Below are 144,179 nucleotides of genomic sequence, written 5' to 3'. Positions count from 1 at the left end.
TGAATTTCGGGATGGAAATTTTTCGCAGCGTGGGAATGAGATTTGTTGAATCTCACCCACTATGCTGCTACTGTATTCCGCTGCGTATTTTCCTTACTCAATTCCGTCCGGAAAATACTCAGTAATTCCATTACGTGCAGACAAGCCCTTAGAGAGGAGAGTAATCATGGGAAATGTAGCCCTTTACATGGTAATCCTACTTATAGCACGACCTAGCAAAATGAAAACAACAGTGCTGCACAGAGCTGGGCAGCATAAGAAAAATGAAAAAAATAAAAAATAAACCATTTCTGAGCTATGATGGCATCAGTTATTTTCCATGTTTTTCATAATCTTGGAATAGTTATCCTATGAATAAATTTCATACCAAAAGAGATGCTTTAAAGTCTGTTTTACAGTAATTCACAGTGTTCAAGCATAAAAATAAATTTCTTACATTTCTTTGTGCTTCCCTGTGTCCCTCTTGGTGCTGCTGCTAATCTGTGCTAGTCTGATCAAACGGTATCTCCTTCACTCTCTGGCCGTTGGCAATATATTCCCTTCTTTCTCTGCAGATAGGTAGGAGCAGAGCTACAGTACTGAAACGCGGCCGCTATACTGTGACTGGAGCCATCTGCTTCCGGAATGGACTTCCGGTGCCCGTAGGCTGACGGAACAGCTGATCGATGCGGGGTCCGGGTGTCAGACCCCCACTGATCATATACTGATGACCTATCCTGTGGAAAGTTCATCAGTATGAAAAACCACCCCATGCCCGGATAACCTCTTTAACCTACCTAAGTAGCAGGTTGATTTTATGGAGGTTAACCTACCTACATACCTAAGTATGTGATAAAAATATACACAGAGACTGTATGGGAAACCGCATCTATCAAACTTTTATGGATATGCCATAAATGTCCAGGATAGGAATAATACATCAGCAGAAAGGAGATGCCTGCAGCAGCCCAGCTGGGAAATGACTTGGTCTGCAGCATCTCCAGAGTGGATTTAGATTGCATTCAGCACTCAGAACATGTACAGAGAGCAAAGTACAGTATATAATTATTTTAACATTTCTAAAATCAACCTGCTACCTATGAAAGTGAGAAATACAAGTGAAGGAGAGAATTAAAGCGTTATTCTCATCTTAGACATTTCTGGCATATCCATAGGATATGCCATAAATGTCTGACTGATGCAGTTCCAAGCTTAGAGTCTCCCGACCCCGTCCCTGGAACTAGGGATTTACAAAAACAGCGTCACTCGCTGTGCAATTCTGTTTCGGTAACTCTCATTAACTTCTATGAGAGATGCGGAAACAGTGTAGCTCAGGGAGCTCGACTGTTTCTGTAGTCCCAGTCACCTCTCCACTGAGTCTCCGCCTGAATGTGGTGGCCAGCAGGGAGTCCCCATTCTCGGGACACGTACGGATCGAAGACCCCATCCACTTGTATTGCACTGTAACTTTCTGCAAATGCACCACGTCTAAATGTAGCTGCCAACAATTTTTAACTAAAAGCAATTGCAAATCTATTTAAGGCCCCATGCACAGGAAAGTGCTTTTGCGGCCGCAATTCCCCCAAAAATCCATGGGAGAATTGCGGCCCCATTCATTTCTATGGGGCCATGCACACGACCATAGTTTTTACGGTCCATGCATGGCCCGGGAGCCCGCACGGCAGAAAGAACGGACATGACTTATTACGGCCGTCTTCTGCGGTCCGGGCTCATTGAAAATAATGGCCGCGGCCATGTGCATGTCCCGCGATTTGCGGGCGGCTCGCGGCTGACACCACAACACAGATACACCACAACACAGACATAGAGGACATCATGAAAAATGTAATTGACGAATTATTGAAAAACAGCAGAGGCGTTGCACAGGCCGAAGGGCATAACCAGGTATTCGTAGTGCCCATCACTTGTATTAAATGCAGTCTTCCGCTTATCACCCTGATGAATCCGGATTAGATTGTAGGCCCCCCGCAGGTCTAGTTTAGAAAAAAAAATTGCCCCCCGCATGCGATCAAATAGTTCAGAGATTAAGGACAATGGGTATCTGTTCTTTACCATGATCTGGTTTAGGCCCCGGTAGTCAATGCAGGGTCGGAGGGATCCGTCTTTATTCTTGACAAAAAAAAACCCGGCTCCGGCCGGGGATGAGGATTTAGGTATGAAGCCCCTCTCTAGATTCTCCTTAATATAGGCAGACATTGACTGGGTTTCAGGTAAGGAGAGAGGGGACGAATCAGGAACCGAGTCAATAGGACAATCATACGCTCGATGTGGTGGCAACGTCTCCTCCTCCTTCTTGTCGAAGACATCTGAGAACTGAGAGTAACAAGGAGGCAACCCTGTCAATGACTGATGCGGAGGAGACTGAGGCGGATGGATATGCCCCAGACAGCGGTTGAGACACTTGAGGCCCCACTGGAGAACCTCTCCGGAGTTCCAATCCAGGAATGGGGCGTGTAGACGGAGCCAAGGCAAACCCAGCAGCACGGGGTTGACAGCGTTGGGCAAGACAAACAGGGAGATGATCTCAGAGTGAAGGTCTCCCACTTGAAGCCTCAGTGGCTTGGTCACAGACAATATTGGGTCAGGCAGCGGCAGTCCATCTACCGAGGCAACGACCAACGGCTTCTCCAGAAGGGCAGTGGGAAAGTGAAGAAGATCCACAAGGTTTTGGCGTATGAAATTGGCTGCAGAGCCAGAGTCCAGGTAAGTAGAGACCGGATGGGGCCTCTCACCAGCGACAATGGTCACAGAGATGAACAGCTTGGAGGAGAGTTCAAATGCTGTGTCGCCCAGGTTTGATCTTGGATGATAGGCCATGCCAGAAGGAAGCTACCAATGCCTCGTTGTTCCAGGACAGCTCTACTGCCAGGGTCCGGAACTGGATGGTGTAGTCGGAGGCGTCCTCCTGGCGAAGGTTCAGCATAGCAGTAGCTGCCGACGAGACTCGTCCAGGCTCCTCGAACACAGTGCGGAATAACCGCACGAACCCCTGGAAGTCTCGGCTCCCTGTCGTTCCCAGATTGGGTTCGCCCACGCCAGGGCCTTGCCAGCAAGCAACGAAATTATGAAGGCGATCCTGGCTCCGTCTGAAGGAAATGAACTGGCGTGCAGGGTGAAGTGGATATGACACTGTAAAAGATCTGCCAGACACATCTTCTGTGTCGACGCCCATAGGTAATCAGTCTGCACCTGCTTCTATGTCCGTGAGACTGACTCCATCTTTCACCACCCAGGATGGCAGGCTTAGGAGTGGGAGAGCCTATCACAGCCTGGCCAGACGGATCTAGCTCCCACCCTCTGTCTATTTATACCTGCCTTTCCTGTTTCTCCTTTGCTTGTGATTCTTCTCTGTTTGTTTCCTGGCCCTGCTGCAGCTTCTTGAACTACTGATCCTCTGCTTGTGATTGACCTTGGCTTTTCTGACCACTCGTTCACCTCGCTTGTTGCTCACGGTGTTCCCGTGGGCAACTTCCCCATTTCCCTGGCTTTTTTGTACCCTTGTCTGTTTGTCTGTCATGCACCTATTGAGTGTAGGGACCGTCGCCCAGTTGTACCCCGTCGCCTAGGGCGGGTCATTGCAAGTAGGCAGGGACTGAGTGGCGGGTAGATTAGCGCTCACTTGTCTGTTTCCCTACCCCGACATTACAGATACTGGTTAAGAAATCCTCTGCACGTGCTTGCGTCTCCATGCAAATGAGGTGGCAGTGAGAACCGAGGATCAGAACTGGAGCTGCCAGGAGGTGTAGCAGGAGGATCAGTCAGAGAGGCTGGAACAGGTGCAGAGAAGGAAGCAGCTAGCGCCCCTAGCTGCTGTGCCATGGAGTCTACTGCACAAGAAGTTGATCCTGTCGTGCCCCCAGGTCCTGCAGGTCCGCCTGCATGGCTTGGGAGGGTGACAGGCCCTTGAATTGACCAGCAGGGTCCATGGCCTGAGCGTACTGTCACAGTGTGGGGTGTGGACCCACTGGGCCATACCGCGTAGCGGGATAGCAGCTGGCCAAGCAGGTACAATACAATGTCTATAGTCCAGAAAGGGTACCTGAGGCAATGTAGACAGTAGCGGTGGATTCAGGCTAAGATGAGGCTCTGACAGTAGACAGACACCCGGCAGGGTGTGACACAATAGATGCAGCGGAAGACACAACACGACTCCAACTCTTGACGGCACAGAGGCACGGTAGCACGGGATACAGGGTACAGGCAGCAGGAACGGGTAACACTGGGAACTGGAAAACACTAGGAGACCATTTGCAATGACAAACTTTAGGTAACACAACAACACTCAGGCAATGAATAAGAGGGCAGAGCCCCTTTTATAGTCCAGCAGCATTCTGGGCTAATTGCAGATTTTCTGGAACTGTGCACGCACTGGCCCTTTACGGCCATGCACACGCGGGCGCGCGCGTCTTGCGGGAGACAGTGTCCGGACCAAGAAGTGAGGGCCAGCGTTTCTTAGGAGGGAGATGCCGCCGAGAACTCACACGTCCGTGGCTGCGGCCGTCAGAGGGTGTCAGGATGACGGTCCGCGGCCATAGACGTTACAGTTGCTTGATTATTTATAACCATCAATGCCATTTGTCAGTAAATTATCATCTAACCTTTTTTTATATGCTGACGTAGTATCTGCCACCACTACCCCTTGTAAAGAACTGTAAAGAACACTTTCCTATATTGATGTCTGAAAAGTCTTTTTTCCACACACAATGGATGCCCCCCTGGTCCTTCGTAGAGTCCTTGGAAGAAACAGATCATGTGCTAGTTCTCTGTATTAACCACACATATACTTAAACATGTTAATAAGATCACCTCTAAGACGTCTTTTTCCAATCCGAACAAGCCCAATTTTTCTAGTCTTTCATTGTAAGCTACCCCTCCCCTCCCATTTAATGATCTATTTGCGCGCCTTTGAACCCTCTCCAGTTCTCCTATATCCTTTTTATAATATGGAGCCCAAAACTGAATTCCATATTCTTGATGTGGCCTTACAAGGGATTTATAAAGGGGTAATATTACATTTGAATCACTGGTTTTTATCTCTCTTTTTATACACCCTAAAATTCTATCCTTTTGCAGTTGCAGCTTGACATTGAGTTCTGCTGCTTAGCTTATTTGTTACCAGGATACCCAAGTCCTTCTCTTGTCCCGTTATTCCAATGTATTATTCCATTTAATGTATATGCATAAATACTATTTTAGCAGCATAGGTGCATTACTTACATTTATCAACATTAAATTTCATCTGCCATGTTTTTGCCTATGCTACCAGCTTTTCTAAGTATTTCTGTAATATTTTATAGTCAAGTTGAGTTTTATCGTCAGCAAAAACTAACACCTTGCTATCAATCCCATCCACAATGTCATTAATAAAGAGATTAAAAATAATTGGGCCTAACACCGGTCCTTGTGGTACTCCGCTGCCGACTTCAGCCCATTTTGAGTAAGTTACATTTATAATGATTATTTGTTTTCTATCCCTTAACCAAATCTTTACCCATTTGCATATACAGTCCCCCAGTCCCTGTGTATGTAGCTTCAGAACAAGACTATAGTGTGGAACAGTAACAAATGCTTTTGCAAATCCAAATAAATCACATCAGCCGCATGACCATCATCCAGATTTGCACCTACCTCATAGAAACCGAGCATGTTAGTTAGGCATGATCTGTTTTTCATGAATCCATGCTGGTTATCAGTTATTAGACTTTTCTCTGCTATATACTTTTGCAGTTCATCTCTTAGAATACCTTCAAATATTTTGCATACCACAGATGTCAAACTTACTAAACAGTAGTTACTCGGTTCCACCTTTTTACCCTTCTTAAATATTGGTACAACATCAGCCGTCCTCCAATCCTGTGGCACTCATCCTGTTACAAGAGAGTCTAAAAAGATGAGATACCATGGTCTGTCCATTACTGAGCTCAATTCCCTTAATAAGCGTGGATGAATGCCATCTCGGCAAGGGCATTTATCAATATTTAATTTGCTCAGACGCAGCTGAACTTCCTCCTCTGTTAAGCAGGTAATATTGGGTGGGGGAACCTTTATTACTGTCCCCCGGAATATCTGGCACTGGGAGCTCATCAGTAAACACCGAGCAAAAGTACATGTTTAACCCCTTAATGACCAGCCTATTTTGGACCTTAATGACCAAGCTATTTTTTACGTTTTTCAATCGTCGCATTCCAAGAGCTATAACCTTCTTATTTTTGCGTCGACATAGGTCTTGTTTTTTGCGGGACAAGTTGTATTTTTTAATAGCACCATTTTTAGGTACATATTATTTATTGATTCACTTTTATTAACTTTTTTTTGGGGGGGGAATAGAAAAAAATCTGAAATTTCGCCACTCTTTTTTGCATCCTAAATCTACGCCGTTTACCGTGTGGTATAAATAACACAATAACTTTATTTAGCTGGTTGTTACGATTGCAACAATACCAAATTTGTATAGATTTTGTATGTTTTACTACTTTTACACAGTAAAAACGCTTTTTTTTCAAAATTATTTGTTTTTGTGTCTCCATATTTGAAGAGCCGTAACGCTTTTATTTTTTCGCCGATGCGGTTGTATGAGGGCTTTTTTTTTGCGGGACGACTTGTAGTTTTTATTGGTACCATTTTGGAGTAGATGCAACTTTTTGATCACTTTTTATTACATTTTTTTAAAGTCAGTATTCACAGAAAACAGCAATTTTTCCATATTTTTTTTTTTTTTTTACGGCGTTCACCGTGCGGGTTAAATAATGTAATAGATTTATAGTCGGGGTCGTTACGGACGCGGCGATACCAAATATGTGTAACTTTTTAACTTTATTTTGTTTTTTTAATAGTAGAGCATTTTGTAAGGGGAAAAGCTGGGTTTTTCATTTTTTTTCAATTTTTTTTTTAAATTAACTTTATTAAACTTTTTTTTCACTTTTTTACTGTTGTTTAGCCAGCTGCTATTCCGATACGGCGAGCGGCTTAGTGGGTCCACATACCCCGTAGCCGTCACACTTACTACACGATTCATGTAAATATATCTTTTAAAAACTCCCCATTTAGCTTCGGCATCCCGTTTTACCATTACATAATCCCAGTCCACAAGAATAAGTGCTTCCCTTAGTGGATTGAATTTAGCTTTCCTAAAATTCCAGGCTTTTGTTCCTCCCCTTTGTGTTGTTTTATTGAAAATTATATTAAAAAGTACAATATTGTGGTCACTATTGACCAAGTGGTCCCGGACCTCCACATCTAATATTGTGTCTGGTTTATTAGATAAGACCAGATCCATCACATTATCACCTCTGGTTGGTTTATTAATCAACTGAGGGAAATACTTGTCTTGAATTGTGTATAAAAACTTCCAGTTTTTAGTACATCGAGCAGCCTCTCTGTCCAAATTAATGTCAGGATAGTTAAAATCCCCCAATATTATTTGCTGCCTTTTCTATTTGTTGCAGCATTTCATCCTCTTAGCAGTTTACCGTTATTAATTGCTCCATGAATATCTACTTATAAAGACTCCACACTGTCACAGTCTCCCCCAATGTCCTCATTCAGGACTGGTCTCAGGCTGGATTTTACCAACAGACAAACCCCTCCACCTTCTTTATCTTTTCTATCCCTTCTAAATACGGTGTAGCTGCAAAGGATCTGCCAGACACAACTTCTATGTCGACGCCCATAGGTAATCAGTCTGCACCTGCTTCTATGTCTGTGAGACTGACTCCATCTTCCACCACCCAGGATGGCAGGCTTAGGAGTGGGAGAGCCTATCACAGCCTGGCCAGACGGAGCTAGCTCCCGCCCTCTGTCCATTTATACCTGCCTTTCCTGTTCCTCCTTTGCTTGTGATTCTTCTCTGTTGGTTTCCTGACCCTGCTGAAGCTTCTTGAACTACTACCCTCTGCTTGTGATTGACCTTGGCTTTACTGACCATTCTTCTGCTCTGCGTTTTTGTACCTCACTCATCTCCTGGTTTGACTCGGCTCGTTCACCTCGCTTGTTGCTCACGGTGTTCCCGTGGGCAACTTCCCCATTTCCCTGGCTTCTTTGTACCCTTGTCTGTTTGTCTGTCGTGCACCTATTGAGTGTAGGGACCGTCGCCCAGTTGTACCCTGTCGCCTAGGGCGGGTCGTTGCAAGTAGGCAGGGACTGAGTGGCGGGTAGATTAGGGCTCACTTGTCTGTTTCCCTACCCCGACATTACAGTAGCCCTCCACATTAGTTACCCAGTCATGGCTCTCATCCAGCCAGGTTTCCGTTATGCCCACAACATCATAATCTATGTCGGTCATTAGAATCTCCAACACGTCCATTTTACTTGCCAGACTTCTTGCATTCGCCAGCATACATTTGATCTTACTGACACCTTTAATATTCTTAGGTCAGTATGTATTCCTAGTCACTTCCCTATTCGGCTTGCTAACCCCAGCACCCACTAAATCCCCATTAACCCCTTCTGTATCCCACTCCCTATGTACTCTATCTAACCCTGCTTGTGTATCCCCACCCTCCTTCCCCCATTCTTTCCCCCAGCACAGCTGCACCCCCCAATTTAGATGCAGCCCGTCCCTACCATAGTAGCCAACAGAGAAATCAGCCCAGTTCTCCATGAACCCAAACCCTTCTTTTCTGCACCAATTTCTAAGACACTTATTTAACTCCCTAATTTTCCGCTGTCTTTCTAGTGACGCTCGTGGCACTGGTAGTATTTCTGTAAACACTACCTTGGAAGTCCTGGACTTTCGCTTCTCTCCTTGTTCCCTAAAATCATTTTTAACGACCTTCCATCTCCCACTGACTTTGTCATTGGTACCAATGTGTACCATGACCGCTGGGTCTTCCCCAGCCCCAACCAGCAATCTGTCTATTCGATCCACCCAGCAATATGTCGAACCCGAGCACCCAGCAGACAACACACTGTTCGGCATTCATGGTTGTGGTGACAGATGACCCTGTCAGCCTAATAATAGAATTCCCTACCACCAGCATCTGTCTGACCTTTGCTCCACTCCTACTTCCACTCTTCCTGCAGCAGTCCTTGTCCTGGTTGCTAGGAGCAATGCCCTGCTGTTGTGATGCTGGCCCTGGACTTGCATCCCTAATATCAGCCAAACAGGCATATTTATTAGGTTGTGCTAGTCTCCCTGGCACTTTTTCCCCTACCCCTTCCTTTAACTTTTACCGAGCTACTAATCTACAGATCATGAGCTTTCCCCCTCCACCACCTCCATCTCACTAGCCCCCGCCAGTGTTTGCTCAGTGAGCTCTAAACTCCTCTCCAGGTTATCAATGCTCCTAAGAGTTGCAAGCTGCAAATTAACCCTACAGTCCAAGCCATTTATTTTTTCGCTTTACACTCCCTGCTTTCTATGAGCCATAAGTTTTTATTTTCCCATCAATGGAGTGGTGTGAAGGTTTGTTTTTTGTGGGAGGAGTTGTAGTTTATATTGACACCATTTAAAGTACCATATAATGTACTGAAATAAAGGACAAAAGCACGGCGCCACATAGTGCAGGTAAATCAAAGACAGTATAGGCAATTAGAAACAGAGGTATGCTCACCAAAGTTCAGATGGATAAAAGTCGCCAATGTGTGAGCATTCAAACAGGAAATGAAAAGTGCTGCTGCTGGGATCCAAGACTGGTTGTACCAATTGGCCACCGCAAATTTTAAGTAATATTTTAATATAGAAAAACTTGGAACATGAACGGCGCTGCTACTTAATAATGAAGAAATATGAAAAACTATTTATTAAAATGGTGGCTACGCGTTTCGATACCGCACCGGCATCTTCCTCAGGCCAAATAAAATTGGTGCGGTATTGAAATGCGTAGCCACCATTTTAATAAATACTTGTTCATATTCCTTCATTATTAAGTAGCAGCGCCATTCATGTTCCAAGTTTTTTCTATATTTTAAACTTCATATAATGTACTGGGAAACGGAAAGTTTCGTGTTTACGTCCTTCCCGGGCGGTAAAAAAGACAAATTTAGTTTATTCTGCTGGTCAATATGATTACGGTGATACCAGATTTATATAGGTTTTTTAATGTTTTATTCCTTTTACAAAGAAAAAACAATTTAAGGAAAAAAAAATTCCCATATTCTTTCGTCGATTGAGTGGTGTGAAGGGACCATGGTGCCGTTTCTTAGTACATACGACTTTTTGAACACTTTTTGATCACTTATTATTACATTTATTTTCATGGCTAAGTTAACCAAAAAGCGGCGATTCTGGAGTTTCATATATTTTCTTTTTACTGCGTTATCCGTGCGCATTAACTATTAGTCCTCCTAGAGAACCTATCAGATTGAAGGGTGGAGTATTTAAATCTGAGTTGGTTCTGTTTTCTTTGCTTGTGATTTTCCTTGGGAAATCGCCCAACTGGAGATTCCATCCTTTTGTTAAACTATTTTCTTATCTGCAAAATCACACTTTACTGCACACTCGCTCCACTCAGCAAAACCTCACTTGCAGTCAGCCAGCAAACAAGGCCCAGGTGCAACCAATTTAAACAGATTTTTTTTTTTTACCCTTTGCAAAAACATTTTTTTAAACCACCACATGCAAACAAAACAACAATGCAAATAAAAAACTAAACCACAATATACCCAAATACACAGTTATCACAGAGTATGGCCCTTTGTTTAACTATACACTTATCTGCAAAATCACACTATACTGCACAGTCGCTTCACTCTAATAATAATAATAAAAAATAATATGATTAAAAGTGTCCATAGCCTTTAAGTTTCTTCAGCATTTAACCCGTTAGAGACCGCCCATAGGGGTTCTTACGGTGGCCACTAACGGTCTTTATCCTGATACAATAGCCTTTTTACGGCGTTGCATCGGAATAAAGAAATAGAGCAGGGAGCCGTTAAATGTCCCTGCTTTCAGTTACCAGAGGTATCTGAGGGCTGGGAGCATCCCTGCTCTAACGGGTGAGATCGATAACAGTATCGATCTCACCCGTTTAACCTCTCAGATGCGGCGCTCAATAGAGAGCACTGCATCTGAGCGGTTTTGGAGAGAGGGAGGGAGCTCCCTCTCATCCCACCGGCACCCGGCGATAAGATCACCGTTTGACAGTGTCTTCTCTGGAAGCTGGGGGGCCTAATAAAGGCCCCCAGGTCTGCCCTAGTTATGCCTGTTAGGCCATGCCACAGATGCCTGTCCGTTTTAAATGGGCAAGCACTAATACACTGCAATTCCGAAGTATTGCAGTGTATTATAAATGCGATCAGAGGATCGCATAGTGAAGTCCCCTAGTGGGACTAGTAAAAAAGTTTAAAAAAAGTTTAATTTAAAAAAAAAAAAAAAAAAAAAGGTGAAAAAGAAATGAAAAACTCACTTTTTCCCCTTACAAAAAAATTCTTTATTAATAAAAAATGAAGTAAAAAAGTTACACATATTTGGTATTGCCGCATCCGTAACGACCCCAACTATAAAGTTTTTACATTATTTAACCCGCACGGTGAACATTGTAAAAAATAAAATAAAAAACAATGCAAAAATTGCTGTTTTTTTTTTATCCTGCCTCCAAAAAAATGTGATAAAAAGTGATCAAAGAGTTGTATCTACTCCAAAATGGTACCAATAAAAACTACAAGCTGTCCTGCAAAAAAAAAGGCCCTCATACAACTGCATCGGTGGAAAAATAAAAAAGTTATGGCTCTTCAAATATGGAAACACAAAAACAAATAATTTAGAATAAAAAGTGTTTTTACTGTGTAAAAGTAGTAAAAACATACAAAATCGATATAAATTTGGTATCATTGCAATCGCAACAACCCGCTGATTAAATTTTTTGTGTTATGTATACCACACTGTAGACGGCGTAAATTTAGGATGCAAAAAAATTGGGCGAAATTTCTGGCCCCCCCCAATATAAAGTTAAGAAAAGTTAATCAATAAATTCTACATACCCCAAAATGGTGCTATTCAAAAATTACAACTTGTCCCACAAAAAACAAGACCTTATACAGCTATGTTGACACTAAAATAAAAAAGTTAGAGCTCTTTGAATGAAACTATTGAAAAACGTAGAAATAACTTAGTCATTAAGAATTAAATAGGCTGGTCACTAAGGGGTTAACGTTTCACAGCATAAGGCCTGATACATTGACTGTAGGAAACCATGATTTGTATTGTTTGTAAAGCCTTCCTTCAACTGCGATCAAGTAGACCTTTCAAGAGTACTTAACAGCTGGAACTCAGCCGTTAAATACCAGTTTGCTTTTTATTATTTTTGTTATCTTTGTTTTGTTAGAGGTGTTTAATGCTTCAAACGGAATTGATTTGGAGTAGCAGAAGGCAGAAGGCAAGTTCAGCAACTTAGCAAACTAGTTAGTCATTCCTCAAGAAAGGTTACACAGTGTAATATTTTTTTTTATATATAACTTTGTTTTATTCAGATCTGATATATACAAATAAAATGTCAAAACAACATATTTTCCATGATCCATTGCCCCCATTTCTCTCTAGAAAATGCTATTATTTCAATGTGTTATGTTCATTTATGTGGATTATGTATACTCTAACGTTATGTGTAATGACGGGGTAAGGAGCCAGAAAGGTGAGCCCTAATCTACCCGCCACTCAGTCCCTGCCTACTTGCACGACCCGTCCTAGGCGACGGCGTACAACTGGGCGACGGTCCCTACGCTCAATATGTGCACGAGAGACAAACAGACAAGGGTACACAGAAGCTAAGGGAAGAAGGGCAGTTGCCCACGGCAACACCGTGAGCAACAAGAGTAGTGAACGAGCCGAGTCAAACCAGGAGTGTACGAGGTACCAAAGTCAGAGCAGGAGAATAGTCAGTAAAGCCAGGGACAAAATGAAGCTGAGGTCAATAGTAATAGCTGGAACAGCAGAGCCAGGAAACAGAGAGAATCACAGGCAAAGACAAGAAGCAAATGAAGGTATACATAGACCGAGGGCGGGAGCTAGAACCGTCTGGCCAGGCTGTGATAGGCTCTCCCACTCCTCAGCCTCCCAGCCTGAGTGGTAGCAGATCGAGTCACTCTAACAGACCTAGGAGCAGATGCAGACTGATTAACCACGGGCGTCGACACAGAAGCTGTGTCTGGCAGATCCTTTACATTATGTTTACGAATGCTTCTTTTTGCCATTTTTATACATATATATTTAAAGTGTAGCTAAACGTTTGACAAAATTCTGACATGTCATAGTGACATGTCAGAAGTTTGGATTGGTAGGTGTCAGAGCACTGAGACCCCCACCAATACCTAGAACGAAGCAGCTGAAGCGCTCATGTGAGTGCTCAGCCGCTTCGTGTCTGTTTGACTCAGTGCGTGCTCAGTGACCAATCCAAACTTCTGACATGTCACTATGACATGTCATAAGTTTGTCAAACGTTTAGCTACACTTTAATTTGTCCTTTTATTATTCCGGGTTAATATCGCTTCTATTGGCTATTTTGCAGTTCTAGCATGTGCTCACTTTTACTTTAGGTGTCTTTAGTATTTTTTTGCATTTCAGCCTTTTGAATATTTAATGATTAATAACAACCGGACAACCGATAAACCAAAGCTTGCACCCCCGATCGCACACTACATTCACTAACCCTAGTTTATCGATTGGATAATGTTACTTAGACAATGTCTGGTTATGTTATTTGAGCACTGTGTGATTGTATTATTTGGGCGCTATATGAGATATCATAAGAGATGGCATTAATAGAGAGTACGGCAAAGGTCACTAATTAACTTAAAGCCAGCCCAGGATGTACATTAATCAACATTAAAACCACATGCCTTAAATTGTGTCGGTCCTCCTTGTGCTGCCAAAACAGCTCTGACCTGTGATGCATGGCCACCACAAGACTTCTGAAGGTGCCCTGTGATATCTGGCACCAAGATGTTAGCAGCAAATCTTTTAAGTCCTGTAAGCTGTGAGGAGAGGCCTCTATGGATTAGCCCAGTTTTTTATTGTCATACAGGACGCCTTTTCCTGCGGAAAGAGACCACAGCCATTAGGTAATACTGTTGCCATGAAGGGGTGTACTTGGTCTGCAACAATGTATAGGCAGGTGGTACGTGTCAAATTAGCATCCACATGAATGCCAGGACCCAGGATTTCCCAGCCAAACATTGACCAGAGCATCACACTGCCTCTGCCGGCTTGCCCTTTCTCATATTGCATCCTGGCATCATCTCTTCCACAGGTAAATGATGCACATGCACCTGACCATCAGACCAGGCCAACTTCTCATTTCTCGATGGGTCAATTATGATGTTCACATGTTCTTTGTTGGTAATTTCGGCGGCAGACAGGGGTTAGCACAGGCACTCTGACCAGTCTTTGGCCACACAGCAAGCTTTGATGCACTGTGTGTTCTGACACCTTTCTATTGTAGCTGGCATTTATCAGCTGAAGTAGCTCTTCTGTGGGATCGGACCAGACAGGCTAGCCTTTGCTCCCCAATCAATGGGCCTTGGGCTCCTAGGATCCTATTGCCAGTTTACCAGTTGTCCTTCCTTGGACCAATTTTGGTAGGTACTAACCACTGCAGACTGGAAACACTCCACAAGACGTACATTTTAGGAGGCACTATGGCCCTGTCGTAAAGCCATCAGAATTTGGCCCTGGTCGAAGATGCTCAAATCCTTGTACTTGCCATTTTTTCTTTTTCCAACATGTCAACTTAAGAAATTACTGCTCACTTGCTGCCTAATATATCCCACCTCTGAACAGTTGCCATTGTAATGCTATAATCAATGTTATTTACATCACAGGTCAGTGGTTTTAATGTTTTGGTTGATTGGAGTATATTAGTGGATATTAAAAGGAAATGTTTTTTTATTAAATCAATAATTTTTTGGGATTCTAAGCACTTTTTTAATTGACTTATTTTTTTTCTATTATTTTTTTACAATACAACTTCTATGTGTACAGGATACATTGATGCTTTATCGTAATAAGTAAAAAAAAATGTAACAAAAGTCAATTCAAAAAGTGCTTAGAATAAAAGAAATACATGGATTTAAAAAAAAAAACAAAACAGAAAAACATTCCCGTTAAAGACTTGAAGAATTCAGATAGCAAATGGTGTGACAACCCTGTTGTAACCCATAGAGTTTCACCTGAAGTTGTACCCTCTGCTGGAGATGCTTGATTGCTTGACTCCTTATGTAATATTTGGTGGGATATCCAATTTCTAAGAAATTTTTGAAAAAAAACAGAATTGATATTAGGGGAATTTTTTACGCAAAATGTGCCAGTACTGAGAATTTAACATACTCCAGGTGAAACTCTGTGGGCTATAACAGGGTTGTCACAGAATATTGCATCTGAATTCTCCTGGTTTTTAATCACCAACTACCTCTAAAAGGGGTTAGAGCCTGTTCAAGAGTATCACATGTTAGGTGAAGGGAAATTTCCTAATGTTGTTTCTTAAAGATGAACTATCACCTGTAAAGTGGCACCTATTTTATTTGAAAACCCATTAGCCCCTTTAGAAATTAATAATCTTCTAAATATGTTATTAAAAAAATGTAAAGATTCCTAGTTTATGGTTTACTTTCACTGTGCAATAGACTTGACTCCCCACAGGAGTGGTCTGAACTTCTAGGTAGTGTTATCTTGGCATCCCCTGCAACCGCCCACAACCCCCCACAGCAGCATCGAAGCTCAGAATGCGCAATCTAGCTGGTTATAGTGAGATCTTGTATTCTGTCTCAAAGAGTTCTATTTACTGTATTAATATAGCAGTTATCCATCGGCAAATGCTGTATTAATGCTTATCGATTGGTTACTGCTGTATCACTACAGTAGATAGAGCTATTTTAGACGGAACGCGAGATGCAGGGGTTACCGGGATACCCCTACCCGCGAGTTCAGCACCCCACTCCCGGGAAGTAGGTGTTTTCCATAATGAAATTAAAGGCACATTTACACGGTTCAATAATTGGACAAACAATTGTTCTTACGAAAGCTCGTTCCCGATTATTGGCTCATGTAAACAAAGCAGCGATCAGCCAACAAATTAGGAAACGCTCGCTTGTCACATCGTTTATGCAGCCCCACGTAGAAAAGAGATGTGCTGCAGGCCAGTGGCGTAACTACCGCCGTAGCAGCCGTAGCGACTGCTACGGGGCCCGCGGCATGAGGGGGCCCGTGTTGCCCGCCGTCACGGGCCCCCACCATGGACGGAGGCTCCGCTAGCAGCCGCTATGGCTGCTACAGCGGGACGCCACTGATCACTACGGCAGAGCAGGGAGGTATCTCCCCGCTCTGCCATTAAACAAAAGACATGTATCCCCTATCCACAGGACAGGGGATACATGTGTGATCGCTCGTAGCGATAGGGAGAACGGGGGACTGAAAGTCCCCTGAAGTTCTCCATCACAAACCTCGGACTTCCGGGGTCTGTGTCGACAGCTCCGTAGAAATGAATGGAGTGCCGGTCGCGCTTGTGCGCATGGGTGACCAGCGCTCCTTTCATTTTTATTGAGCTGCCGACACAGACGCCGGAAGTCAGAGGTTAGTCATGGAGAACTTCAGGGGACTTTCAGTCCCCCGTTCTCCCTATCGCTGCCAGCGATCACACATGTATCCCCTATCCCGTGGATAGGAGATGCATGTTATTCGTAGTACACACTATAGGTCGCATTTTTTTTTTGTTTTTTTTGGGGGGGTTTTTATGGGTTTCCCTACAGGGGGAGGCGCTGTATGGCGTTCCCTGCAGGGGAGGGCGCTGTATGGCGTTCCCTGCAGGGGGGGGGCGCTGTATGGCATTCCCTGCAGGGGGGGCGCTGTATGGCATTCTCTGCAGGGGGGGCGCTGTATGACGTTCCCTGGAGGGGGTGTGCTGTATGGCGTTCCCTGCAGAGGGGGGTGCTGTATGGCTTTCCCTGCAGAGGGGGGCGCTGTATGGCTTTCCCTGCAGGGGGGGGCGCTGTATGGCGTTCCCTGAAGGGGGGGCGCTGTATGGCGTTCCTTGCAGGGGGCGTGCTGTATTGCGTTCCCTGCAGGGGGGGGGGGCGCTGTATGGCGTTCCATGCAGGGGGGGCGCTGTATGGCGATCCCTGCAGGGGGGCGCTTTATGGCGTTCCCTACAGGGGGGGGGCTGTATGGCGTTCTCTACAGGGGGGCTGTATGGCGTTCTCTACAGTGGGGGCTGTATGGCGTTAGCGCCATACAGCCCCCTCTGTAGATAACGCCATACAGTCCCCCTGTAGATAACCCATACAGTCCCCCTATAGATAACGCCACACAGCCCCACCTGTAGATAACGCCACACAGCCCCCCTGTAGATAACGCCACACAGCCCCCCCTGTAGATAACGCCACACAGCCCCCCCTGTAGATAACGCCACACGGTCCCCCCTGTAGATAACGCCATACAGTCCCCCCTGTAGATAACGCCATACAGTATACAGGGGGGCTGTATGGCGTTATCTACAGGGGGGACTGTATGGCGTTATCTACAGGGGGGGGCTGTAAAAAAGGCACTATCTACAAGGGGGGGGGGGGGGTTGTGTGACACCCAGGGGAGGGGGGCCCACTCAAAAGTTTGCTATGAGGCCCAGTCTTTCCTAGTTACGCCCCTGCTGCAGGCAATGATGCACACTGATGGAGAATGAATGATCGTATTAATGATCGTTCATCCTCATGCAGCCTCGTATTAACAATTGTTCATCCTCATGCAGTAAAGCACTGGCCTGTGTTAAAGGACCCGCTAACGAGCGTCGATAGACTTTTTTTTTTTTTGTCGATTGGTGCTCATTATGGGCTGAAATCTGCCACTGTGAACCAGCATTAAGCAATATACTGAGGAGGAATCTTTAAAAAAATGTAATAACATCTATTTAGAAAATTACTAATTCCTTCAGGGGCTAATGGGTTTTTGAAATAAAACAGATGATAGGTATTCTTTAAAGGAAAGTTGACATTCCACTCATGGAATTTATCAAACTAATTTGGTAGTCTTCATTTGTCCACAGGGCAATACTAATAAATTTTAGCATCTACAATCATCAGCTGACATGTCATATAGACCAATGACATTGATGTCTAACTGGAGCTACTCAACTGGAGCGGTTGTAAAATACTATAATATACTACACCGACAGGACCTTCTTCCATGTAGGCAGTGAAGACCATTACTTCAATTGTGTGTAAGTGGACTGTTTATCAACTCACATTTTCAGAATGTTGGCTGGTATGAACTCAGGAAGCACAGTAAGGAAGTATGTAATTCTGTAGAGCAGCAGTCTTTTCTGTACCTTTCTACTCAGCTAAATCAAAATAATAATAATTCATAGGGAAAATTCATTTTTTTACTGAGTATCTATGATTCAAACAATTAGGTTGTATGACATGTGTTATCCTTTTAATTTTGAGAGGGCGAGCAGCTGTCCTTCTGCCACAATGAAAGAAAGATTGTATTTATATGGCAAAGAATCTATCAGTTTCGTTTTTATAGCCACAGCACATATTGCTGTAAGAAATCTGCAGCAGGTGCAATATCCAACGACGAGCCTCATTTCTGTCCTTAACAACTCTCCTCTTTCTGGAGCCTTCCTCTTGTTATCTTTCCCTCATTATTCAAAAAATCTTTCTATAAATCACAAAGAAAAGTGTTTCTCGGAGAACAGAAGCAAAAGTGAAGCAAGGGACAAGTCAACAAAACCATTACGAGCTTCACAAACAATTTGTAAGAAAAAATGAAAGTATGATATATAGCCACTTCTGGGGATCTGAAAAACAGCTCTTAGGTCTAACAGTATTTGTGATTGAGGGTTTTGTCATTTGGTGGCTGAGACAGAAGGAGGGGGGAGCAAAAATATGTTTTAAGATGAGGTAGTCTGTCTCCGTTGCTGTTCTTAAGGACAGATGGTAGCTATCATATTCCATTCATTAATGTATTTTTCTTTTAGACATCAAAATAACCTCTGCCAAGTCAGAGTTACATGGAAAGAGCTCTCCTGAAGCAACCCAGACTGTAAACACAACAATAAGGGGAACATGAACACATTGCTGTAATATTGTTTGTATGCAAATGTTCGGTTTTGTGAAATCATTCAGAATATTTAATCATTCCTTTGGTATAAATGTTAAATTCTGTAAATTACTTTTAGCTTTAAATGCATGTCCTATATTGGTGTGTTTTTCATCGACCTATCGTCCATTGAAGTCAATGTCCATGTGCTGTGCGTGATTTACGCATCAATTCAATCGAAAATAATAATAAAAAAAGAGATGTGCTTTGCGAGTGCGTGAATAACGCATGCCACTCGCAAGCACACTGATGCCTAACGGACCAGATTCACGAGCGTGAATCTGATACGCTCGTGTGAATGTAGCCTTAGTGGCGATGTTTAGACTTTATTCAGAAACCAATTGAGATCATATAGTACAGTACTAAATGCCCCATATGCTTAGAGGAAAAAATATTTCTGTGTAGAGATAAGGCATAACAAAACGAATACGTAGCATAACGTTACTTTATCAAAAGTAAGCCAATTAAACGGCAAAAAATGAACATTGGCTTATGTTATTATGGATGGTGAAATAAACTTACGTTCACAACGTTATAAGTCGTGACAAAGCGCTTCCTATGCAGAGCAACGTAGAAAGGCATGTATGGGAAGGGAGAGTGACGGGGTAATGAAAACATCATGACGTCACGAGCAGGTGGTGAAAACGGAGAAAAGACATCGAATAGAGTGGAGAGGGAGATGGCTAGCAGAAAGAGGGATAAGATGTTATTGAGAGTTAGGTAGGGGCAGAGTTAAGAAACTCTAGCGCTAGGACCAGCAAAGTCTGTTACAAGTACTGCTGTCAGGTGAATCCCCACTGGAAGTGGTACCCAATAATCCCATGTAATGTAAACTAACCAATGACAGCATAGAGCTGTCACTGCTTAGTTTACTGTCGCAGGCCCAGGAAGGTAAGCAGAATAATAGTTTTTGCTTTTTTAGTTATTAGTGTTACTAATATGTTTTTTTTGTGTTTTTTTACAGGTTCGGTTGTTGGATTACGTCAGATTTGAGGAGTACTTTGATGACGCCATTTTTATTTTCAACTTCATTACTACTGCTTTAGTAATGCCAGCTGTCTGATAGACAGCATCCATTACTAAGGCAGGGCTTAGTGTTAGATGGTGAAGAGGCTAACACTAACCCCTCCTTTATTACCCCGGTACCCACTGCCACCAGGGGTGCTAGGAAGAGCAGGGTACAATCCAGTACCATGACCATCTGAAGTGATGGTTGGGTACTGGGGCAGACGCATGCTGGTATTATTAGCCTGGGAAAGCCCAAAAACAATGGCCCTTCCCACCCTGGTAATGCTAGGCTGCAGCTACTTTATTGTATCTAGCTGGTTATGAAAAATAGGTGTTTTTTCAATTATTTATTTTTAAAAAATGACGTGAGGTCCCCTGCAGCCTCCCCAGCGCCCGTCCATCACTTCAGGTGGTCAGGTACTGGATCGTACCTGGCTCTTCCTGGCATCCCTGGTGGCGGTGGGTACTGGGGTAATAATGAGGGGGTTAGTAATAGCCTCTGTACCAGCTAACACTAAGCCCCGCTTAGTAATGGACGCTGTCTATCAGTCAGCCACCATTACTAAGGCAGTAGTAATATAGTTTAAAAAAACAGACACAGAAAAAATATTTTATTGAAATAAAACCCCCACACAACCCTCGCTAAAGTGTAGCTAAACGTACAACAAACTGTATTACACAATCGACACCTTGTACTAATGGCCGGGAACAGAGCTTTTAAAAAAAAATCTAAAAAAGAAGTGGCAGAATTGATATTTTTGCTTGCCCTGCCTCCGAAAAAAACTATAACGATACCAAAAAAGTTAAATTTATCTTGCAAAAAACAAGACTTCATACAGCTTTGTTGACAGAAAAATAAAAAAAAAATGGCGTTTTCATTGTGCAAAATATAAATAAATACACATTTTGTATTGCTGTAATTGTTTGAACCCATAAAATAAGGCTAACATAAAATTTCTACAACGTAGTGAATGACGTAGAAAAGCAAACCCAAAAAAAACAATGTCAGAATTGATGCTTTTTTTTTCATTCCTCGAAAAATAGTTATACAATACATTATATCTACCCCAAAATGCTGGCATTAAAAAAATACAACTCATCTTGCAAAAAAAAAAACAACATACCCTCATACGGCTATGTTGTAAAAATAAAAAAGTTATGGCTCATGAAATGCGACGATGAAAAAATATGACTCATCCTGAAGAATATAGGGGGTTAATTTTGCCTAGAATTCCACAATTACATTTTCCCCTTTTTTCCCTAAAATGTTATTTCCTAAAACATCCCTTGGTATTATGGTAATTGATATTTGTTTATGAATGTATAGGAACTATTGATTATGTTGTGCTTTATTGTATTATATTCTGCCCATGATGCCATCATAATACCTGCAGCCATAGTCAGGGCTCAGTAGGCAAGGCTTTCACCTGCGATGTATTAACAATGTTTCGGGTACACAATTTTATTGACAGAATAATAAAGTGAAAAGTTCACTAAATATATATACATAGCTTGGCAGCGCCGGAACATAGACATACTGTAGACTATATGTATTGATTCAAATTATAAGCACTGAAGCAAAACACTATCTGGACAAGGCAGCCCAGTAGATAGTGACTAGTACTTTTTATTTTACTAAAAAAGAATGAGATGAGTCTGTGCGGCCCCGGTCGTTTAGTAGGTATGAAAAGGCCACCAGTTGGACGCCATTGCTTTAGATGCTGTGTTCCCATTACTGGACAGTGAAGTGGATTTATCTACAAAGTTCATGTTATATTTTAAACTTTTTAATGAGTAGCAGATTCAAATTGCTTGATTCTAATTACATTTATCAATCAATATTCACATGCGGGTCATATCTGCTATTGCCGTTTAGATATATGATCCGAGTTTCCGTCATAGATGTTTTTTTCTCTTTACACAGCTATCTCCTACCTCATTACATTCATTCAGCCAGCACTGAAGCTTGGCAGCTTTTAAGAACAAAATGAATGTATACTTAAACTGATGCACTATTGCCATATTACTTACGATGTAATTAGTACACTGTAATCTTTAGAATTGACTAAAGATTGGTGGGTGGTGGACGCAAGTATAATGGAGGAGAGCCAAGTTGTAACTACAGTAAACGAAATAAAGGCTCCTCTGGGAACCTGTTGTTTCTAGCAACACTGCTGTGTATTTTAGTATATACCAGTAAAACGTCTCCTTGGAACATATTATATATTCAAATCCAACAAAATGGAAGCAAAAATATTTAATAAAAGTAGTCAAATACTGTAGTGTTATTTATTATATTGCACATGTTTTACAGGGAAAAAAACCTGAAACAAATTTATTTAAATTTAGGTCAAATTTATATTTTTCTATGATCACTGACCATAGACAGACTTCACATGACAGTCACTTCACCTACGCTGATCCCTGACAGTTGAAATTAGTGCAAGAGCAGGAAACTTAATTTAGGGAACTCTTCAACTATATCTACTGCAGAAAACAGAGAGGATTTTAGCTAAATATTAATACATTTATACAGTTAAATGCTATGTAAACTTTTAAAGACAATTTTTTTAATAGGCCAATTTTTTTTGTTTTATTTTGAACAACTTTTTAATTGGTTTCTATTAAAAAATGTTTTTTCTTTTTTAGATACAGCTTCTATGTATCCTGAATACATGGACGCCGTATCCTGGTCCTGAATGTCTTTGTCACGCAAGACCCAACTATTATTGATCACCTCCTATTTCAAGAACTTAGATGTGATCGATAATAGCTGGATCGTGCGTGTGACCTGCGTTGACCAAAGCTGTCAGTTCTGCAAAATTTACGGATTCCGCTTTGACCGCAAATGCTTTGACCGCAAAATACAGCTTCTATGTATACAGGATACATAGAAGCTGTATCTCAAAAATTAACTTTTTTTCAATAAAAAACAATTAAAATGTTGTTCAATATAAAATAAAACATTTATAAAAAAAAATTGTCTTCAAAAGTGTACATAGCCTTTAAGGAATGGCCACTAGGAACTGGACAATGAATATCAAGTCAAGGTGGTGGAAAAGTTTAAAGATAACATGCTGGCCCGCCCCTCCCTGAACACAGAACCCCTGGATAACTCTGAGGGGGACACTATGCTACTAGAACACCAGGGAGTAAGTATAATGCACATGTAGTCAACAAAGATTTTTCACAGTGTATGTCAATGTGTAGGAAGAAACCAGCTTTAGACATACAACTCGGTTATGATGCCCTTCGTACAAGGACTGTATCACCATAACCTGGGCACAGAATATATCACTGCAACAGGGAAATTTGTTAGGTGTCCCTATTTGTAATGATATTCCATAGAGAATTATTGTTTTCAACTTTTCTTTGGATTATGGAAACATTCATGTGCTGCTTCGACATTCCTTATTGAGTTTTTGATACTTGGATATCATTCAGACAGGATGGAAATCAAAACTAATTTGAGGTAGGATGTCTCGACCTACTGGACTCTAAAATTATTGTGGTAGCATGGATGTCTATTGCCCGCTCATTTGTTAAGGGGACCAGAAGATATCAGGAGTGAAAAGAACTCCGGCCAAATCTGCAGTGGATCAGAATTGCTTGAAATGAAGCAGTTCACTGACAAATACAGCAAAATTCACTAGTTGATATAATAAAGCAATTGTTTAGATTTCATTGAGTTCACATTTCTTTCAGTTTTGTTTACACTTTTCATTATCTATGAATACATTTCTATATATTTGCTTTGATCAGTATTTCTTTAGTTACCATAGTAAGAAGTTGTTTCAGTGGGAGCTGAAACAGAAGAAATATATTCGAGAACACCAAATACTGTAGCTTGCCAGCGATAGATAACTTTAAAACATACAGTATAATAAATACAATTTATAAATAAACCTTTGAAAGCGAACTACTAATATTCATATATCATTTAAATAGTGCTATATATAATACAATCACTAATAGTAATGGTGAAATCACTGTATATGAATAACATTTCATTGTATGGTATTTTACTGCATGGCCCTTTTTATGACTATAAGGGTAGCTTTACCCAATAACCTAAAATAAAGACTAGGACATGAAAAACATTTTCGCCAGATGGTGGTCGGCCACAACTTTTATTAATTTTATGAAAAAAACAGAAAGCTGATTTTTCACTGCATAGCTATGAAGCGTAATGCCGGCTGCCGGACTCCCGAAGGGCAAGTCCACCTTCGTAGTTCCTCCTCACACCAAAGTCTCAAAGACTGCCAGCTGTGACTTGTCATTTCTCAAGAACAGTCGAATAATATCAAGAGAAAGCATGACTATAAAACATAAATATTATTCAAACAAGGGAGGGGGGGTTGGACAATTTGCCTCTAGGACCTTGCACGAATAGGCAGAACCCCATGAGATTTGTTACTTAAACATGTTCTGGTGGGAGTAAGAGGCAAATATCCTCACACTATTGGCCAGCTAGAACCAGCACCATTTTTATTAGCACCAAATTAAAGGGGGGGGGGGGGTAAAGGGAGGACACTACCATTGATAACCTGACCATGAAGGGAATGGAAGTAAACTGTGTACAGCTGTTAGCTGAACTCATAAGCTAAATAACCCCCCCTTTCAGTCAGTGTGCAGCCTCCCTATTTGGTTAGGTGCCCATCAGAAGCCCGGCCATGCTTACATGACATCTCCTCAAAGAAGTCTTCTGTGATTTTTTTTAAATTTAACTTTTCATGAAAAATTGAAGGGCTTTTGAGATTACTGTTTTAAAAAAAAAAACAAAAACGTTCTCACTTCCTACATCGCCCTTCGACCTGAGTGCCACTGCATGTTAACGATCAGCATGTCACACGGCCACCCCAGGGGACACACTTTATGTATAATGTATGGGTCTCATACATTGCACATTAAGGCCTTATTCACACGAACGTGTCCGTTTTGTGCACGTAAAAAATGCTGCGTTTTTTCTGCATTGCAGTTCCGTGTGACATCAGTGTATGGTGCTTGTCAGCGTTTTTTACGCGCGTATATCATCCGTATGTCATGCGTTTTTTCCGTCAGCAAAATAAACTGAAGGAGGTGGTTTTCTTTTTCTCATCATTTCTTTAGCAATTGTTGCGTGAATCACACACAGCACACAGATGTGCGTCCGTGTGCTGTCCGTGATTTTCAAGCACCCATTGACTTCAATGGGTGCGTGATGCGCAAACAAAACGCACAAGTATAAGACATGCAGTGAGTTTCACGCAGCGGACACACGCTGCGTGAAAAACACTGAATGTCTGAATGGCCCCATTGACTTGCATAGGTCCGTGTGACGTGCGTTATTTTCACGAGCGTAACACTGATGTGAAATACGCTCGTGTGAATTAGGCCTAAGTGAGAGAGGAGCGTGCCCATGTACAGACTTGAGCGCCACTGCAATGTTGCATGCAGCGGCGGTCAAGTCAGCAGCTGTTGGAGAGCGTTTCTAATTTAAACCAGTATTTGAAAAGCCTGCTTATATTTTTCATGAATAAAAGGGCCTATTAAAAAAATTCCATGAGAAGTCCTTTAAGATAATAACTTACAACTGCAAAATATATTGGGGGATATTTGTACGGCATGTCAATATTCGATCCTAGAACCTCTTGGTACACATACTTGTGTGTTGGAAGTGCTCAGTCCCATTTGTCACCTCTGTGTATTACTCTGACTTCAATGGCATTATTGATTTCTGTACATAAGAAAAGCTATAACTACTTATAACATTTTCTTGGCTACTTATTCCCATAAGTCCTCTGGGCAGAGGGTTAGACAGAAGCACAAGATTTATAAATTTGATTAGATATTACAAGAAAATGACTTTGGTAAAAATGACATTACTTTGTGTGCTGGCTCCCATAGTAATAAAATAACGTTTCTTTAATCAAAATGATTTTATGCTTTTTTCTGTTCTTGCCATATTTTCTTTGACAGTGAACTATTTTTGACTAGTATTCAGGTCATTTGATTTAGCCCAGCTGTCAAACCGTTTCCAAACATGTGAATTTTTCCTGCCTAGAGGCAACAGTTTATGCAAGTGATGGGGTGAGAGCTGTGCTAAAAAAAGTGCTCATTCAATGTGGTGGAGACAGGTGTATTTGTAAGATGAATGACAGGATGTTTTACTGCCGCTGGAAAAAAAATCACAGCAGCTGTAAATAGTAAAGGTCAATGAAGGTTGGAGAGGACACGGATTTTAGGTTATATTAACCCATTCTATATTCTTGTCCCTTCTTACTGTATATCATTAAAAAAACCTTACTTTTGTCATCCTATCTATTACTTAGTATTACTTTGAATACACAGACACATCCACATGTAGGAGATTTCCTAACACAATAAAAAAAAAATTCTTCTCAAATTAGCATTAAAAATTGCCATTTGTTCTGAGATCCATATTGTTTTCCAACACAACCAACATATCTAATTTGAGTCAGTAAAAGGGGTCATAACTATCTCAGTACAGCTGATATATAAACAATGTTAGGTACAATCTGGCATTGTTTACTAGCATGCACCATATTCCACATTTTCCCCATGCACTACTCTAGTTATACCCTTTTGCCCTTGGACTATATCTAATTTCCCATACACTATATTCGCATTACATCCCATTGTCCCCATGCACTATATATATAGTTGTGCCACTGCAGAAAAAATGTTGCATTACCTGCCAGCATTCAGATGAACAGCTGACCGTGTAATGCATGGATGGGGAGCTCTCCAGTCTGGTCCCGAGCAAGGGGTCGCCCTCTATGATGTCCATATACCCTAATTGAGAACATGGACAGGGATTGTCTTTATGAGACATTCACTTAATAGGTTTTTTCCAGAATCATAATTTATCATCAATCCACAGGATAGGTATTTTCTGATTGCTGGGGGGCCCACAGCTGGGACCCCCACCGATCGTGAGAAACAGGAGTCCGCAGTGAGGAGAACATTGAGTGGAACGGTGGTCCGATATGCACGCTGCCGCTCCATTCAAAGTCTTTGAGCACTGTACTTTGATTCTGAGAAAACCCCGGAAGTCACCACAATAAAATGTAGTAAACAATAAATTACATTTTTCATTATTATTATAGAAATACTGTAAATCTCCAGATACTCTGCTATGATTCCTCCTAAAATGCTTGTTTCCAGAATTGATAAGCTCTTGTATACTACCATTTGGAAGTAAAATTATGTTTTGGTACTACGGCATCTTATCAAAACTGATGATGTTATGAAATGCTCTATAAGTCTACATTTCGGCGCACGCTGCTGAAAGTAGGACATATCCTATTCCCTTTTCATCTTAATTACAATGGGACACGAACTTAATAGTCTGACAGTGTAGAATAAAGCCTTGAGGATAGTAAATCTTTGGTAAATTATTACATTCATTAATGTTTTTCAGAGAGACTTCAAGGCTCCATAAGCCATACTGTGTTCTTTAGATTAATAAACTGCGCACAATGTAGCGGTGTAATTATTAGACACAGCCTGTTAATTCAGTCTTTACATTCTCATTATTCATTATTCTGTTTCCTGCATTGAGAATATGTTGTAACTCTATTCATCAAAGCCTGCTTTTGTTTTCATTCAAGGCCAAGATGTTTATCAAGGCTATCTACTAATGAAGGTTATTGAACAGAATATACTGTATGCGGGCATTAATGCACTCCATCAAGGTTTCCTAAAAAGTCACATTAAATGGGTATGTTTTATGTGGCACCTTTGAGAGTTCATACATATTTTAATTAACTTTTTTCTGCTTATTTTTTTTTCAATTTCAGACTAATTACTTAGACAAGTGCCACATTATGCATTAACTCTACACAAAAAAACCTGATGACCGGGTTACACAAGTTACTAGCAAATAGCAATACAATAATTGAGGGGAAGAGCAAAGCATTGGCAACATCAAGTGGAACTATATCTTTAGACTGTTTTAAGAAGAATATAATTAAGTCCACGTTCTATTTCATGGTTACAACGCCTCCTTTACACCTCTAAGGATAGGATCAGAAATAATGAGATACTTTTATACACTATTCATTTAGAATGTGGGCTGCAACAGGAGTGTTTCATATCACCACTATCTTTCACAGTAGCAGTGGAATTCCTGGTTGCAATGTTGAGCACCTCCTCAAATATTGCTGGATTCAAATATTCATCAGTAATAGATACAATTACATTTTATGCTAATGACATTTTAAGATAATGCAGAGTCCTCTATGCAAAATGTTATTCCCATTATTAATACATTTGGCTAATATTTTGGCTTAATAATAAATTGAGAAAAGTCAGCCATTCTGCCTATTATTAGCGGTGTCATCAATCCAATATTGTGGTGAAAGAGTTTATATACTTAGGATTGACTATAACTAGTCCACTTTTTGACGGCATCCGAGTGGCACCTAATAGTCTTCACAGACCCATTCACTTTAGCCGGTGTATCGGGTCCGAGAAAAAATGGTCCGAGTCTCCGATCCGAGGAAAGATAGAAGATGTCCTATCTTTCCTCCGATCACTGACCGACTCGGACGGCACACACGGTCGTGTTCATGAGGCGTTAGGTTTTATAATTCAAAGTAAACAAATCTAATGTGTTGTATATTTTTATTTTATCCCTATCCTCTTTGGACCTGGATAGGTTAAGCCATGCAGGGAATGAGTTATATTCAAAAGAAACATTGAGACAGATTTACTAATATTGTCTAAGTTTTAGACGGTGTAAACTTAGACAAGGCATTCAAAAGAAGTACCAATATTGCAAGCTGTATTGTAGTTTTCGCGCACCTTGCTAGAGATGTTTGACACTTTTTATCTCCATTATATCACTTATTGGTTAACTTAGTCTATGGCAGTTTTTTTGCACCAAGAATTTGGTGTGTTTTTTTACAAACGGAGTTGCATTTTAATCCATTCCCAACTTTCCACTAGACCACACTCACTTCCCAACTAAGGTAAGCCCCTTGTTGAGCACGGCGAAAAAGAGCTTCTTAAATTGTTAATAAATGTAGAGCGCTGCATGTGCACCAGAGTACCGGCTCAATTTGAATAGTAAATCTGCCCTATTGACTTGCTATATGTTACTATATTAGCATGCAGAGATTACTTTTGGGGTTTGTTGTGTCTCAAGAAATTCTAACTGCAAAAGTAATGTACCGTCCAAAAGAATCACTGTCACATATGGATGTAAGTCAGTTTTCTATTACTACCCTGTACGGAATAAAAGATAAAGTGTCTGAACATTATATTTCAATATGTCACGTTTAATAGTCTTGTTTAGAGAAAGCAATGACCTCTTCTAAAATAAGGTTAGGTATTGATATTGCGCTATTTCATTCTCACCATATCAATATCCAAATCTAACATACCACACTCTTTATTTTCTTTTTTATATACTCATTAAAAATATCAGCTTTAAAAAACATCACATTAATTCAAGTCAATAGTTTTACAGTTACTAGATCGATATTAAAGAACATTAACAATTCCATTTGCTTTGACTCAGAAATTATATGGACATGGCAAAACTCTATAGGCTTGTTTAACTCCTGGTTTAGTTTTTATACTCAAATGACTTTCAATAAGTTTATCTTTTCAACTGTACCACTATCTATCTATCTATCTATCTATCTATCTATCTATCTATCTATCTATCTATCTATCTATCTATCTATCTATCTATCTATCTATCTATCTATCTATCTATCTATCTATCTATCTATCTATCTATCTATCTATCTATCTATCTGTAACGTCTATGGCCACGGCCCGTCGATCGGTCGTTAACCCCGACGGCCGTGGCCATGGACAGCTTACCTTCCTGCAGCGTCGTCCCCCAGTCAGGCGCCGGCACTCTCTTCTGGGTTCCGAGCGTCTCCGGCGGGTGCGCGCGCCCGTGCGTGCACGGCTTTAAAGGGCCAGTGCGCGCGTTTTGCAAAAACTGTAATCTGGCCCAGGATGCCCTGGGCTATAAAAAGGGCTCTGCCCTCTTGCCCTTTGCCAGAGCGTTGTTAGTTTTCCCGTTGTTCGTATTGCTTATGGTCTCCCAGTGTCTTCCAGCCTCCCAGTGTACCTTGCTCCTGTATTCCGTATCCCGTATCCTGTTTCCGTGCTACCTGGTGCTATTGCCGTGCTGCGCTACCTACCGTGCTGTGCTACAGTCTACGCTACCCTGCTACGCCTCACCGAACGACTTCCCACCGCCTGGTTCTGAACGCATTCGCCTCGCCACTGCCTACGATTGCCTCAGGTACTCTTGCTGAACCATTGAACTGTGTACTTTCCGGTTTGGCCAGCTGCCATCCCCGCTACGCGGTACGGCCTAGTGGGTCCACACCCCGCATCGTGACAGTATCTATCTATCATCTATCTATCTATCTATCTATCTATCTATCTATCTATCTATCTATCTATCTATCTATCTATCTTTGCTTGAGAAAGACCCCAATGTGTAAGGCTAAAACGTCACGTTTGGTTAAAATAAACAGATCCTTTATTTCTTCATTAACATTGATATCCTGCCTCGTGTTTGAATTTTTGGCTATCTACAATGGTTTAGAAAAGTCTTAAGACCCTTTAAATTTTTTCCCATTTTGTGATGTTGGGTTTCAAGTTTTTTGCCGCATCATTCTGTTCTCAATACCCTATAATGACAAAGTGAAAACAGAATGTTAGTAATCTTTGCTAATTTATTGAAAAGGAAAAAATAAAATATTGCATTGACATAAGTATTTAGACCCTTTATTCAGTACTTAATTGAAGCACCTTTGGCAGCGATAACAGTCTCCAGTCTTCTTTGGTATGCACACCTGGATTTGGGGATTTTTTGCCATTCTTCACTGCAGATCCTTTTAAGCTCTGTCGTGTTGGATGGGGACAGTCCGTGGACAGACATTTTCAGGTCTCTCCAGAGATGTTCGAATCTGGGCTCTGGCTGGGCCACGCAAGGACATTCACAGAGTTGTCCATAAGCCACTTCTGTGTTGTCTTGGCTGTGTGTTAAAGGTCATTGTCTTGTTGAAAGGTGAACTTCGGCCAAGTCTGAGGTCCAGAGAACTCCTGGTCAGGTTTTAATTAAGAATATATCTGTACTTTGATCCATTCATCTTTCCCTCAACCCTGACAATTCTCTCTGTTCCAGGTGCTGAAAAACACCCCTACACCATGATGCTGCCACCACCATGCTTCACTGTAGGGATGGTATTGGGCAGGTGATGAGCAGTGCCTGGTTTCCTCCAGACATGATGCTTAGAATTGGGGCCAAAAAGTTCAATCTTAGTTTCATCAGACGACACAATCTTGTTTCTCACAGTCTGAGAGACCTTTAGGTGCTTTTTTGCAAACTCTAGATGGGTTTCATGTGTCTTTTACTAAGGAGAGGCTTCCTTCTGCTCACTCTGTCATAAAGCTAGATTTGTGGAGTGCTGCAGTGATGGTTGACCTTCTGGAAGTTTCTCCCATCTTCACACAAGATATTTGGAGCTCAGCCAGACTGACCATTGGGTTCTTGGTCCCCTTTCTTACCAATGCCCTTCTCCCCCGATTACTTAGTTTGGTGGGGCGGACAGCTCTAGGAAGAGTCCTGGTTGTTGCAAACTACTTCCATTTAAAAATTATGGAGGCCACTGTGCTCTTGGGAACTTTCAGTGCAGCAGAATTTTTTTTGTACACTTCTCTAGATCTGTGCCTCCGCACAATCTGATATGCAGTGTCAGCTGTGACATCTTATATAAACAGGGGTGTTTCTTTCCAAATCATGTCTGATCAAATGAATTTACCACAGGTGGACTCCAATCAAGGTGTAGAAACATTTAAAAGATAGTCTAGAGAAATGGGAGGCCCCAGAGCTAAATTTCAAGTGTCATACCAAAGGGTCCATGCAAAATTTGAGTTTTTGATTTTTAATAAATTTGTAGAAATTTCTAAAAATCTGTCATTATGGGGTATTTATTGCAGAATGATGGGGAGAAACATGATTTTTGAAAATTTTAGCACAAGGGCTAAACATAACAAAAAATGTCAACAAAATGAAAGAGTCTGAAGACTTTCTGAATTCACTCAAAAGGAAATCATCTATCTATCTATCTATCTATCTATCTATCTATCTATCTATCTATCTATCTATCTATCTATCTATCTAATCCTCCTACTTGCATGACCGAGACAAAAGGTATGTTTATAATGCCCCTCCCCTTTATCACACCCCTTTTTGAGGCCTCAAAACTGCTGACAGATACTATTTAACCCCTTGAGGCACCAGGACCACACTGTATGTCCTGATGCGGAGGTTGAAGTATGGAGCGGGATAACAGCTGAGCCTGCTTCATACACTGCGGGTGTCTCATGTGTTCTACAGCAGACACCTCGCACTAACGGCCAGGTACAGCGAGAACTCTGATCTTGGCCATTTAACCACTTAGATGCCACGGCCAATAGTGACCATGGAATGTAAGCCATTAGAAAGAGGGGGTTGGCCCCCTCCAAAAGTCCATCGGCCCCTCGGGGTGTAAATGGGGGCCTAATGCAGCCGGAGAGCCTCTGGCAAGGCTTAACAGAAGCCTGTAAAACTGACAATACACTGCAATACATTAGTATTGCAGTATATTGTACCAGTGATCTGAGGATTGCTGGTTCAAATCCCCTAGGGGACTAATACAAAGTGTTAAAAATAGTTAAATAAAGTTTTCAGTAGTGTGCAAAAAATAAAAAAATGAAAAGCTAAAAAAAAACCTTTCCCATTTTTCCTCCAAAAAAATTTAAAAAATAAAGAAAATTGGTATCACTACGTCCGTAAAAGTCTGAACTATTCCAATATAACATTATTTAACTCGCACTGTGAACGCCGTTACAAAAACAAAATTGAAAACGTCAGAATAGTTTTTTGTAGTCTCGATTACCCCAGCACTCACAAGTAAGCAAGTAAATATATTGAAAGTTGAATAGATTTATTTTTTCACAAAGCTGTATATCATATATTATTTCATATGTATTCAGCATTTTTATACGAATATATGAGTTGAAGCGACTTAATAAATACGTTTCGGCCAATCCACGGCTTTTATTACTGTCGCAGTGGAAAATAAATATTTCATTTTAATATAACGTACATGTATTTAAATCAGAAATAATCATGGTATTTGTATGAAAATAGACGTCTATAAAATAGAGATCCATAAAATTGATATATCATAAATCCATAAAGTAGGAACATCCGGAGTATAGGGATAAAAAAAAAAAATCTTCATATTGGAAATATTACATGATTAAAAAATGATGAAACTCATAGCATTGACAGTTTTTGACGGCTTGAGGTATAGCTATATAAATCCAAAAGTGTAGTTACAGCGGGGGGGGGGGGGAGGAGGGGGTGGCTTACCAAGCCCTAAAGATGGAAGAGCATACCATAAAATACCGGCAGAGTAGAGGCTGGAATAGAAAAGAAATGACCTGAAAATGAAGTGAAGAATCGTATATGGATGTCTGCCAGACTATCCAGCGTGGAGTATGTGTGAGCGGTCTGTGTTCTTATATCCGGACCGGAAGTATGTCAGTTCTGGAAACTGGAAGTGATGAAATCGGAAGTGACGAAACAGACGTATAGCAACGGAGGTATGAGGTCACAAGGCGTGGGGGGTACCAAGATGGAGTCAGGTCTATTTCCGTTTGCTGTTTAATGGTGTTTGTGTATATTTGTCTTGGCAACGGCCTCTGTGGATGGACTCCAACAGTGCTAATTCTTCTGCCGATGTCAGAGAATTAAATTTATGATGTATAAGGTTGGTGGTGTAAACAAAATAAATCAAGCTATGATAAGCTATTGACTTATGAGAAAGATAAAAGAAGGAAAAAGAGAAATAGAGGGGGGGAAGGAAAAAGTAAGAAGAAAACCAAAGAGCGAGTCAAACAGCCAGTTTTATGGTATTATTACCTGGTCCAGTGATGGAAAACATTCTAGTGTGTCTAGAAGAGGAAGAAACAATATAGATTAGTATGCAACTTAGTATATAATCACTTAATAATCGCAAATGGTATCAGACAACTAAATGATGTTATGTAGCATTTACTTTAGAATTATTGATATTGATCTGATAAATCATGACAATAGATCAAACTCCCTATTCAATCCCTTGGGGACCAAAGTCTGTAATGTATGAATTCAGTATGATTCACGTGCTTTAAGTCGGCGAATATGGTTGCCACCCCTACGTGGTCTCGGGATATGCTCTATAACTTGAAATTTGAACTGAGACAGGTTATGGTTAGCCGTTTGGAAATAGTCTGGAATGGGTACATATTACAAATGTATTTATATTAATAAATTAGTAGCATTAACACATAGTCATTTTATCTCAGAAAATCCATTTAAGTCGCTTCAACTCATATATTCATATAAAAACGCTGATTACATATGAAATAATACATGATATACAGCTTTGTGAAAAAATAAATCTATTCAACTTGCAATATATTTACTTGCTTTCTTGTGAGTGCTGGGGTAATTGAGACTATATACATTGGAAATTCATCCCAACCCCTTTGTACCACACCGTCAACATAGGTGTGCATCCCATATACATTCTTTCTAGAATCGTTTTTTGGTCACCTTAGCTCTCCAAAAAATATAATGAAATGTGATCATTAAATTGTATGTACAAAAAAATAAAAAAGTTATGACTAAGAATATGGCAACACAAAACAAAAAAAAAACAATGGAGGAATCACAATTTTTTCCAATTCCACCCCACAAAGATTTTTTTTTCAGTTTCCCAGTACATGGTACTTTAAATAGTGGCAATAAAAACTACAACTCCTCCCGCAATAAATAATCCTTCACACCACTTCATTGACGGAAAAATAAAAAAGTGAAAGAATGAATGAAAAAGCAAGAAATGGCTATGGCGCCAAGGGTCTAAGACCGACGTGATTGCCAGAAACAAACAAAAGAAATACCCAACAAAGAAGATGTTGGCATTGGCAACATTTTCTTGCCCTGCCTTACTGTCTTGCTAAGTTACCATGACAAAATAAAATTGAATATTATATTCAGTAAAATGAAAAAAGTTATACTTTATGCAGTATTTGCCATAGGAGGAATGGATAAACCTTTTCATGTGTAAACCTCACAAACTGTCCCAACACATGAATGAGGTAGCATATTGCAACAAGAAAATTAGGAATGAGTATAGAAATCTGCCCTCATTTGTGCATAGTAAATAATAGAGGAGCAATTACAGAATGCTGCAAATAACAGATTTATGTCACAGCATACTTTAACTACTTAAATATACTTTAATGCACACAAATATATCCTGAACAAGATTGCTCTCAATTACCTGACAAATAGCTGGTTGTGATTGTGTCATGCAAACAACTCTGCAGGGACCACTAAAATAGGGAAAATGAATAGGAGGTGGGCAAGAAGAGCACCGCGTGCATAATAATTTCGTTAAAGAATACGATCATTCTTTTGAAAATTCTTCAATTTAGAATGTTACACTAAAGTATTCAGCAGGTAGGTTAAATAAATTCATGTATTTAGCAGGGAAAATATCCCATATTTATAAGCAGGATTTATTTCACTTTGATGCTTCGGTTATTATTTGGATTAAGCATTACATTTCTGGAAAAGTATATTATCCCCTAAGAAATGGAGAGAAGATAATTAAGGCAATATTGGCCAGCCTGGGCAATAACTTAAAGCCCTTTTACAGGGGCCAATAGTAGAGTGAACCAGCGTTTGTCTGTGTGTGTGTGTGTGTGTGTAAACAGGGCAATAATCAGCCGATGAACGAGCAAGCACACGTTCATCAACCGATTGGATCTTTTATGCGGCCATAAAAATGGTCGCTTGTCAGCAACCCATCTCCCTGTGTAAATGGGATAATTTACCTGTACCCACGGCGGTGATGCGTGCTCCTTTTGAACAATTTACAGCCTCTGAAGCAAAATAATCTAAAATGTAGCAGCTTTTCCCCCACAACGCTAGTATTTGTTTCAATTACTTTTGTGATATAGGTTGAGTAAAGTGTGCAGGAAACCTATTTATTGTTGGTGATCATATAATATCGGCATTAGAAGATAAGAACTGTTTTTTGAGTGTGAAGTTGAGAGACCACTTATAAACATAGTACCAAGATACTACCGTCTTATAGGCTCTTCAGTGTTTCTTTTGTTTTTACTCTCCATTGTACAGTTTAAATGGAGTTATAATGTTACGATCGTATAGGATTATATCACTTTATGAATCAAGTGGGACTGGTTATAAATATAGTATTATATTGTTACTGTTTTTCAGAGTTCTTATTAACATTTCATGATCACATGGTATTAACCACATGGGAACATCCTTGTTATGAAACAAGGTCTCCAAAGGATATTTTTAATGGAGGCTATTTTAAAGTTGCTTCCTTTTTTTTTTTTTCCAATTTATTAGATGGTTGCAAACAGCATCGGACTGGCCCATCAGAGGACCGAAGGATCCTCCGGTGGGCCCAGGCAGCGATCTGCTTTTATCCAGCAGCGGAGCAGAGAGACATTATCTCCCTGCCCCGCTGCTTACTCTTGTATGCAGGGCTGGGCGGCACGGGCCCCCTCATGCCGGTGGCATCGCTAGCCACATTAAATTGCCACATTCAATTGTATCTGCGTCCTCAGGACGCAGATACAATTGAATACTATAGGCTGCAGGCCACTTTAGGCCTGCAGCCTATAAGGTGCTGGGAAGAATCCTTGTGTCACTGCATCATGTTGACCTACGCTTGGGTCCTGTCTCGGCATATCGAGGCTGTGGAGCAGCTGTGTCCGTCAGTGGAATGGGGCTATATAATTAGAATTTTTGCGGATTTTGCGGGGCTTTGTGTCACTATGTGCAAGGGGGCTTTGTGGCACTGTCCATGGGGGTCTATGTGGCACTATGTACAGTGGGGGGCTGGTATGGCAGCTGGCCAACAGGGCACAGGTTACAGTCTATAGTTAATATAGGGTACCTGTGGCAGCTCGGACAGTAGCAAGGCAGGCTCGGCTGGGACTAGGCAGGAGGTAGACGTCAGGCGTGGTGAAGCAGGAAAGGCGTGGTATACAGCACAGCACTACTTCAGCTCAGCACGGCACTTGACCTGGATACCACGGGATACAGGATACAGGAGCAGGGAACACTGGGAACTGGGAAACACTAGGAGACCATTTGCATAGACAAACTTAGGGTACGACAACACCGCTCAGTTGTGAGAGAAAGGGGCTGAGCCCTTCCGAGGGTAAGTTCACACGGCCTATTTACGGACGTAATTCAGGCGTTTTACGCTTCGAATTACGCCTGAAAATACGGCTCCATTACGTCTGCAAACATCTGACCATTGATTTCAATGGGTTTTATGATTTACTGTGCAGACGAGGTGTATTTTTACGCGTCGCTGTCAAAAGACGGCACGTAAAAAGATGCCCGCCTCAAAGAAGTGCATGTCACTTCTTGGGATGTGATTGGAGCCATTTTTCATTGACTCCATCGAAAAACAGCTCCAATTATGTCCGTAATGGACGCCGCAAAAAACGCGTGCACTTGCAAAAACGTCTAAAATTCAGGAGCTGTTTTCGCCTGAAAACAGCTCCGTAATTTCAGGCGTAATTTGTTAAGACGTGTGAACATACCCTTATAGTCCAGGGTGCTATTGGTCATGAAATTCCTGTGCGCGCGCTGCCCCTTTGAGAGCAGGGTCCCGGCAGAGGTGAGCAGAAGTGGGCACTGGTGTCTCCTGAGGAGGAGACTGGGGACAGCGCTCGCAAATTCATGGCTGCAGGCGTCAGGAGGTGAGTGAGCCTAACGGCCCGCGGCCATGGGCATGACACAGCCAAGCAGCTCCTTCTCGGATGTTTCCATAACTCCCATTGAACAGAGCTGGGACCCGTATCTATCAGACATTTTTGGCATTTCCTGTGGATATGCCATAAATGTCAAACATGGGAAAACTCCTTTAAGTTATATGGTCTCTAGAGTGCTTGTCTAGGACTGGTGTTTATGAAGGGAAGTAATAAGCAGACCTTATTTAGATGAGCATAGGGGTGTATCATGCTAAAAAGATGCTTTCAGTATCTTTGATAGACAGAATATATAAATGAAAGCACGTATAGAAATAAGATGCGATTTCTTTTTAAGCAAAATATTTTCCTTTGTATTTTTCATGTGGTATATAAACAATGCTATGGAAATAGTGTATAAAAGTACAAAATGTATCACCCAATATGCTGAAGTCCTTTTATTCAGAAAGTCCGGTTAGGCATCTCTTTTTCCGGACAAAAAACTGTTAGGACTTCGGCAGAGACCACGTGGAAGAACAGTCGGCGTCTTGCTATGCCTGATGCGAAGTTTCGGGGGTTCGCCGTCTGTCTCAAGCGTAGGACTGGTGTCTACCACTATATGGTCACTATGTAGTGGTAATATTGGTCTTTGGTTTACTACACATGTTTTACTACACAACTAAGAGTGGTTGCATTATTTCTATATAGTAGACGGGTGGGCCCCAATAATTATTTCCTCTGGTGGGCCCAAGGTACTCCAGTCTGACACTGAGTGCAAAGGTGCACATAGCTGTGAATGAAGAAAAATAAAAATGAAAAACCCTCATAGGTGTAATATTGAGTCTAGGGCAACACATCTGGAGCAAATTGCAGTCATAACAGACAGAACTAAATAAAGCTGAGTAAGCTCAAACTAGTCAAGAATCAGTAACGAACAGAGACAAAACATCTATTAAACCACAGTATGGCCAAGTTCACTCTGAGTTTTTTTACGCTGATTTTGATGCGTATGCCACGTCAGAATCAGTGGCAAAAAACGTCCGAAACAATTTTTTTTCCATGGCGGTTTTTAGCCGCTCACAATAAAAAAAAAATCATGCCACGGTTTTGCCTCTGACCTCCCATTGAAATCAATGTGAGGCAGAGAAAGCCCTTTTTGCAGCGTTTTATGCCTGCAATGGCCACGGGCGAAAAACTCTGTCAACATGGCCTATGACTCTCTTATTTGGGGAGCATTGACCAAATGCTATTTGTATCTTTCAGAAATAAATAGATATAAATAATTGGGGGCAGACTAGATGATGGCACAAGTATTCACATTGTATAAGTGCTAAGGCTACTCAGCTTAGTTGACTGGTAATAGAACCAAATAGGTAAAAGAAATGCATTTATACATTCAATTAATTTTGCTCCATACTGTTCTTGCCTCGGTTAAGTACAGGAAGAAGAGATAGGACAGGTATGTGAACCCCAAAGCTTTTTCAATTTATACTTCTTTAGTTCCATTTGGGAGGGCCAATCAGATCTACAAATGACACAGTATGAAATGGCACCCTATCATCTAAGTTAAAAAACTACAAAATAACTAAATTGAAAAACTGCAAAAGAATTCATTTGAAAAACTTTTACATTTCATTATTTCACTTTTATTAGAAATATTATTAGCCTTTTAAAAGTAGGATTATAGAAATTTAAACTGACAAAAGATAAAGACCATTTAAAAGCAGTAATTTGGGTAAGTACTTGAACAATGCATCTCATTGCTTTGAAAGGTTTCACACTAAACTGTTTGTGTTCTCCTTTGTGCTTAACCTGTAAAGCTTTTTGCTGTGAGGTTCCATTCTTTCATGGTTTTCACTTCATTCTATTTTGTACGGTAGTGCTGTCATTCATTTTTTTTAAATGAACAAAGATTTGTAAGATCAAACTGTACTAATGGCAGAAACATGTTAAAGGTAGTACTTAAGTTATTAATGCCTTCAAGCCATCCATTGACAGAAAAGGCTATTTTTAACTTGAACACAGGGCAAGAAGACCAAACCAGCACTAACCTAAATGCCATCCTCTAAAACTTTAAGATGATGAATACGCTATAAAAGTCAGTATAATCACTGTCCATTTTCATTTATGGGAGCTGTTCTTCCATTCATCGTACATACTCAGTTATTGTAATGGTCAATACAGTATATCCTGAAATATCCCACTGAGTGCTGCTGTTAGGGCTCATAAACATTTAATTTAAAATTCAGGGGATTAAAGGGGTTGTCCCTTTTTAGCCAATTAATGATATTTTTTGTGTAGTTAAAAGTAATACAATTTTCCAATATACTTTCTGTATTAATACCTCATGGTTTTCAAGATGTCTGCTTGTTATTATTTTGTAGGAATATTTAGTTTTTACCTCCAGTGGATAAAATTCTGCGTCCAGCGTCTTCAGTGATCACGTGCACGGACCTCGCCCTGGTCTAGGCGTCTTCCACAGCAGCAAACAAAAGGTATGATCCAGCACTTCATCAAGAAATCTCAGGACTTTATTGTATAAACATTACAAATACACCCAGCACATAAAGACAAAGAACCAGTACGCTTATGCGTTTTAAATGCCAACTGCGTTCTTAGTCATAGCGGCTATGACTAAGAACGCAGTTGGCGTTTCAAACACGTAACCGTACTGGTCCTTTGTCTTTATGTGCTGGGTGGATTTTTAATGTTTATACAATCTAACACTTTTAATGCCTGTTTTTTTTCATGTTAAATAAATGTTTTATATGTTTAGATTTATAATGTAAGCAAATTAGTCCATAATGACAAGCATCAGAGGAAAGCTTCAGTGTTGAATCAATTTGTGACAAAATTAATGTTTCATTAAAATTTCTAGGATTTCATCGATTTTTATTGGACACTAAGCAAACAAATGAGTCTCAACTTTTTTGCCATGGGAGAACTGCTGGGAAATGTTTCCTCTCTGAGTGAACCCCTACTCCTAAGTTTGGAGTGGGAGCGGGCAATTTATAAGCTCTGAGCCAATACAATATTTTGAGGTTTGCTGACTGTTTTTCCTGCCTCCAATCAAGCAAACAGACATCAGTTTTTCATAATTGTTTAAAGAACAAATATAAATATGTATAAATATGCATTAATGCTTACTAATGCCTAGACTTGAAAATGACAATGTGATAAGGTTTATGAAGACACTGTTATTAATTGTTTATGTATAGTTTTAATTTAATAAATTCGATTTTTTTTTAAATCATTTTCAATAACTAGACATGGGAATATATTCCTAATTTTTTTTCCTCTCAAATAGTATTTCATGAATTACTAGCCTACCTGTGGTATGACTGAACATAACTAGAAATGACTAAGCTGGACAGGACTAGAAATGAGTAGCCTGAGGATGATTAGACATAACTAACAGTATGACTGGACATGGTAAGATAGTTTGAAGAACAAGAAGGATTTTTCATTTTATGTTTTTTGTCCTTTTTCACTACGCCACCCACTGAACTGAGCGCTGCTGAATGTAAACATTGTCATGACTCTGGGGGTATGTGGATCCACTAGGCCGCTCTGCTGTAGCAGAGTAGCAGCTGGCCAAAACACAGTCAATGCAAGTCTTTTTAGAAATACGGTACCTGTATAGCAGTCCTGACAGACACGTAACGTAGTAGACACTTGGCGTGATAGATGATGCTTGGCGTGACAGATGACACTTGGCGTTACAGAAAACACTTGGTCTGGAAGATGACAGGTGGCACAGACGATGAACTCGACTCCAACATTAGACTTCGCTCAGGAACAAACACAATTACTGGATACGGGATACACTGAGAACAGGATACAACTAAGGGACCATTTGCTAACGAACATGGGTAGACAAAGCAACACTCAGGCAAGGAGAGGAAGAGCAGAGCCCGTTTTATAGTCCAGGGTGAAAAGGGATTGGGGAGGGAACATTTCACATGTGCACGCGCTGGCCCTTTAAGGCTGGGGACGAGTATGCGCGCACCATAGTGGAGACAGAGGAACAGTGCAGCAGCATGTGCTGGCGTCTCTGAGGAGGGAGACACCGGCAAGCTCTCAGAGTCCTGCGGTCGTGGCTGCCTGTGACTATAACGTGCCGGCGGTCAGAGAGCGCGGGTACAACAGTAACCCCATTACGCCCCCTTTTCTCAGGTCCAGAGCGTAAGAGGAACTTCTTGATAAGTGCTGGGGCATTGATGTTCTCATTTGGCTGCCAAGACATCTCCTCAGGACCAAACCCTTTCCAGTTCACGAGATAAAAAGTATTTTCCCCCTACCCTTTTGCAGTCCAGGATTTCCTTCACCTCAAACGTCAGAAGAACCCCTGGGAGCAACTGTAGAACCAGGGGATTTGCTCAAGTCCATCACCACTCTGGTCAGCAGAATCTAAGGCTACTCTATGGTCTTCACCAGAGCCCACTGCAAGGCAGGTTGGATTTGACTGCATATAACCCAGGTTGCTTTTACAGTTTACGGTGTTGGACAGGAGGTGCAACTGCATGCAATGCCAGAATGGGTAACCAGACAAGCCAGAGTACAAAACCAGGAAATATTAAAAGTCCAAATTGCAAAACAGGAGAATACCCGAAGTAGCAGAGGTCAAAACCAGCCGAGAGCAGAATGTCCAAATCAGTGAGTAGAGAGTAAATTCAAAGGCGAAGTCAGGTTCAAAGAGTCCAAACAGTCAAGTTGATACAGGGTGTAACCAGGAGCTTGATCAGACACATGCATACACAAGAAATCACAAGCAACAATGAGAAAACTGAACAGATTCAAATACTCCACCCTTTGCCCTGATAGGTGCAGAATGAGAAATAGGAGTGGCTCTGCAACTCAAACCAGTGCCACCCAGAAGCTTGACTAGTAGTCATGACAACCTAAAAGTGACAGACGTTTCCTAACAATTTTCCACAAATCCTGTAGAAGAGCTCGGATATAAGTGGCAAGGGGTACATGAGTTGGTTAAACCCATAGTAATCAATGCACGGTCGGAGTGACCCATCCTTTTTATCAACAAAGAAGAATCCTGCTCCGGTTGGTGAAGAAGACTTTCTGATGAACGCTCTCAACAGGTTCTCCTTGAATACTCCGACATGACCTGTGTTTCAGGCAAGAAAAGTGGGTAGACCCGTCCACGAGAGAGTGAGGCTTCAGGAAGCAACTCTATTGGACAGTCATATGGACGATGAGGAGGATGAACCTCTGCCTCCTTCTTGCTAAAGACATCAGCGTAGCTGACATACTGTGCAGGCAATCCTGAGAGTGACTGAGGTAGTGGAGAAATGATGGCACGAACCTGAGGCCGGCAGCGGTGCAGACATCGGGATCCCCACTGGAGGACCTTTCCGGAATTCCAATCAAGGACTGGGGCATGCTGGCGGAGCCAAGGCAATTCTAGCAGAAGATTAGCTTTAGTTAAGACGTAGAAGGCAATTAGCTCTGAGTGAAGAACTCCTATCTGTAGTCTTAGTGGCTTAATAATGGACAGAATAGGGTCCGCCAGGCGCTGTCCATCAACTGAAGCGACCACCAGAGGTTTCTCCAGAGGGACAGTGGCCAAGTGAAGACAGTCTACCAGGTCCTGCTGGATAAAATTTGCAGCTGCTCTGGAATCCATGTAAGCACGCACACTGTGCGATCCTTCACTGGTGACAATTGATACAGGAATAGACAGTTTGGAGATAATTTAGTGGTAGAGGGAGATTCACCTAGGGTTGTCTCTCCAATCATGCCTAGGTGCTGGAGTTTACCGGCTTTAGACGGGATTGGCATACGAAATGTCACTTGTGGCCACAGTACAGACATAATCCAGTCGATCGTCTGCGTTGCCGTTTCTGGTCGGACATTCTGATTCTATCCACCTGCATAGGCTCCCCAGTAGATCCAGTAGGACATGGGCAATAGCGACCTTTGAAATTTTGGAGCCAGTCAACAAGATCTACTCTCCCGATGGACTTCCACAGTGTGGTCTTGAATCCGCTTATCGATCCGGGTTTGACAGAAGTATTAGGGCATCCAAGGAAGCATGAAGTTCTCAAACTGCCTGTTCGTCCTTAATATGAGGAGCAAGACCCTGCCAGAAAGTCGCCACCAAGGCTATATTATTTTAAGTCAGCTCCGCCACCAGCGTACGGAAGCAGATGGTCTACTCCCCTACCGTTGAATCCCCTTAATTGAAGGTCAGCAGTGAGGCAGCTTCAGAGGATGTTCAACCTGGTTCCTCGAACACTGTATGGAAAGTCTCTAGAAACAGTGGTAGATCAGAGAATTGCAGGCCTTCTCATTCCAAGATGGGGTTCGCCCATGCCAGGGCTTTGCCAGCGAGGAGAGAAATAATAAATGCTACCTCTGCCTCATCAGAGGGGAAGAGATGAGCACATAACCTAAAGTGGATCGTGCATTGATTGATGAAGCCTCTACAGGCCCTAGGACCCCTGTCGTAGCAAGGAGCTAGAAGCAGCGAAATTGTAGACCCAGGGCAGGCAGGAGGGGTAACAGGTAGTGGAACAGTGGAAACAGCCAGAGGAAATGCAGTAGGATGATCCAAACGGGTGATTATCGAATTTACTACCTGTAGGAGCTGATCCTGGCATGCCCGGAGGTCACGCATTTCCGTTTGCATCACCTGGACCACCGTCCCGGGTTGACGCACAACAAACATTGCAGTGGCGCTCAAATCCATACACCCCCCACAAAATATATGGGATACCCATACATTGCACAGCTGCCCTATTGCAGCAATGTCACAGACTGTCAGCTGCAATACCAGAGACAACACTTGGACAGGGGTGGTGCTGTGTCTGATAAAACTCTAAAGGTACCGATGGGCATAACCTAATGATATTGTTTCAGTCTTGATAAGCACCAACTTGTAAACATCAAAATATCATGATTAACACATGAAAATATAAAACTGTGTGTTAACCCCTAGGCGCACCAGGACACAACTGTACGTCCTGGTGGGAAGTTACTTCGCGCACCAGGACGTACAGTTAATGAGACGTTCCCGGTGCACACTGTGAGTGACAGTGTGCACCGGTGAACCTGGAGAGCTAACACTCGTCAGTCACCGGCAATAGACTTGTAAAAGTGGTCCAATTTCGGTGATCGATGTGATCAGTGGATCTGCGCCAGACATGGCGGATGGTATCAGAAGTGGCAGATGACACCAGACATGGTGTATACCAGCAGGTGTGGCAGGTTGCGCCAGACGTGGCGGATGATACCAGGGATGACAGATTACACCAGACGTGGTGTATACCAGCAGGCATGGCAGGTTGCGCCAGACGTGGCGGATGATACCAGGAGTGGTCTATAATGGCAGGCGGCACAACACGACTCCAATACTAAACGGTCTCGGGAACAAAACACAGCACGGGATACAGGATACAGGTAGCAGGGCACGGGAACACTGGGATCAGGATAACACTAAGCGACCATTTGCAATACGAACATGGGAAAACTACAACAACGCTCAGGCAAGGAGTGGAAGGGCAGGGCCCTTTTCATAGTCGAGGGTGGTCTGGGAAATAATTAATTAATTAGTTACATATGCACGCATTGGCCCTTTAAGGCCAGGAGCTAGCGCGCGCGCCCCCTCGCGGACATTGCAGGGCAGAGCGGCAGGATGCGCTGATGTCTCTGGAGAAGGAAACATCGGCCAGAGGAAGGAGGTCTGTGGTTTTCAGGCAAGGGGAGGCTGCGGTCCGTGAATTGTTTTAATGAGGGTAGGGGCATTAAGCTTCTTCTCTGGCTCCCAGGAACAAACCCTCTCCACTCCACCAAATAGAAAGTCCTTCCTCCTACCCTCTTGCAGTCCAGGATCTCCTTCACCTCAAACACATCATATGAATCGCTGGGAGCTACTGCAGGTCTAGTTAAAGGAGTTGGGGATTCTGAGGGTAGAAGTCAGCCGGAGCTTATTGGAGACATGGTTTATCTGTTGTAGGATCTCAAGGGTTCCGAGGAACCTGGGGGCAAATTTGTATGAGGGCACCTTCAAACGGATGTTCCTTGAGGAAAGCCAGACCTTGGCTCCAGGAGAGAACTGAGGAGGAACTTTTCTTCTTTTATCGGCATGCTTTTTCATACGGACCACTGCCTGGAGGATCGCAGACTTAGTTTGCTGCCAGATGTGAATAAAAGTCCCAAATAAAGTATTCGCTGCTGGTACTTGAGTCATGGCTGGCACTGGAAGAGGGACACCAGGATGCTGACTATACACAATGTAGAAAGGAGACGAGGTAGTAGACTCACTTGTGTGATTGTTGTATGAGAATTCCGCCCAAGGCACATGTTGCACCGAATTGTCGTGTTGGACGGAAACTAAGTGACGGAGATAGTTCTCCAAAATTTGATTGGTCCTCTCCACTTGACCATTGGACTGTGGGTGAGTGGCAAGCTATCGAGTCCTGTGTTTTAAGAACACCAGAGTGCTCAGCTAGTTTAGCGTTGTGTCCCCAGCAGAGAATTAATGTCCTGTCAGCAAGATGGACAAAAGTCTTTCCAGAGGAATGTCTCTAATTTGCAGAGGGTTAGCAGCAATAATCCTAGAAGGATCTATGATGTATTGAGGAGTCTACTCGGAGTCATTGGTTTCGCAGGAGCGAGACAGGGCGTCAGCCTTCACATTCTTGTCTGCAGGACGAAAGTGAAGTAAAAACTGAAATCAGGCGAAGAACAACGTGGATTTAAATGTCGAGCCGACTGTAGGTATGTGAGGTTCTTGTGGTCTGTATAGATGATAATAGGATGGATAGCACCCTCCAGCAAGTGTCTCCACTCCTCTAAGACCAACTCGATGGCCAGCAATTCCCGATCCCCGATGGAATAGTCGCATTCAGCTGGGGAGAATAATTTTGAGAAGAAGCCGCAAGCCACCATCTTGCCTTTAGAGTTCTTTTAGCGTAGTAGTGCTCCCGCACATACGTAAGAGGAGTCCACCTCCAGAAAGAATTGCTGAGAAGCTTCAGGGTGATGGAGAACAGATGCTGAGGTAAAAACGCTCTTGAGATCAGTAAACGCTGATTCTGCCTCCGGAGGTCAAACCTTGGCATTCACCCCCTTTTTGGTGCGGGCCGAGATTGGAGCAGTCAGAGATGAGAAGTTCGGGATGAATTGCAGATAGAAGTTTGCAAATCCCAGGAATCGTTGTATGGAACGATGACCCTGTGGTTGTGGCCATTCTAAGACGGATCTCACCTTCTCTGGATCCATCTTGAGACCACGGTCAGATACGATGTAGCCCAGGAAGGGCAAAGAGTTCTTCTCGAACACACATTTCTCGAATTTAGCATATAGGCGATTCCCCCTTAACCACCTAGACCACCTGTCTATTTATACCTTCACTTCCTGCTCCTCCTTTGCCTGTGATTCTGTCGGTTTCCTGGCTCTGCTGCTGCTGCTTGTACTTTTGTCCTCTGCTCCATATAGACCCTGGCTTACTGAATACTCTCCTGCTCTGCGTTTGGTACCTTGTACACTCCTGGTTTGACTCGGCTCGTTCACTACTCTCCTGCTCTGCGTTTTGTACCTCGTACACTCCTGGTTTAACTCGGCTCGTTCACTACTCTCCTGTTCTGCGTTTGGCACCTCGTACACTCCTGGTTTTACTCGGTTCGCTCACTACTCTTGTTGCTCACGGTGTTGCCGTGGGCAACTGCCCCGTTCCCCTAGCTTCTGTGTACCCTTGTCTGTTTGTCTGTCGTGCACATAGTGAGCGTAGGGACCGTCACCCAGTTGTACGCCGTCGCCTAGGACGGGCCGTTGCAAGTAGGCAGGGACTGAGTGGTGGGTAGATTAGGGCTCACCTGTCTGTCTCCCTACCCCGGCATTACAGGATGACTTCCGGATGAACCCTCTCTTGAGGTTCTCCTTAACATAGGCAGACATGTCTAGGGTCTCTGGCAGGGAGAGAGGATAAACTCGACATCGAGGTGGGTGAGGCGTCAGGAAGAAATTCAAAAGGGCAATCGTAGATGCGATGGGGAAGAAGAGTCTTACTGAAGACTTCCGCAAAACTAGCATAATGTGATGGTAGATCAGAGAGTGACTGTGACAGTGGAGCAGGGTTGCCAACCTCCACTTCAGAAATTTCAGGACAACTGAGCTAAAAATCACGGACAGACCAACATTTTTACAGACACATTACAAAGTCATTGCCTGTGCACTGTGCAGTGTTCTAGGAATGACTCCCCAATCACAGTCTCATCTGTAGCTTTCTCCCGCTAACTTAGGTGATGTTTTCTCTGATTAGTCGTTCACTTTCTCTTTTTTTCTCCACCCGGCCCAGACCGCTGTGACGACTTATTCAAGCCACGACTTGTCTCTGCAGAATTTGACACACAGACATGTTGGCTACTTGCTTTTCTAGCACCCTCCACACTTATACCCCATTCTCTAAACAATCTCATAATCCACAGTGTCCCACACTTTAATAATGATTTCTTAGTGCTTCTCAGTAACCGTGCCCCCTTTGTGCCCCCTGTACATAGCGCCACACACAGCTCCCCTTTTTTGATAGCGCCACACAATCTCCCCTTCTAGATAGTATCACACAGCCTCCCCTTGTAAATAGTCCCACACTGCCCACCCCTTGTAAATAGCCCCACACAGCCCCCCTTGTAAATAGCACCACACTGCCGCCCCTTGTAAATAGCACCACACAGCCACCCTAGTAAATAGCGCCACACTGCCCCTTGTAAATAGCGCCACACTGCCCCCTTGTAAATAGCACCACACTGCCCCCCTTGTAAATAGAACCACACTGCCACCCTTGTAAACAGCTCCACACCACCCCTTGTAAATAGCACCACACTGCCCCCCCCTTGTAAATAGCTCCACACTGCCCCCCTTGTAAATATCATCATACTGACCTCTTGTAAATAGCGCCACACTGCCCCATTGTAAATTGCTCCACACTGCCCCTCTTGTAAATAGCTCCACACTGCCCCCCCTTGTAAATAGCACCACACTGACCCCCCTTGTAAATAGCTCCACACTGCTCCCCTTGTAAATAGCTCCACACTGCCCCCTTGAAAACAGCTCTACACTGCGCCCCTTGTAGATAGCTCCACACTGCCCCCACTTGTAAGTAGCTGCACACTGCCCCCTTGTAAACAGCTCCACACTGCCCCCTTTGTAGATAGCTCCACACAGCAACACCTTGTAAACAGAGTAGAGAGCGGTAGTGGTAACCTACCGCTACCAACCTCTGATCTGCCTAACGTGACTCTGCCGAGGTGGTCATGCGACGGAGGTCCTCTTTTGACTGGGGTCGGTGATGGCCCGGGAGTGGACCAGTCCAGTCACCTGACCTGAGTCACCTGACCTCATGTCGCTCAGGTCCACTCCAGGCACCGACCTCACTTGGCAGCATATTTTCAGATTCCGCGGTCAAGCCGAATCTGAAAATATGCCAGCCCATAGCCTTTGCACTGTGCATGTACATTTTGGCTCATGCGCAGTGCAAAGTTCCGGGGGAATAAAGAAAAATCCCGGACGGTGCTTTTTTCTGCCGGACGCTACGGACGTAAATTTATGGACGGTTGGCAACCCTGCAGTAGAGGCAAAACAAGGTGAACCTGTGGCAGGCAGCACGCAAGGCATTTGAGCCCCCATTGTAGGTCCTCTCCAGGACTCCAGTCGAAAACCGGAGCACGTAGGCGAAGCCAAGGCAGGCCCAGCAGGACTGCACTGTTTCTCCTGCTTGGACAATTTGATTCTGTCTACCTGCATAGGTTCCTCAGGTGGGACAATAGGAGCAGGCAATAGTGGTCTCTGGGTGCCAATCTGTGGAAACGTCTCTCTCGCCGAACCACCTGAGCACATTCCTGGATTCTCATGTTGACCCGGGTAGCCAACGGGATGAGAGTATCCAGGGTAGAAGGAAGATCGTGGGCTGCTAGCTCGTCCTTGATGTGGGAGGACAGTCCTCCAAAAGGTCAGCACCAGCGCCTCATTGTTCCATGCCAAATTTGCTGCCAGAGTACAGAAGGAGATAGAATACTCTCCACTGTGGACCCTCCTTGCTTAAGTGTTCGCAGAGTGGCTACTGCAGAGGATGTTCGGCCTGACTCCTCGAAAATGGTACGAAAAGCCTGTAGGAATAAAGGTAGGTCCGAGAATTAAGGTCCCTGTCATTCCAAGATGGGATTCCATGCCAGGGCCTTGCCAGCGAGAAGGGAAATGATGAACGCTACCTTGGCCTCATCAGAGGGGAGGAGATGTGCTCGTAGCCTAAAATGAATGATACATTGGTTGAGGAAACCTCTACAGGCTCTCGGGTCACCGTCATAGCGAGGAGGAAGAGGCAATGAAACTGTGGATCCAGAACAAACAGGAGGGGTGATGGGCAGTGGGACGGCAGCAGCATCCGGAAGAGGAGCAGGAGGTTAATCCAGTCGAGCGATGATGTAATTTACAGCCACAAGGATTTGATCCTGGCATGCAAGTGGATCACACATATCTGTTTGAATCACTTGAACTGCGGTCTTGGATTGGCCAGCGGGTTCCATGGCCTGAGCAAACTGTCATGATCTAGGGGTATGTGGACCCTCTAGGCAGCTCCAATGTAGCGGAGAGACAGCTGGCCCGTCTATGCAAAAGTCTATACAAGTTCGTAGCACAAGGGCACCTGAGATAGTCCAGATGGTGGCAGGGGCTCTGGCACTGATGTGGCAGGCTGCGCCAGGCGTGGCGGATGGTATCTTGAGTGGCAGACGACACCAGACGTGGTGTATACCAGCAGACGTGGCAAGTTGCGCCAGACGTGGCGGATGATACCAGGAGTGGTCTATAACGGCAGTCAGTTTTAGTGTTTAGTGTATTACATGAAAAAAATCAAAACAAAAACTTAGTGTCAGTGTTAGCGTTGGCAAGCTTTAGTTAGTGTTTTTAGTGTTTTATGTGAAAAAACATCTTTGTTATGCAAATGTTATAGTTCGTATATATATACACAAATTTATATAATGGCGACGAGAGGTTACACTGCTGAAGAGGCATATGCCATAATCCTGTCTCATACAGACTCAGCGAGCAGTGAGGAACCAGAGTTCATTCTCTCATCCTCCTCCTCCAGTGACAGTGAGGAACCTCCTTGTAGTCGCATTAGGGTTAGTGCCCAGGTTCTGTCTGACCCTGAAACTGCTGTTCTGCCTGACCCTGGTATTGCCAGCAGTGATTTGTCACCCCCAACCAATTACACCCCCCAAATCCCAGAATTTATTGCTGCCGCAGGAATTCATGTGCAGACGGAAATGCTGCCTTTAATCTGCTTTTTCAAATTGTTCTTTACCGACAATTTAAAACTTATGGTGGACCAAACCAACATTTATGCCCACCAATTTAATTCCCAACTTTAACACCCCAACTCCTTTTATGCCCAGCCCAAACATGGGCAACCAAGGAATTGTGCAGAAATGCTGAAATATTAAAGGGGTAGTCCCTAACATGGGTCTCACTAAAAAGCCCAAAGCGAGAGCCTACTGGTCCACAGACATTTTATATCATTGTCCTCTGTACCACAATATGACCAGACCCTGCTTTGAGGCCCTCAATAAGTTTTTGAACTGTAGTGACAACTCCCAATGTCCCCCCAGAATGACTCCAATTCCGATAGACTTTTTAACCCCTTCCCGACTGTCACGGTCACAGGGTATGTGGACCCACTAGGCCACTCCGCCGTAGCGGGGGAGGCAGCTGACCGGGTCACAGTCTACATGAAAGTCAATAGCAGATAGCAATGCTTGGGTACCTGAACTAGTCCAGACGGTCGCTGTGGCTTCAGCATGGATGGAGGCCAGTGCGGCAGGTCACGCCAGACGTGGCAGGCAGTATCCGATGTAACAGAAGATACTGCACGTGGCAGAAGACACTGGACGTGGCAGAAGACACTGGACGTGGCTGAAGACACTGGACGTGGCTGAAGACACTGGACGTGGCAGAAGAAACTGGACGTGGCAAACGATAGCAGGTGCAGTAGACACGACTCAAACACTGGTAGGCACAGGAACAAGAACAATACGGGATACAGGAACGGGTAACAGGGCACGGGTAAAACTGGAATGTGGAAACACTAAGGTACCATTTGCGAGACAGACTGGGATAGACTAACAATGCTCAGGCAAGGATCAGAAGGCCTGGGAGCTTCTTATAGACCATGAAATCATGGCAGTTGATGATGATGACGATTTCCTTTGTGCGCACGCTAGCCCTTTAAGGCCGGGCATGAGTGTGCCCGCGCACCCTACGGGACACAGCAGAATGGGGCAGAAGTGAGCGCTGGCGTCCCCTAGGAAGGAGATGGGGACCAGCGCTCACGGATCCATGGCTGCGGGCGTCAGGAGGTGAATAAACCCGATGGCACGCGGCCATGGACACTACAGTATCCCCCCTCTTACGCCCCCTCTTCTTGGGGCCAGAGCGAGAGAGGACGTTTTTAATAAGAGCAGGAGCACTGAGGTTCTCTTTTGGCTCCCAAGAGCTCTCCTCAAGACCAAACTCTCTCCAGTCCACCAAATAGAAAGTCCTTCCTCCTACACTTTTGCAGTTCAGGATCTTACCCATCATGACAGTCACCGTAAGTGTTTTCCTGAGTCGACGTCGCCGCGATTATCAACACAGATTCACAGCAGCTGTATTTTATTATTGTTAACTGTGATTGGCTTAGGGTTGTTTTAAAGGGACTGTATTCTTAGTCCTGGCACCACCCCCAGACGAAGGCTTTCCGAGCCGAAACGCGCGTCGGGGTTGACACCAGAGACAGTGACTGTCATGATGGGTAAGAGTCCCTCTTCAGCATAGGAAATTCCCTTCAGGATACAGGTTTCTCTACCTTGGTAAACCTATAGAGTAAGAAAGTCTTGGCTAATAATACAGGTATTACCCTGTTTGTACCATGTAATATACGTTTTTACTTGGTAAATTGTGCTATACATGTCCTTTCCCTATATTATCAGTGCTTTTTCACCTGGCTCTATGTATGAGTATTGATTTACCATCCATTTATTTACTGCTGAACAGGTTCTCTTGCCGTTTTCATGTATTAGAGTATATATATTATACAACTGCTATGTGCTGTTAAATTATTTTTGGGATCATACTGTGTCACCCACTACCTATGTGATTGTAGTTAATATGTCTATTTAATCTTGTTGTCTTTCCGCACTGTGGAAATCATCTCTGCTTTTAATATATGTGTTATTTTTTATTTGATTTAATAAAGTTACTTTGTTTTAATACTACTTGGTGTGTCAGACTCCAAACTTTAGGTTTTGCTTGTGACAGGCAATGGCTATGGTATCTGGAACCCCATTGAAGAATCTCTCCAGAATTCCAGTCAAGGACCGGGGCGTGTAGGCGGAGCCATGGCCGACCCAGCAGGATAGGATTGATAGCCTTAGGTAGTACCAGGAAGGTAATCTGTTCTGAGTGAAGAGCTCCAACCTGTAGTGTCAATGGCTCCGTGATGAGCATTATCAGATCGGGCAATGGTAGACTATTCACAGAGGCAACAGCCAGGGGTCTCTCCTGACAGACTGTTGGTAGGCGTAAACGATCCACTAGATCCTGCTGGATGAAATTAGCAGCCGCTCCAGAGTCAAGATAGGCGGAGGAAGGATGTGACATTTCTCCGGAGACGATGGCCACAGGAATCGATAATCTGGAAGAGGTTTTAACGTTTGGAGACGTTCCACCTAGAGTTGCCTCTCCAACCAACCCTAGGTACTGGAGTTTCCCGGTTTCTGTGGGCATTGATGCACAAAATGACCCTTAAGGCCACAATACATACATAGTCCAGAGGAGTGTCTGTGCTGCTTCTCCTGTTCAGATAACCGGACTCTGTCTACCTGCATGGGTTCTTCAGGGAGCGCACTAGGGGAAGACAATAGTGGTCTCTGGACCGAGGGTGCTGGTCTGTGGGCCCGGCTCTCCTGTCGAACCTCTTGAGTGCCCTCCCGGATTCTTATATCAACCGGGGTGGCTAACAGGATGAGGGCATCCAAGGTAGAAGGAAGGTCGCGGGCCGCCAGTTCGTCCTTGATGTGAGAGGACAGTCCCTGCCAAAAGGTTGCCACCAGTGCCTCATTGTTCCATGCCAGCTCGGCTGCTAGGTTACGGAAGGAGATAGCATACTCCCCTACTGTGGAGCCCTCTTGCTTGAGGGTCAACAGAGTGGCTGCGGCAGAGGATGTTCGACCCAGCTCCTCGAACACGGCACGAAAGAGCTGCAGGAAAAAGGCTAGGTCCGAGGATACAGGTCCTTGTTGCACCAAGATTGGGTTCACCCATGCGAGGGCCTTGCCAGCGAGGAGTGAGATAATAAACGCCACTTTGGCTTCCTCGGAGGGGAAGAGATGAGGCCGCAGCCTAAAATGAACCGTGTATGCTCTGGGATCACCGTCGTAGCGAGGAGGAAGAGGCAGAGGAACTGTGGATCCGGAACAAACAGGAGGAGCAACGAGCAGTGGCACAGCAATAGCCTCAGGAGGAAGAATCGGGGGTGGAACAGTGAGTAGATCCAGGCAGACCAGGATAGAATTCACAGCCTCAAGGAGTTGATCCTGACGTGTGCGTAGGTCATGCATCTCTGTCTGTATCTTCTGGACTGCGGTCTTGGACTGGTCAGCGGGTTCCATGACCTGAGCGTACTGTCACGGTCACAGGGTATGTGGACCCACTAGGCCGCTCTGCAGTAGCAGGGAGGCAGCTGAGCAGGTCACAGTCTACATGAAAGTCAATAGCAGATAGCAATACTTGGGTACCTGAACTAGTCCAGACGGTGGCTGTGGCTTCAGCACGGATGGAGGCCGATGCGGCAGGTAGCGCCAGACATGGCGGGCAGTATCCGATGTAGCAGAAGATACTGGACGTGGCAGAAGACACTGGACGTGGCAGAAGACACTGGACGTGGCAGAATTGACTGGATGTGGCAGAAGACACTGGACGTGGCAGAAGACACTGGATGTGGCAGAAGACACTGGACGTGGCAAATGACACTGGACGTGGCAAAGGATAGCAGGTGCAGTAGACACAACTCCAACACTGGTAGGCACAGGAACAAGAACAATACGGGCTATAGGAACGGGTAACAGGGCACGGGTAACAACTGGAACGGGGAAACACTAAGGGACCATTTGCGAGACAGACTGGGATAGACTAACAATGCTCAGGCAAGGATCAGAAGTCCTGGGTCCTTCTTATAGACCAGGAAATCATGGCAGTTGATGATGATGACGATTTCCTTTGTGCGCGCGCTGGCCCTTTAAGGCCGTGCACGAGCGTGCGTGCGCACCCTACGGGACACAGCAGAACGGGGCGGAAGAGAGGGCTGGTGTCTCCTAGGAAGGAGGTGGGGACCAGCGCTCACGGATCCATGCTACACTGACATTTGACGTATCCATACATCATAGCCGGGTAGAGGAAGTATGGAACGGGCTCACGGAGTGAACCCGCTCTATACGATGCAGGGGTCGGCTGTATGTTACAGACGACACTTCACGGTAAATAGCGGGCTCGCACTCGAGCAAAATCCCGCTCGTTTTACCCGTTAAATGCCACAGTCAATAGCGTTAGAAAGAAAGGGGCAAGCCCTCTAGCAGCTCACCGCGTCCCCCGCAATGCAATCGCGGGGTGGCGATGGTTGCTATTGGTGCCTGGGGGCCTAATGAACGCTATGACAGACCATGTGGAGAGGTTGCGGATGGGGTCTATATTTCCCCAAGATTTCTGTCTTCTGCTATCTGAAAACAACCAGGGATTAAATTCAGCAGAGAATGTGGTTCTCCCTCTGCAATAGGTTTTATCTAAAACCTGGAAAAGGGCCTGGTTGTTGGAGTGGGGAGAGATGGGTGGGTACCCATTCCATCCACACAGTCCTGGTCTTGGGCTGTCTAGGTATTAATCAGGGGTCAGGTGTGATAGACCTTTAAAAAGGCTGCAGTTCAGTCACACTCTCTCTCAGCCTTGGGAGAGGAGCTTGTGAGAGCAAAACCAACAGCATTCATAACAAGTTGTATGGTCTGCATGGTTTATGGTGCCAGGCATTAGGCTTGCACTATGTTAGTTAGGATACCTGACTGTATAGTTAGTGCTGGACAGGCATAGAGTTTTCTTTTTGTTTGTTTTCTTTTTATTCATGTAGAACCTGTAAATAAAACTGGCTGAGGCCAGTAGTACCTCATCTTTGCTGTGCGGACTGAAATTTACTGGCGTGTTTGATACCGAGTGCCCGTCTACCCCAGGAGACGACTGTTCCTCTACCTAATTCCCTAACAACGCTTAATAGAAGCCTGTCAGAAAGACGTTATACTGCAATACATTAGTATTGCAGTATATCATGCATGCAATCGCTGATTGAAGTCCCGTAGGAGGACTAATGAAAAAAGTAAAAATTAGTAAAATAAAGTTTTTTTTAATGTTAAATTTTTTAATTAAAAGTAAAAAAAAAAACTTTTCCCATTTTCCCCCTAGAGCATAGTAAAAAAATATAAAAATAAACATAATTGTTATCACCGCATCCGTAAAGATCTGAACTATTACAATATATCATTATTTAACCCACACGGTGTACGCCGTAAAAACAAAATTGTAAACGCCAGAATCGCTATTTTTTGGTCACCTCATCTCCCACAAAAAATTGAATAAAAAGTGATTAAAACATCGCATGTACCCCAAAATTGTATCATTAAAAACTACAGCTTATCCCACAAAAAATAAACCCTCATACCACTTAATCGACGGAAAAATAAAAAAGTGATCTTTGATCACTCGTTCGCCATATAGCAACAAAGCTCTGTGCATTAAAAGTTTGCTATGTAATAGTACTGCTTTAATTAAAGTACTATAGCAAAAGGTTACAATTTTAATTGGGACTTCAGATGCTTCACTGTTGTTTTGTTCACGGAGAGGAGGAATTTACAGTGATTGCAGCTCTGGAACATTTACCTGTGCAAACTAAAAACATTCTGGCTTCTTCTGATCCCTACATATTAATAAACATCAGAAGAATTAATTTCAAGAAGAAGAGGTAGATTCAAATTCTTTATTAAAAAAAAGTATAAATAGTTGACATTTAGGCCTTGTTCACACATGGCAATTTAGGGGCAGTATTTGATTAGCCAAAACCATTATTGGATCCAAAAAAGAGTAGAATTATAAGGACTTTATTGGTTTGTTTGGCTTACTATATTTTCCCCTATTGACTTAGATAGGAAAACCCTGGACTTAAGGAGTAACTACACTTTCACCAAACTTTTGATATGTTAAAAGTTTGGATGGGAGGGTGTTCTGGGGCTGAGACCCCCACCATTGCTAAAATGAAGGAGCAGAAGAGCTCAGCCGTGCGATTTGCTCATTTGGCTTTGATCCCCGCTCAGCCATCTTCAGCCTGACAGGGAGCGCTTATCACAGCCGAAGGAGAAAGGTACTCAGCTGAGAGCTTCTGCACCTTCGTTTCATGGTGCTGAAGCGCCCGGAACCCCAACGATCCAAACTTTTGTTATGACTCTGTAACATATGAAAAGTTTGATGAAAGTGTAGTCACTTGTAGTCATAAATGTAATACTGCAATGATGAAGTTGAATGACATCATTGTGCCGACCAGCATTTGTATTGGGACTGTGACTTAATTGAATGACCAAAACCTCAACACTGTGTAATTATTCATCTACGGAATATGTGACACTAGTTATATGGGCACTATATGGAATGCATATATGAACTGTGTGGAATCTTTTACATGGGCACTGTACAGCTCTGTCTATCTGGGTTCTACGTGACACTAGACCATTGTATTGCACTATTTATACTGGACTTTCTTGTTTGTGCACTGTGTAGTATATATGCAAGCAAGGTATGGCACTATGTGTATGGGCACTATATGACACTGTTTATCTATGTCACTATCCATATGGGGACTGTATGGCACTATTTATATTTTGTTTCCTGTTTTTGTCATTCTTGTAATTTAGAGCAAGCACTGAACAATGTACATTTTTTTTGGACAAGTTGTGCTTTTTTGGAGGTACAAATAAAATATTGTTAGAATAAAATTTCTGATATTGTTTTTGCCCATTTTTTTTTATCAGTTAAACAAACATCATAAAAAAAGTTGAAAATAACATTAATATCAGGGTGCATTAAGGTGTTTATTATTATTAATTTCACAACGAATATTATATATTTATTTTTATGTTAAATGTGATTACTATGATGAAACAGTGAAAAACTATGATCTTATCTATCATTGTAACATCAACTATACTAGTAAAATGAAAGCACCCTATGTAAAGTATGCTACTATATTACTACTACAAGGCATAATAAGCTAATACATAGTTTTCCTCTGTGTGTAGCACTTGCTTTTGTCATTTTTATGTTTTTCAGTGTATGATCCAAACACCTATCAATGATAGCAGCACAGGTGCAGTTGGACAAAAAGGGGTTGATGCAACATATGGACCAGAACCGGTCTTGTTTGCAGAACCTGCAATGTCTTCTGAAAGCTCACAGCTCCATATGGCTGCAAGTAGATGAAGCATTCTCTGTGAAACATGCGTCGAGTGTGGTGGGTCCTCCTGTCGTCTTGCATAGGTTTTCTTGCCGTTGGTACAGGTCTCGTTACTGATTGTTGTACTTGCACTTTTCATTCTCCATTGGGGGTCTTTTTGTCTCTTACAGTGAAGGAAATAAGTATTTGATCCCTTGCTGATTTTGTAAGTTTGCCCACTGTCAAAGTCACGAGTAGTCTAGAATTTTTAGGCTAGGTTAATTTTACCAGTGAGAGACAGATTATATAAAAAAAAAAAAAGAAAATCACATTGTCAAAATTATATATATTTATTTGCATTGTGCACAGAGAAATAAGTATTTGATCCCTTTGGCAAACAAGACTTAATACTTGGTGGCAAAACCCTTGTTGGCAAGCACAGCAGTCAGACGTTTTTTTGTAGTTGATGATGAGGTTTGCACACATGTTAGATGGAATTTTGGCCCACTCCTCTTTGCAGATCATCTGTAAATCATTAAGATTTCGAGGCTGTGGCTTGGCAACTCGGATCTTCAGCTCCCTCCGTAAGTTTTCGATGGGATTAAGGTCTGGAGACTGGCTAGGCCACTCCATGACCTTAATGTGCTTCTTTTTGAGCCACTCCTTTGTTGCCTTGGCTGTATGTTTCGGGTTATTGTCGTGCTGGAAGACCCAGCCACGAGAGATATTTAATGTCCAGGTGGAGGGAAGGAGGTTGTCACTCAGGATTTGACGGTACATGGCTCCATCCATTCTCCCATTGATGCGGTGAAGTAGTCCTGTGCACTTAGCAGAGAAACACCCCCAAACCTTACTCGTATGCATTATTATGTATTACTTTTCTGCTTAAATGTATATCAGTATTTGTCTGTTGATATTTTTTATGTCATTTGTATATGCATTAGTAATGTGGCATTTTTTTCTTGGCTTCAGTAAACCCCACCCTCTTTTACAGTCTGTGTGTCAATGTACCTTTTTTCTATATGCTTTTGCATATTTTTATTTTTAGACTTAATAAAAACCTAACTTTTATAGATATATTTTTTGTCCTGTTCTTTCTTGGTTTCTAGATATATAAAACACATGAATACAAGTATAGATTAAATGTCAAACATGTATTTGCTATACTTGTGCTCAAGTCCATGTCACAAATGTACATCATTTGTCAAAAGCCATTGTGATTAGAATTATTATATCAATTTCCTGGATTAACATATGCCCCAGAGGAAGCCGGAAGGGCGAAACCCAGGGTCGGGTGAGAGTGTTTGGCTTGCCGCCCAGAAATTTTAAAGATTTTTACTTACCTTGATGCTTTTATTTCTTGTTACTTCTAGACATAAGATCCTTTTCCTACCAGGAGTTCTTTGAATGTGGAGAGAGACGATAAGGAGCTTGGTGGAACTACAAGGATAAGAATTACCATCCACACCCTCATTGGATTGCGGACTGTCCACTGCATTTTTCTGGGAGAGAGTCCATACTGAATGATATTGGACTGTTACCAGTGCCGTCTGAGCGGTAAACTTCACTGTACTTTATATGACACAAAGACATTGCATATTCTTCTACAGTATGTAATACATTTATGAGAATTTCAATTCAAAGTAAGAGAAATCACAAAAAATACGGTCCCAGCAGCAAAATGTAATCCAATCCCGTATCACTACATAATTATAACAAATTTGAGTTGTAATGGCAGCCATTTACTGCTGTGACTTTTGGAAAACAACAAACCATGAAATATATACAGTAACTAAACAATACTGGTAATGCTTTTTAAAAGAAATCATAACATACAATGTATATCTATATAACCTATAGTTAAGCCTAAAACTGAGGGCATGTGGGTAAGAACTACTGCCATTACCCGCCAGCTGTGACAAATTACCAAAAACACCACACCACATAACCAATACCCGTCAGGCGTACACCGCACATCACCAGAATATAATCACAATCCCCATGACGAAAGCAAAAACATAACCAGATTTTGATATATCCGTGCAATTAGCCAATGTAGATGGGGTTTTGGAGGCATATCGTGCAATTGATGTTTTTTTTAAATTTATTTATTTTGTTTGTAAAGAAAATGAAAAACACCCAAAGAAAGAGAGACAGGGGAGGGAAAAATCACACGGCCAAAAGAGGAAGGAGGAAGTGGCCCTGTCCCTATAAGTACCCTACCATGGTCACCCCCCTTACTAATTGTTTGGTTAACCAATAAAATTACCCCCTAGCCTACCAAAGGAATATTTTAACCCCTAAAAGCCCCAGTCCAAGGCACAACGGCTATTTGCCTGTGTGCCTCATAGACTGTGTCATATAAACCAAGCTGGGGTAGGCTACAATAAATGGACATTGAAAAAGAAAGAGAAAAAAATGATCCAGGAATATAACTAGGCACTCTTGGGTTGGATAAAATTTAACAAAATATTTTAAATTTTATCCAACCCAAGAGTGCCTAGTTATATTCCTGGATCATTTTTTTCTCTTTCTTTTTCAATATTCTTTATCAGGAATGGCACCGTGCTATATTATATTGCAATTTTGGGTATCTTTAGGTATGGTTTTGAATAACCACATCTTTTTTCTATAAATACAATAAATGGACCTATAAACCCTTAAATAAATCAGACGACACAGCTTTAATTTTTCAAGTGGGTTGACTAGAGAGTCGGCCGCAACTTTATTATTCCAATAACCTATTAGGTAACAAAATAATAATATTTAATTTTGTATAAATTGACCTTAACTGTATAACATATATATATAACATGGTTATATGAAAAACCGAACCCGCATGCCAGCCTAAAACTGAGGGCATGTGGGTAAGAACTACTACCATTACCCGCCATGAGGAGAACGTGTACCCTTACCTAAATGTCTCTCCGACCCCGAGCCAACAGAAACAGAGCCTTCTCTATGCCGTCCTGAAGCCCGGAAAGAAAAATGTCTAAACCAATATCAGTAAGGTGGACACCATCAGGGAGCAGTAAACATCGGTTGTCCCCTTCAAGCTGTCTGTCATATCACCACCCCACCCCGGGAACCAACAAAATGAGAAACCCTGGAATTAATCAATCTCCTTCCACTCTCAATGGCAGCGATGTCCCGGGCCCCGTGCCAAACTATCCGAGGGATGATCTCAGACCAGACCAAAACCACATCAGGGAAGAAGGAAGAAAAGCGTTCCAAGTCAGATTGAATTAGGGCGATCAATTCACCCAGATGAACAGAGCACAAATCATTTCCTCCCACATGTATGACAAAAACAGTAGGCACCAGCCGTTGTCTGCTGATCTCCACGACCTCCGGCAAAGTCTGCAACCATTGTAGGCCTCGAAGACACCTCCAGTAAACTTCCGCATCCGAGAAGCCAAGTTAGAGACCACCAAGGCGGATAGCAGCTCTGTGCTCAGCCCAGAAAACATATGAATGCCCCAATATCCACACCGACGGTCGGGCACTTGAAAAAGAAAAATCACTGTAAATGCAAGTCTGATCTAACATAACCCGCAAAATATTCAGAACGCCAACGACCTATATGCTGGACCTCGTTGTCCGGAAGACCTAACTCACTCGCCATTGTAGCAGACCTAATTCTAAAGGGATAAGTACAACACTCATTAGGTGGAAATCCAGCATGCCCCAAAACCTTCTTAAAGACCGGTGAAAACTAGAAACGCGTCAATGGTTTACCGTTGATATGGGACAAGAATTGCGAACCGAGGGAACCGAGGCAAAGCTACTACATCGTGATGACCAGCAGGCGCCGACGCTGTAGTGAAGGACAGCATGCTCTGCACGGCCACCGAGCGGGATCGCTCTCTGCCCGGGTTTGAGGAAGCGAAAGCGACCTGCGCCGAAAGGGACCTGGCCACAGTCAGAGCCCCTGGTGCTGTTGGATCCGGCACCGGAACAGCCGGTACAACATGTAATGCAGCGGGGGCGGAACAGAGCTGCGGGCGGGCGGGGGCAGCATCGCCTGAGACCGCGTGGCGGTCCCGGCTGAAGGGGAGACATGGGTTGGAGGACGGGATGGTCGCGAAGAGCAATGATTAGACACACACAGGGGGCTCAGGTGGAACAGTCTCCTGAATAAGAGACTGTAGCCAGCCACTACCTTCATCCAGAAGACGCAGCCTAATTATGCTGGAAAATCACACGGCCAAAAGAGGAAGGAGGAAGTGGACCTGTCCCTATAAACACTATAGATTACCATAGCTGGCCCTGCAGGAGTGGAAAAAACCTACTGGAAGGCGCAGTCCACCCTATACTGGTCTTCACGGATAACACAAAAATCTGACCTATTTACAGATGGCTCAACAGTTGAATCCTCGTCAAGCCAGGTGGTCGTTATTCTTTGCTCGATTCCGGTTCGAACTCCACTACCGACCTGCTGACAAGAATGTGAGGGGCGATGCCTTGTCTAGGTCATTCAAAACAGAGGACACTGTGGAGTCTCCACAGAATATTATCAATCCTTCCTGCATCTACTCTGTGAACCCTCTGCAGGTTAGAGACATTCCACCAGGAAGAACTTTTGTACGTCCGGCTGACAGAGGAAGATTCCTTCGCTGGGATCACAGCTTCAAGCTGGCAGGTCTCGCGGGGGCTCGTAAGACCCAACACATATTCGCCCGTCAGTTCTGGTGGCCAACGCTGCCCAAAGACGTCAGAGACTGCGTCTCCTCATGCATGGTATGCGCAGCTAATAAAATTGCCCACTCCAGACCAGCTGGCCTGCTTCAACCACTGCCTGTGCCTGATGCCCCCTGGCAGCATGTTGCAATGGACTTTGTCACAGATCTTCCTCTCTCTGCGTGTTTGAAGTGTGGTCTGGGTGGTGGTGGATCGATTCTCTAAAATGGTTCAATTTGTTACCCTGACTGGCCTGCCTTCTGCTGCTCGACTGGCTGACCTCTTCATACAACACATCTTCCGTCTGCACAGCTTGCCCCTTCATATTGTTTCGGATTGAGGGGTCCAGTTCACTTCGAAGTTTTGGAGAGCACTCTGCGGTCTCCTTGGTGTAAAGTTGGACTTCTCTTCGGCCTATCATCCCCAGTCCAATGGGCAAGTCGAGAGGATTTACCAAATTATGGAGAACTATCTGCGGCACTTCGTTTCCAGACGACATGATGACTGGGTGCAGCTGCTTCCGTGGGCAGAATTCTCCTATAATAACCATACTAGTGAGTCCACCACCTCCAGCCCGTTCTTCATAGTCTACGACCAACATCCTCAAATACCTCTTCCTGTCTCTACTATGTGCCAGGTGCCTGCAGCTGACTCGACCTTTAAAGGGAATGTGTTGCCAGAAAAACATGTTTGTTTTTTTTTAATTAAACATTTAGTGTGTAGGTGATTAAACATTGTTCAATAATTTTTTTTTTTTTCACGAGTCAGGAAATATTATAAATTAGATTCTAATTTATAATATTTCCCATTGCTGGTCACTAGATGGAGCTATTCCCAAAATTGCAGCATTGCAAAATTGGGTAAAAAGCCCTCGCTCTAGTGAGCTCTCAGCATCCCCCCCAAAACGAGGGGTTTGAACGGTCTAACCTCCTACACTGTGTGTCGCCATTTTTTGAGCTAACACACAGTGTAGAAGGTTAACATACAATAGTAAACGTACACAAACACGAACATACATTGAAATCTCTTACCTGCTCCTGCCGCCGCGGCTCCCTCCGGCCCGTCCGCTCCGTCTGCTGCCGCTGGTCCAAGTGCACAAGTCCGGAAGCCGCGACCGGAAGTAGTAATCTTACTGTCCGGCCGCGACTTCCCACACAGACGGCGTACACAGAAGTGGATGGGACGGGAGCCGTTCGCAGTCCCTATGGGACTGTGGCTGCCGTATTCCATGTATTCCATGTATTCGTTAATCGACACATACAGAAATGGAACAAAAAATGGCAGCCCCCATAGGGAAGAAAAAGTGTAAAAATAAGAAAAAGTAAAACACAAACACACAAATAAATATAAACGTTTTTAATAAAGCACTAACATCTTTAACATATGAAAAATAAATTTGTGATGACACTGTTCCTTTAAGGACTTTCTGCAAATATGGCAACAGACCCGATCTTCTATTCTGCTAGCGCTGGATCGCATGAAGAGAAAAGAAGATACTAGAAGACGGCATCTTCCTCAGTTTCTTCCAGGTACGAGAGTCTGGTTGTCCTCAAAGAATATCCGGCTGAGTGTGCCGTCCTGTAAATTTGCTCCCATGTTCCTCAGACCATTCGAGATCCTGCAACAGATCAAACCTGTCACCTACAAGCTTTGGCTGCCTCCAACCCTTAGGATTCCCAATCTCTTCCATGTCTCCCAGCTGAAACCGGTGATTCTGAACCGCTATTCCAAGACTCCCAGCCCTGCGGTTGCCTCCAGCGGCCCTTCGGACACCTTTGAGGTCAAGGAGATCTTGGACAACAAGAGAGTGCGAGGAAAAACTTTTTATTTGGTGGATTGGAGGGGTGTTGGTCCTGAAGAGAGGTCCTGGGAGCCAGAGGAGAATCTCAATGCCCTTACTCTTCTGTAAAAGTGTCTCTCTCACTCTGGTCCCAAGAAGAGGGGGAGTAAGAGGGGGGATACTGTAATGTCCGTGGCTGTGGGCCGTCAGCTCCAACCTTCCCCTGACAGCCGCAGCCATGAGTCGGAAAGCTCTGGCCCCAGCCTCCTCCTCAGTAGACACCAGCACTCACGTCCACTCACCTCAGCCGGATCCCGTAGGGTGCGCACACGCTCGTGCACGCTTTTAAAGGGGCAGTGCGCGCACAGGAACTTGTGATGAACTTTGACCCGTGAGTACCCTGGACTATAAAAGGGGTCCAGCCCCCTGCTTCTATGCCTGAGTGTTGTTGTTTCCCTTAGTCTGTCTTGCGAAAGGTCTCCTAAGTGTCTTCCAGCTTCGCAGTGTTCCCTGTACCTGTATCCTGTTTCCCGTGCTATCTGTAACATTCTGGTCTACTGTCGTACTGAGCTGTTGTCGTGTTGTGCTTCATCACTACGCCTGTTCTGCTGCTTCATGCCTGATGTCTACCTGCCGCCTGGTCTCAGCGGAGCCTGCCTTGCTGCGGTGTACACTGACTCAGGTACCCTTTCCTGGACTATAGATTTTGTACCATACCTGTTTGGCCAGCTGCCATCCCGCTACACGGTACGGCCCAGTGGGTCCACACTCCGCCCTGTGACAGAAAGTTAGCACATACCGTGAGACATAGTGGGGAGTGGGACCGGCAACGTCAAGTGCTGGCAAAAAAAAGAACACCTCGACGCGCGTTTCGCCCTACAGACCGGCTTCGTCAGGAGGCTACATTTAATAAAACTCTAGGGGTTTATATAGGGAAAAAAATGTCCCAGCATATGTTTTCATATACATTCCCTATATTTGTCTTGGCTGTAGTTTGTGCACTGCGCATGCGCTGTGGGGCCCGCATCCGGGAGTGCCGCTTAGCGTCAGCGCTGTCATGGTAACTCATGTTTAAGATCATCATGCGGCGCCGTGTCATCCTGACGTGCGGCGCTTCCTGTGATGTGCGTTTCCCTCAGCGTGCGAGCGGAGCTCCGATTTGCGCTCATCACAGCAGAGAGCAATATTTTTTTTTCCCTATATAAACCCCTAGAGTTTTATTATATGTAGCTTCCTGATGAAGCCGGTCTGTAGGGCGAAACGTACGTCGAGGCATTCTTTTTTTGCAAGCACCTGACGTTGCCTGTCCCACTCCCCACTATGTCTCAGGGTATGTGCTAACTTTCTTTTTGTGTTTATTCATTTATTTTTCCACTTTATCTCTGCGGCTTTCCAGCCTGATTAATAAATATAATAATTGTTTTGGTTTATTCATATCTGGGGTATGGTTTATCTATATCTGGATTCTAGTATATATCTTTCATGTAATTTAGATATATTCTATCTAGTTAGCATTACCTTTTATTGTTATATATGGTCATGTTATCATTGTACCGCTCATTATATAAATTTCTATATGTGTGGGTGATCTGAGTGGTTCCTGGCCACTGACGGTCGGTTGTCTTTGTTAGCCATTCAGTCTGTTTACATCTGACCTTCCTGTTTTTATCTCCTTGTATGGTCCATCCCTTTATTCTGTACTAGGTATTGCATATCGTATCTAATAAAGATATTCTATTTTTGCATGTAAAATATTTTGCTCTTTATTCTCTTTTGGGTGCTATGTTCCCTTATGGTTCGCGTTTAGGTTGTCTAGTTGTAATTTAGGGACACCTTTTACGCCTTTGGTTTGGTTGAAGGTTGTTTGTAGGTTGTTCAGTACATTCATAGTTGCTGCTGTTAAAAAGGCCTCTGAAAAATGAATGGTGGAATATGATGAGTCGACAACTACTCCACCTTCGGTTTGCACAATTTGATATATCTCCCACTATGTGAATAAAATGCAAATAAAAAAACTCTTCCACTTATTAATAATAGTACAAAAATGTTGGCTTTAATAGACTAACAAAAGAAAATGTTATATCCATTAAACTAACCTATGCGTAAAATTGTTAAATGGTCTCCGGTCACTAAGGGGTTGAACTGGTGTTCTAAGTTGGACCTATAATTTAAGACATAATTAGTCATATGCCCTCCACAGGTCTACTGTTTATAGCCTCACCTGATGTCAGTCGTTGGAGCTGTTCTCCTCCTTTACACAAAGTGGCATGTCATGAGATTAGGTTAAAAAAAAACTGTTCAACCTCTTCCCGCCCTATGCCGTATATTTACGCCACTTGTGGCAGGTCCTTAACTCAAGCCGTTCTTGAGTCCACAACATTAGCAGCGGGTGTTAGCTGTTATATAGCTATCTCTAATCCTGGGCTGATTAACCATTTGGATGCCGCAGTCAATAGTGACCGCGGCATCCAAAGGACTCCCTCTGTAAGCCCAATGGTGCTTCGCCAGTACCAATGGGTTATCATGGCAGCAGTGGTACTAACCAAGGCCCCATCTGCCATGGATGTGAGCCAGAGGGAGAATTTAATAGGTTGTCTGTAAGTAAAATATTGACAGGCAGGCATAATGCACTGCATTACATTAGTAGTGCAGTATATTATGTAGCGATTAAAGGATTGCATCTTCAAGTCCCGTTGTGAGACTAATAAATATTGTAAAAAAAAAAAAAAGTATTTTGAATAAATGGCTGAAAGGCTGAAATGGCTGAAAGTATTCTCTTTTCTGCCCCCCCTGTTTTACACTTGAGTAGATGTGATTATACTCACTAGTATAACTCTATGGCTGGGTTCACACAACCTATTTTCAGACGTAAACAAGGCGTATTATGCCTCGTTTTACGCCTGAAAATAGGGCTACAATACGTCGGCAAACATCTGGCCATTCATTCGAATGGGTTTGCCGACGTACTGCGCAGACGACCTGTCATTTACGCGTCGTCATTTGACAGCTGTCAAACGACGACGTGTAAAAATACAGCCTCGTCAAAAGAAGTGCAGGACACTTCTTTCAGACGTAATTTGAGCTGTTCTTCATTGAACTCAATGAAGCACAGCTCAAAATTTACGGCTGTCAGAGAAGCCTCGCAAAATGCGAGGAGGAGCATTTACGTCTGAAACGAGGCAGCTGTTTTCTCCTGAAAACAGTCTGTCTTTTCAGACGTAAAAGCCTCTCATCGTGTGCACATACCCTATTAGTACATCAGACTGATGTGCTGATTTAAAGAGGTCTGCCATAGTGACAAGTTCACTTCAACAACATCTGCCTTGTACTGTTGGAATGGACCTTTCTTCTAATGCTAATCGTTCTGTGTATTCTTTCTTTTTGTAGAATGATTTTAATACTTTTTTCTGCCCAAGACTAAATTCTTCCATAAAGAATTAATCTCATATATTCAGGATTTAGCATGTAGTTAGAGCTTTTTTTTTTGCCATTTAGGAGCATGCTGCTTCTCCCGGTTTTAAATTATACCTTTGCAAAGCATGACTGATATTCAAATTATGTTAATCATATACCAGGCAACTCAAGTCCCTTTTCAAGATGAGCATGTCTCTTTTATAACTATTTAAATTCTAAATCATATTACAATTCTGCACAAATTCAAGTCATTTTAAGAATAGAAAATGCTTTTAGCTATAAGAATACATATTGTTAATGATCAAGTTTCATTTTTTTGGTTCCCATTTGCTATAATAGTTCAGTGTAGTACAGTAAAATCAGTTAGTCAAAGAGGTAAACTAAGGCCTTATTCACAAGACTGGGATAATCGGCCGGGTGACGGTCGTTTTTTTAATGCCCGTCACATAGCTGCATTAAAATCAATGCATGTCTATGGGGCTATTTACACTGTCGTAATTGTAACGTACCGTGTGAATGGGCCGGGAAAAAATAGGACATGTCTTATTTTTACCCGGTTTCCAGGATCACTCAAAAGACTGAAGTCTATGAGGGATCCGTGAGAACGGGTCCCACACGGGTGCAGTTCGGCCGTGAAAAACTTCAGTTTTACACGGACGATTTGACACCTGGTCATATAAATAAAGCCTTAAGGTACATTGTGTGAATATTAAGTTTTCCCCTGCATGTTTTTAATAGTTTTCACTTACACTGTTTCACAAAAATCAATTAAATATACTTGTTGATATGCACCAAATAGTAATAAATTAACTAATTGATGACATAGGTTGAGAATGCTCTTCCGGAGCAGCAGGCAGTTGCAGCATCAGTATAATCATTCCCGCCGTTTTGATGGCGTGGGCACAGCATGGGAAGACTGAGGGGGGACCCCTCTTTGATCGCCTTCCAGGGAATTCACAGGTAATTTCATTGGGGGACCCCAGGGCTTTCTGACCATTTTTCTTGTTGTTAGGGAATACTTTGATATGTCCTAACAACTGTTTGTGTAATATTAGTTTACATGCTAATGTACTGGCATATAGATATATGCCAGTGCACTATAGTTAGAAAATAAAAATGTAAATAAAAAATCAGTCTACGGCATAAAAAAACGTAAATTGAATTAAAAAAATTAATATTAAAAAAACAAACGGTAAAAAAACATGAAATAATATACTTATATTTAGTAACGACACGACCGTAACAACCTTATTAATAAATTTATAGCATCACTTATGATGATTGGTGTATGCCATAAATAATTAAATATAAACTGCAGCGTAGTTTTCTTTTCTTCTGCATTTTTGATGAAATAAAAATTAATATAAAATATGTGCTAAAGTTTATGCGCCACAAAATGGCACCTACATGAATGTACAAGCTGTACTGCAATTAACAACGTCAAAATCAACTACGTTGAACAATAAATAAAAAGGTTATCATTGACCGAATGCAAAGAGGAAAAATTAAAAAAAAATAGTTTTGCCCTGTCCTCAAGCGGCTAAAAGGGAATATCTTGTGTGTTTAATTTTAGTTTCATTGTTCTGTTCAATTGGTGTTACGGAAACAGTCGGCAGGGCTTGCTTTGCTGTTTTTATAACTCCCATAGAACATAACAGAGAGAGACGTGCACATGCATGGCCACGTTGGCCGCATAGTCTCTGTCTAGAATCAGTGTCCAGCGGCTGCCTGGCCGGGTGGGACAGGGTTGGGGAACCTCTGTTGTCGATATAGAGAACTGGGACCAGCATCTAACAAACATTTATGGCATATCCTATGCATATGCCATAAATGTCTGCAGATGGAAATGACCCTTTAAGGGGTTAAAAAGATTGATTTCTTTAGTTCATTAATTGTGAAGAAGACTTTGGGGTCATTGGGAGATGGCTCAATTGAGTATTTATTATTTTGTTAATACCTATAAAACTTAAAACTTTACTAACTAAGAGGTTAAACTTGTAAGAATTAGTTTGTTCATCATCAGTTACTAAGACAATGGTTATGCCACAACACTAGTAAAGGCTGTCCTATTAAAAAGTTTTTGTACTTTGCAATTATATATATATTTTAGTTGATATAAAATAAAATTTTCTTTTGAAGGTTATTTTTGCTGCCTTATTGCATCCGTATAATTAGTTTTAGATATATTGTTTACTAGATTTTAGCATTGTGGTACATAATGGTCGTTCTGAATTCTATTTATAAAAAAAATAGGATTGCTGTCAACCATATACTCCCAAGACAGGGCTCTTTATCTTAATCATTGCACAGAGACAAGATTGTCAGGATAATAAATTAGACAACAATGTTCAATCTATTCACCCAGTGTTCATGGCGGAACATTAATATTTTATTTGCTTTAATATTTTCAATGTGATGCATCATGCAGGTGAAGTGTAAGTGGATTTGACGACTCTCCGGGGTTGACTTGACAACCAGAGGGAAACAAAATCCTGTATTATCCTTCTTTTATTTTCTACTCAATACACTAAATTACTTTCCAATTTGAAGCTGTCATGCATAGCAAGCAGAATTATTCAAAGTAATAGCGGGCGACTAGACTAGTCAGCTGTCTTTACTGTGCACAGTTAATTGTGTGTGATATATGTGCCAGCTGGAAGAATAGGACACCTTTAAAGTACACTTTAAGTATAAAACTTATTTCTCTGCGGTTCTAAACAAGTTTACTTTCTGTCATTATGTCTGGTAGTGTATATTTTGTATAGCTGACTAAACAACATGTCACTAGAATTATTATTTTTTCTGAATATTCTCAAATGACAAGGAAAATTTGAAGTATCCATACCATATTTTTGGGGACTGTAAAATACATTATGAATTATAAGCACCCCAGATACTTCTAGTATTTTGTACTTAAGAGAGTAAATATTAGAAAAACATCTTAAGCGGAGTTTATATTTAATATCACATTAACAGTTCAGAACAGACTAGACTATATTACTATTAGGAAATGATAGTAATAGAAGCTGTTACAACCTCATTTATTTTCACCCAAAAAGTTTTTTTCATCATTAAAGGGGTTGTCCACTACCAGGCAATCAGATAGGTATATGATCTGTGCGGGTCCGACACCCAGACCCCACAACGATCAGCTGTTGGGACCGGATGTCATTGCACAGTATGCAATGTATGGAGCCAGAAGCAGTTGGCTACGTACATTGCATAGCGACCGCGCTGCAGAACTGCAGCTCTGCTCCTATCCAATTAATTAGGAGCAGAGCTGCAGTACTGCAGCTCGGCCGCTATTCCATGACCGGAGCCAACTACTTCCGGCATGGACGTCTGGTGCCTGGAGGCCACCGGAGAAGCTGATTGGTGCGAGGTCTGGGTGTCGGACCCGCACAGATCATATACTGATGACCTATCAGGTGGATAGGTCATTATTTGTCCTGTAGTGTACAACCCCTTTAAGTCTTCGTTTACATCTGCGTTGTAGGCTCCAGGGGCGTCCATCGCAGATCTAGCCAAGATTACCGGAGATTTAAGGAGACAATAGAGCAGCATGCAGCGCTATTGTCTCCGGTAAAATCACGGACAACCCAACGGAAAGACGACGGAACCCACTGGTGGTGTCCGTTGTGGAACAGGACTGTTGCTTCCGTTATTCCCTTGTTTTGCTCCTCTGACGGAGCAGAACAATGGAACAAACAGCAGCTGATCGGTGCGAGGTCAGGGTGTCAGACCCCCCACAGATACTGACCTATCCTGTGTGATGACCTATCCACAGGCGTGAACATAGCCTAACACATAGAATATTGTTACTGATATGAAAACATGACTTATGTATGGCCAATTACGTTTTACCAGTCTATATCCACCTCTCACCCATTTCTTAAACCCATAAAAATCCCTAGACTGTGGTTTTGGATTAAATTGGCCATAGCAGAAGTTTATTAAGAAACTACAAATAAAAAAAACAACTAAATACATGTTGATATTTAACTAAAAACAGCCTCTTTTATCAGTCTTTCACAGTCATAGAACCACGCATGCGGCAAAATTGTGTATAACACAGGAGGTTGTTGGAGCTACAAACAACTGGCCGAAATCTGCCCATACAACTTGCTTTAATAGGTATGTAAACCATTGAAAGCTAGCTAATTTTTTTTAAATACAAATATCAGTCAGTGTGTTTGGTGCAACTTTCAAATTAATTTTTATTAAAGATTATTTTTACTTTTTGAGATACAGCTGCTCTGTATCCTGTATACAGAGCAGCTGTATCTTTCCTTAAGACCTGAATTCTTCAATCCCGCGGACCTGACGGGTTCAGTGTCAGCGGGTCTACCGTATATCTGACATTTAGGATCCACCTGTGATCTATCACATCTAAGTTATGAACATGCAGAACCTGCTTTCACTGAAGCCCGCGGTCCCGCGGACCTGACGGGTACAGGATTCAGCGAATTATACAGCTGCTCTGTATACAGAATACAAAGCAGCTGTATCTCAAAAAGTAAAAAGATTTTTTTTTTAATGAAAACTAATTTGAAAGTTGCACAAAACACACTGACTGACATTTTTATTAAAAAATAAATAAATCTAGGCACCCATAAAAGTTGGAGAATATAAATCCAGATTTAGTTTGGTTTATACTTTGATAACTGTAATCTCTGTCAAAGAATTTACAAATGACAAGTCTTTCCATATGAAAAACTGTATGTGAATATGTTAATAAAATATCTAAACTAAAACATATAAACTAGGGAAAAGTTAAAACCAGCACAACTTTATAATGAAAACTATGCGGATTAAAAATCCCAATTTTAACACTTATACATGAACCTTTTGCTTTATGTTTTAATATGCCCATACAAGCATAATCATTACATTGAAACATAAGGATTCTAATCACTGTCTTCAAACCATAAAACAGTATATCTTCCATGTACTTGCTGTATATACTTCTTACCAGAATTTTAACGTGGATATGTATAAAAATATTTCCAAGACATATTTTGTCCTCCTAAAACAGTTGAGTAACATAGAATGCCTGAAGACAGATATTTAATAACCTAGAAACTGACCACCTCCTGTCTTCCTCTGCTTTATCATCACCTTCTTTTTCTCTAGTTGCAAATACTTTTGAAGCCGGCAAGAATGATAACAAGCCTATAGATTCAACTTTCCATTTTTTTGTCTTTTATGTGAGATGAAAGGTGGTACAGTATCTTAATGGAGACACCACACCAAAAATGCCCTCTCAAAAACACAATGTTCTTTGCTTTTTTATTTTACTTCCAATAGCTATGGGAGTCAGAGGTTGCTGGTAGATTTCAGTAAAGTACCTTGTGGCATATTATTCAGATTACTATGAAATTGCTCCACACTAGTAACACATCAGCACTACTTATTTTTTTCTTTTTATCAGATTGAATTTTATCAAGTTTTTGCGTAGCGCAACAAAAAAAAAAAGAATCCCAAGCAATGAAATCAAATGAGGATCAGAGCACACATACTTTTTAAAATTTGAAATTTACAATTCCATGTTTTTTTTTAACCAAAGGAATATGCAAAGTGAGGACATGAATCATTCAGTACATTCTGATAATGTATAGTTCAAAGCGCACAAACACAATCAATGCGATATTTTCTAGTCAACCAACAAAAAACATACTATCTCTGAGCAGAATGGCCCGAAACGTCTAACCATGGAGGCCATATTTTTTCATATTGATGTGGCCTGCCTCGTTTTACATACACTTCTTTTTACATTTGAATAAGGGTGTTTACTCTAAATACCCAACGTGGTTGGTGGTGAATTTTCCGAAAGCATAGCAAGTATTTTTCTTGCAATATACAGTAGGTGTGCAATAGCCAATTTTTCTGAGTTGTCAACATATCCCAGAGAACACACCAGGGGGTCTATGGTATTGTGACTTGATAAGCCACATACTTTGGATTTAGTACTATCAGCCAGTGAGCATGTAGGCTCGGACAATTCCGTGCAAAGTATCATCATTGCAACAGGTAGCTCTCGCCACTACTGATGTCAAAGTGGACAAGTCTACCTTTAGAAATGGGCTGGAAGCAGATCTTCATGGGGGTGTACCAGGAGGATACCTTTGATATCCAGAAATATAATCAGGCCAAGAATAAAGTTTGACAATGAACAATTAGGCAAACTACAGGTTTTCTGAAACAGTGTGTTCTAACCACATAAGGCAAAGATAGAGCTATTTGGCCACAGTGCCAGAAGACATGTTTGGCAAAAACCAAACAGTATTTCACCAGAAGAGCTTGATACCAACTGTAAAGCATGTTAGTGGAAATATTATGGTTTGGGGCTGCCTTGCTGCATCAGGGCCCCTGCAGCTCATCATCATAGAATCTGCTGTGAATTCTTTATTGTACCAGTGGGTGCTTGCGGTTAGTGTGAAGCTGTAAGGGGGTGACAGTGCCCCTTTAAAAAGCGTTGTTGCTTTCATTTGTGCAGTGTATTTTTGTATGTTTTTCCCTTGGGGTATGTTGCATATGTACCTGTCCAGTGCTCCTCTTATTGTCTTTTTGCCTCTTCACCGTAGATCAAAAAGCAAAAGGGTTAAACCAGCTGCGGTGAGACTTGTTGGTGGGCTGGAGAAATGCAGATGAAGACTGTGAGAAGCCATTGGTGGGCTTTGGAAATTCAGTTGGAGACTGTGGGAGCCATTAGTTAGCTGGTGAAGTTAAGTTACAGACTGTGGGAGCCATTAGTTAGCTGGTGAAATTAAGTTACAGACTGTGGGAGCCATTTTCAGCGTGATTAAGGCTGGAAGTGACCGTGTCAAGACCCAGGCTGAATCAAAAGTGAGATGAAGATAATCTAGAAGCTTGAGATAATCTTGTTCAAAGAGAAGAGCACTGAAAAATGAAGCCTTCAACAAGGGTCATGGCAAGGGGCAGTAGTGTGAATTGAGAGCCACTGTTACCCTGCTGCAGCTGTCGCAATCAGAAACCTAAGAAAGAAACCTTGTGCATCTTACGAGTTGTAAACGGAAGATTTCTATCTGTTGCTTCAATTTGCCTAAGTATGAAAGTTGTTTTGGCGAGCACGTCTTAAAGGGAACTTTAGTACCAGAAACTGTGCAAAGGACTGTTGTACTCGTGCTACTTTGCCCAATTGTGATTGTAGCACTCTCAGGTGTGCCTTCCACTGTGTTGTTCCTATTTGTGTAAGATTAAAGTTAGTAAAGTATCAATTTACAATATTCGTGTTGTGTCTGAGCACGCCCCTGTTTAGGTCGTCTATAAATACAATTATATAACGTGTGTATTGCACTTGAAAATAAAGTAATGGTGTTTTCCATGTATAGTACAGTTTGGTCGAGTCATGGGGATAACAAATGTGTGGGAGTTATATTTTATGTTATATGGTATTTATTAAATAAAAATTATTTTATTTAAAACATGTTTATTTCATTTTGCTGTGACACATGAATGATGGATGTGTATCCATTATGATTCTTTTTCTCTGCTCTATGCAACGTAATGTGATGGACAATAAGTATATTTCTGTACAAATCAGCCCATACAGAAATGTCTACATGATACCTTTTTCTATTGAAGTTAAAGGGTATGTGCACACGATGAGAGGCTTTTACGTCTGAAAAGACAGCCTGTTTTCAGGAGAAAACAGCTGCCTCGTTTCAGCCGTAATTGCTCCTCCTCGTATTATGCGAGGCGTCTTTGACGCTCGTAAATCTTGAGCTGCTCTTCATTGTCTTCAATGAAGAACGGCTCAAATTACGTAGCAAAGAAGTGTCCTGCACTTCTTTGCCGAGGCAGTCAATTTACGTGTCGTAGTTTGACAGCTGTCAAACGACGACGCGTAAATTACAGGTCGTCTGCACAGTACGTCGGCAAACCCATTCAAATGAATGGGCAGATGTTTGCCGACGTATTGTAGCCCTATTTTCAGATGTAAAACGAGGCATAATACGCCTCGTTTACGTCTGAAAATAGGTCGTGTGAACCCAGCCAAAGAGGCTCCGTCACCAGTTTATAACTACCCTATATTCTACCTAATCTATTAGGCGCTTTGATGTAGATAACTACTGTTTGTTTGTTTTTGAAAAAAACTTTTATTACTGACCAAGTTATGAACATTTTTCAATTTATGCAAATTGTTTCTAAATGCCCAACTGCGGTTTTTTTCTATTCACCAAGTGGGCGTTGTATAGAAAAGTGTATGATGCTGACCAATCAGCGTCATCCACTTCTCTTTATTCCAGCCCAGCTTGATCCACAGCACAGCGTGATCTCGCTCGATCACGCTGTGACGTCACTTCCTCCCACAGATTACTAACATTCTTCTTTAATTTGTCGTTATGGGGTATTATAATGATGGGGAAAAACTTGAAATTTTTTATTTTAGCACAAGGCCTCAACATAAAATGTGAAAATATTGAGAGGGTCTGAAGACTTTCCGAATGCATTGTACTACATTCAGGCACATACACACTACATACTGTGAAATATACATACACACAGTCACTCAGTGTCGGACTCCCTCAGCGGAGGACCGAGCTGCATCTTTATGGCCGTGGAGCAGAGAGCCATTGGCTCCCTTTCCCACCACTTACTCTAGTAAGCAACAGACTGTGTAACTTCTTAATGACCAGCCTATTTTAAACCTTAATGACCAAGCTATTTTTTAAGTTTTTCCATCGTCGCATTCCAAGAGCTATAACTTTTTTATTTTTTATTTTTGCGTCGACATAGCTCTATAAGGACTTTTTGCGGGACGATTTGTATTTTTTAATAGCACCATTTTGGGTTACATATAATTTATTGATTAACTTTTATTAACTTTTTTTGGGTGTAATAGAAAAAAAACATCAATTATTTTGCGTCCCTAATATACGCCATTTACCGTGTGGTATAAATAACATAATAACTTTATTCAGTGAGCCATTACATTTGCGTCGATACCAAATTGATATAGTTTTCTTATGTTTTACTACTTTTACACAGTAAAAACACAATTTTTTCAAAATTTTCAAGAGCCATAACATTTTTATTTTTCCACCGATGCAGATGTATGAGGGCTTTTGTTTTGCGGGACGACTTGTAGTTTTCAATGGTACCATTTGGAGTAAATGCGACTTTTTATTAAAATTTTTTGAAGGCAGGATGCACAGAAAATATCAACTCTGGCATTGTTTTTTATTTTATTTTTTACAGTGTCGCTGAGCGGGTTAAATAACATAATAGCTTTATAGTTGGGGTCGTTACGGACGCAGTGATACCAAATATGTGTAACTTTTTTCCTTTTTTTTTTATAATGAAGCATTTTATAAGGGAAAAAGTGGGGTTTTCAGTTTTTTTTTCTTTGGGGGTTTTATTTATTTATTTAACTTTATTAAACTTTTTTTCAACTTTTTTATTATTCCCACTAGGGGACTTTACTATGCGATGCATTTAATCGCTTTTATAATACACTGCAATACTTCTGTATTGCAGCGTATTATTGCCTGTCAGTCTAAAACTGACAGGCACATGCTAGGTCATGCCTCTGGCATGGCCTAGCAGGAATTAAATAGAGGCAGACCTGGGGGCCTTTGTAAGGACCCAGCTGCCATGGAATGCACCAACATCCTGCGATTGCATACACTTTGCCCGTGGGGTGAGAGGGGGTGCCCCCTTCCCCTTCCAAAACCACTTAGATGCTGCACTCGCTATTGAGAGCAGCATCTAAGGGGTTAAACGGGTGGATTTTGATCCGCCCACTCGAGCTTCGCTGCTCCAAGCCCTCAGCTACCAGAGGAAGCTGAGAGTATGGAGTCTTTCATTTTCATGGCGCCGCTTATTTATTCTGATGCAGCGCCGTGAAAATGCGTATGTATTAGAATAAAGCCCGCTAGTGGCTGCCTTTAAAAGGCGTATTCACGGTCACTAACAAGTTAAGGCCTGTAGTCTACTAGAGGTCAAGAGGACATTGGCATCTCGGCACAGGTGACGCAATAATGTTCCTGCACTGAGCCACGCACAACAGAAACAGAACCCATCTGCTCGTCGTGGGAACGGAGTTAGGTGAGTTTATTTTTCAAAGAGGGCCTAACTACTTTATGGAGGGCACAAAGATTGCCAAGCTACTATAAAGTTGGCACAAAGAGGGCCTAACTACATTATGGGTGGCACAAAGAGGCCTAACTACTATATGGGCGGCACAAATGGGGTCCAACTCCTATATGGGGCCCTAACTACTATATGGGGGCCCAACAGGCTACCTATCTACTATATGGGGGCACAAAGGGTGCCTAACTACTATATAGGTAGCACAAAGGGGGCCAATCTAATATATAGTGGGCACAAAGGGTGCCTAATTGCTATATGGGGAAAAAAAGGGGGCCTAACTACTATATGGGGGGGCAAAAAGTGGGCCTAACTACTATATGAGGGCACAAAAATTGGCCTAACTGCTATATCGGGGGCACAAAGGGGCCTAACTACTATATGGGCGGCGGAAAGAGGGCCTTAATTTTATATGGGGGGTACAAAGGGGCCTAGCTACTTTATGGGTGGCAAAAACGGGGCCTACCTATTAAATGGGGGCCAACGGGGGACCTAACTACTATAAATGGGCACAAAGGGGTCCTAATTACTATGTATGGAGGCCCAAAGGGGACCTAACTGCTGTATGAGGGTGAAAAGAGGGACAATGCTACTGTGTGGGAGCACATAAGGAGGCACCCATGTGTAGGTCAGGCACTATTACTGTGTGGGGCCTAAAGGGGCACTATTACTGTGTGGGGCACTAAGAGGAGCACTTTTACTGTGTGGGGCCTAAAGGGGCATATACTACTATTTGGGTGGCACTATTACTGCTTGGGGCCTAAAGGGGGCACTATTTCTGTGCGGGGGCACTATTACCGTGTGGAGCATTAGTGGAGCATTGTGGAGTATTTACATCTGGGACACTATAAATGGTGAGTTTTTGTAATGGGTTGGAAATAGGTTAGAGGTCGCTGGAAAAGCCTTAGTGTTGAAAATTCTGCAGAGGTGAGTCGTGGCTGGAATAGGTCGTCATGACGTTCTAGTCTGGATGATGAAGAAAAGAGAAAGTGAATGACTACAATCTGAAAACACGTCACCTGACTGGATATAACTGTACTGTAGTAACTTATGTGGTCTGAAAAAAATTCAAGTAAATTGACACTACTAGTTACCGACCCTTACAAAACTATGTCAGAAGATTGAAGCTTAGCAGAAAGTACAGATTGCAACATGACAATAACACATACCATGAAACATACCAAGCAGTGGTGTAGCTATAGGGGTAACAACGGTCACTGATGGCTCCTTGCTCCAGCATTCACTGTGCCGTGAACCATGAGCGGCTCGACGCAGACAGGCGCGATGTAGTGATGCATCATGCCTGTCTGCGCCGAGTCACTCATAGCACAGGCCAAAGTAGGAGAAGGATCTCCTCTACTCATCGTGGGAACGGGGATAAGTAAGTAATTATTTTATTATTATTTTATTAGGCATATATGGGGGAATTATACTGGGTATGGGTGGGGGGCTAATATGGTGGCAGCTAAAAGAGCCCTTATACTGTATGGGTGCATTATACTGTATGGGGCAGCTATGCGGGGCATTATACTGTGTGGGCAGCTATGGGGGGCATTTTACCGTGGGGGCAGCTATGGGGGCATTATACTGTGGGGGCATTATACTGTGTGGAGGCCAGTTATGGGGGGCATTATGCTGCATGGGGGAATCTATGCGGAGTATTATACTGTGGGGGCTGCTATGGAGAGCATTATATTGTATGGGGCAGCTATGGGGAGAATTATACTGTGTGTGGGGGCATTGTACTGTGGGGGCAGCTATGGGGGGCATTATACTGTGGGGGCAGCTATGGGGGGCATTATACTGTGGGGGCAGCTATGGGGGACATTATACTGTGTGTGGACAGCTATTTGGGGCATTATACTGTGTGTGGGCAGATAACATGATAACGGACAGGCAGCCTATTAGACTCTGGGTTAATTAACCACTATTACGTCGCAGCGTGGGAAAGGGTTAAATGGCAAATTGAATGTTTGTATGTAAATCCCGTTGAAATGCTGTGGGGGATTTGAAACAGTTTGTGCATGCAAAAAAAAACCTCAAACAGCTGAAAAATCTTCTATATGAAATGAGAGAATCTGCAGATCTAGCAGCTGCCAAATTGACTGCCGGTACCCTACGTTTATCGCTATTTGCGGAGTGCCACCATTCTCATTCAAGGTGAATGAGTGGCACACTATGCTAATAGCGTAGGCATGCTACCATATCACTGTCGTGTGCCACAGCAGTCAAATTGACAGCTGCAATTGCTGTATTAACCATACCAAAAAGAACTTTGAGCATGTAGCCAAAAGTATAGAAGTGTAACACCCCTTTGGGCCGACCTCTGTAGTTCTCACCTCACTATGACGCAGTGCCTCCACCCGAATCTTGAAAGGAGCTGTATAGGAAAGCAGGAGAGTCTTCCTCTTCTGCCAGGGGTCGACTCGGGAAACCCCCACCTGAGCTCAGTACACACTCACAAGCGGTTATAGTGAAGCTACTCAACCGTTTTATTTAGGGAAAGGTAAACAAGGGCAATCTGAATAAGAATGATGCAAATAAAGAAAAAAAGCACAAATTACATAAGTTACAGTTCTGTGTGATTGAACCCCTAGTGGTGGCCATATGCCAGGCCTGGCTGGTACAACACATACCAATATTTCCTAAAATGTTATGGGGATAACAAAGGGTTAAGATACTGTCTTCACCAAACATATACAGTATATCAGTGACCCACACAGGATAATGATCACTCACCCATACTTATACTGCTGGTAATAGCTGGCACACAATACACAATTACTAATGGCCGCAGTAATGCAATGAACACAGTCCAAACGTTGGGGCCCTGTGGCCGCGGACATTGGTGCGCTTTTCAGGAACCGTTGGTGCACTTAAATACTGAAACTCCTCTCAAGAACAGTTCTCTCACTAAGTCCTCAATATCAGCACAATAAGTTCCAGCAATGTGTACTCAATACTTCTTGCAGCAAAAATGATATTCCCCCAGGATCCAGCTCGAGGGCCGCAGCGTTCAGATGCGTGGACGCCAATGGGGTGGGGGGCAAAATCCTCCTGTGCTGCAGACCAGGGAACCTCCCTGGAATCATGTTGTTTTGCAGAGGTGATGCTGCTGCAGCATTTCTTCCTTTCATACAGTGAGCTGCTGGGCTGTCAGGACTGTCTCTGGGTCTCTGTGCTGTGTGCCCCAGTGCAGGACTCTCTTCTCTCTGCAAAGCACTCACAGTCTTCCTATCTCCTGACCATTTGTCTCTCCCAAAGATGGCCACTGTCTCTCCTCCCTGCTCAGCCTTGTCCCACAATCCCCTGCTCAGCCAATCAGAGCTCCCCTCTGGTGCTCCTCTCCTAGGCTGCAGGGGTATAGAGAAGCAAGTGGTGCTGGGACATGTAGTCCACTGAACTTCAGAAGAAGAAGTGTTAAAGTCAGTTGATGTGAGTCCCTGCTTGGCATTCACTCCAGCATCCTCTATACACAATGCTTTCTCTGCAGGTGTTACATAAGAATATAACACTTTTATTACACAAATACGACAAACACTGTATTAAAAACATATAAAGAAAAGACTCTAGTACAGACAATGTGGTATTATGGAGCGAAACATGGAAATTGCTGGATAACATGTAAAAATAGAGAGGCAGTACTGAGTAACCACAGAATCTATTTCAGACCCATAGGGGTTCCATACTGATTACCTCTAATATCCTGGAAACATTTTAGACTAGTGAAAGGGGGAACAAGAGAAAACGTCAGTGCATGCAAATATCAGTCAAAAGGCAGCCTTACCCATAACAGCAAAAAAATTTTATAAAACAATGTTCGCTCTACCACAGAGACCCCAACACGCGTATCGCTGTGAGTGATTCCTCAGGGGATGTGTGCTGTATCCTGATAATATCCGGCCCTTATATAGTGTGGAGATAAGTGTATCTAGCGTACACCATCACCACAATGAGAGAATCGGCGTATGCCCGATGACGCGACCGGAGGCGAGGCATGCCCCACTTCTGGCTCCAAACGCTGAAGCGCACCTCTGAATTCCCGATGCATAACAAGCCGAACGGGGCAATGCATCGCCGCCAGCAACCACAGCGCGCATGCGCACATCATCGCTGGAGATGGATTTAGAAGAGTGTAAGCCCAAGATACTGAGCAAAAGATGCCTTCACTCTATACATCGACATCTTGGATTCATTTAACTGACCCAAGTAAAGAGTAAGTTAAAGTAATATGAGTTACTGCAAACAAGCATGTATTGCTGAATCAATAAAGAGAAACCCTGTATAGTAAAGATTTTAGGGTATGTTCACACGGCCTATTTTCAGCCCTTTTTTGGGCCGTAAACGCCCGAAAAACAGCCCAAAAATTTGAAAGCAGAACGCCTCCAAAGATCTGCCCATTGGTTTCAATGGGAAAAATGGCATTCTGTCCTGATGGGCCATTTTTTTACGCAGACGTTTTGAAAAAGAGCAGGTTACTTCTTGGGACGTTTTTGGAGCCGTTTTTCATTGACTCAGTTCCAAAAACGGCCGTAAAAATCGCAGCGAAAAACGCGAGTGGCTTAAAAAATTTCTGAAAATCAGCAGCTGTTTTCCCTTGAAAACAGCTCCGTATTTTCAGACATTGTTGAGTTTGCGTGTTAACATACCCTAAGACAAAATTATAATAAAGGTGACATTGATGAAAAAATAAAGTGAAACACAAGTAATTAATAATATGAGTAACTAAAGACAAAAATAATAATAAACTACAAGTGAGAAAAATATATAAACTTAAAGTGAAAGAATACTAATATACATCAATCAAATATATAATATAAAATAAGACACACTCAAATAAATCTCATACATAAATGTGTATCTTGAACTGACAGTACATAATTAAGGTAAATAACATGATTCTTAAAAATACAAAAATAAGGTGAAGTATGTGTTATACATGTGTGATATTTTTTTATCAAATCATTATACTCTACAGAGAAACTCTCCAAAGATGCAGAACATTTTTCATGAAAAAGAATAATAGTAAAATATAAAATAAACCAAGAACAATAAGTATACATATACATTTCACAGGGGACAAGAAAAAGAGGAAAGGAGAAATGAGGAAAAAAAGCAGCATAACATTAGGTTACAAAAGTGAAGCTGCGGATGCTCATTCCCACACTATATCGTTATATAGGATATTCAAAGGACTTAGATCTGTTCTCTACTATTCAGGCAGTCGGACATGAAGAAATAAAATAAAAAATACCTATAAGTAACATACAATACAGAACACAATTAGTAAAAAAGCATAGATAGCAGAGATTATAAGAAATGAACAACATTAAGTTTTTCATTAAGTCCATAAGGCATTGATCCCAACATGATGATCCATTTGCACTCTTTTTGTGCCAAAGATCTCTTCACATTGCCACCCCTGATGCCACAATGTATTTTATCAATCCCTCGCAATGATAACATTCTCGGATTGCAGCCATGATGTAATTTTATGTGTCTGGGCAAGGTCTTTAACTGTGTTAGAGCCTCGATTTCACTGGCCCCCATAATATCACGCACATGCTCTCTTGTACGGATTCTTAATGGAAAATTGATGTCCTCCTGGGATGACGTTTCATCCCATGTGACCGCTGCAGCCTGTGGTTTGCTGCAGCAGTCACATGGGATGAAATGTCATCCCTGGAGGTCGGGCTGGATGCAGAAGCAGAGAGATCTGGGTAAGTAATTACTTTTTTTTTCTAAATTGCAATTTTTGCGGTGGAATCGCAGCTTTTCCGCTGCAAAAATCACAACATCTGCTATTTGTTGTGGGTTTTACCTCCCCAGGGTATGTGCACACGGTGAGAGGCTTTTACGGCTGAAATGACAGACTGTTTTCAGGAGAAAACAGCTGCCTTGTTTCAGCCGTAAAAGCTCCTCCTCGTATTATGCGAGGCGTCTGTGACGCTCGTAAATCTTGAGCTGCTCTTCATTGAGTTCAATGAAGAACGGCTCAAATTACGTTGCAAAGAAGTGCCCTGCACTTCTTTGCCGAGGCAGTCAATTTACGCGTCGTCGATTGACAGCTGTCAAACGACGACGCGTAAATTACAGGTCGTCTGCACAGTACTTCGGCAAACCCATTCAAATGAATGGGCAGATGTTTGCCGACGTATTTTAGCCCTATTTTCAGGCGTAAATAGAGGCATAATACGCCTCGTTTACGCCTGAAAATAGGTCGTGTGAACCCAGCCTCAACAAAAAAACAGCGATTCTGCAACATAAATTGACATGCTGCAGATTAAAAAAAAGGCACCTCAGGTCAATGTCACGACGCGGGGTGTGGACCCACTGGGCCGTACCGCATAGCGGGATAGCAGCTGGCCAAACAGGTACAGGCAATGTAAATAGTTCTGAAAGGGTACCTGAGGCAACATAGACAGTAGCGATGGTTTCAGGCTGAGATGTGGCTCCGGCAGTAGACAGACACCCGGTACAGTAGATGCAGCAGAGAGCACAACACGACTCCAACACTTCAAGGCACAGGGGCACGGTAGCACGGGATACAGGGTAAAGGCAGCAGGAACGGGAAACACTGGGAACTGGAAAAATACTTAGGAGACCATTTGCAAAGACAAACTAGGGTAACGACAACAACGCTCAGGCATTGAATGTAACGGCAGAGCCCCTTTTATAGTCCAGAGGCATTCTGGGCTAATTTGCAGCTATTCTGCATGTGCACGTACTGGCCCTTCAAGGCCGGGCACGCGCGTGCGCGCACACCCTGCAGGAGCCGGTATCACGTTGCGGAAGTGAGTGCCTTCGTCTCCTAGGAGGGAGATGCCGCCTGGCACTCACTCGTCCATGGCTGCGGCTGTCAGGGGGTAAGTCAGGACGACGGTCCGTGGCCATAGACGTTACAGTCAATTTAAGAACGTTGCGGATTTTCCGCAATGAAATACTTTGTGGAAAATCCAAAGTGTTTACGCTACATGTGAACATACGTATGTACATATGTGTTGGTCACTATTATGGAAGGCCGAGGCTGTCATTGTTATGTGATCACTGTGATTGTCACTGTTATTTGTGAAGACCATTGTCAAAACAGCAGGTGACGGTGACCTGACAATTGTAGTGCCTTTCAACAAGACAGGAGTGTTAAATTCTAATTTCGCCATAAAAACTACCCTTACAAGGTATCTTCACATGGCTTATTTTCGGCCGTTTTTCAGGCTGCAAACGGACGAAAAACGGACGAAAAATCGGTAGCAGAACGCCACCAAACATCTGCCCATTGATTTCAATGGGAAAAAAGGGGTTCTAATCCGACAGGCCATTTTTTTACACGGCCGTTTTGAAAAACGGGCGCGTTAAAAAATGCCCGTGAAAAAGAAGTGCATGTCACTTCTTGAGCCGTTTTTGGAGCTATTTTTCATTGACTCTATAGAAAAACAGCGCCAAAAACGGTCGTAAAAAACGCTGCGAAAAACGCTAGTTGTTTAAAAAACACTAAAAAACAGGAGCTGTTTTCCCTTCAAAACAGCTCCGTGTTTTCAGAAGTTTTTTCCGTGTGAACATAGCCTGACAATCTGACAAAATCCCTAGTTCTATGCACATTGCATTCCATCCCTGTGTCCTCCTTACTTACTTCATGGCTGGATCCTCCCTGCTCTGTTTTTTTCGAGGCCCCTATTTGAATTATTGTCTATGACCCCAACAGTTAGTTCTGTTTAAGTATATTCACATGCGGTTGATTTTTTGCAAAATTTTCTCAATGCACCTGCAGAAAACCATGGTCATGCTGCAGACACAACCCTATTAAGATGAATGGAACTGGTTTTCAGTTTTAGAAATTTCTACTACAAATCTGCCACGTGTGACTATACCCTTAGGTAACAAGACTGGAAGTGAAGTTGATTGACAGATGCATACTGTACATGTTGACATTATTTGGAGCTTTAGAGGGAATTACATGGGAAAATGGCTGCATCTTGTTACATGTCTGTATATATATTGCCCCTGATGTCAGAGTAATATTTCACTGGGTTATGGCTTAAAAGATAAATGTATCACTCTAACCATACTTTTGTAAAAATCTTTTTCCTTTCCTATTTAGGGTAAAAGTAAAGGGTGATGCTGTATAAATGTAAAAATACACAACCAGAAATCATTGACTTATTGCATTGCAAAACATCTTTTGTAATGGAAAGGTGATGCACTTTATTGACTTTCTGCTACCCTTCTGTAATCTCTTATCCACTGCAAATGCACAAGACATATGGCTTCCTGTTATAAAGGCGACACTTACTTAATGAGCAACTATGTCCTACTCTATGAGTCAATATGGATGCGGTAGGGAAGAAACAGCACATGCCAGATAGATAGATAAATAATACAGCATGATTTGGGCCATCTATATTGACTTTGAATTTTGACAGTCATGCATTTTAAATCTGTGCTGGAATAATTTAGTTTGAGAAATATTTCATAAAATCTTTTAAGTCAGCCATCAGTCATTACTAAAATATTCTGGCTAAAACTTTGCACTTTACTCAGACCAGAAAGTAGAATCACTTTGAAAAGTGATGGAAAGAAAAAGAAAATGTTTAGGCCTCATGCACACGACCGTGTTTTTGCGGCCGCAATTCTTCCGAAAATCCACGGGAGAATTGCGGCCCCATTCTTTTCTATGGGGCCGTGCACACGACCGTAGTTTTTGCGGTCCGTGCACGGCCCGGGAGCCCGGACCGCAGAAAGAACGGGCATGTCTTATTACGGCCCGGTTCTGCGGTCCGGGCTCATTGAAAACAATGGCCGCGGCCATGTGCATGTCCCGCGGTTTGCGGGCGGCCTGCGGCTGACAGTCCGCTGACAGTCCGCAGCCGGCCGACCCGAAAATCACGGCCGTGCACACGGCTACGGTCGTGTGCATGAGGCCTTAGGAGTTTACCGTGATTTGTTGCAGTATTTTATTCTGGTGCCAAGAGATCTTTTGTTAAGGGCCTGTTCACATCGTGTAGCGTTGTTCATCAGTTCCGTCCAACCTTTCCCGATGAACGGAAAGACGAACTGAAACCACATAGCTTCCGTTTGCATTACCATTGATTTCAGTAGCTTCCATAGCAGTTGGTTTCCGTTTGTTTCCATTCTTGAAAGTTTCCGTTATTTTTGCGGAAACAATAGCGTAGGCAACTGCAGAGAAAATCATAATAATAAAAATAAAGTGGCATTCCAAAACAGATAGGAGTTAAAATACGCAAGTTGGCTAATCTGTATCAATGAATATGATAAACTACCATGTAAAACCTCTGACAAAGCTTTAACCCCTTCTCGACATTTGACGTAAATGTACGTCATGGAAAGCATTGACTTCCCGCAAAATGCCGTACATTTACGTCAAATGTTTGGCACCGGCTCAGAAGCTGAGTCGGTGCCATCATCGTTGGATCTCAGCTGTATCTTACAGCTGACATCCGACTGTAACGGCGGGGACCGAAATTAGCTTCGATCCCCGCCATTAACCCCTTAAGTGCAGCGCTCAAACGTGATCGCTGCACTTAAGGTGTTTGCAGCTCATCGGAGCCCCAGCAATGAAATTGCCGGCGTTCCGGTGGCTGCAATGGCAACCGGAGGCCTAATACTGGCCTCCCGGTCTGCCTAGCACCGAAGCCGGTCAAGATCCGCCCGGCGGCGGAGCCTGATCGGCTTCCGTAGCTGCCGGCAAGATGGCGCCGGGTCAGGAGCTGATCCGGCGTCATCAGCGGTGGAAGTCAGCTGTAATGTACAGCTGACATCCACCTGTAACGGCAGGAACCGGAGCTAGCTCCGATCCCTGCCATTAACCCCTTCGATGCAGCAATCGAAAGCGATTGCTGCATCGTAGCGGTTACTAGCATATCGCCAGCCCTGAGAGGCAATCGGGACTGGCGATTGCTATTATGGCAACAGGAGACACAATGGTCTCCTGCTCTGCCATTACGGAAGCCGATTTAGGCCCCGCCGGGAGGCGAAGCCTAATCGGCTTGCTGTCAGTGAATGACTGACAGATCTAATACATTGCACTACATAGGTAGTGCAATGTATTAGAAAAAAAAAAATCTGACCGTTGGACCTTCAAGCCTCCTAGTGGGACTTGAAGAAAAGTGTAAAAAAAGTATAAAAAAGTGTGAAAAAAAGTGCAAAAAATAAAAGTTTAAAAACAATAAAAGTTTCAAGTAATCAAATAAAACACAATCCCCCTTTTACTCTTATCAAGTCCTTTATTATTGAAAAATAATAAAGCATATGTATTTGGTATCGCCACGACCGTAACGACCTGAGGTATCAAAATATTATATTATTTATTGCACGCGGTGAACAGCGTAAAAAAAAAAACGTAAAAAACTTTACCAGAGTTTCTGTTTTTTGGTCACTTTGCCCTACAAATATTAGAATAAAAAGTGATCAAAAAGTCGCACGTATCCAAAAATGGTACCTATAAAAACTATAGCTCGTCCCGCAAAAAACAAGCCCTTATACACCTCCGTCGACAAAAAAATTAAAAAGTTATGGTTCTCACAACTTGGCGACAGAAAAAATACATTCTTTTTACAAAAGTAATTTTATTGTGCAAAAAGTTGTAAAACATAAAAAAGTGCTATAAATTAGGTATCGCCAGAATCGTACTGACCCACAGAATAAAGTGAACATGTAGTTTATAACGCATGGTGAACGCTGTATAAAAAAAACGAAAAAAGGTGTGCCAGAATTGCGTTTTTTTGTTTACCTGGCATCCCAAAAAATAGGATAAAAGGTGATCAAAAAGTCACATGTACCCCAAAATGGTACCAATAATAACTACAGCTCGTCCCGCAACAAACCAGCCCTCATACCGCTACGTCTATGAAAAATAAAATTAGTTATGGCTCCAATAAGTCAGGAAATAAAAAAATATGCAGTTGTGCCCGAGGGGAACATTTCTTCTGTTTCAAGAGGCGATTTATCAAGGACCTAAAATTAGGGAACCAGGAAGGGGAGAGCCCAAACATATCCGCTGGAAGCGACGGTGCCCGTATTATACCAGGACAACACTTCCTAGCAAAATTCCCCAAACTACAAAAGGTGCGGAGTGTGGACCAAAAGGGGGATAAGAAATGACACCATTTATCAGTGCGACACTGGCCTGTGCGGAAAGGATTGCTTCACAGCGTAACACACATCTATGGATTAATTTTTTTTTTATATACCACCTGACTATGCCCCTTATATACTCCGCCCTGCTTACATGTACCCCCACATTATAAAACACCAGCAATACTCAAACAAATATAGTACCAAGCAAAATCCGCTCTCCAAAAGCCAAATGGTGCTCCCTCGGCTCTGAACCCTACAGCGTCCCCAAACAGCAGTTTCCTTCAACATATATGGCATCATCATACCCGGGAGAACCCTTTTAACAATGTTTGGGGTGTGTGTCTCCAGCGTCATAAGCTGGGCATTACATATTTGCCACTGAATGGCATATATAGGGAAAAATATAAATTTTTAATTTGCACCATCCGCAGCGCATTCATTTATGGAAAAGACCTGTGTGGTGAAAATGCTCACTACACCCCTTAATAAATGCCTTGAGGGGTGCAGTTTCCATAGTGGGGGTCACTGATCAGGGGTTTCTTTTTATTATTTCACATCTGAGCCTCTGCAGTTGTGAACCAAAACTTTGTAAATCGCCAAATTAGGCCTCCACTCCGCATGGTACTCTTCACTTCTGAGCCCTGTCATATGTCCAGACAAAAGATTAGGGCCACATGTAGGGTGTTTCTAAAACCTGGAAACACTGCATAATAATTAGAGAGCTGTCTTGTTATGGTGGCACAAGCCGGGCACCACATATTGGCATATCTATGAAAAAAAATCCCCTTTTCACTCTGCAACATCGAGTGAACACTAATTTCTACAAAACACCTGCAGGGTTAAAATGCTTACTACACCCCTTGGTAAATGCATTGAGGGGTGTAGTTTCCAAAATGGGGTCACTTCTGGGGCGTTTCCACTGTTTTGGGCCCACAGGCGCCCAGAAACCAATCCAGCAACATCTGCACTCCAAATGGCGGTCCTTCCCTTTTGAGCCCTGCCGTTTTCCCAAACAGCAGTTTATGACCACATATGGGGTATTGCCGTACTCAGGAGAAATTGCTTTACAAATGTTGGGTTCTTTTTTTCCTTTATTTGTTGAGAAAATGAAAAAATTTGCGCTAAAGCTACGTCTTATTGAAGAAAAAGGACTGTTTTTATTTTCACTGCCTAATTCTAATAAATTCTATGAAACATCTGTGGGGTCAAAATGCTCACTACACCCCTAGATGAATTCCTCAAGAGGTGTAGTTTCCTAAATGGAGTCCCTTTTTGGGCGTTTTCATTGTTTTGTCCCCTCAGGGCCTTTGCAAATGTGACCTGGCCTCCGCAAATCATTCCTGCTAAATGTGATCTCAAAAAGCCAAATAGTGCTCTTTCCCTTCTAAGCCCTGCCGTGTGTCCAAACAGCCGTTTATTACCACATGTGGGGTATTGTTTTACTCGGGAGAAATTGCTTTACAAATTTTGTGGTGCTTTTTCTCCTTCAGTCCTTCTGGAAATGAGAAAAAATTAGCTAAACCTAGATTTTTTTTGAAAAAATGTTGATTATTATTTTCAGGGCCTACTTCCAATAATTTCTGCAAAAAAACTGTGGGGTCAAATCGCTCACTATACCCCTAGATAATTTCCTCAATGGGTGTAGTCTCCAAAATGGGGTCACTTGTGGGGGGTTTCCACTGTTTTGTCCCCTCAGGGGCTTTGTAAATGTGACATGGCCTCCACAAACCATTCCTGCTGTAACGGCAGGGGGTAGGGAGAAGGACAAGTGAGCCCTAATCTACCCGCCACTCTGTCCCTGCCTACTTGCAACGACCCGCCCTAGGCGACGGGGTACAACTGGGCGGCGGTCCCTGCGCTCAGTAAGTGCACGACAAACACGACAAACATACAAAGAACACGAGCAAGGAAAAGGGGCCGTTGCCCACGGCAACACCGTGAGCAACCAGAGTGGTGAACGAGCCGAGTCAAGCCAGGAGTGTGCGAGGTACAAAACGAAAAGCAGAAGAGTAGTCGGTAAGCCAGGGTCGGTATGGAGCAGGATCAAAAATAGCAGGAGCTGTAGCTGGGCCAGGAACCACAAGGAAGGAAACAAAAGCAATAACAAGCACCGAGGGACAGGAAGTGCAGGCTTAAATAGACCGAGGGCGGGAGCTAGCTGAGTCTGGCCAGGCTACGATAGGCTCTCCCACTCCTAAGCCTGCCAGCCTGAATGGTGGAAGCAGGAGTCAGTCTCAGGGATGTATTCTCAGGTGCTGACTGATTAGTTCTGGGAGTTAACCCCGCAGTGCCTGGCAGATCCTTTACAGTACCCCCCCTTTTATGAGGGGCCACCGGACCCTTTCTAAGTGGACCTGGCTTACTGGGGAAACGCAGGTGGAACCTCCTGACCAATACCCCAGCGTGAACATCCCGGGCGGGTACCCAAGTCCTCTCCTCGGGCCCGTATCCTCTCCAATGGACCAGGTACTGGAGGGAGCCTTGGACCATCTTGCTGTCCACAATCCTGGCCACCTCGAATTCCACCCCCTCCGGGGTGAGGATGGGAACAGGAGGTCTCCTCGAGGGAGCCAAGGACGGGGAGCAGCGTTTGAGGAGGGAGGCATGAAACACGTCGTGTATCCGAAAAGACGGGGGTAACTCCAGCCGGAAGGAGACAGGATTGAGGACCTCAATGACCTTATATGGCCCAATAAACCGGGGAGCAAACTTCTTGGACGGAACCTTGAGACGCAAGTTCCTAGACGACAACCACACCAGATCCCCGACCATAAACAGGGGGTTAGCAGAACGTTTTTTATCAGCCTGAGTTTTTTGTACGCTCTGGGACACCTCTAGGTTTTTCTGAACCTGGGCCCAGACTGTGCACAGTTCCCGATGAACGACCTCTACCTCAGGATTGTTGGAACTACCAGGTGAAACGGAGGAGAACCGTGGATTAAACCCAAAATTACAAAAAAAAGGAGAGACCCCAGACGAGTTACTGACCCGGTTATTAAGGGAAAATTCGGCGAGGGGAATGAAAGAGACCCAATCAAATTGACAGTCAGAGACAAAACACCTTAAGTATTGTTCTAGAGACTGATTAGTCCTCTCCGTTTGGCCATTGGTTTCAGGATGGAAGGCAGAGGAGAAGGACAGATCAATCCCCAACTTCATACAGAAGGCTCTCCAAAACAATGAAACAAATTGTACCCCTCTGTCCGAAACAATATTGACAGGGACCCCATGGAGACGCAGGATGTGTTTGACAAACAAGGTAGCCAACGTTTTGGCGTTGGGTAGTTTCTTGAGGGGCACAAAGTGGCACATCTTACTGAAGCGGTCCACCACCACCCACACCACCGACTTGCCTTGGGATGGAGGCAAATCGGTGATAAAATCCATGGAGATATGTGTCCAAGGTCTCTGGGGAATGGGCAACGAACGCAGTAAGCCCGCTGGTCGGGACCTGGGAGTCTTGGACCTAGCACAAACCTCACAAGCGGCGACGTAGGCCTTAACGTCTTTAGGCAACCCAGGCCACCAATAATTTCTGGTAATGAGGTGCTTGGTACCCAGGATGCCTGGATGGCCAGATAGTGCGGAGTCATGATTTTCCCTAAGTACCCTTAGCCGGAATTGCAGGGGAACAAACAGCTTGTTCTCAGGAAGGTTCCCGGGAGCTGCACCTTGATCAGCAGCAATTTCAGAGACTAAATCAGAATCGATCGAGGAAATGATTATACCTGGAGGCAAAATACAAGCAGGATCTTCCTCCGAAGGAGGGCTGGCCATGAAGCTACGCGACAGTGCATCAGCCTTAATATTTTTAGACCCAGCCCTATAGGTAACCAAAAAATTGAATCTGGTAAAAAATAACGCCCATCGAGCTTGTCTCGGGTTTAGCCTCCGGGCAGATTCTAGGAAAACTAGATTCTTGTGGTCGGTAAGGACCGTTACCTGGTGCCTAGCCCCCTCCAGGAAGTGGCGCCACTCTTCAAATGCCCATTTAATGGCTAAGAGTTCGCGGTTGCCAATATCATAGTTACTTTCAGTTGGCGAAAACTTCCTGGAGAAGTAGGCACAGGGGCGGAGATGGGTGAGGGACCTGGTACCCTGGGACAAGACAGCCCCCACTCCCACCTCAGATGCGTCAACTTCCACGATAAATGGCTCCATTTGGTTGGGCTGAACCAGCACCGGGGCCGAGACAAAGCACTTCTTAAGGACCTCAAAAGCCTGGACAGCCTCAGGAGGCCAGTGGAGGAGATCAGCACCTTTGCGAGTGAGGTCCGTAAGGGGCTTAGCGATGACCGAGAAGTTAGCAATAAATCTCCTGTAATAATTAGCAAACCCCAAAAAACACTGTAACGCCTTCAGGGAGGCAGGTTGGACCCATTCCGCCACAGCCTGAACCTTGGCGGGGTCCATGCGGAATTCATGAGGAGTGAGGATTTGACCCAAAAATGGAATCTCCTGTACCCCAAACACACATTTTTCGGTTTTGGCAAACAGTTTATTTTCCCGAAGGACCTGGAGCACCTTCCTGACATGCTCCACGTGGGAGGACCGGTCCTTGGAAAACACCAGTATGTCATCAAGGTACACTACCAGAAAAATCCCCAGGTAATTTCTCAAAATCTCATTTATGAAATTCTGGAAGACCGCAGGGGCATTACACAACCCAAAGGGCATGACGAGGTATTCGAAATGGCCTTCGGGCGTGTTAAACGCAGTCTTCCACTCATCCCCCTCTTTGATGCGAATAAGGTTATACGCCCCCCGTAGATCCAATTTAGAAAACCATTGGGCCCCCTGAACCTGATTAAAGAGATCAGGAATCAAAGGAAGGGGATACTGGTTCCTTACCGTGACCTTATTCAGGCTACGGTAGTCAATGCATGGCCTAAGACCACCATCCTTCTTCCCCACGAAGAAGAAGCCAGCACCTACCGGAGAAGAAGAGGGACGAATGTAACCCTTGGCCAGGGATTCCTGGATATACACTCTCATAGCTTCACGTTCGGGACAAGAAAGATTAAATATCCTACCCTTAGGAAGCTTAGCTCCTGGTACCAATTCGATAGCGCAATCGTATTCTCTATGAGGAGGTAACACTTCAGAGGCCTCCCTAGAGAAAACATCAGCGAAGTCCTGAACAAACTCGGGTAGCGTATTCGCCTCCTTAGGGGGAGAAATAGAATTAACAGAAAAACATGACGTACAACATTCATTACCCCATTTGGTTAGCTCCCCAGTATTCCAGTCAAACGTAGGATTATGCAACTGCAACCAGGGAAGACCTAGCACCAAATCGTACGATAATCCCTGCATCAACAGTACAGAGCATTGCTCCAAATGCATGGAGCCAACAAGGAGTTCAAAAACAGGGGTATGCTGTGTAAAATAACCATTAGCAAGAGGAGTGGCGTCGATACCCACTACCGGGACAGGTTTAGGCAAATCAATAAGAGGCATAGCAAGGGACATAGCAAATTCTACAGACATGATATTAGTAGAGGACCCTGAATCCACGAAAGCACTGCCGGTAGCAGACCTACCACCAAAAGAGACCTGAAAGGGAAGCAAGATCTTAGTACGTTTCATATTTATGGGAAATACCTGTGCGCCCAAGTGACCTCCCCGATGATCACTTAGACGCGGAAGTTCTCTGGTTGCAACCTTACGCTTAGGACAGTTGTTCACTTGATGCTTGTCGTCCCCACAGTAGAAGCAGAGACCATTCTTCCTGCGGAATTCTCTACGTTGTTGGGGGGACACGGAGGCCCCGAGTTGCATAGGTATCTCTGAATCTTTCGGGGAGGAACGAAGCAACGGAGCTTCGGGAGGCATCATGGGGGAGTCGGAGGAGAAAACACATAAACGTTCACGTTGTCGTTCCCTGAGACGTCGGTCAAGTCGTATCGCTAAAGCCATAACCTGGTCTAGGGAGTCAGAAGAGGGATAGCTAACTAGCAGGTCTTTCAGGGCATTCGACAGACCCAACCTAAACTGGCACCTTAAGGCAGGGTCATTCCACCGAGAAGCTACGCACCACTTCCGAAAGTCAGAGCAATACTCCTCAACAGGTCTCTTACCCTGACTTAAGGTCACCAGCTGACTCTCGGCAAAGGCAGTCCTGTCAGTCTCGTCATAAATAAGTCCGAGAGCAGAAAAGAAACAATCAACGGAGGAAAGTTCAGGGGCGTCAGGAGCCAAGGAGAAGGCCCACTCTTGGGGCCCTTCCTGGAGCCGGGACATAATTATACCCACCCGCTGGCTCTCAGAACCTGAGGAATGAGGCTTTAAACGAAAGTAAAGCCTACAACTCTCCCGAAAGGAGAGAAAAGTCCTCCGGTCCCCTGAGAACCGGTCGGGCAACTTGAGGTGGGGTTCAAGAGGTGCGGTGCGGGTAACTACCAGGGTAGCATCAGGCTGGTTGACCCTCTGAGCCAGGGCCTGGACCTGTAGGGAGAGACCCTGCATTTGCTGAGCCAGGGTCTCACGGGGATCCATAGTGGTGTCAGGGACCAGGGGTAGACTAGGTATGGGCTTGTTATTATGTAACGGCAGGGGGTAGGGAGAAGGACAAGTGAGCCCTAATCTACCCGCCACTCTGTCCCTGCCTACTTGCAACGACCCGCCCTAGGCGACGGGGTACAACTGGGCGGCGGTCCCTGCGCTCAGTAAGTGCACGACAAACACGACAAACATACAAAGAACACGAGCAAGGAAAAGGGGCCGTTGCCCACGGCAACACCGTGAGCAACCAGAGTGGTGAACGAGCCGAGTCAAGCCAGGAGTGTGCGAGGTACAAAACGAAAAGCAGAAGAGTAGTCGGTAAGCCAGGGTCGGTATGGAGCAGGATCAAAAATAGCAGGAGCTGTAGCTGGGCCAGGAACCACAAGGAAGGAAACAAAAGCAATAACAAGCACCGAGGGACAGGAAGTGCAGGCTTAAATAGACCGAGGGCGGGAGCTAGCTGAGTCTGGCCAGGCTACGATAGGCTCTCCCACTCCTAAGCCTGCCAGCCTGAATGGTGGAAGCAGGAGTCAGTCTCAGGGATGTATTCTCAGGTGCTGACTGATTAGTTCTGGGAGTTAACCCCGCAGTGCCTGGCAGATCCTTTACACCTGCTAAATGTGAACTCCAAAAGCCAAATAGCGCTCTTTTCCTTCTCAGCCACGCCGTGTCTCCAAACAACCGTTTATTACCACATGTGGGGTATTGTATTACTCGGGAGAAATTGCTTTACAAATTTTGCAGTCCTTTTTCTCCTTCAGTCCTTGTGGAAATTATAAAAAATTAGCTAAACCTACATTTTCTTTGAAAAAATTTAGATTGTCATTTTCAGGGCCTACTTCCAATAATTTATGAAAAAAACCTGTTGTGTCAAAACGCTCACTATACCCCTAGATAATTTCCTCAATGGGTGTAGTTTCCAAAATGGGGTCACTTGTGGGGGGTTTCCACTGTTTTATCCCCTCAGGGGCTTTGTAAATGTGACATGGCCTCCACAAACCATTCCTGCTAAATTTGACTTCCAAAAGCCAAATGGCGCTCTTTCCCTTCTCAGCCTCGCCGTGTGTCCAAACAGCCGTTTATTACCACATGTGGGGTATTGTTTTACTCGGGATAAATTTCTTTACAAATTTTATGGTGCTTTTTCTCCTTTAGTCCTTGTGGAAATGAAAAAAAATTAGCTAAACCTACATTTTATTTGAAAAAATGTAGATTTTCATTTTCACAGCTTACTTTCAAAAATTTCTGCAAAAAACCTGTGGGTTAAAAATGCTCACTATACCCCTAGATAATTTCCTCAAGGGGTATAGTTTCCAAAATGGGGTCACTTCTTGGGGGTTTACACTGTTTTGTCACCTCAGGGGCTTTGTAAATGTGACATGGCCTCCGCAAACCATTCCTGCTAAATGTGAACTCCAAAAGCCAAATAGCGCTCTTTCCCTTCTCAGCCACGCCGTGCCTCCAAACAACCGTTTATTACCACATGTGAGGTATTGTTTTACTCGGGAGAAATTGCTTTACAAATTATTTGGTGCTTTTTCTCCTTTAGTCCTTGTGGAAATGAGAAAAAAAATCGCTAAACCTACATTTTCTTTGAAGAAATGTTGATTTTAATTTTCACGGCCTACTTCCAATAATTTCTGTAAAAAACCTGTGCGGTCAAAATGCTCACTACACCCCTAGATAATTCCCTTGAGGTGTCTAGTTTCCCAGATGGGGTCACTTTTGGGGGATTTTTACTGTTTTGTCACTGCAAGAGCCCTTCAAACCTGACATGGTGCCTAAAATATATTCTAACAAAAATAAGGCCTCAAAATCCACTAGGTGCTCCTTTGCTTCTGAGGCCGGTGCTTCATTCCAGTAGCACGCTACGGCCACATGTGGGATATTTCCTAAAACTGCAGAAACTGGGCAACAAATATTGATTTGCATTTCTCTGGTAACACCTTCTGTGTTATAAAAAAAATTGTATTAAAAATTTATTTCTGCAGAAAAATATGAAATTTGTAAATTTCATCTCTACTTTGCTTTAATTCCTGTGAAATGTGTAAAGGGTTAAGACATTTTCTAAATGCTGTTTTGAATACTTTGAGGGGTGAAGTTTTTAAAATGGGGTGACTTTTTGGGTGTTTCTAATATATAAGGCCCTCAAAACCACTTCACAACTGAACTGGCCCCTGTAAAAATAGCCTTTTGAAATTTTCTTGAAAATGTGAGAAATTGCTGCTAAAGTTCTAAGCCTTGTGAGGTCATAGAAAAATAAAATGATGTTCAAAAAATGATGCCAATCTAAAGTAGACATATGGGTGATGTTAATTAGCAACAATTTTGTGTGGTATAAGTGCCTGTCTTACAAGCAGATACATTTAAATTGAGAAAAATGCAAATTTTTGCAATTTTTCGCTAATTTTTGGTGTTTTTCACAATTAAATACTGAACATATCGAGCAAATTTTGCCAGTAACATAAAGTCCAATGTGTCACGAGAAAACAATCTCAGAATCGCTTGGATAGGTGAAAGCATTCCGGAGTTATTACCACATAAAGTGACACATGTCAGATTTGAAAAATGAGGCTCTGTCAGGAAGGTCAAAAGTGGCTAAAGAGGGAAGGGGTTAAGGTTTGTGTCTGCTTGTTAGGGATTGTCCACACGTAACGGAATTGCTGTGTATTTTCTGGACGGATTTGCGGCCGAAAAATATGCCGCAAAATGCATTAGCAGCATAGTGGGTGAGTTTTAACAAATCTCATCCACACGCTGCGTAAAATTTCCGAGCAGAAATTCACCTGCTGTGCATATTTCCCACTGCGGAAAGCGGACTGAATTGCTGCTTTTCAGAGGAGATGTCACCATCTTCCAGCATTAAGAAAAACACAGCAAAATCTGCACCATTTTCTGCAGTAAAAAATGCAGGAAATGGTGTGGTTGTTCCGCAGCGGAATTTGTGCTAGTTTCTGCAGAATTGCTGCAAATTTTTTTTGCAGCAATTCTGTTACATGTGGACAAGCCCTAAATCAATCTGTTTTAAGGATAATTAACTTATAAAACATTTTTCATGTGACAGCCCGCTCATATAACCAGATAGGCAAACTGAATAGTTTAACTGTACAAAGACCAATGCCGGGCTGGCTTGTGCTGCATTTGTTGCATTTTATGACTAAGGCCTCATGCACATGACTGTAGTGTTTTTTACTGACCGCAAATACGGATCCGTAGTTATCCGCAGGTCATCCTCATATCTGGCTCGCTGACCGCAAATACAGTCCGTAGTGCAGCCATACTCACGGGAGGCTACAAATGATGTCACTAACTTGACTCACCTTTTGAAAAAGTCACATGGTCAATCAGGCGCTATTTTGTTGGGGAATCCCCTGCCGTCGCAGAGCAACTCTTCCGCAATTACAGATGGCTACCGATGTGTATCCGTAGCTGTCCGCAATTTTGCACACGCCCATAGACTTCTGAGCCCGTGCCGCAACAGTGAGCAAGAATAGTATATATTCTATAAATTGCAAATAATTTCTATGGCCTGGGCACATATCCGTAAATATACAGAAAGGTGTCCGTGGCCTGTAGAAATGAATGGGTCCGTAATTACGGATCCATAGTTATGGATAAAAACTACGGTCATGTGCATGGAGCCTTAGACAGCACACTTTACCTACATTCAGGAAATAATACATATACCCTCCATGAAGTTATTTTATTTTAGGCTTCTATAGTTTAATGTGAATAAATGATTTGAAGTGAAAGTTTACATTAAAACACTTTTCCACGTTTCCTTTTTAGGCCCAAATGTTTGTGCTGATTAATTTCCTAATTTACAGGGCCACCATCAGGGCAGAACAACGGGTATTTCCGTCAGGGGCCATGCTAAACAGTAAAAAAGAGAAGGGCCTGCTGCTGGACATAAGCTCGGGGATGTGGATTATTATTATCAGAGCTCAATAAATTTCAGCATCTCACTCTAGCACTTCAGAGCTCACAAGGAGGGCACCACAAGTATGAGTTTATTTAATTAATTTATGGAGCAGAGAACGTGGTGTGGCCAAATGTTTTCCATACAAGCGCTGTTATCCAGAGTACAGAGTCTGGGACTTCTGGTGGCTGCATCAGACTGCTGCTACTAAGCCAATGAGTTTGAGGCTGACGTGCATTGCAGCAGCCTAGAGGTCCGGCACCATGACTACACGTTGGATAACAACGCTTGTATGGAGCAGCTTCCTCCCCAAACAGCTTCCACACTGCTCCTCCTATGGCTAAAGGCACCAGAGTAATTGTCATTTTGTCATTTCATTTATTAGTTTAGATTTTGTAAATATCATGGCAAAAAACCTAACACAAATTAACACAGGATAAGGGGAAACATGTGTAATGCGCACACGCGCTCTAATAATTTCTGTGGAGCTGTTGGACACACAAGATGGACACAGACCCCGGAAGTCCCATGGAGCACTTTGGGGGACTTTCGGTCCCCCGTTCTCCTTATCGCTGGGGGTCCCAGCAGTCGGACCTCCAGCAATCACATATGTATCCCCTAGCCTGTGGATAGGAGATACATGTGTTTTGTGGGACCACCTCTGTAGTGTTCAATAGTATCTGCGTCCTAAGGACACAGATACTATTGAATGTGGTGTCGCTAGCGCTGTAGCAGGCCCAGCATAGGGTTAATCAACTCCGATTTTGGATCATTGACCATGTAACCCCACTCAAGAGGGGTGGTGATAGGGAGAGACTTCTTAAGAGAAGAGAGGTAGAATGGATCAGTAAGCTCAACACGTTACAACCAAATGGATTCAACTTTGAGTACAATTTGAAGGCGTTCCAATAGGATGTATATTCTGAGGGATAGGGGATGTGGTCGTTTTCCCTAGGTCACCACTTAGGGGCATTATTCTATATGATCCCCTTAAGTAGTAAGATGCATAATATTTTTTAATGTTTTATTAGGGGTCTTATGTATACTATTTTCACTTGATTTTCTCATCTTTATTATTCTTCTTCTTTGTTTATATGATATTCCTATAATACCATGCATCCTTTTTTTGATTATTTAATTATACTTTCTCCTTATTTTTGTTTTTAGAGGTTTGCTTATAGTTTTGAATTGGACCACCCCACTGAACTCTGACCCAGGCTGATGGATACAGTTGCGCTAGGTTCTTTATGTGTATATATGTCTGTTTTTTTTATTTTACCTCTGCCTATATCTGGATCAGTGGAGCCCTGTACGGTGTAGCATCTTGTGGCGTGATTTTTCGTTGCTAGATTTTGCTGATACATTAGACTCTTTGCTCTGTGTGAGCATTTTGGAGTTGGGCCAAAGTATTCCTATTAATAGTTAGACTCAGACATACCTTTGTTTCTTCGGTCTTTGTGTATCCTTTGTGATGCTTCTGTGCGCATGCGCTGTTCGTTGTGACCTCTTTTCCAGCTGTCTTGTTAGACGCTGAGACTCATGGGCTTGACAGCCGATCATGTGATATGTAAGTCACGTGATTTTTTTTGAGCATGCGCCGTTATACTCTATGGATGCAGGAATTTTAAACTGTGTGACGCACTGAACCTACCAGCATTGTATTCCCTTGCTTTTGGGTGAGTGACAGTGATTAGACATATGTATGTACTGTTTCCTATACACCTGCGAACCTACAGCTGTTCTACATAAGTTTGTAATTACGGTTTGGAGAATTGTGATGGTATTTTTATGGATGTTTCATTGTGCCACTTATATTTTCATATATATTTTCACATGCACATATTGTTACACTATTTGACACGATGTACCGCTATGATCAGTTGATTATGCTTTTATAAAGTTTGAAGCATGGAGCAGCTGAAACGTTAGTATCCTTTCTCACTGATGGGTGAATAAAAAACCTTTTCTACTTTGATACGAACTCTGGAGTTCTGCCTCTTCTTCCTATTTCGTTTACATTTGGGGATTTACAAGTCGGATCCCTGGAGGCTTGCACCCTGATACCCTAGAGGTTTATGTTCTGCTGTGCTGCCCATACTCTCTTTGGGTAGCAGCCATAGCGACTGCTAGCGGTGCCACCGGGCATGGGGGGGGCTGTGATGGCGGGTGGCATGGGCCCCCTCATGCCACGGGCCACGTAGCAGTCGCTATCGCTGCTACAGCGGTAGTTATGCCACTGATTAGTCAGCAAATGAACAATCAGTTCTTGAGGTTGATGTGTTGATAGCAGGAAAAATTGGCAAGCTTAAGGATCTGAGCAACTTTGACAAGGGCAAAATCGTGAAGGCTAGAGGAATGGGTCAAAGAATCTTGGAAAAGAGGAGGTCTTGTGGGTTGTTACTGGTATGCTGTGGTTAGTACCTACAAAAGTGTTCCAAGAAGGGACAACTGTCGAACCAGCGACAGGATCATAAGGTTACCAATGCTCATTGATTTGCGTTCGGAGTGAATGCTAGCCCATCTGCTTCAATCCCACAGAAGAGCTGCTGTAGCACAAATTGCTCAAAGAAGTTAATGGTGGCTATAATAGAAAGGTGTCAGAACACACAGGACATCGCAACTTGCTGCATTTGGGGCTGCATAGCTGGGCACGCGAGCATCCGATTTCAACCATGGAGCAATGGAAGTGATGCTCTGGTCAATGTTCTGCTGGGAAACCTTGGGTTCTGGCAATCATGTGGACGTTATTTTGACTTAGTCCGCAACAATGTTTACTAAAGGCACCCATTCATGGGAATAGTATTCCCTAACAGCATTGGGCTCTTCCAGCAAGATAATGCGCCCTGCCAAACGGCAAAAATTGTTTAGGAAGGGTTTGAGGAACATGACAAAAAGTTCAAGCATCTGTGGGATGTGCTGGAAAAACAAATTAGATTTATGGAGGCCCTATCTCGCAACTTACAGGACTAAAAGAGTCTGCTTCTTGTGGAGCCCATCCTTGATAGGTCAGAGCTGTTTTGGCAGCACGAGGGTACCTACACAATACTAGGCAGGTGGTTTTAATGTTATGTTTGAAGGGTGTATATATTTATATATCACATATTTAACAATTAAGCATTACAGACATGCAGACTTTTCAGTTGAGCCATGACCCATAGTGAATAACATTAGAGCCTGACTGTAAAAGTACAAATAATACAATTCCTTGAAGATCATATATTTGTATATATATAACAGAGTTTCTTTCTTCACATATGAAGAAATGGGCCACACACACAAGCACATAAAAAGCTAATGTACTGCACAGTAGTGAGATTTACAAATACAATAAAAGAAACTCTGGATTACCAATATAATAGTAATAAAAGCGACATACGATGAATGAGACTCCTGAAGAAAGGAAATATTAGTCAAGATTAATATGTGCACTTTAATTGAGTCAAATTAGTTTCTGTGTTTAGCATTGCTTTCATCTGAATCTGTAGGATAACATTAAAGGGGTTTTCCCATGAGAGGCATTTATAAAATATCCACAGGACATATCATAAATGTCCGATAGATGTGGGTTCCACCGCTGGTCTGTGTTGCAGCTAAATGAGGGGAATTCAGACCATGAAAAAGGATATATGGTCGTGAGTTACGTAAACAGCATAGCTCGCTGAGCTACGCTATTTCCGTACGTGGCATAGAACGGAATGGTAGTTACGGAAACAGCGTAGCTCGTATGCTACGCTGCTTCCATAACGGCCATTGACTAATATGGGAGTTATGGAAACAGCGTAGCTCAGCGAGCTACGCTGTTTTTGTAACACCGACCATATAACCAGGAAGTGGCTGGGAGTCAGTGAGATCAGACAAAGATAGAACATGGTTTAGGTGGCTCCTCTTCTAGAGATAGGTCCAGAGGTGGGACCCACTTCTATCTGACATTTATGACCTATCCTGTCGATAGGTCATGGGAAAACCCCTTTAAAATATCCCCAAATATTAAGGGACGCTTACATAGATATTCTATTCTAAATAAATATTTATAAAGATTGATTTAAGCTATGCAAATTTGGAAGAAAATACATTTAAAAATAATTTTGCTTATGAGAACGAAATACATTTTAATGGGTTGTCCGAGAGTTGAAGAAATTAAAGAGGCTGCATGAAATGCTATAAAATAAGAAAAAATCATTATTCACCTGTTAAATCTTCTGTTTCTTTTTTTTTTTCTCTTTTTCTTTGTGTTTTATTTATGGATTGTTTATATTGAAGCAAGTGAACGCAAAACCTTTTTTTGTATATCTTTGTAAAATCAATAAAAATGATAAAAAAAAAAATCTTCTGTTGTTCCATCAACGATGCTCCAGTGGTCCCCACCGGTCTTTGCTTATTTTCCCGGAGTGATGATGTGCCGTACATCCATGTCTCCGCTGCAGTCAATCACTGCTCTAAGCGAGATGCTAGTACAGATGTGTCCACCCTTAACTTTTTTTAAATTGCGTTTAGTAATACAATTTGTCATTATATTAATTCAATACAATCTCGCGCCATCCAGTAAAAAAAGTATATCTTAAACATATATTTTCTTTAACATGGTAAGCATCTGTCGGGGGTAAATGTCAGAGAAATAAACTTTTATAACTCGTTTGTTTAACATCTCATGCCATAAATCTCTGGTTAAGGGAGGAAACATCTATATGTGCATGTACAACACATGAATGCTGAATCCAGTGATTGGCTGCATCGGTCATGTGGACAAATGGCACATAGTCGCTCCAGGAAAATAAACAAAGACTGATGGGGACCACACATGCATCAGTGCTGGAGCGGTGAGGAATTTAACAGGTGAGTAATGTTTGTTTTCCATTCAATAACATTTTTTGCAGCCCTGTAATTTCTTCAACTCTCGATCTGCCCCTTTAAGATATGTGTGACAGTATTATTATGATGCTTTAATGTTTCTATACATGAATATTCTGGTACAGATCGCAGTCTGTGACAAGTCTGTAGGATATTTGTGGTGGTTCAGACAGCACTAGGCGTGATGGGTGCCCAACCCAATTGTAATTCAGAAGAAAGTTACTCTGCACACCAGTTGGAGTAAAGTACATTATATTGCACCAACACGCAGTTCCCCAGTATGGCTTAGTGCCTGATGAAGGTCTAGGATAAGACCAAAATAACACACACGGCCACTGGCATGAAAATAAAAAAACAGTACTTTACTCCAACTGGTGTGCAGATTAACTTTTATCTGAAGTCTGTAGGATAGTTCTTATTATGGCGATATCGTGCTGATTTCATGTAATGTGTAAAGGGAAGTGTCCCTATTTATGTATATATATATATATATATATATATATATATATATATATATATATATATATATAAAAATATATATATATATATATAGTGTATGTGTATATATATATATATATATATATATATATACACACACATATAATATGTGTGTGTATGTATAATACATATAATGTATCATGTGCCAGGGCTGTAGCAACACAGCCCTGGTCATGAATACGGTTATAAACAAAGCAGGACAATTAGCATTGCCCTGCTTTGTTTGGAAACCATGGAGACAGAAGATAGTTATCCCCTGTCTCCATTTCAAGTCTCCCGCGCGCACGGACGGTCTCGTGTGGGCGCTCATGAGTCGGCTGGTGATACATTATCACCATGCCGACCCATGCTAGCCGGGGGCGAGCGCCACACATCCCCCGCTGCGAGCGTACCGGCAGGGTTAAATAGCCCTGCATCGGTACGCTCAGTAGCCAAAGGTGACCTCACCACCAGCTGGGACCTGCCTGCTTGCCTCCCACACCACCACAAACCGGCTCACCTCCCCTGTCCTGTCTCTCTCCTCCAACACCTGCTGCTGTCTCCTGCTTCTGCCACCAATGAGTCACGCTAAGTATCAAGTGTAGTAATAGATACACTTAACCCTGTCTCTCCCTGTCTCCTCCTGCTGTAATCCTTGCTTCCCTGAGTTAACCCCTTGCTCTCCCTGAGTACTGTCCCTACTCTCCCTGAGTACTGTCAAGTTAACCCTTGAGTCCCTGTGTTAACCATTATTGCCCCTGAAGTTCCCTGAATTAACCCCTTGCTCCCCCTGAGTACTGTCCCTACTCTCCCTGAGTTAACCCTTGCTGTCCCTGAGTTAACCCTTGCTGTCCCTGAGTTAACCCTGTCTGTCCCTGAGTTAACCCTTGCTGTCCCAGAGTCCCTGAGTTAACCCTTGCTGTCCCAGAGTTCCCGAGTTAACCCTTGCTGTCCCAGAGTTCCTGAGTTAACCCTTGCTGTCCCAGAGTCACTGAGTTAACCCTTGCTTCCCTGAGTAACCCTGTGTTCCCTAAGTTAACCCTTGATTCCCTGAGTAACCCTTGGTGCAAGTTAACCCCTTGCAGTCCCTGAGTTAACCCCTTAGTGAACCCTGTTTACCTTTGCTGCCCTAAGTACCCTGCAGTGACCCTTGACCTGCACATCCCCAGGTACACAGTAACCCATTCCCCTTGTTCCTCCTTATCCCGTATTAACCCTTAGTGTATAGGGAAAGTTATATTAGGAGGGAGTGGGACAGAGATAGTGAGCGTGTGAGAATTACAAGTAACATGTGTATTGTGTTGTAACGTAACTGTATTCATATGTATGTTTAGGTAAGTACGTGGAGGCATAACATAGGATACCGTGTTTATACTGTACTACGTATAGTGTGAGTATACTCAGTATATATTAACGTGTTATATTTATTGGGGTATACTGATACTATACTGTGATCAGTTACTGTGTTCTGTGTTTAGTTGGTGTATTTTATACGTAAGTGTGATTATTGTTAGTAATAAATATTACCTTTATTTACTATACGGTCTTATTCCCTTGAGTAGCCGCTAAAGCAATTAGATCGACGTTAGTATAAGGAAAAGGTAGGGGAACTAGGCATAACCCTAGTGACCCTGATTATAAAGGCGGTAGTAATAGTGGGTGTCACTAACCAGTGAATCCCGCTATTACCCCACCCCCTTTAACATAATGAAAATTTAGCAGTGGCATAAAAGCTATTTCATTTTTTCAAAGGATTATTACCTGCTTTTTACATACAAATATGGTATACAATGCATTAGGAAAGTCTTCAGACCCATTAAATTGTTTTCACATTTTGTTATGTTGAGGCCTTGTGCTATTTTATTTTATTTTTTCACTTCGTTCTGCACTCAATACCCCATAATGACAAAGTGAAAACAGAATGTTAGTAATCTCTGATAATTTATTAACTATTTACTAAAAACTAAAATATTGCATTGACCTAAGTATTCAGATACTTTACTCAGGACTTAGTTGAAGCCCCATTGGCAGCGATAACAGTCTCCAGTCTTGGATAGGATGCCACAAGGCTTGCACAGCTGTATATGCAGATTTTCTGCCATTCTACTCAGCGGATCTTCTTAAGCTCTGTCAGGCTGGATGGGGACTGTCGGTGGACAGCCATTTTTAGGTCTCTCCAGAGATGTACGATTGGGTTCAAGCTAGGGCTCTGGCTGGGCCACTTAAGGACATTCACAGAGTTGTCCCTAAGTCACTTTTGTCTTGACTGTGTGCTCAGGGTCATTGTGTTGATGGAAGGTGAACCTTCGGCCCAGTGTGAGGTCCAGAGCACTCTGGATCAGGTTTTCATTAAGAATATCTCTGTACTTGCTCCATTCATCTTTCCCTCAACCCTGACCTGTCTCCCTGTCCCAGCCGCTGAAAAACACCACCCACAGCATGATGCTGCCACTACCATGCTTCACTGTGGGGATGGTATTGGGCAGGTTTCCTCCACACATGAAGCTTAGAATTGGTTTCCTCCACACATGATGTTTAGAATTAAGGCCAAAATATTCAATCTTGGTTTCATCAGATGACAGAATCTTTTTTCTCTCAGAATGAGAGTCCTTTAGGTGCTTTTTGCAAACTCCAGACGGGCTTTTATGTGTCTTTAACTGAGGAGCGGCTTCTTTCTGGCCACTCTGCCATAAAGCCCAGATTTGTGGAGTGCTGCAGTGACAAGGCCCTTCTCCCTCAATTACTTAGTTTGGTGGGACGCCTCTAGGAAGAGTCCTGGTTGTTCCAAACTTCCTCCATTTAAGAATTATGGAGACCACTGTGCTTTAGGGAACTTTCAGTGCAGCAGAATTTTGTTGTACCCTTCTCTAGATCTGTGCCTCGGCACAATCCTGTCTCTGACCTCTACAGGCAGTTCTTTCCTCCTCATGGCTTGGTTTTTGCTCTGGTATGCATTGTCAGCTGTGAGACCTTATATAGACAGGGGTGTGTTTTTCCAAATCATGTCCAATCAAATGAATTTACCACAGGTGGACTCCAATCAAGGTGTAAAAACATTTAAAAGATGATCTAGAGAAATGGGCATGTGCCCCGGGCGCAACCCGGAGAATAGGGAAGGGGGGCGCCGAAGAGCAGCTGATCACTGCTGACAGGCATATGTGGGACACCTGCAGCAGCTTAGGAAGAGCCAGGACAGTACGGCGTTCTGACTGGGGTCTGTGATGGCCAGGGAGTGGACCAGTCCAGTCACCTGACCTCACGTCAGTGACATGAGGTCAGATGACTCAGGTCAGGGGACAGGTCCACTCCCGTGCTGCAGCCTCCCTGCATCTGCCTCTACTCTGTGCTCTACACACACACACCGAGAAGCAGGGAGGAAGCTCCGCCCACACACAGCCCGTCCTGACCTGTCAGCAAAGAGACATGGTGAGTGTGTGTGGTGTGTAATGTGTGTCTCTGTGTTTGTATGTGCATATGTTACAGTGTGTGTGTGTGTGTGTGTGTGTGTGTGTCTCTGTCTCTGTCTGTGTCTCTGCATGTGTTTGTCTCTTACATCTACTACATTATCTGTACTCAGAGAGTTATCACTGCATTATCTGTGGTGTTACATAGGACTGCAGATAACACTACTACATTATCCGTACTCAGAGAGATATCACTGTGTTATCTGTGGTGTTACGTAGGACTGCAGGTAACACTACTAGATTATCTGTACTCAGAGAGTTACCACTGTGTTATCTGTGGTGTTACATAGGACTGCAGGTAACACTACTACATTATCTGTACTCAGAGAGATATCACTGTGTTATCTGTGGTGTTACGTAGGACTGCAGGTAACACTACGAGATTATCTGTACTGTGTGCTAAACTACAATCTCAGCTCTGCTACACAGTACAGATAATGTAGTAGTGTTACCTGCAGTCCTATGTAACACCACAGATACAGTGATAACTCTCTGAGTACATATAATGTAGTAGATGTTATCTGCAGTCCTATGTAACACCACAGATAACACAGTGATATATCTCTGAGTACAGATAATGTAGTAGTGTTACCTGCAGTCCTATGTAACACCACAGATAACACAGTGATAACTCTCTAAATACAGATAGTAGTGTTACCTGCAGTCCTATGTAACACCACAGATAACACAGCGGTAACTCTGATTACAGATAATGTAGTAGCTGTTGCCTGCAGTCCTATGTAACACCACAGATAACACATTGTGCTAAATGACAATCTCAGCTCTGCTACAATGTGTTATCTGTGGTGTTACATAGGACTGCAGGCAACAGCTACTACATTATCTGTACTCAGAGAGTTATCACTGTGTTATCTGTGGTGTTACATAGGACTGCAGGTAACACTACTATCTGTATTTAGAGAGTTATCACTGTGTTATCTGTGGTGTTACATAGGACTGCAGGTAACATCTACTACATTATCTGTGCTGTATACATATGTGCCTGTGTGCGTATATATGGGTCTGTTTGTGAATGTGTTTTTGTGCTTGTATATTTGTGCCTTTTATGTATTTGTATATGTTCCTGTCTGTGTATTTATCTGTCGGTGTGTGTGTATATGTGTCTGTACGTCTGTATATTTACCTGTATGTATATATTCCAGATGTGTGTATGTATATTTGCCTGTCTAAATATCTGTCTTTATGTATGTACAGTATATATGTTCCAGTGTGTCCATATATGTGGTTCATTTTTGGTTTGTGTAGGGGGCGGCAATAGAGAGTCCCGCACAGGGCGCCATCCAACCTAAGGCCAGCCCTGGCTGTCACCAACCCTAGTCAGAAGAAACTCCGCCGCTGCCTGCGCCGAATGACCTCCTCGGCTTCTCCGGTAAGTCACACCAGGCAGAGCGGAGAGTGGTACCGGTAGGCTACTGCTCACCAGTCTGTTCACAGTGTGGCGCTAAGTACAAGGGGTGGGAGTGTGGCACTATTTAAAAGGGGTGGGAGTGTGGTGCTATTTAAAAGGAGGGGGAGTGTGGCACTATTTACAAAGGGGCAGCGGGCTGTGTGTAGCACTATCTACAAGGGGGGCTGTGTGGCACTATTTACAAGGGGGGCTGTGTGTGGCACTATTTACAAGGGGGGCTGTGTGTGGCACTATCTGCTGGGGGCTGTGTGTGGCACTATCTACAGGGGGCTGTGTGTGGCACTATCTACAGGGGGCTGTGTGTGGCACTATCTACTGGGGGCTGTGTGTGGCACTATCTACTGGGGGCTGTGTGTGGCACTATCTACAAGGGGGGCTGTGTGGCACTATCTACTGGGGGCTGTGTGTGGCACTATCAACAAGAGAGGGGCTGTGTGGCGCTATCTACCGGGGGCTGTGTGTGGCCTCTTTAATTAATTTTCTTTTAATATATTTTTATGTTAATTACATTATAGAACTATATCGCTTGTAAAATGTAGAAATGCTTTTATACTCAAGTTACATTAAAAAAATTGTGAACAAAAAATTACATCTCATTGATTGGTAGGGAAAGAAAACATGGCGAGGGAGAAGGAGATGTCGGGAAATAAGTTGGGGGGGGGGGGGCGCCAATCTGAATCTTTGCCCCGGGTGCAGGAGAACCTAGCTACGCCTCTGGAATACTTATGTCCATGTGAATGTGGAGTTTTATATTTCTTAATGAATTTGCAAAAATTTCTAACATTCTGTTTTCACTTTTTCATTATGGGGTATTGAGTGCAGAATGATGGGGAAAAACTTAAATTTTTTTTATTGTAGCACATGGCCACAACATATAAAATGCACTGTACATTGTCATCCTACGTCCAGAATGATAGCATATCTCCTATTTGGCATTGTTCTAGCTGCTTGTCTCTTCTCCTTTTCCCTCTCTTCTTATCACAACTTCATATTGCAAATTATAGTACTTAGAATTCTAGAAGAGATTTATATTCCAACAACATTTTTTTTACTTTAGAGCATTGACAATTCCATTACCTTTGACTATATTTAAAGTCTAATTTAAAGAGGCTCTGTCACCAGATTTTGCAACCCCTATCTGCTATTGCAGCAGATAGGCGCTGCAATGTAGATTACAGTAACGTTTTTATTTTTAAAAAACGAGCATTTTTGGCCAAGTTATGACCATTTTCGTATTTATGCAAATGAGGCTTGCAAAAGTACAACTGGGCGTGTTGAAAAGTAAAAGTACAACTGGGCGTGTATTATGTGCGTACATCGGGGCGTGTTTACTACTTTTACTAGCTGGGCGCTCTGATGAGAAGTATCATCCACTTCTCTTCAGAACGCCCAGCTTCTGGCAGTGCAGATCTGTGACGTCACTCACAGGTCCTGCATCGTGTCGGCACCAGAGGCTACAGTTGATTCTGCAGCAGCATCAGCGTTTGCAGGTAAGTAGCTACATCGACTTACCTGCAAACGCCGATGCTGCTGCAGAATCATCTGTAGCCTCTGGTGCCGATGTGTCCTCGCTCGTCTGACACGATGCAGGACCTGTGAGTGACGACACAGCGTGATCTCTGGAGAACACGGCTGTGTCTGCACTGCCAGAAGCTGGGCGTTGTGAAGAGAAGTGGATGATACTTCTATACACAACGCCCAGCTAGTAAAAGTAGTAAACACGCCGAGTTGTACTTTTACTTTTCAACACGCCCAGTTGTACTTTTGCAAGCCTCATTTGCATAAATACGAAAATGGTCATAACTTGGCCAAAAATGCTCGTTTTTAAAAAATAAAAACGTTACTGTAATCTACATTGCAGCGCCTATCTGCTGCAATAGCAGATAGGGGTTGCAAAATCTGGTGACAGAGCCTCTTTAAGTCAATAGATGCCCTGTTAACTTACTTGGAGATCGCTGGGCTAAAACGCAGAGAACATAGTGCTTTCAAAGAGACAGGGGATCTCTCTGTTCTAATGATTAGTGGAGACCACTTAAAAGGGTTGCTCAGGTTAGAAAAATATGGCTGATTTCTTTCATAAAAAGTGCCACAACTGTCCATGGGTTGTGTCTGGTATGGCATCTCATCTCTCTTACAACCTGTGAACAGGTGTGGTGTTGTGGACAACCCCTTCAAACTTCTGACTATACTGGGGTTCATGTAAACATCTGACTATCCTCAGTAATGTCCAATTTAAGTCAATGGATGCCCTGTCAAGATTGCTGAGAGAGATGGAAAAGAAAAAGGGAAAAAGTTGAATTCTATTGAATATATTTTACATATTCTACTGGTGAAATACAGATTAACCCCTTCCCGACATATGACATACAGTTACGTCATAGCCGGGTAGGGGAAGTATGGAGCGGGCTCACGGGGTGACCCCGCTTCATACGATGCTGGTGTCGGCTGTATGTTACAGCCGACACTTCAGAGTAATGAGCGACCGCAGCATTTAAATTGTTAGAAAGAGGGGGGTGACCCCCTCTAACAGCTCATCGCTTCCCCCGCAACGCAATCTCGGGGGGGGGGGGCGGGGTGGGTGATGGTTGCTATGGCTGCCTGGGGGCCTAATGAAGACCTCCAGGTCCGCCATCTTTGTACACCTATTAAGCCCTGCCTCCGGGCTTAATAGATGCCTGTCAGAATCACAATATACTGCAACACATTAGTATTGCAGTATATCGTGCAACCGATCTCATGATCGCTGGTTGATGTCCCCTAGGGGGACTAATAAAAAAAGTAAAAATGAGTTAAATAAAGTTTTTTTTTTTGTGGAAAAGAAATATTAAAAGTTCAAAAATCCCCCCTTTTACCATTTTCACCCTAGAGCATAGTAAAAAATTAAATAAATAAACAGAATTGGTATCGCCGCGTCCGTAAAAGTCTGAACTATTACAATATATCATTATTTAACCTGCACGGTGAACGCCGTAAAAAGAAAAAATTGTAAACGCCAGAATGTCTATTTTTTAGTCACCTAATCTCCCACAAAAAAATGAAATAAAAAGTGATCAAACCATCGCATGTACACCAAAATGATATTATTAAAGACTAAAGCTTGTCCCGCAAAAAATAAGCCCTCATACCACTTAATCAACAGAAAAATAAAAAAGTTATGGCTCTCGGAATTTGGCGACACAAAATAAATTTTCGTTTTTACTTGTAAAAGCAGTAAAATATAGAAAAAACGATATATATTTGATATCGCCGTAATCGTATTGACCCACAGAATAAAGTTAACATGTTGTTTTAATTGCACAGTGAATTCTGTAAAATCGGCGTGCAAAAAACCATGGAGGAATCGCTGTTTTTTTTCATTTTCTACCCCACAAATAATTTTTGTCCCGTTTCCTAGTAGTACATTATACGGCAAAATAAATGGTGCTACAAAAAACTACAACTCGTGTCGCAAAACTCCAGCCCACATAGTATTATATCAACGGAAAAATAAAGACGTTATGGCTTTGAAAGGGGGGGAGGAAAAAACTAAAATGAAAATCTGAAAGTTGTTTACGACGGGAAGGGGTTAAAGAAAAAAAAAAAAGAGACTGTTGGGCTTGACTGCAAAGGCCACAGCATTTGCAAATGCACAGGGGATCTGTTTGATCAAATGATCAGTGGTGGTCGTGTAGACTTCTGAAATGTCTCTATGACAAGTTAAAGGTATACACTTTACTGTCCTTAGAATTCTAGTTAGCACACTAACTTTGCAGGACAGATTGGCTTCTTTGCCCCCCCCCCCCCCCCCCACACAGACGTGACAGATGTTATGTGCTGAAAGGGGTTAATGTATTGCTTTTATCTGTCCTTTTTTGTAATTCTTTTGGTAACAGACTTGGCAGGAGACCCATCAAAGTCCTTGGAAATAGTTAATAGGCTTAAAAAAAGTAGAATCCATTTCAGTTCTCTAATTATAGATAGCCTTCAGTGTAGCTTTATATCAAATAAAAATATAAATATTGCTAAGGCCCATTCTAACATCCCCATATTCAAATAGGATGCTGGCTATGAATGCTACTGTTGTCCCTTGTAGTTTGTATACATTTAAATGTAGGAATGTTTGATGTGTCCCAAAATGTATTTTCATAAATGCAAAAATGTAACCAATTCCAGCTTAACCTTCCCCGGCAGGATTCCACACTTTCATATTAATCTTCTTTCTGGTGACAGTTGTCACTGTCTGTATTGAATAAGGCTTGATGTACCTGAAGGGAAGTGATAAGAACGCTCAGGGTTTAATTAAATGCCTTTTTTTCTGGAAAAAAAAATAATAATCTGACAGTTGACAGCTAAGTGGAGCAACCCCTTAGCACTGCTTGCCTGTGCTCTCACCATTCCAGCACCTAGACAGCAGATTGCAACAATCTGCGTTGTTCGGAAGACGACCTTTCGAGCGGTTTAATAAAATATAATTTCCACTGACCTACTTCATGCTGTTATTAAATAAAATAATCCAGCCATTGTTCAAAGTAACTTCATAATATACCACAAAATCATATTTACTTGATTCTCATTTCAGCATGTGGGAATCATGACACATCCATCTGAGCTGAACAAATTCAATGATAACCTGAAGCCACTATAACCCTTCTTTAGATTAATTATGTCAATTTAAGGAACTGCCAAAACATTTTTGTAGTACCTGGCAAATTATTCTAAATAAAAATTATGTACACAGTTTATAAAAAGAATAACATTTAGTACAGCAATACTTGACTAATAGTGTATATTTTGTCAACTCTGAAAATGTCTTAATTTAAAGAACGCATCTAAGATATGGAATTTGTGAACATTTAATTCCATACATTTTAATTATGGGTTTACTTAATTCTGAACAATTTTAAGGGTGGGAGTTAGTTCAGTGAGGGCTTTGCCCAATTATTTCAAATTTGCTCAGCAGTATACGGTATGTCAGGTCAGATGACAGGCCAGTCGGCTGTCAGGATGTTGTAAAAGGTGCTAAGTTAGGTAATATAATAGGAGGAAAAGGGCAGAACCCATAAGGAAAATGAATGTGCAACCATGTTGATTAAGAAACATATGTAATGCCCAGTTCAAAGGTTTGCATAACAATTTCATACCAAACATAGATATTCCAAGCTGGATAAAAATGCTTTGACTTTGTTTTAAAATTTGTGTGATAAGGCCACGTACACACGTGGCAGAATTTTTCCGCTGCAAATGTTGGTGCAGATTTGGGGCAATTACGCAACAAATTTGCACCAACATTTTCATATTTGACAGGTAATTCAGCGAACTTTCCACAGATTTCAGTTTTCGCATTGCAAAGGCTGAAAACTGCAGTGAAATTCCGCTGCTTCTCCGCAACATAATGTGCATGCTGTGGAGGGAAAATTCTGCATCGCAGTCTAATTTCCACAACGTCTGAATTAAGTTTCCTAAAAATGTATAGAAACATATGTAAAAAACATCTGCTGCAGAATTCCACTGCGGACTGTCCACAGCAGAATTCAACAGCAATTCTGCCACGTCTGAACGTGGCTTTACTCTTAACCTAGTTCTGAGGATCTGAGTTCTCGATTTGGTTTAAGCAATAAAAATGTTCCGGTTCTTGCAGTTGAGAGACTTTCTGAGAACATATTTCTGATGGAACGCTTAAGTAGAGCAATATGTACTAGTTTGTTAATAATTGTTAAAACCCATATGATAGGGATAACTTTTTATCTATAAGGAAGTTCTAAATAGTGGCAGGGAGAGTAAACTAGCATATATTCTGAAACGGGAGGAAGTTTTACAAAAAAATATTCATAATTAAAGACAAGGACCTTTCAGTGAGAAGTTCTATCAGACCCGCTGTATAAACCATACATAACTAGTTTTAAAAAAAAAATACATATGAGATGGTACATTATTTGGTTCCAGCTAGAACAACACATTTTCAGGTCAATTCACTAAATACTGATCTGAGATCTATTTGGTTTGAAGGAACTGAGGGATAATAGACACCAGGAAACATATCTGAGGCAGTTCTCCAGGACTTTGATTTCTTTATTGTGTGGTCTGCAGGTCTTAGCTATATCAAATTTAAAGCTAGCACCACTTGACACCAAATTATGAGAAATATCTACTTTTTTAAGCAATTATATAAGAGAAGTGAATAAGTATAGGAAATATCAATTATGTCTGATATTAGCGTCCAAGTTCTATTTGTTTTTATTTTTTGTTTTCAAATTCGTGGTAATTCCAAATTCATTTTTTTAAAATTATTTTTACTTTTTAACTATATTTTCTTATTTGCTCAACATTGCACATTGTTACCGTTTGTGGGAGGTTGTTGGTGCTTAAGTACCGTGTTTATGTGAACACTTGTTTGTACCTGATAAAGAGGTCAGCATGATCTCGAAACGCGCAGTACATTTATTAAACTATTCTTTTAGTGATTTATCTTATCTCTCATATTGGTGGCGCCCGGTGGAACCTGCATTTTTCTTCTCTTGGTCGTTAGTGTATCCTCATTGGTCTCGTATCGATGTCTGCAGCGGAGCTGAAGCCATGCTGATCGGGGGACTGAGAGTGTATATACACAGCCATCCCAGAGTTGTGCCTGTTGGCTTGCATAACTTTGTTTTGTGAGCGTGGCTCGGTCCACCCGGTGGATTATTTACACCATTTTTCTTCATATTGCACTATAGTTACATAGTTACATAGTTAGTACGGTTGAAAAAAGACACATGTCCATCAAGTTCAACTAAGGGATGGGAAAAGGGAAGATAAAAATTTCTACACATAGGAGCTAATATTTTTTTGTTCTAGGAAATTATCTAAGCCTTTTTTTTAAAGCCATCTACTGTCCCTGCTGTGACCAGCTCCTGTGGTAGGCTATTCCATAGATTCACAGTTCTCACAGTAAAGAAGGCTTGTCGCCTCTGCAGATTGAAGCATTTTTTCTCCAGATAGAGGGAGTGCCCCTTGTTTTTTGAGGGGCTTCTACATGGAACAGGATTTCACCATATTTTTTTGTATGTGCCATTAATATATTTATTTAAGTTAATCATGTCCCCCTTAGTCGTCTTTTTTCAAGGATAAATAGGTTTAAATATTTTAATCTTTCTTTGTAACTTAGATTCTCCATGTCCCTTATTAGTTTCGTTGATCTTTGTATTTTTTCCAACTCCAGGGCACCCTTTCTATGAACTGGAGCCCAGAACTGAACTGCATATTCTAGACGAGGCCTCACTGATGCTTTGTAAAGTGGTAATATTACATCCCTGTCCCGCGAGTCCTTGCCTCTTTTAATACACGACAATATCTTGCTGGCCTTTGAAGCAGCTGATTGACACTGCATGCTGTAATTTAGTTTATGATTTACAAGTACACCCAGATCCTTCTCAACAAGTGACTCCACCAGTGTAGCTCCCCTAGGACATATGATGCATGCATGGAGCTATGGAGCGCTCTTTGTTTTATTTGTCCAAGTTGTGTTTTTTTAAAGGTTTAACTGCTTTGTTCTGACCGGATCCCATCCTGTTCTGTCCTTAAACTAAAATTGTTGTTCACCCTTGTTTTAGATAATTGCCTATACCACAATTGAGCTTTCCTTAAATAATACCCCTTCAACAATAAGGTCACGTTCAGACGTGGCAGAATTGCTGTTGAATTCCACTGCGGGCAGTCCACAGTGGAATTTTGCAGCAGACGTTTTTTTACATTTATTTCTATACATTTTTAGGAAACTTAGTTCAGACGTTGCGGAACATAACTGTGTGGAAATTAGGCTGTGGTGCAGAATTTTCCCTCCACAGAATGTACATTATGTTGCGGAGGAGCAGCGGAATTTCACTGTGGATTTCAGCCTTTCCAATGCAATAACTGAAATCTGTGGCAAGTTTGCTGTGATATCTGCAACGTCTGAATTACCTGTCGAATATGAAAATGTTGGTGCAGATTCATTGCGTAATTGCCCCGAATCTGCACCAACATTTGCAGTGGAAAAATTCTGCCACGTGTGAACGTGGCTTTAGAAGCAGTACTGTGTTGGTGTTGGGTTAATTTCTGATCAGTTTTGGAATTGAAGCATTCAGTTTGTGTTTTTCAGGTAAGATCCATACAGTATTAATCAATAAAATAGTTGTATATCCTTATTATTATATACAGTTTATTTAGAAAATGTTGCAATATTTTTCATGCTGAATTTTTTTGGGCCAAATATGCAATGCATGGGGCAGAATACAGTAGGCTGCAGCTAAGTGGATCACCAGGCAACACTAGCACTGTCATTGTCTACAGCAGGGATGCCTCTGCAGGTCCTTGTAGGTGCCCGGCTGCTACCTTTTGCAAAATAACCGTCTGCAATTGGTTGGACCATAAGAACTTGTCCCCTTGGGGGAAAGTGGATATCTCCACAAAATTGTCTGCTTCAATTACATCAAATGCAGAGATATTTTCTGTACTACAGCCCCTTATGAAAAAAATAAATCATATGAAACAGTAGGGTATCCAGAAGGGACACAAACATGGATGGCATATAACCTCTTAGACACACTTATTCCTAAAGGTAGGTGCATGTATCTTGTAGATATTGACTAATTTGTTAAAATACATATGTACTACAAAAATATTAGGTTTGGTCAAATGTTTCCTGGATAGCGCCGATCCGATCCTGCAATAGTGGTGTTCAAGATACAATCTTGATGTAGTAACTATTGAGTCATATGTTGCCCATTATGCCCACCTTATAAGGTGAGAAAGATGTACAGACATGGAGTGTGCCTTTACAAAATATTCACATTGCTCTTTTTTCCAGATGACATTGTGCCCAATAAGATAGTCAGCTTTAGTGCCCTATTATTATGCCAGCTACTGCTCCCAACACAGCCAGCCACAGTGCTCCATCAAACCAGCAGAAATAATGCTCCCATAAAATCAGCGACCTCGCCCGAAGCCAACAATGGTGTTAACAATCCACAATTTTATGTCTTAATATCAAATAGTGTTTGTATGAATGTAAAAATGGAGGTGTGATAGTAAATGCACATGTGACACTGGGTCATAGTACTTGCAAGATAGTGATAAATGCATATTACTACTACAGGAAGTGACATAACAAATCAGAACTGAAACAGCAGTTGTAGTCTAATAATAGTCTAATAAACATAGTAGTTCATGTTTAAATGGGTTGTCTCATCAGAGAACCCCTTTATAAAAGAAGCCATTGCTTCAATCCGCTGAATCTGGCTCAAGGCACCCCCAGCAAAATCAGTTACCACTGCCAGCTTTAAATGTAATACTCTCTTCTGGCTCATTGTGGGGGGCCCTGAGCGAGGGACCATCCTCTATGACGTCCATATGAGACAACCCTTTTAACTTCGAGACATCCTTTTCCCTTTGTGCTTCCTATAAGTAGAAGAAAAAAACATTTAAAGAAGAACTGTGGCAGAGAAACAAAAATAACAAAAACAAGTCCTAAAAAACTCTTAAAGGGATTGTCGAGGATTAAAAAAACATATGTGCTTTTTTTCAAAAACTGTCCACAGGTTGTCTCCAGCTGCAATTACCGACACAACCTATTTTTCTAAAACTGGACAACCCCTTTAAGTAAGTTTACAATCCAGTACTAGCAACCATATTCATCTTTCTTTAAGCAGGGACTGGAAGTACTGGTGGCCCATTGTTAGAAAAAGTTACCAGCAGTTCTGGTGAGTGGCACTGCCGGATCTTCAAAAAACATGGCGATCTGATGTGTCAGCGGCTGTTCAGCTTCAGTTGCTAAGCAGTGCTCCTCATATATTCAGGAAGTAGCAAGGGTAAAATGGTATAGAGTCTGATAACTTGCCAATACACTGTATAAGTACGAAGTAAACTCTGCTTGTTTGTTGTTTACCTTTAAGGGCTCGTCTACACGCAACTGAATTGATGCGTTTTTTCTGCCCGGAATTGCGGACGGAAAAAACGCAGCAGAATACAGTAGCAGCATAGTGGATGAGATTTAAAAAACCTCATCCACATGCTGCGTAAAAATTCAGACCAAGAATTTACCTGTGGTGCGTAATTTTCAGACCACAGCATGTCATATCCTGCTGTGGAAAGTGGACTGAATTGCTGCGTTTTTCAGAGAAGATGTCACCTTTTCTTTGCATTGTGAAAACGCAACAAAATACTCACCATTTTCTGCCGTAAAAAACGCAGGAAATGGTGCGTTTTTGCCGAAGCGGAAAGTCTGGTACTTTCAACAGAATTGCTGCAGATAATTTCTGCAGCAATTCCGTTGTGTGTGGACAAGCCCTATTAATACTTGCTTGAACTAATTTGAAACAGCCATAGAGACTAGAGCAAGTTATATTTTTATAAATGTATTAATATAAGTAAACTTACTTATATCGTAATAGTGATTTTTAATCTAGTTGAGACATAAACTACTTTGTCTACGAAAGATTTTGATTATTGATGTACCTAATAACCAGAACAGACAAGGCCACATGCATGTTATTGACCTCCGATACCTTTGCACGCATATTTTAAAAATAAATGTTCATACTTGCGCTTCCTTTACAGCAAGCATCTTTTCTGCCCATTAAAAATTAATAGTACCTATTAAAGAGACGAAAGCCTGGGTTGTACTCCCCTGGGAGGCAATTACAAGAGAGTTGTACTGACTACTAAATATGCATTCACCAGGTATTTTATTGTACAGTACAACATATTTATTGCTGAACTTAAAGAAAAAGAAGACATATTCCTCTAGTTGATGAACCAAGGCAGAGCTATCGTCGCTTTTTCAATGTCATTCACAATTTATTATTTTTCTGCACAAAAGCCACATGTTATGTACATGTTCATGAACTTAGAATGTCTCAAAATTGACTTGGCTTTCTATTGGGCAGGATTTTTTTTTTTTAAATCAGACCTCTTCAAATGAACTTTTACTGTGTCCCCCTAGTTGGCTAAGGTCCTGTAGATCCACATGATCCCTGTAGGCCAATCAATGGAGAAAGATGTGCTAATTAAGATAGAGTGTGTGTTAATAGTTGAGAGCAGTAGCACCCACTGGATTGTTTAATTTAGGGCACCTAATAAATGCAGCAATTTAAAGAGGTCTGTGACCTTCACAGATGCTCTTCAAAGGTGTCACGGCGCGGGGTGTGGACCCACTGGGCCGTACCGCGTAGCGGGGTAGCAGCTGGCCAACAAGGTACAAAACAATGTCTATAGTTCTGAACGGGTACCTGAGGCAATGTAGACAGTGGCAGGAACACGACTTGGCTTTCACAGCAGGTGACGCCGCGGATGCAGCGGGAAGACACGACTTGGCTTTCACAGCAGGTGACGCCGCGGATGCAGCGGGAAGACACGACTTGGCTTTCACAGCAGGTGATGCCGCGGATGCAGCGGAAGACACGACTTGGCTTTCATAGCAGGTAACGATAGTACGGGATGCAGGGTACAGGCAGCAGGAACGGGTAACACTGGGAACTGGAAAACACTGGGAGACCTTTAGCAAGACAGACTAGGGTATACAATAATGCTCAGGCAAGGAACCAGTGGGCAGAGCCCCTTTTATAGTCCAGCAGCCATTTGGGCTTATAATTGATTTTTGACAGCTGGACGCGTACTGGCCCTTTAAGGCCGTTCACGCGCGGGCGCACGCGCCCTGCGGGACACAGCACGAGGACGCTGAGCAGAGAGGTGTCCATGGCCGGGATCATCAAGGGGTGAGTTAGAACGGCGACCCCCGGCCATGGACGTAACAGTATCCCCCTCTTACGCCCCCTCCTCTTGGGGCCAGAGCGGGAAAGAAAATTCTTCGCGAGGACAGGGGCATCAATGTTCTCCTCTGGCTCCCAAGACCTCTCTTCTGGACCAAATCCCCTCCAATCCACCAAGTAAAATGTCCTGCCTCCCACTTTCTTGGTGGCCAGGATCTCCCTCACTTCGAAAGTTCCGGATGAACCGCCAGGAGCCACTGCGAAACTAGGAGTCTTGGAGTAGCGGTTCAGAACCACAGGTTTTAGCAAGGAGACATGGAAGGAGTTAGGGATCTTGAGGGTAGGAGGCAGTCGAAGCTTGTATGACACAGGATTGATCTGCAGCAGAATCTCGAAGGGTCCAAGGAACCTGGGGGCAAACTTGCAAGATGGCACCCTCAGCCGGATATTCCTGGAAGACAGACAGACTTTAGTACCTGGAAGAAACTGGGGTGGTTCTCGTCTTCTAGTGTCTGCCTTTCTCTTCATGCGGTCCACCGCCAGCAGAATAGCAGATTGTGTCTGCTGCCTTATTTGCAGAAAGTTCCTGAAGGTAGAATCGGCTGCAGGCACCTGAGACATAGTAGAGCCGGGCAGGGGTATTCGAGGATGTTGGCCATAGACTATGAAGAACGGACTGGAGCCGGTGGACTCACTGGTATGGTTATTATAAGAGAACTCCGCCCAAGGGAGCAGCTGCACCCAGTCATCATGTCTTCTGGAAACAAAGTGCCGCAGGTAGTTCTCAATAATTTTATTAATCCTCTCAACTTGCCCATTGGACTGAGGGTGGTAAGCTGAGGAGAAGTCCAACTTTACCCCGAGTATGCCACAGAGTGCTCTCCAGAACTTAGAAGTGAATTGGACCCCTCGATCCGAGACAATATGCAGAGGTAATCCATGCAGACGGAAGATGTGTTGCATGAAGAGATCAGCCAGTCGAGCGGCAGAAGGCAGGCCAGTCAGGGGAACAAAATGAGCCATCTTTGAAAAACGATCCACCACCACCCAGATCACACTGCATCCCGCAGAGAGAGGCAGATCTGTAACAAAATCCATAGCAATATGCCACCAGGGAGCCTCGGGCACAGGCAGTGGTTGGAGCAGACCGGCTGGTCTGGAGTGGGCACCCTTGTTGGCTGCACACACTGTACAGGAGTAGACAAAGTCTATGACGTCTTTGGGCAGCGTGGGCCACCAGAACTGATGGGCAATTAGGTCTCGAGTCTTACGGACACCCGCATGTCCTGCCAGCTTGGAACTGTGACCCCAGCGAAGGATTCTTCCTCTGTCTGCCAGCCGTACGAAAGTTTTTCCTGGAGGAATGCCTTTAACCTGCAGAGGGTTGACAGAGTAGATGCAGGAAGGATCGATAATATTCTGTGGGGACTCCACAGTGTCCTCTGTTTCAAATGACCTGGTCAAGGCATCGGCCCTCACATTCTTGTCGGCAGGTCGGTAGTGGAGTTCGAAACGGAACGGTGCAAAAAACAATGACCATCTGGCTTGACGAGGGTTCAGTCGTTGAGCCGTCTGTAGGTAGCTCAAGTTCTTGTGGTCCGTGAAGACCAGGATAGGATGAGTTGCGCATTCCAGTAGGTGTCTCCACTCCTGCAGAGCCAGCTTGATGGCCAGTAACTCCCGGTCCCCAATCGAGTAGTTGCGCTCTGCAGAAGAAAACAGCTTGGAGTAGTAACCACATACCACCGTCTTGCCTTTCGAACCCCTCTGGAACAATAGAGCACCGGCGCCAATAGAGGAGGCATCCACCTCTAACGAAAACTTAGGGACACATCAGGATGGTGCAGAATGGAGGCAGACGTGAAGGCTTTCTTCGCCCCCCGTATACGATCAAAGAGCTCAGAAATCAACGGCAAGGGGTACCTGTTCTTCACCGTGATCTGATTGAGACCCTGGTAGTCAATGCAGGGTCGAAGGGATCCATCCTTCTTTTTGACAAAGAAAAACCCGGCTCCGGCCAGGGATGAAGACTTTCGTATGAAGCCCCTCTCTAGATTCTCTTTAATGTAGGCCGACATAGACTGGGTCTCTGGCAAGGAAAGAGGGTATACTCTACCGCGAGGAGGAGAAGAGTTAGGAACCAAGTCGATAGGACAGTCGTATTCTCGATGTGGTGGCAATATCTCTGCCTCCTTTTTGTCGAAGACATCAGCGAACAGAGAGTAACAAGGAGGTAGCCCTGTCAATGACTGAGGCGAAGAAGGCTGGGATGGATGGACATGGCCCAGACAACGGTCTAGACACTTGGGACCCCACTGAAGAACCTCTCCAGAGTTCCAATTCAGGACTGGGGTGTGAAAACGGAGCCATGGCAAACCCAGCAGCACGGGGTTGACGGCCTTGGGCAGGACAAACAGGGAGTTGAGTTCAGAATGAAGAACTCCCACTTGGAGTCTTAACGGCTTGGTCACAGACAAAACTGGGTCAGGCAAAGGCAGTCTATCTACCGAGGCAACGATCAACGGCTTTTCCAGCAGAACAGTGGGCAACTGAAGAAGATCCACTAGGTCTTGGCAGATGAAATTGGCTGCAGAGCCAGAGTCCAGGTAGGCAGAGACTGGATGGGGCCTCACGCCAGCGACGATGGTCACAGGAATGAACAGTTTGGAGGAGAATTCTCTATTAAGTGCAGTATCACCCAGGGTTGTCTCTCAAACCAATCCTAGGCGTAGGGGTTTTTTGGCTTCTGGGGACACAGACGCATGACCTGGCCAGCGAGGCCGCAATATAAACAGAGTCCAGAGGTGCGCCTTCGCTGTTTCTCTTGAACGCACAGTTTAAGCCGATCCACCTGCATGGGAACCTCGGGTGGAGCAGTAGAAGAAGGCAAAAGGGGTTGCTGGAAGTTGGGCACCATTCTAGGAAGCCATTTCACCTGTCGAATCTCTTGAGATCTCTCTCTGAGCCTTATGTCCACTCGAGTAGCAAGTAAAATCAGGTCGTCCAAGGCAGCTGGCAGATATCGAGCAGCAAGTTCGTCCTTGATCTCGGGTGATAGGCCATGCCAGAAGGATGCTACCAAGGCCTCATTGTTCCAGGACAGTTCTCCTGCCTGGGTCCGGAACTGGATAGTGTATTTGCCCACGGAGGCGTCCTCCTGGTGAAGGTTAAAGATAGCAGTGGCTGCCGACGAGACTCATCCAGGCTCCTCGAATACGGAACGGAATAACCGCACGAACCCCTGGAAGTCTCGGGGCTCGGGTCCCTGTCGTTCCCAGATTGGATTCGCCCATTCCAGGGCCTTGCCGGCAAGTAGAGACATAATGAAGGCGATCCTGGCTCCGTCCGAAGGAAATCCTCGGGCGTGCAGAGTGAAGTGGATATGGCATAAGTTCAGAAACCACCTGCATGTACTTGCGTCCCCATGGAACCTAGGTGGCAATGGCAGCGAGAACCGAGAATCCGAACCGGAGCTGCCAGGAGGTGTAGCAGGAGGGTCGATTGGAGGAGCTTGAATATGAGCGGAGAAGGAAGTAGCTAGTGCCCCTAGCTGCTGTGCCATGGAGTCTACTGCCACAGGAAGTGGATCTTGTATTGCTCGCAGATCCTGAAGGTCCACCTGCATGGCTTGGGAGGGTGACAGGCCCTTGAATTGACAAGCGGGGTCCATGTCCTGAGCGTACTGTCACGGCATGGGGTGTGGACCCACTGGGCCGTAACGCGTAGCGGGCTAGCAGCTGGCCAACTAGGTACAAAGCAATGTCTATAGTCCAGAAAGGGTACCTGAGGCAATGTTGACAGTAGCGTTTACACAACTTGACTTTCACTGTAGATGGCACAGTAGATGCAGTGGAAGACACGACTTGACTCTCACTGTAGATGGCACAGTAGATGCAGTGGAATACACGACTTGACTTTCACTGTAGATGGCACAGAGGCATGATAGCACGGGATACAGGCAGCAGGAACGGGTAACACTGGGAACTGGAAAACACTAGGAGACCATTTGCAAGACAAACTTTAGGTATACAACGCTCAGGCAAGGAACAAGTGGGCAGAGCCCTTTTTATAGTCCAGCAGCATTATGGGCTAATTATTGATTAATAACAACTGGACATGAACTGGCCCTTTAAGGCCGTGCACGCGTGGGAGTGCGCCCTGCGGGAAACATTCCCACAGCCCGGAAGTGAGTGCCGGCATCTCCCTGGAGGAAGATGCTGCCGAGAACCCAGACGTCCATGGCCGGGGCCGTCAGAGGGTAAGTCTGAATGACGGCCCTCGGCCATAGACGTTACACCCCCACAGCTCCAGTGCCACTGCTCCATTGATCCCCGCCGGTCTTTGCTTACTGAGTTGCAACAATGATGTCACGTCGATTAAACACGAGAACCGCTTCAGCAGTCACGTGTGTTAACTCAGCTCAGTAAACAAAGACCAGAGGGGATCACTGAAGTGGCAACGATGGATTTAAAAGGTAAATAATGGTTTTTTTCTGTAGCCTGTTTTTACTTGATCCTGGATAAGATTCTCTAATAAGAACTGTGTGGGGGCAGTCAACCAGCCCACTGTACACAGGCCCATCTGGCAGTTGCCCGAACTCCCAGATTGTCAGTCCAGCCCTGCTTAGAGGTCATCTAGATTACTTTTGGCAAATGTGAGACATGCCTTTATGTTCTTTTCGGTCAGTGGTTTGCACCTTACAACTCTCCTATGGATGCCACATTTGTCCAATGTTTTTCTTATTATGGAATTGTGTACATTGATCTTAACTGAGGCAAGTGAGGCCTGCAGTTCTTTAGATGTTCATCCGGAATGACCTCCTGGACGATTATTTGATGCGGTCGTGGTGAAATTTTGGTAGGCCGGCAACTCCTGGAAAGGTTCACCATAGGTTCCAAGTTTTCTCCATTTGTGGATAATGGCTCACACTGTGGTTTGCAGGAGTCCCAGAGCCTTAACAATGTCTTTGTAACCCATTACAGATTGGTATATCTCAATGACTTTGTTTGGCATCTGTATTTGAAACTCTTTAGAATGTGATATCATGTGCTCCTTTTTGAGACCTTCTATTCTGCTTCATATTGCCAGGCAAGTACTACTAAGTGATGTTTGGATTTAACAGGTCTGGCAGTAATAATGACTGGATGTGGCTAGTGAAACTAAATCCAATAGTTAGGCCAGATTCACATGAGCGTGTGCGTTTTGCAAGTGCAAAAAACGCTGCGTTTTGTGAGAGCAAAAGGCACTTGACAGCTCCGTGTAACAGCCTCGTATGATGCGCGGCTACGTGCTTTTCGCGCAACCGCCATCATTATGACACTCTATTTGGATGTTTGTAAACACGTGGTGCTTTTCTGTTTTCATTCATCCTTTCCACAGCTGTTGCGCAAATCACGCTAGTCCCACGGAAGTGCTTCCGTGTGGCATGCGTGATTTTCACGCACCCATTGACTTCAATGGGTGCGTGATGCGCGAAATATGCCCAAAGAACGGACATGTCGTGACTTTTGTGCTGCGGACTCACGCAGCGTAAAAATCACGCACCTGTCTGCACGGCCCCATAGACTAATATAGGTCCGTGCGACGCGCGTGAAAATCACGCGCGTTGCAAGGACGTATATCCCATTCGTCTGAATTCGCCCTTAGTTGAATTTGGTTAACTGGTTGTTTTAGTAGCTAAGGGGGCAATTACTTTTTCACATAGGGCAAGGTAGGGCTAAACAGCATTTTTCCCTCAATAAATGAAATCATTTAAAAACAGCATTTTGTGAACTTTTACATGAAGTTCTGATTTGGTCTTGGGTTTAAGTTCTATCTATTCTTATTATTTTTTTTAAATCAGACCATTTTCAGTGATTTCAGCAATACTTAGTAGAAGTGTTAGGGTATGTTCACACGCACTATTTTCAGACGTAATTTGGGTGTTTTACGCCTCGAATTACGCCTGAAAAAAACGACTCCATTACGCCTACAAACATCTTCCCATTGCTTTTACTGGGTTTTACGATGTTCTGTTCCCACGAGGTGTTATTTTACGCGTCACTGTTAAAAACAGTTCCAATAACGTCCGTAAAATACGCAGCTAAAAACGCCAGTAGTTACAAAAACATCTGAAAATCAGGAGGTGTTTTCAGGCGAAAACAGCTCCGTAATTTCAGACGTATTTTGCTACTGCGTGTGAACATACCCTTACCGACCTAGATACCCACTAGAATCTGTATTCTCAGCTTTCTTTGTGAATAACTAATGTCTCTACAGTACATAAATGATGCTACCATTCAATCATAAATATTACTGCTAAACTGCATATAAATAATGCTGCCATAAAGTTCACACATACTTTACTTGAATAATTCCACCACAAATAGTATGAACAAAGCTTGAATAAAGCCCTTATAGAGATTTTATAGAACAAAAATAAAAGTGCAATTCTGCTATTAAATTATGTAGCGATATGGTATATAATTAATGCCGCCATATAGTACAAAAATAATTCTGCTATACAGAGTTAAGTTGAAAAGTCAAAGTATAATGTGTGTGTGTGGAGGGGGGATTTGGACCCAAATACCAGCAGCTTAGATTCTTAACCCCTAGATCATCACAATTTGTATATTTATGCTCTAGCTTCCGATGCCCCATGCAGCTAGAATGTAAACATAAATGGTCATCTTCAATAGCAGATCGCCAAGAGACAGTAGTGAAGTTACAGGGAGCTCAAATGATCAGCTCCTTGTCCCAAAAAATGCTAAACATAGAAGTGAGTGCTGTGTTTAGTTCTGGGACTCGAGTGCAAGAAGCTACCCTTCCTGTATTTGGACTGTTGCCATGAAAACCTGCGATGTCATGATGATGTCACTGACCTCCAATGTTCACATGGGGAAGAGGAGCATCCCGGATGAACATGATCTGTGTATTCCTAGCATGACCAGCAGGCATTATAACCTCATTAAAAAAAAGGGGAAATAAAAAATTTATTTTGAATACAAAATTCCTCATGTATAAAAATTCCTGATTAATACATTTTATTTACAATATACATTTTTTATTTCCTATTTTTTTTATGTGATGAGGTTATTTATTTGAAATATTCTGAGGCAATTTTTTATTCTTTTTATATATGTTTTATTTTATTTGGGTAAAATTGTGGTTAAAGGGGTTTTCCCACTTTCTGACAACTCAAGACCTATCCAGGTCATCAGTATATGATCGGTGTGTGTTTGACACCCGACCCCGCACCGATCTGCCACTCCGGCTGCGTCCGTGCACCGGATGTTTAGAACGGTATGCAGTAGTTGAAACCGGAAACAAATGGCTCCGACCACTACACAGCAGCTCTGGTTCTATTCACTTAAATAGGAGCAGGGCTGCAGTACTGCAGCTTGGCGCTATTCTTTGACCGGAGCCATCTGCTTACAGCAAAATCGTCTGGTGTCGGGAGGCAGCCAAAATGGCGGACCGGTGCGTGGTCCGGGTGTCAGACACGCACCTGTCATATACTGATGACCTATCCGGTGGATAGGTCATCAGTTGTCAGAAAGTGGAAAACCCCTTTAAGTATAATGAATTGATGTTTTTGGAATTGCTAATAAATATTGTTCTGCTTTATCTTATATTAAAGTGCATATACATTATACACATATAGTGTATACAGTTTTTTTCAAAAAAGATAACGTGTTCCAGATCAGACCGCTAAACTCATTCAGACCCAAAACCAGCCCCTAAAATTAATTCAGACCCCAGACCAGACACCTAAAATTAATCAGACCCCTGATTAGCCCCTAAAATTATTCAGACCCCAGACCAGACCCCTAAATTGAATCAGACCCCAGACCTCAGACCAGATCCCTGAAAATGAAATCAGACCCCAGACTAGACCCCTAAAATGTATTCAGATCACAGACCAGCCTTCAAAATTAATTTAGACCCCTAAACAGCACCCTAAACTAATTCAGACCCCAGACCAGGCAAAAAATAAATAAATGAAAAATATATACTTACTGCTCCCGGGTCATCTTCACTTCAAGGCATCGCCGCACACAACATCCTGACGCTGGCCATAGACCTGCCGTCATAAATGCATTTATGAGGAAACAGCTGTCCCAGTCCTGATTGGGACCATGGTCCGCCAGTTGAGGACCACTAGTCTATAGAATTCCTTTTTAATCTATTGTTATTCACTGTGTGTTCGGAGGGGGCAAGAAACATACTTGGCAGAGGGCTTCTTGTTTCCTTTCTAGTTTTCCTGTACCACTGCCTTCACTCTACCACTGAGGGGGAAAAAGAAAAAAATTATCAAATGAGCCTTACTACTCACTTAAAAAATATATACAATAATATATAATACATGTTTTTATTTTACCTTTCAATTGCTTTAATTTAACATTACTAAAGTGTACAATATTTCTATAGTTTTCTTTACGACAAATCTTCATAATTAACTTTAAATAATGGGGTCAGATTGTCTCCCGGAGGCAAAATGCTCTTTACTTTATTTTACACAAAAATGATGGAACTGGGACACGTTTGTTGAATATAGCATTGCAGTTTGATCTGGTTTTGCCATACAATTGTTATAATTAATGCAATGTTAACTGCTGTCACCTGCCTTGTCCCTGTGATATTTTAAATTGTGAATTCTTGAAATATTCTTTACTAACACAGGCTAAAATTCTTCCTTTTAGCCTTAGGAAAAAAAAATGTATCAAGGTTAATTAGTTTGTTACTTCTGTTATGACTTAGTGTTGCTGTTTGATCTTCATGAAAAAGGCAAGTTGCACAGTGTAGGAAGTTTGATGTGAACAAGTTCAGTTTATATACAAAACATAATTGGTTTACGGACAATTGTAAGTAATATTGCTTTTGATTTTATTTATTCTAACTTTATCTGCCGGTACGGAAATATAAATAGTGTACTATTTCATGTTGATAGTATACGAGACACATCAAGGCTTTCTATGTTATGTCCAACTAATGTGATCAATGCATTCTTTACTGCATATGGCTTATGATAATGAATGAATACATCATACTCTTAGCGCACTCAGCAAAATGTTATTACAGTGTAATGCCTATGGTATATAAGATGATTTTTGTTTGAATTTAATACCATCGCAGTTCAACATCTTCCCAAAAGCCTTTTTAAATTTAAAAAATGTTATTCTTTCCACTGTATGTCAGAGATATGCAAAATTATCCATCAAAGCATTTTAACAAATAAATATGCATTGATTTTCTCATCATTTAAATATAAAATGTAGTTTTTTTAATTGATTTTTGTATTACTAAACACGCCTCTAATAAAGTATGCCATTAATAATAATAAAAGATAAATTAATGTACCTGTTATAATCATAGTAATAATTTGTACTAATATGTTGTATGAAAATAAAATGAAATTAACCCCTGTTTGCATTTTCACGTCATGGGAAGGGCCCCCTTCTCTAATTCTGACGTACATGTACATCATGGTGATGCAGAGTCTGTGCAAGCACGATCACCACTAGAACCCACCTATGATGTTATTCTGGCTGTTTAACCCTGACCGGGGTCAATAGCGACCGCGGCATCTAAGTGGTTTAACAAAGGGAGGGGGCTCCCTCTGTCAGTTATCTGCAGTCCACAAATATCATCGCCAGTCACTAATGGGTTGCCATGGCAACTGGGGGCCTAACAAAGACTTCTGAAATGCTGTAGCATCAATTGTTGCATTTTTTCCAGGTATGGGTCATGCATTGCAAACCTGCAAAGCAAGGGTATACATCTCATAAAGGTAGCCCAAGTCACCTTCTTTGGAGCCTTTGGATATAGTGGGATCAGCCCAGGTTGGTACCATTCTGTTTTCTAATCCGGTTTGAAAACTTTGACAGGTTTTTTTTTTTCTATGGCCACTGAAAACTCAGCCAACAAGGTAGTGGGGAACTGGTCCAAAGAGAATGGAAAGGGGTGGGTAAAGTCCCATAAGCAGCAAGAACTAACGTGCCAGGTGTGGGGAAATGTGGTGGAATAAGCCAACACAAGAAACAGGGCCCAAATTGATCTTTGATACAGGGCACCCTCTACTTTATACACTGAAAAAATGGGAACAAAGACATACTCAAATAAAAACAGAAAAGGGCCATACTTACTAACAACAGGGAGCCAGTCAGAGACAATGCCAGAAGGGCAGTTTCAGACGAGGCCCTCATCGACGGCAGCAGGCACCAATATGGCCCATACATTTTATCACAATCAAAATGGTTAGGTATACATGGTGCCCACTAGCGATAACAGCGACCCGCTTCGAGATACTGTCAGGAGGGCAGTCATAGACTGGGTCCCTATCAGTGGCAGCGGGCATCAATAAGACTCGTAGATTTATTCAAATAACAAATGCTTAACAGCCTAGCCTAGATGCCCACATTCATTAAATATAATGGAGCTGGTTCTTGGTGGTAGGGAGCAAGTCCAAGGTCACTATAAGTTGCCATGGACCTGGTCACCGCCACCGAGGGCCAGTAATTATCTCCAAATTGTGTTTTCACAATCCCAAAGATTAAATCTGAATAATAAGGGACCAGGAACTTGTCATCCGAGCAATTGAGCACTTATACCCATATACAGAGCTATTTCCAACTAGTTGGTCAAAGGGATAAACATAGTGAGACTTTTTCAGAACTAAAGTCATCATCACAAATACAGAAAATGGAATCAGGGAAAGTATGAGAATCATATTATGGAACGTCAAGGGGTTGGGCAATAAACTTAAGAGGTTGGCAGTCTTTAACTTGATCCACAATTATCTACCTGCGGTGATATTTCTGCAGAAGGCCAATCTTCTTCTTGCAACGTCTGGTGGACTATCTAGGGGTGGGTTTCTTATATGTACCACTCCGTCTAATCATCCTTTTCTAGAGGAGTGAGTATTTTGGTCCATAAGAGTATTGTGGTCCAGATTTATGAGGCCCTACTGGACGATGCAGGAAGATTTGTGTTATTATATGGGAAATTGATGGGGTGGACATGGTATTGGGATTGGTGTATGTCCCTCCGTCTTTTGCTTATTTGGTTCTGGTTAAAAAAACGTTTTTGTTTTTTTTTTAATCGGGGACTTTAATAAGGTTCCAGATGAGGTAAGAGATCGACATAGGAGGACCCCTTTGAAATATGTGAGTGCTAGTCATTCTTTTGGGCTTTATTTGGAAGAGATGGGATGGTTTGATATAAAGATGATTTTTCACCCAGATACATCACAATTTCCTTGCTATTCTAAGGCCTCGGAATCCCTCTCAGGAATTGATTTAGCATTGGCCAATAAACAAATGATGGGCTTATTCAAGAGAATAGAATATGAAGCGAGAGGCCTATCGGATAACTCACCATTGCTTGTTGAAATTGAGACCACAAGGCGGGGTTGTTCTGTGAGACCATATATCTCTCCGTCTCTAATTCTGGGAATGCAACGAGATGAGGAACCTTTGGTTCAGTTTGTGGAGTTTTCTCAAATGAATAAGTGGTGCGCATATAGAGGAGTAAAATGGGATACTTTTAAAGCTTATGTGAGAGGATTCTATAATCAGAAAAATATTGAGAAGTATAGGAGAGAGAAACAGGTGGTAGATTTTCTGAGTCAGTATTTGAATAGAGCAGAGGAGGAGTATACGCTTTGTCCATCAGACGACACAGCAGTGGTATGGCGGGCTTCTCAAGAACGGTACTACGAGTTTCTAAGGCAGAGATCTTTGGAGGAAAATTTGATTATATCAGAATATTATTTGGAAGGGGGTAGAGTGGGGACATTTTTGTCATCTTGTGTGAAAAATCAGAGCAGTTGGAAATAGTTGCGGTTAGAGGAGGTTCCGGGGAAAGGTTAGAAGAGAAGCTATGGAAGTACCTCTGTCAAGGAACGAATTTGAGGTGGCTATTAAACAAGCGCCACAGGATAAGTCCCCTGGTTTGGACGGGATTCCATATGAATGTTTCTTTAGGTATCAAGAGCAGATTCTGGGGGAGTTCTTGGGGACTATGGAGGAAGCGTTCAGGGGCACTCCCAGAATCCACGAATGATGCTATAATTTGTCTTATCTTGAAGAAAGATTGTCACGATCTGTGGTTGTGTGGACCCACTGGGGTCCGTAGCGGGATAGCAGCTGGCCAAACTACAGTGTACCAAGTCATTATATATAGTCCAAGCACAAGGGTACCAGTGATAGTCCAGACAATAGTAACGGCAGGAACAAACTGGATCTTTGGCAGCAGGGGATGCAAGACGTGGTGGAGGACACCGAATTTTGTCTCCTGTATTAAGCTTATGTATAGGACTCCGTGGGCTTGGGTGGGTAGGAGTAAGATAAATTCACCATTTTTTGTATTAGCCAGAGATGCCCTTTATTCAATTTTTTGTTTGCAGTTGTTCAATGTCTTGCGTTGAAAATAAGGGCAAACCCAGGGTGAGGAGGAAAAAATTTGTACACAGACGATATGCTCCTGTACCTTAGGCACTTGTCGGATATGGAGAATGTTGTTTGCGTGTATCAGGAGTTTTGGGCTCTGTCGGGTATCCAGATTAATTGGTCGAAATCAATGTTCCTCCCCTTTTCAAGTATAGATTCAGCAAATCAGGTTCAAGGAGGTCTCCAAATTGTGGATCAGATTAGTTATTTGGGTATTGTTATTTAATTATACATCTCTAAATATTCTCCTCCTAATGTGTTCTCTAAGAAGTAAGGTAAAGACTTGGAATTGTCTCCCTTTGTCTAGGGCCTCGAGGATTGCTCTGATCAAAATGGTTATATTACCTATGGTGTTGCATATATTTGGCAATTCCGCAGTTTGGACTCCGGGTAATATTTTTAACATGCTGGAATCAATTGTTATTGATTTAATGCAGCGGGGTAATATAGTAAATTATGTCGCCCAGTGGTGGAGGGAGTGTTTGATCTACCCGATTTTAGGTTGTGTTTCTTATCTTCGCAGATCCAACAGCTCATCAATTGGGAATACTCAGCAGCAAATAGATTGATGTTGACTTCGGGGGCCCTGTACGGAGGGAGAATATATTTCAGGTCATGGAGGAGGATGCCTTAGTAAGATGTCTTCTAGGAATGAAGTCTTTGGCATGCTGCATAAGATGTGGAGTGCGGTGAAACATAAATTGGGAGTTAGATACGTTTCCTTTACCCCTATATGGGGCAATGAGCTACTCAACCAATTTATAAAAGTAGAGGATAGGGGATTTTGGAGGAAGTGGGGTATTACGCAATTATCACACATATCATATTCTGGGGGGTTTTTGAGACTGAAAATGCCTCAAGATAGGGCATGTCGCTTCTTCTTCACGCTCGTGGGAAAAAACGCCTCAACCTCCCATTGAAATCAATTTCGGCCATTTTTTCGCCAGGAGACGATATCTGGTCATTCTCCCGACACGCCGGTAAAGTTACTGTGGGAGTAAGTGATAGCACAGCGTGATCTCGTGAGATCACGCTGTGCTGTGAGTACAGCTGGACATGAATGAAGAGAAGTGTATGACACTGATTGGTCAGCATCATATACTTCTCTTTACAATTCCCACTTGGTCAAAAGTAAAAAAAACGCCCAGTTGGCCATTTAGAACAAATTAGCATAAAACTAAAAATTGGCATAACTCGGTCAAAAATAAATGTTTAAAAAAACAAAAAAACAACAAAAGTTGTTATCTACATTACAGCGGCTATCAGATAGGTAGGAGATAGGGCACTTATAAACTGGTGACAGAGCCTCTTTAACCCCTTCACGCAAAATACGTAAAGGAGATGGAGCAAGCTCAGGAGCTGAGCCAGCGCCATCAGCGCCGGGTGCCAACTGTATATTATAGCTTTCACCCTGATTTAACAGCCAGGACCGGAGCTAGCCTCCGATCTGGCCAATTAACCCCTCACATGCTGTGTTGAATAGAGATCACAGCATGTGAGAAGTTTTTAGCCACCGGCACCCAAGCAACGTGATCGCTGGGTTGCCGGTGGCTGCAAAGTCGATCGGAGGCCTAATACTTACCTCCCGGTCTGCCAGCAATGGAAGCCTTCTATGCCCCGCTAGGTGGGGCCTAAAAGGCTTCCGGTACCATCGGCAAGATGGCGCCGGCTCAGCTTCCGGTTCAGAAGCTGAATCGGCGTCATCAGCAGTGGGTGTCCGCTGTATGTTACAGCGGACACCCTGATGTATCGGCAGGAAACTGAGCTAGCTCCGATTCCTGACATTATTCCCTTAGATACAGCGATCCAATGCGATCGCTGCATTTAAGCGGTTTGTAGCAAATCGGCAGCCTGCCATGCGATGGCAAGGCTGGCAACTGCTACTATGGCAACAGGAGGCCTAACAATGGCCTCCTGTATGCCATTACGGAAGCCGATTAGGCCCCGTCCGGAGGCGGAGCCTGATCGGCTTGCTGTCAGTGAACAACTGACAGTTCCAATACATTGCACTACATAGGTAGTGCAATGTATTAGAACATCAAACAAACAGTTGGATCTTCAGGTCCCCTAGTGGGACTAAGGAAAAGTGTAAAAAAAAGTGTAAAAAAAAAAAGTTTTAAAAAATACAATAAAAGTTTCAAGTAATAAAATAAAACACAATCTCCCCCTTTTCCCTTACCAAGTCATTTATTATTGAAAAAAATAATAAACCATGCATATTTGGTATCGCTGTGACCGTAACGACCTGAAATATAAAAATATGTTATTTATCCCGGGCAGTGAACTCAAAAATACATACTGCCATAATTGCTGTTTTTTTGGTCACTTTGTGTTCCAAAAATTGAAATAAAATGTGATCAAAAAATCGCATGTATCCAAAAATGGTACTTATAAAAACTATAACTCGTCTGGCAAGAAACAAGCCCTCATACAGCTACATCGACGAAAAAATTAAAACGTTATGGCTCTAACAACATGGCGACAGAAAAAATACATTCTCTTTACAAAAGCAATTTTATTGTGCAAAAAGTTGTAAAACATAAAAAGTGCTATAAATTAGGCATCGCCGGAATCGGACTGACCCGCAGAATAAAGTTAACATGTAATTTATAACGCATGGTGAATGCTGTATAAAAATAACAACAAAAAAAAATGCCAGAATTGCTTTTGTCACCTTGCCTCCCAAAAAAGAGGATAAAAAGGTGATCAAAAAGTCGCATGTACCCCAAAATGGTACAAATAATAACTACAGCTCGTCCCGCAAAAAAACAGCCCGCATACCACTACATTTATGAAAAAATAAAATAAGTTAAGGCTCCAATAAGTCAGGAAAGAAAAATATGTAGTTGTGCAGCCCGAGGGGAACACTTCTTCTTCAAGAGGCGAATTATCAAGGCACTAAAATTAGGGATCCAGGAAGGGTAGGGCCCAAACATATCTGCTGGAAGCGAGGGTGCCCATATTATACCAGGACAACACTTCCCAGTAAATTTCCCCAAACTGCATATGTGCGGAGTGTGGACCAAAAGGGGAGATAAGGAAGGACATTTATCCGTGCGACACTGGCCTGTGCAGAAAGGATTGCTTCACAGCGTGACACACATCTATGGATTATTTTACCCCATTATTATACCACCTACTTTGCCCCTGATATACTCTGCCCAGCTCACATATGCCCCACATTATAAATGGAAACACCAGTAAGACTCCAAATAGAACTACTACCAAGCAAAACCCACGCTCCAAAAGCCAAATGGCGCTCCCTCCCTTCTGAGCCCTACAGCGTGTCAAAACAGTAGTTTACTTCCACATATATGGCATCGCCATACCCGGGAGAGCCCTTTTAACAATGTTGGTGTGTGTGTCCCCAGTGGCACAAGCTGGGCATGACATATATGCCACTGAAATGGCATATCTAGGGAAACATTAAAATTTTTACTTTGCACCTTCTGCAGCGCAATAATTTATGAAAAAGACCTGTGGGGTGAAAATACTCACTACACCCCTTAATAAATGCCTTGAGTGGTGTAGTTTCCAATATGGGGTCACTTCTCAGGGCGTTCTTTTATTATTTCACATCAGAGCCTCTGCAATTGTGAACCAATGCTTTGTAAGTCGCCAAATTAGGCCTCAATTTTACATGGTAGTCTTTCACTCCTGAGCCCTGTCAAATGTCCAGGCAAAAGATTAGGGCCACATGTAGGGAGATTCTAAAACCGGGAAACACAGCATAATAATTAGAGAGCAGTCTTGTTATGGTGGCACAAGCTGGGCACCACATATTGTCATATCTATGGAAAAAAAAAAAAAAAAATTCACTCTGCAACATCGAGTGCACACCAATTTCTGCCAAACACCTGCAGGGTTAATATGCTCATTACACCCCTAGGTGAATACCTTGAGGGGTGTTGTTTCCAAAATGGGGTCACTTCTGGGGGGATCCACTGTTTTGGTCCCACAGTGTAAAGTCTATGGCCGCGGACCGTCGTTTAGACATACCCTCTACGCGTCCAGTTGTTTAAAATCACTAATTAGCCCAGAATGCTGCTGGACTATAAAAAGGGCTCTGCCCACATTATCTTTGCCTGAGCGTTGTTGTATATCTAAAGCTTGTCTTGCAAATGGTCTCCTAGTGTTTTCCAGTTCCCAGTGTTACCCGTTCCTGCTGCCTGTACCCTGTATCCCGTGCTACCGTACCTCTGTGCCATCTACAGTGAAAGTCAAGTCATGTCTTCCACTGCATCTACTGTGCCATCTACAGTGAAAGTCAAGTCGTGTCTTCCACTGCATCTACTGTGCCATCTACAGTGAAGTTGTGTCTCCGCTACTGTCTACATTGCCTCAGGAACCCTTCCTGGACTATAGACATTGTATTGTACCTAGTTGGCCAGCAGCTGTCCCGCTACACGGTACGGCCCAATGTGTCCACACCCCGCATCGTGATAGTACGCTCAGGCCATGGACCCCGCTGGTCAATTTATAGGCCTGTCACCCTCCCAAGCCATGCAGGTGGACCTGCAGGATCTGCGAGCACGACAGGATCAACTTTCTATTGACAGTAGACTCCATGGCCAAACATCTAGGGGCTTAGTTCCCTGCTCCAGTTCAAGCTCCTCCAATTGATCTTCCTGCTACACCTCCTGGCAGCTCCGGTGCTGATCCGCGGTTCTCGTTGCCATTGCCACCTCGTTTTCATGGAGACGCAAGTACGTGCAGGGGATTTCTTAACCAGTGTCATATCCACTTTACCCTGCACGCCAGAGCATTCCCGTCAGACGCAGCCAGGATCGCCTTCATTATTTCCCTATTTGACGGCAAGGCTCTGGCATGGGCGAACCCAATCTGGGAATGACAGGGACCCGAGACCCGAGACTTCCAGGAGTTTGTGCGGATATTCTGTACTGTGTTCGAGGAGCCTGGACGAGCCTCGTCGGCAGCCACTGCTTTGCTAAACCTTCACCAGGAGGACGCCTCCGTGGGCGAATACACCATCCAGTTCCGGACCCTGGCAGGAGAATTGTCTTGGAAAAATTAGGCACTGTTAGCTTTCTTCTGGCATGGTCTATCATCCGTGATCAAGGACGAATTTGCTGCTCGGGATCTACCATCTTCCTTGGACGACTTGATTCTACTTGACACTCAAGTGGACATAAGGCTCAGAGAGAGGTCTCAAGAAGTGCGACAAGAGAGATGACTTCCTAGACTGGCGCCTAACTTCCAGCAACCTCTCTTGCCTTCTTCTTCTGCTTCACCCGAGGTCCCGATGCAGGTGGATCGGCTCAAGCAGACAGTACAGGAGAAACAGCGCAGGTGCACCTCTGGACTCTGTCTATATTGAGGCCTCACTGGCCATGTCGTGCGTAGGTGTCCCCAGAAGCAAAAAAAAACCAGCGCCTAGGATTGGTTGGAGAGACAGCCCTGGGCGATACAGCATTTAATAGAGAACTCTCCTCCAAACTGTTCATTCCTGTGACTATCGTCGCTGGCGAGAGGCCCCATCCGGTCTCTGCGTATCTGGACTCTGGCTCTGCAGCCAATTTCATCTGCCAAGACCTGGGGGAGCTTCTTCATTTGCCCACTGTTCTGCTGAAAAGGCCATTGATCGTTGCCTCAGTAGATGGACTGCCACTGCCTGGCCCAATTTTGTCGGTGACCAATCCGTTGAGGCTTCAAGTGGGTGCTCTTCACTCTGAGCTCTTCTCCCTGTTTGTCCTGCCAAAGGCCGTCAACCCCATGCTGCTGGGTTTGCCTTGGCTCCGTCTTCGCGCCCCATTCCTGGATTGGAACTCTGGAGAGGTTGTCCAGTGGGGTCCCAAGTGTCTCAACCGCTGCCTGGGGAATATCGATCTGCCTCAGTCTCTTCCATCTCAGTCATTGGCAGGGTTGCTTCTTGTTACTCTCTGTTCTTGGATGTCTTCGACAAGAAGGAAGCAGAGACTCTGCCACCACATCGAGCTTATGATTATCCGATCGAATTAGTTCCTTACTCGTCTACTCCCTGCGGTAGAGTATACCCTCTCTCCTTACTAGAGACTCAGTCTATGTCGACCTACATTAATGAGAATCTTGAGAGGACTTCATACGGAAATCCTCATCCCCGGCCGGACCCGGGTTTTTCTTTGTCAAGAAAAAAGATGGTTCCCTCTGACCCTGTATTGACTACCGAGGTCTCAACCAGATCACGGTAAAGAACAGATACCCATTGCCGTTAATCTCTGAACTCTTTAATCGCATTCGGGGGGTACATTTTTTTTCCAAACTAGACCTGCGGGGGGCCTACAATTTAATCCGGATTTGTCAGGGTGACGAGTGGAAGACTGCGTTTAATACAGGCGATGGGCACTACGAATACCTGGTTATGCCCTTCAGCCTGTGTAACGCTCCTGCTGTGTTTCAAGAATTTGTCAATGACATTTTTCGTGATCTCCTCTATGTCTGTGTTGTGGTATATCTTGATGATTTTTAGATTTTTTCCAAAGATCCAGTAACTCATCAGAATCATGTCTACCAGGTTCTACTGCGATTAAGGGAGAATCATTTTTATACCAAGCTGGAGAAGTGCGTATTTGGAAGAAAATCTTTACCCTTCCTGGGCTATATCATCTCCGATCAAGACCTCAGAATGGATCCTGAGAAGGTAAAGGCTGTCCTGGAATGGCCACGCCCCCAAGGCTTAAGGGCCATACAACGCTTCCTAAGATTCGCCAACTTCTACCGGATGTTCATTCCCAGCTTCTATTCATTGACTGCTCCCATCTCTACTCTTACCAAAAAGGGCATGAATGCCAAGGTATGGACTCCGGAGTCAGAGGCCGCGTTCAAAACCTTAAAAAAGGCCTTCACGTCAGCCTCTATTCTTCATTATCCCGATGTATCACTACAGTTTTCGTTGGAGGTGGACGCCTCCTCTGTTGGTGCTGGCGCACTCTTCTTCCCGAGAGGTTCGAAAGGCAAGACTGTGGTATGTGGTTACTACTTCAATCGGTTTTCTCCCGCAGAGCGCAACTACACTATTCGGGATCAGGAGTTACTGGCCATCAAGCTGGCCCTGCAGGAGTGGAGACACCTACTAGAAGGCGCAGCGCATCCTATCCTGGTCTTCACGGACCACAAGAACTGACCTATCTTCAGACGGCCCAACGGTTAAATCCTCGTCAAGCCAGGTTGTCGCTATTCTTTGCTCGGTTCCAGTTCGAGCTCCACTACCAACAAGAATGTGAGGGCCGATGCCTTGTCTTGGTCGTTTGAAATAGAGAACACGTCTCCACAGAATATTATCGACCCTTCCTGCATCTATTCTGTTAACCCTCTGCAAGTTAGTGACATTCATCCGGGAAGGACATTTGTTGGCAGACAGAGGAAGAATCCTTCGCTAGGGTCATAGTTCTAAGCTGGCAGGCCATGCGGGTGCCCGTAAGACCCGATACCTAATTGCTCGTCAGTTCTGGTGGCCTACGCTGCCCAAAGACGTCATGGACTTTGTCTCCTCCTGTACGGTATGTGCAGCAAATAAAGTTTCCCACTCCAGACCAGCTGGTCCGCTCCAACCACTGCCTGTGCCTGATGCCCCATGGTGACATATTGCAATGGACTTTGTTACGCATCTTTCTCTCTCTGCTGGATGCAGTGTGGTCTGGGTGGTGGTGGATCGATTTTCTAAAATGGCTCATTTCGTTCCCCTGACAGGCCTGCCTTCTGCTGCTCGATCTGGCTGATCTCTTCATTCAACACATCTTACGCCTGCACGGCTTGCCTCTGCATATTGCCTCGGATCGAGGGGTCCAGTTCACCTTGAAGTTCTGGAGAGCACTCTGCGGCCTCCTCGGTGTAAAGCTGGACTTCTCCTCGGCTTATCATCCTCAGTCCAATGGACAAGTCGAAAGGGTTAACCAGATTATGGAGAACTATCTGCGGCACTTTATCTCCAGACGGCATGATGACTGGGTGCAGCTGCTCCCGTGGGCTGAGTTCTCCTATAATAACCATACTAGTGAGTCCACCACCTCCAGTCCATTCTTCATCGTCTATTGCCAACATCCTCGTATACCTCTTCCTGTCTCTACCATGTCCCAGCTGCCTGCAGCTAACTCTGCCTTCAGGGACTTTCTGCAGATATGGCAACAGACACAATCTTCTACTCTGCAGGCGGTGGACCGCATGAAGAGAAAGGAAGACACTAGAAGACGAGAACCTCCCCAGTTTCTTCCAGGTAGGAAGGTCTGGCTGCCTTCCAGGAATATCCGGCTAAGGGTGCCGTCTTGCATGTTTGCTCCCAGGTTCCTCGGACCCTTCGAGATTCTGCTACAAATCAATCCTGTGTCTTACAAGCTTCGGCTGCCTCCTACCCTCAAGATCCCTAACTCCTTCCATGTCTCCTTGCTGAAGCCCGTGGTCCTGAACCACTACTCCAGGACTCCTAGTTCCGCAGTGGCTCCTGGCGGCTCGTAAGGAACTTTCGAATTGAGGGAGATCCTGGCCACCAAGAAAGTGGGAGGAAGGACGTTTTATTTGGTGGATTGGAGGGGATTTGGTCCAGAAGAGAGGTCTTGGGTGCCAGAGGAGAACATCGATGCCCCTGTCCTCGTGAAGAGTTTTCTCTCTCGCTCTGGCCCCAAGAAGAGGGGGCGTAAAACGGGGGGATACTGCAACGTCTATGGTCGCGGACCATCGTTCAGACTTACCCTCTGATGGCCGCAGCCATGGACGTCTGTGTTCTCGGCAGCATCTCCCTCCAGGGAGACACCGGCACTCACTTCCGGGTTCAGTTGTTTAAAATCAGTAATTAGCACAGAATGCAACTGGACTATAAAAAGGGCTCTGTCCACTTGATCTTTGCATGAGCGTTGTTGTATACCTAAAGTTTGTCTTGCAAATGGTCCTCTAGTGTTTTCCAGTTCCCAGTGTTACCCGTTCCTGCTGCCTGTACCCTGTATCCTGTGCTACCGTGCCTCTGTGACATCTAAAGTGAAAGTCAAGTCGTGTCTTCCGCTGCATCTACTGTGCCATCTACAGTGAAAGTCAAGTCGCGTCCCTTTATTTGTTGAGAAAATGAAAAGGTTTGAGCTAAAACTACGTCTTATTGAAGAAAAAGGATTTTTTTTTACTTTTAATGCCCAATTCTAATAAAATCTATGAAACACCTGTGGGGTCAAAATGCTCACTACACCTCTAGATGGATTCTTCAAGGAGTCTATTTTCCTAAATGGAGTCACGTTTTTGGCGTTTTCACTATTTTGGTCCCTCAGGGGCTTTGCAAATTCAACATGGCCTCCGCCAACCATTCCTGCTAAATGTGACCTCGAAAATGGCACTCTTTCCCTTCTAAGCCCTGCCGTGTGTCCAAACAGCCGTTTATGACCACATATGGGGTATTGTTTTATTCGGGAGAAATTGCTTTACAAATGTTGCAGTGCTTTTTCTCCTTTAGTCTTTGTGGAAATTAGAAAAAATTAGCAAAAAAAATAGATTAAAAATGAATTTCTGTAAAACAAAATGAATTTTGAACATTTCACCTCTAATTTGCTTTAATTCCTGTGAAACATCTAAAGGGTTAAAAAACTTTCTAAATGCTGTTTTGAATACTTTGAGGGGTGAAGTTTTTAAAATAGGGTGACTTGTTGGGGGTTTCTAATATATAAGGCCCTAAAAGCCGCTTCACAACTGAACTGGCCCGTGTAAAAATAGTCTTGAAATTTTCTTGAAAATGTGAGAAATTGCTGCTAAAGTTCTAAGTCTTGTAATATCCTAGAAAAATAAAAGGAAGTTCAAAAAACGATGCCGATCTAAAGTAGACATTTGGGATATGTTAATTAGCAACAATTTTGTGTGGTATAACTGCCTGTCTTACAAGCAGATACATTTAAATTTAGAAAAATGCTAATTTTTGCAATTTTTTGCTAAATTTTGGTGTTTTTAACAATTAAATACTGAATGTACCGATCAAATTTTGCCAGTAACATAAAGTCCAATGTGTCT

Source organism: Rhinoderma darwinii, chromosome 1 (assembly GCF_050947455.1).
Source record: "Rhinoderma darwinii isolate aRhiDar2 chromosome 1, aRhiDar2.hap1, whole genome shotgun sequence".
NCBI classification, from domain to species: Eukaryota; Metazoa; Chordata; class Amphibia; order Anura; family Rhinodermatidae; genus Rhinoderma; species Rhinoderma darwinii.
The sequence above is the reverse complement of the archived record's forward strand: the minus strand, read 5'-3'. Positions refer to the sequence as shown.